We start from the raw sequence: 121,896 nt of genomic DNA, 5'->3' as shown, positions 1-121,896 counted from the left end.
AGTCTCACAAGTCCTGCTAACAGATTTGCCACACTTAGTTATGCCCAGGGTCTTCTGAAGTCTTGTAGAAGTGATTCAGTTTTCAATCATCATTAAAGGTTTTGGCAGAGTAAAATTATATGAAATCTGTGATACACCTGCTAACATTTACAGTCCAATAATCAGAAGTATTATTGCATCTGAAGCATAAAAATATAGGAGGTTCTATAAAGAAAAATTAAAATAGCATTGATCTAGTACTGATAGTCATATAAAATAACTCACAATCATGTAAGTTTCCATATTTAATTACACATTTAAAAATAAGTTATAAAAATAATTAAGCTTCTTTAAAACTCCTACAATACTTTCTTTTAGGAGTTTTTACTCAAATCTACTGATTGTCTTGCATCAGCAACAGCTTCTGGTACTCGAACAGTCATATTATCCATTGACTTCTTCAAGCAGATCTGGCAGCCTAAACGAGATCTGTGAGGAAATAATATTGTTTTTAGTTCTATCCAACCAACCAGCTACCAGTATTTACAGCCCTGCCTCCCCAACATTTAGCCACCCCAAACACTTCATGGTCTAGAAACTGGCCCCGTACTGCACAGTCATAACCAAGACCAGCAGTAAACTGCTTGCATGAACTCAACATACGTGACAGCAATCGTGGTCATGGATTTACATCCTTACCTTGGGATGTTTACATTAGGTTTAAATGAGTACTTCCTGAGTACTTCCCACTTGCTGAGACAACATGCACAAATGATGACCACTCCATTTTCAATGACTCATTAGCAGTTCAGCCAAAGGTAGGGACAGGCACTTGATCTCCTAAGGAGCATTCAGCATCTCTGAAGAGACTGAGGCAATCGGGTGGAAACGTTCAGTAAAAGCAAAGACTAACTCACCCAGAGTCTTAAGGACAGCTCAGGAAAACTGAGCACACATTGCAACACCTGACAGCTTAGGTTAGTTTAACTTCCATAGCTTCCCAACAAGCAACAACCCCAAGGAGTTAGGAACTTCTTCCATTTGTGTCACTTGTATCTTTCTAAAAGCTCACACTCAAGTCAAACATTTTGGACTTTTACAAGATCTCTACCTGGAGTTCTAGATTTTTCCTTAAATATTTACAGGACAAAATCTCTGTTTACCTCCTTTCAGCGTGGTTTGTGTTTAAACAGGTATCCAAGAAAAAATATCTTCCTATGACTTAAATTAACAAAAAAACCCTCTGTGGTAAGGTAATGGAGAGTATGCACGAACCACATGGGACACATTAGCTACTTTATTATATGCACAAATTATAGCTTCAGCAACTTTTAAAGTCTAACATTTTGTCTCTTCATCATGCGCTCACTTCAAACTTCACACAACATTCACCAGAAATTATACACATTAAAGGAGCCTGCCAACTTTTTGGCACTTTGTAAACAAAGAAGCAAGCTACAGCTGAAGATAACTGGATTTTTTAACGTGAGAAAGTAGGTGATGATACTCCATGAAAAACAGGAATGTATTCTGAAAAGCAGGCTTACGATTCTAAAAATTCACCCACCCAATCAAAACATTATGTTCACAGAAATAAGTGAATGAACACAGCTTGTGTATTGGATAAGAGAGATTTAAACAGCTTCTTAAAATTATTTTTAACCTCAACAGTCACCACTGAATTAATCCTCTCTTCCATTTTTTGCTTCTTCAGTCCAGCAAGGTAAAGCATCTTTTTCTACTGTTTGAGCATCAGAGTCCAGGGTTTATTCCCTGCTTTTTTCAAGGAACTCAGTTAATTCAGCCTGTACGCTTTGGTATTTAAGTATTAAAACTTCATCAAGGCTGGACAATATTCCATGTCACCAGGTGAACAATAATTTAATCAGTATTAAGAATGTAGGCATGGAGAGCATTAAAAAAGCCACTACATTAATATGTAGTATTAATAATAATAATACTTATTATTAATAATAATACTTTCAAGCATGCAGTGATCAACTGTTAAGTTCCCAATTCAGTGGTATGCACAAAAGTAACAGTAATGACTGTATACAACAGCTTCTAATTATTAGAATATATGTATAAATGTATCTTACCAGAAGGTTTCAACTAATGAATATGCAAGCATAACAGTAGCTTTAAAAATTAAATCATGAACTACATCTCCCTAATAGATACTCATTTGCAAGGCTTAATTTGACTGAAATTTGTTTCTCAAAAACAACCAGTGCTGACTGCACAAGTGCTCTGTAGCATGACAACAAATTTAACCACATACCATTTGCAGTAACACCTTTTAGTTTTCAGCCTGCTACATGACAGTTCAAATAAGTAGGTAAAGCTAATAAACACCTTCGGTAAGAAACTACCTTTTCCTATGCAAATTTTTCTATATTTTTTAAGAGGTAGAAAGTCAGAGCTGAATAAGTATAAAGACTGATAGGCAATCCCTATTTAGTTATAGTAGTATTTTCTGGTTAATTTTTTTTACTGGTTGGTAAAAAAACCTCTTCCTATCATCTCTTCCTATCTCATATTAGGAACATTCCACTCACTTCTTTTTTTTAAATACCAAACTTTAAACTGACATTCTGGAAAGACACTAGCTAGCTGACAGCCCATTTCAAGTACGTAAAACCACCACTGTTCCACCTGCCAATCCATCTTTTTGGAGTACATTAAGAAGAGCAGACCCAGCAGGTACAAGGAGGTGATCCTCCCCCTGTGTACTCTTCCCTGATGAGACCACATCTGGACTACTGTCTCCATTTCTGGGCTCCCCAGTTCAAGAAAGACTGAGAACTCCTAGAGAGACTCCAGCGGAGGGCCACTAAGATTACTAGATGCCTGCAACACCTCTCTAATGAAGGGCTGAGACCTGGACTTTTCAGCCTGGAGAACAGAAGATAAAGGGGATTTTATCAATGCTTATAAATACCAACAGAGCAGGAATCTAGTGGACAGGGCCATGCTGTTTTCAGTGGTGCTCAACAACAGGACAAGGGGGCAATGGCACAAACTGGAACACAGGAATTTCCATAAAGCGTGAGAAAGAACTTCTTTAGTGTAAGGGTGACAGAGCACTGAAACAAGCTGCCCAGAGACATTGTGGAGTCCCCTCTGCAGATATTCAAAACCCACCCAGACACTTTCCTGTGTCATCTACTGTAGGGAACCTGTTTTAGCAGGGGGGTTTGACTAGGTCATCTCCAGAGGTCCCTTCCAGCCCTATGATTTTGTTTCCATCAATCAACTGCAAAAGATTCTCCAAGGTGCAATCAGAGCAAGATTTATTATTATTATTTTTCTACACAGTATCACAGTACTATATACAAACTTTGTCAACTTCATTTTTCTTTCCTCCAAGTATTTCAGATACAGTCAATGCATAAAATCTAGCACAGATGACTTTCAGATCATACAGTTACCACCTACATTTACAGTAGTAATTCTATCCTGTTGAAAAACAGTACCTTCTGACCAACTACTGATCCTCTACAGGGCCTTTGCTCTTACCTTGCAGCAATTCAGAACTCAGTAAAGGGTTTCTGGAAGCATGATGTATCCTTTGTGCTCTGTGATTCATTTAAGAACTACTATTTCTGTTATTTTTGTCTACAAAAGCTCTGTTGAATCATTTCCTTATCACTAGTTAGCAAAAACTACACAAAGCAACAGGCCATAGACACAAGCCTAATGCATCTAGTATGGAACTGGACCAACTGTTCCCTACACCCAATAGTGTTATTTTAATGGTTAGCTTGCTACCTTCCATTCCTTTAGTTTGGAAGCTGCTGTAAGCCAACTAATCAAACCTCACAGAGAGTAGCTCAGCAATGTCATACTGAGTTCCTTTAGAACTCCTGGGTGAATACTACCTGCCCTTTCCATTTGTTACTACAGATTTATCTGTAGTAATACCTCTTACATGGACACACCAGAGACAGATCTTTCAGGAAATCCCCTGCCAAGAAAGCTTCCAGTGCATAGAGATCCTGTAACATCTCCAGAGGAAATAATGCAAAAAATCTTTGCTGTTACATTATCTCTTTATATTTTAAGTGCAGCTCCTGCATCATCTATTAGCTCCTCATGCAGATGAGCTTCCTGCTTCTGTCAACAAGAAAGTTTGCTGAAAAGTAGAAATATATTTTTCTTCCCCCTAGCATTTTTTAAACATTTGCCAGGGATTGCCTTCCTCCCCTCTTATTTCATTACATTGAATAACCCCTATTATCCTAAAGTTGTTCAAAACAATTTTGTTTTAGCCTTTCTAATCAGTTCCTCATTTTAAGAGGTATTAATATATTCACAACAGCTGCTAGCTGAAACTTTTCCAGTTCCAGAGAGACATTGACAAGAAAAAACTTTTATCTTCAAACTTAGGGCAGAACATTGCAGCATTTCTCGTGACAAAAAAAAAAAACACCAAAAAACCAAACTTACTTTAAGCCTTTAATTAAAGGACAGGCAGAGAAAAACAGAAGCTGAAACAGGTTTCTCAGCTTGACAGGAATGGGACATCCATGTTACAAGGCATGTGGCAGTAGGGAAGATGAAGAACAGAGGGGTACTTCAAACTTGCACTAGTCTAGTTCTGGGCACTGAAGTGTCTATTCAGACTCAGAGCACACTGGGCTTAGTTTCACCCAAAAGGTATCAGGCTTGTACATCTGAGAAACACTCTGACATGAGTGAGGACACTGCCATGTCGAATACTTTAGAGAAAAGAAGGCTAAAGGGAGATCTTATCAACAGATAAAAATGCCTGAGAAGCTGTGGAGTCTCTCTTTGGAGATATTCAAAAGCCTCCTGGACATGGTCCTGGGCACCCTACTCTGTGTAGCCCTGCTTGAGCAGGGGCTGGACCTCAGCCCAGAGATGCCTGCCAACTTTAACTATTCAGTGGTTCTGCGAAAAGAAGGTCTGATACAAACTATAATACTAATACAAACACATCCATAAGATATATTAACTAATTGCAGATTGATGGGATTGGAAAACAGAAGGGAAACAAGAAAGAAGTTCACACACAGGACTGCAGTAATAAAGTTTCCTGTTAAAAATATTTCATCCACAGTACCAACATTAGAATGAACTCAGTATTTCAACTTGCCAGTCCTATCCATGTAACAGAATACAGCTATTTACTAAAAGCTGATTAAGGCATTTTAAGAACAATGGACCGCCCCACTTGCAGACCCTCCCTGCTATTTACTGATGTAGCAAAGCATTAGTTGCCTTACGTTTCTGTGAGGCCATATGCCAGGTCTAGCATGTCCATCTCCTCATCAGTAATTGCATCTAGTTTCTCAAATATGTGGTCTTCAAAGATTAAATGACAAGTTGAACAGGCTAACGTTCCTTCACATGCACCTAAAGAGAACAACAAGTTAACAAAATTCCAAGTAACTGAACTTCACAACAATACTTCAATATAGAACATGTTTACACTAACATCATAGACAGTGTAACCCATCATCAGACTTTAAGAACAACACAGACAGCACTGTGCTGCTACACTTCATAACAGTATTAGCAGCACATACTCAAACCAAGCACAATACTGTAACTGCAAGATTCAATTTTGAAAATAAATCACATCTTCATGTACATAAAAATACATGTGGAAAACTTTGCAGAACTGTAATTTTAACTGTAGAAGCTGCTACAGTAATAAATTACAGAAATTATTGATGTTTTCCCCAACATTAAAAAAGATAACAAGAGAAAACAGAAATCACACTGACTTGTCTGTTTGAACAGTGGAAGGTCTTACTGCAATTCCAAAGCAGCAGCAACCCAATCAAGGGCAGCTGAATTGTACAACAGTTCACCTTCTACACTCACATTTCTACCACTATTCCTGCACACAGGATGCCCCCTAGTGATAGAAGTAAATAGACACCATCTGCATTTGACATTTTTCCTCATCTTTCATTTTTACATTATTTCCACTGCATTATTTCTCTGCTCTAGTATGATTCTTCATTACCAAATTATCACTGAAATTGGTACAGTATGTTATAATTAAAGGTTAGAAAAGTATTTCAAATGTTTATTTCGGACATTATTTACAGTCTATTGACAACATTATCCTTTTTAATCCACTTTACCATAATGCTTTATCATGGCTGATATTAACATGAAATGAGAGGATCTTAACTGCAGACTGAAGAGTAGTCATAAGCCCATAAAAGATATTTCTTTAATGATGTATAAAGGTAGCTATGTCAATGTACTGCACAGTTTTTACTTTATTCTTCAAATGTATACAGCCCATAACAATATTCTTTAGAATCTTAAAAGATTTTATTACTAGCAATGTCACGTATTCATACTTAAATAAAACATACATTAAATTTCAAGCTGTGCTGAACCAGCATACTTTTTTCCCCCCACATAATTGCTCCATGCTACATATTCACTCATGCAAACTGTAATCCCACTTCCTGCTTTACTTTGTACTATTACTTCTTTAAGAACTCACATTAATTTAAGCATATGCTCTGAAAGTTTGATTTGTATAGTCAGAAGCCTGTAACTACCATAGAACTGTGGGAAGTCCAAAGTTTGGAGGAAAAGAGAGGTTTCTTAACTTCCTTCTGTTTTGATTTTAAACAGAACTTGTACTGAGTTAGAATTTCTCTAATGCACAGGTCTCCTTCACCTTGCTTCTTTTTTAAGAACTGAAGTTTTCTTTCTCTTATTTGCAAACTGACATAAACCTGGTTATTTCTTTCATTTGGCATTCAAATCCTACATCAGTGTGTGCTACAAAAAGACAAATAAATTCAGCTCACATGACAAGTAACTCAACACTGTCAAAAATACACTATTTCTGTGCAGCCTCCAGAAGCTTTCAGCTCAAGTGACATCTTTCACTTTCACAGAGAAATTGTCCAAGCAGTCAGAGACCAGGTTAGGAATGTTAAAGCCCTGATAGAATTTAATCTGGCCAGAGATACGGAGGGCAACAGAAAAAGCTTCTTTAAGCACTGTCAGCAATAAAATGAAGACTAAGGAAAACGTGAGCCCTCTCTGGAAGGAAACGAGAGCTGGTTATGTAGGATATGGAAAAGGCTGAAGTTTTCAAACCTTTTTGCCTCAGTCTGCATCAGCAACTGGTCTAGCCACACTGCCTAAGTCACAGAAGGCAAAGGGACTGGGAGGATGAAGAAATGCCTGCTGTAGGAAGAGATCAGACTGAAGGCATCTAAGGAACCAGGATATGCATAAATTCACGGGACCTGATGAGATGCATCAGAACGTCCCAAAGGAACAGGTGGATTAAGTTGTTAAGCTAGCATCCATGTGAAGTTGTAGCAGTCTGGTGAAGTTCCCACTGACTGGAAAAGGAGAAATAAACCCCCTGTTTTTTAAAAAGGGAAAAAAGACTCAGGGAACTACAGGCCAGTCATTCTCACCTCTGTGCTTGACAAGATCACAGAGCAGATCCTCCTGGAAACTAAGGCACACAGAAAATGGGGAGGTGACTGGTGACAGACATTGTGCTGGAGGATAAGGGAAGAGTCATCTACCTGGACTTGTACAAAGCATTTGAAACTACCTCACACAGCACTGTTGTCTCTACAATGGAAACAGGGATCTGACCAATGGACCACTAAAAAAAAGAATTGTCTGGATGGTCACACTCAGAGTTGTGGTCAATGGCTCAAAGTCAGGGTGGAGATCAGGGACAACTGGTGTCCCTCGGGGGACTGGCACAATCTAACATCTTCGTCACTGACATGGACAGTGGGATTGGCTGTGCCGTCAACAAATCTGCAGACAACACTCAGCTGAGTTATATGATTGGGAACTGCTCATTCATTTTCCTTCTTTATGTAACACCTCCTTGTTTGCACTGGTCTCTTTGTCTTTGCAACCCTTACAGGGATCAAGATACAGCACAGGGAATGGATGCCATCCAGCAAGACTTGGATAATCTAGAGAGGTGAGCCTGTACAGATCTCATGAAGTTCAATACGGCCAATTGTAAGGTCCTGTATCCAGGTTGGGGCAGTTCAAAGCACAAATACAGGCTGGGTGGAAAACGAATTGAGAGCAGACATGAAGTGAAGGACTTCGAAGGGGGGAGGTCAATGAAAAACTCAGCATGAGTTGGCAACACTGCAGCCCAAAAAGCCAACTGTATCCTGAGCTGCATAAAAGAAGCTTGGCCAGTAGAGCAAGATAAGTGATTGTCATCATGTACTCCACTCTTGCAAGACCACACCCTGCGGTACTGCATTCAGCTTTGGGGGCCCTGGCATAAGGAGAACACGGAGCTGTTGGAGCAGGTCCAAAGGAGGATCCATGAGGATGATCAGAAGGCTGAAGTACCTCTCCTGTAAAGACAGACTGAGAGGGTTGGGGTTGATCAGGCTGGTAAAGAGAATGCTATAAGGAAGAACTTATAATAGCCCTCTAATACCTAAAGAAAGGTACCTACAGGAAAGCTAGAGAGGGACTCCTTATCAGGGAGCATGTTATATGTCAAAGAGTTTAGATTTGATAAGTTTAGATTTGATATTAGGAAGAAATTATTTAATCAGATGGCAGTAAGATACTGGAGCAGGCCTCAAAGAGATGTGGTGGTTGCCTCATCCCTGGAAGTGTTCAAGACCAGGCTGGATGGGGCTTTGGACAACCTGGTCTAGAGAGAGGTATCCTTGCCTGTGGCAGAGGGTGGAACTGGAGAGTCTTCAACGTCCATTCCAACCTAAACTATTCTATTATTTTCTCAGATTCCTCCCTGACAACATTCTTCTTTAATTCCTTCAAGCAAGGTTCACCCAAAATATTTTTAAGAACTAGATTCAAAATATTCTATGCACCTGCAAGAAAATAAAATGTGGAAAAGTCCAAATAATTCATCTAAGTTTTACAAATATATTCATAAATATTTATGAATAAACTGGTAAGAGATCCTAATTTCCATGCAATAATAAATTGTTTTATTGTAAATATACACAACTGAATATAGTATTCAAGGAACCACTTACCAAAACCATCTATGTCTAGGTTATTACCAACAACAACATCCAGCAATGAATCCCCAGGTTTTCCTTTGGCTGTTAGCTTGTCACCATCACGGTTAATGAAATGAACAGTTATTTTATCTTCAGAGCTGAAAAAGAAAAGCACATAATACATCTAAAGAAGCAAATCTATTTTTTTTAGGTCTTTCAATTTAGTTGAATTCTGCTACAACAATAACCTCTATCTACTGTAAGAGCACAGAAATCTAAGGGAGTTACTGACTTTTCTAAGCTGTAATAGGTACAGCTACTTACTGCTGACATTAACCACAAAGACACCACCAACAAAAAACCCTTCACTTATGTTTTGTCACTAGAAGCCACACAGAAGCTTCACCTTTCACCAAGGGTATTTAACACTTTCTTTTTGGCAGGCTATTTGTATTTTTGCCAAATAAAAGAGTGACTTTAACTGCTTCACACTTTTCTACAATCTCAAAAATGATCTAGCAGATAACATTAAAAAGAATTAAAGAGTTCTAAATTTTTCCATGTACAGTTAGAACTTAAGGCATTTTATTTTATTACCTCTAAAATCTAATTCTGGTCTCCTTCCAACAACGGAAACAGTATGAAAGTATATGATTTTTCTGATTGCAGATGCTCTTAGAATTTCACCTTATAAGTATTTATTCTAGTGAAGTGCACTGAAATTTCAACACAGGTATCAAAGAAGTCTCCTGCTTTGCTTTTCAGGCAGTTGTGTATATTTAAGAAACAGTTATGCAGAATGCAAGGGAATTGTTTTTTCTTAAGACTAATGCTTTTGATATGGAAAAAATAGGATTTTTTTGTTCTATAGTTTTCTTTCACATGCAAATTAAAGGAAAGTCATTAATATAATAGCAAATAAAATAGTTCATTAGAATAGACTATGTTCCTTCTCATAGCAAGTGAGCAACACAAGAAAAACTTGCTGGATAGACAGGGAAGAAACCTGCTGAGAGATAAGAGATACAAATAAAACAACTGAAAGCTAATGCAACATCTATACCTCAGGGCGAAATCCATGTTTAAGAACAGCTTGCTTCACATTACGTATGCTCTTTGCAATAATTGTGGGCTTTAAGTCATCTACGACACAGAACACATACAAGCCTAACAAATCAAGTCACCTCCTAGGAAACTAACTTGTAGGGCTGAATATTAAAATAAAAAATGAAAAGTGGCCTTACTGAAACATCAGCAAATCAGACACTTCTGGAACTGGCTACAAAAGAAAATAAAGCTCTAGTAATTAAAGTTGAAGCTCATTTTGAAAAACAAACATATTTGTTGCTCTACACTTCAAGCACTTGTGCCAGCTATAAGCTCAGTTGGCAGCAGTACCTGTTATGATTCACTGTGATGCTGTGTCCCACTCCTGTCTTACCTCCCCTGAGCCTACCTTCTGGAAGGCAACTGCAGGTGACTATTAATCACAAACTCATTCCAAAATTATACTCAATAATGAAGGATTGACCTTGTGGACCCATGTGATTCAAATGAAGCTCACACTATAATGAAATTCAGAAATTTTAGATGATGCATCTTCACATAATACACTTCATGGTCTGCAGTCACCTGTGGTATAAGGGGAGCACATCCAGAAAGCCATTCTGTAGAGGTTTAAGTTACCACTGTGCTCTTCTTTCCACTCCTCTGCTCAGCATTACCACCTCCCACAGCAAAGGTGAGGAAACCAGCACCCACCTCCCTGGAAGTTTTTCAACAAGCCCTTCCAGAGCCCAATGAAACACTCATTTGTCCACACATTTCTGACAATACAAGCAAGACGATCCTAGCAGGAGACAGGGATGCAGTTGCATTTATGGACATCTTAAGCCCACATAAGTGCTCAATGTTTGTTCAATATCCAAGTCACATCCTTTCCTCCACGACAGGATAAAACAATCACCAGTAACACAAGACCAAAAAGCAAGACATCTGTCCACAATCCTGTGAGATAACAGGAACCTTTGTAAGAGGCTCTTTCAGTGGTCCTCCCTAGGCAGGTTTTCACAACACAGCTATCTTCCTCAGTGGCTACATTTCAGTCTGGAATAACAGCAGTGCCACACGAACAACAGTTCCTCAATCCCTCCTTTGTTCCTTCCACCCTCCAGCACTTACAGTGCCCTGCTGTAAACTGGGCTGGAAGCAGAACCAATCTGAAAACCAATCTTGGCAGCCCTGCGTCCATACAAACAGCAGAACTGGTATAGTCAGATTATAGAAATTAATCCCTCCTATGAAAAGTAATTCACCTGGTTGATCACTGAAACTGAAATTTATTTGCAACAAAGTTTAAGACACCTTGGTCTTCCAGTAGGATCTGTCTCCCTGCAACACCAGGACATTCAAAGTTTAATTTGCGTTACAGTGCATGTGCCTGAAAAATGCCAAAAATGCTTCCAGAAATAAGTACATCACTGGTCAGAGGCTCAGATCACACGCTGTGCAGATCTTTTCAACTGTGAGATTCAATTGAAAGAAAAATCACACCTACATGGAAGAATATTTAGGGTTTATGAATTTCGAGCTACGTGGCTTTTGTCTACCCAGATATCATTTACATGGGGAAAGAAGAAAAGCAACAACAAACAAACAAGAGGAGCAACAAAATCCCCACCACTCTGAACTACTCACAGAAAATGAACATGTAATATATGCCAGGTCTTATGTAAGCATAAACAGCCGCAGGATTCCCAGAAAGAACCAAACATATTTCATGTGATTTACATAACGTGTAACTATCCCAATTTGTGCTTAGATTAACTTATTTTAACTAGCTGTAAAAATAATAATAACTAACAAATTAATTCCTTCATATGGCTGTCATAGTACTGTCAATGCTGTCATCAAGTGTCACTACGGTACCCCAAATTAAACACACAGCAAATGAACTGAGCAGTACTGCAGAACTGTTAAGTGCTGTGCTGAGCACTGTCCCTCTGCAGAGAGGATGTGTGCTGCAAGAATACTTCTCCCTTGACATGGGTATCCTTCCCACACTTCAGCCACTGCTTCCAAGCTAATATACTCCTCTATTCTCCTATATACTCTATACTCCTCCAAACAAAATTGCATCTGTGTATTACACATGGAGAGACCAATTCTGTTATTCCCAGGTTTTCTTACTAAATAGTTCATCCAAAAGCCCGACCTAATTGTCAGAAGAATTTCATTAATTAAGCTACTATGCAAGTCTCCATTAAAATATGGAAGTAATAAAACAAAACTAATCCTTCAAACATACAGCAATTACGCACTGCAATGAAAGTACTGCATGAGTATCTAAGTTGCTGTAAGAGAATTGTTAGATAGCTTCTGCTCCCCACAAAATGAGAAGTGGGGATAACAGGAGAAAATGGGCTGAAGAAAAATAACAAAGCTGAGAACAAAAACAACGCCTGATGCCTTACTGAAACCCTTGGAAACCTCTGCTCACAAGAATCCCTGCTGCTCGTGATTTTACATAGCTAGGCCTTCATTTTCCAGACATAATTACAGGTAAGATCACAAGTGCGTAGTGTTATGTATCTTCTTATTGGACTGACACTGGCTGATTATACAAAATTAAGGAACTGAGTCTTAATAAAACAACCAGAAAAAGTGCGACTAGAGAAAAATAACTGGCAGTAAATTGAGGAAGCACTTATAATTAGCTAAGAAAATGTTTTTCCTTTACAGTAATCCATTTCCTCCCATTTGTACCTTGTTTGATAACTTTAAGTTTTGAAGCCTTGGCAATGCTTTACAAAATGTTTTTACTTTCTGAATGAAGTACTGACCTCAAAATAACTGCTGGCCTGAGCAAGTCACTGGAGGCTTATTTTTTAAAGCACTGGGCTGGGTCACCCAGAGAAGAGATCTAAGCAGGCATACAGGAGACTGGGATTAAAAGGTTATTTGTGCTCTGCATTAAGAGCATTTACTGCAACAAAACAAGAGCACCTACAAGAGAGCTTAAAAGGAAACTAGTGAAACAACTTCTGTGATTCTCTAGGAGTTAGACTTGATGATTCTTACGGATCCCTTCTATGATATCCTACGATTCCAACCATGGTGGTGAGAGCCAGCCAGCAGTTGAGAGCAGCCCAGGGTACAGCCACAGTGCCAGGGAGCTGGCCGGGGGCCCTGCTCTCAGCCAGACTTCTCTGACAACCACGACAATCTGGTCTTGAAGACTGTATTTTAAATACTGGAAACAGGCTCTCTGAATACGCAGCTACAGACAGGAAGGCAGCCTTTGATGACACACTACAGGTGAAGGATAGGTGACATTCCATGACAGCCCGCACAGGGGCTGCATGCGGGCATAGGAGTGCTCTCCAGTAAAGAACAGCTACGCTTAAAGCAGAAGAGCCTCCCAGCCGTGCTCCCAGCACCCGGTATGCAGCTGCTCGCACACTCAGCAGCGCGCACGGTGACCTCCAGAGGAGGCCCAGCAGCTGAACTCCGCACACCACCGCCGAGCAAGGACGTCAGGCAGCGCGGAGCCGGGCTGAATGCCGGGAGGGAGCGGCGGCAGCGCCTCGGGGCCGACCTGGAGGCGAGGAGGCGTCGGAGCGCGTCGGGACGCGGCGAGAGCAGCGCGGGAAGGTCACGAGTGCCGCCCGGCGCGGCCGCCCCTCAGCCCCGGGCGCTCCCCGCGCCGAGGCCGCCCCGACCCGCTTACCTGCGCGCCGCCCGGGCCGAGAGGCTGAGCGGCCGCAACGCCCTCGCGGCCGCGGCGCTGCAGCTCGGCCCCGTCGCCGCTGCCGGCAAGGCGGAGAGGAGCCAGCGGCGGGACGGAGCGGCGGCGGCGGCCCGGAGCAGCAGGCGGGCCGGTGCCGCAACGGCCATGGCGGCGAGCAGGCAGCGCGAGGCACCGGCGCCGGTAGGGATGGGGGCAAAGTCTCGGCGCTTGCGCTTCCGGCGCAGGCCGCAGCGAGTTTCGTAGCGGTCTACGCCGCCTTCGTAACGCGCTTCCCGCCCCCTTCTGGAGGCGTCCAGAGGGGACCGCGGGACGGAAGGAGCGGCGGTACGCAAAGTGCGCTGTGCAGCGCCGCTGTGGCGGTACGGGAGCGGCCGTCCCTGAAGGCTCGAGGTCAGACTGGGCGAGGAGCTGAACCCTCAGGGAGCTGTGGGTGCCCCCGGTCATGGCAGGGGATGGGCTGGAAGGCTTTGAAGGGTCCCTCTCAAATCAGACAGCCCTGTGATTCTGTATTTTTAGTTTAGGGTAATGTATACCAGTATTTTTCTTGTCCGGTGCTGCCCATGAGTTTGAATGGTTCTTGACTTTTCTGATGTTCACCCACTGTTGTATCCCCTCTAGCCCTTTTGTAGCCTCTGTTTTTATTCATCTGATTTCACAAGGCAATTCCCCTGATTTTTCCACCAAGTCATGTCTGCATACGAAACTTTGAATTCACCCATGTTGAACCTGGGCAACTACTTAGATGCTACATTCACTTGTACAGTGTCTCTAATGGATGGAAGTGCATGGCCAACATACATCCTATGATTATATCTGATTATTTTTGCAAACACGTCAAACTAATAGTGTGTATGTGATCATTTCATAAACCACACGTCCCTTGTTGCTTCACATTAAAGATGCTCTGTTATCAGCAAGAGTTCTTTCTTTCCTCAGCTGAACAGCAAGCTCTGAGCTTTTTCTGTTCCTTCCATGTGAGACCTACATCCATACAGTGCTTTCATGAAGAAGGCCGTTTCCATTAACCATCTTTACCCCCATGTTCAGCACATTTCCTAGCTCTGTCATCACCCTCAGATGACCATAGCACATCACCCCTTTGTAAATGTTCAGTTGGCAGAGTCTGAAGTCAGAACCTTCACTGATTAGAGCTATTGCAGCAAAACCTAGAAGTGAGGTACTGTCTCTCCTTCCTCCTGGGAGCCTCTTTGAAGCAGAGGCTTTATGCTGGCCCTTGCCTCTGGCACAGTGCAGACATGTAGCAGCTGTGTTTGCATTTTTTCACATCTCTATGGGACTGTCTGGCCTTGATCCAGACACTCTGACTTGGCATCCTGATATGGCCTTGGATGTGCCTTGCCACCATGGCCTTGCTGGGTGACCAACTAACTGCTGCTGACCCTGACTACTATCTTGCAAACCAGTTTTGACCCTGCCTTGCTGCTCTCTTCCCTGGCTCCTTGGTGTGGTGACTGCTTTCCCCTGCCTCATTGCTCCACTTGGCTCCCAGCCACATTCCCTTGCAGAGTTACCATTTCTTGCTGTTCCCTGACATCTCCTACCCCAAACACAGAACCCTTTTATGTAGCTGTTTTATATTTTTTACATAATGTATGCTTTTGTGGGGGCATGTTTGAGAAGAAGGCAGAGCAATTCAGTCAGGATACCTGGATGAAAAGCAGCAGATTGAAATAAAAGAGACAAAAGTTCTTAATGGTGTGTGTGTATAAAATATCTCTCTGAATCTCACATTGCTTGTGTAAAAGCTTTGTCGCTTGTCTCCATGACTTGTTCATTGGAATGCTATACAAGCTTCATTTTTCCTATGTATTTGTATAGGTTATACTATGTTGGGAAACATATGTACATATATTACAATTATGTTTTTCAGTTCTTTATTATTTTAAAGCTCGTAATTGCAGGAGGCCAACAAACCACTAGATGGCAAATGCCTTCTACAGCATAATATCCATGTATCCATACAATCTTCTATCCTCAGCTTTATAACTGAGGCTTAGGGGTGTAGTGCTGTGGAAGTTCATAAGAATCTGGGGTGAAGATGTTGCAGTCCTGCTCCTCCCTGCCTCACCCTCCCTTTTCTGTTTGGTGTTCATACAGCCAGGTGTGGAGAGGTTTCTGAGAGGTGATCTATGCAAAAAATAACATAGCAAAAAAACAAAAAGATATTCCATCAACCAGCTTATAAAACAAGGTTTATTCTGAGAGCAGCTGTCTCATCTTGGATTGTTTTATGCTGCTCAGCAATGGGATCACATTTCTCCTATCTGGCTTAAAATTTCAGGGTTCAGGAGGATAAAAACATTATGCATATATACAAATGATCATCAGATAATCTCCATAAGTTACTGAAGATGACCTCTTGTGACTCTGTTTTTTCATCTGCAAGAGACATGGTATGAAGATATGTTTGTGATGTGGTTGCTTTTATTTTGATAATTAAAGTGGTTTGTAAGCCTTTCTGTAAGGCTAATGTAGCAAAATCCATGTGGGGCTGCCAAAAAGTTCTGCAGTTAAAGGGTAATTTGGACTTAAGAACGTTGTCTCTTTGTTGGTGAGGATCTGATAAATGCAGTGCAACAGGGCTGGACAGTGTTTTGTTTTCAGTTGTTTTATCTTTGCTGGTTTCACTATAGCACCTGCAATACACTGAGAAACAGACAGAAATATTTGGAGTTTGTCATTCAAAGAGGTGGAGCTCTGGGAATGAGGCAGAGCCCAGTACTACGCACTCAGATAGGACAGCTGAGGAGGTGGGTCAGTCTCATGACAGAAAAGTGAATTAACTGCAGCAGAATTCTGCTCAAGTGCCAATAATTCTGTGTTCTAAAGCCATGGTTCTATCATACAATACTGCAAAATCTGTGTGAGAAATTTCATCTGAGTAAAGGATATTCAAGGTAGTTGTCTGGAGAGTTGATGCTTTTTAATAGAAAAATGTTTTATTTTTAAACAGAAATACTTTCCTTACTCTTATGAATTTCTGAAATTCTTTTACAAATGGAAGGTTATCCTTCCAATTGTAGTATCCCCTCTTTCCTATGACAAGTTGAAGCGTGGTGGGCAGCCAGCTTAATGCAAAATGTTCAAAACAAAGTAGAACTTGCCATCACAGAATTATGGCCAGATTTATGGCCAATAGGGGATCTTAAAGTGTATTTAAAATACAGCTGTACAAGTTCATGAAAGGGAAATCCACGGCTGGCTGTTAAATATTAACACACTGTGTCTGGCGCCTGTCTGAAATCCTTGATGGGCAAGTTGTTGGAAGCTGGAAAAATACACGGGGAAAGTCGATGCTTGCTCCACTGTCACATTCTTTCCCTGGTGCTGATTTTCATAGAATAGAATCACAGAATGGCCTGGGTTGAAAAGGACCTCAGAGATCCTCTAGTTTCAGCCCCTCTGCCATGGATAGAGTCACCAACCACTAGAGCATGCTGCCCAGAGCCACATCCAGCCTTGCCTTGAATGCCTCCAGGGATGGGGCATCCACAACCTCTCTGGGCAACCTGTTCCAGTGCATCAGCACCCTCTGAGTGAAAAACTTGCTCCTAACATCTAACCTAAATCTCCCCTGTCTTGGTTTAAAACCATTCCCCCTTGTTCTGTCACTATCAACCCTTGTAAACAGTCATTCCCCCTCCTGCTTATACTCTCCCTTCAAGTATTGGAAGGCCACAATGAGGTTTCCCTGGAACCTTCTCTTCTCCAAGCTAAACAAGCCCAGTTCCCTCAACCTTTCCTCAAGGAGAGGTGCTCCAGCCCTCTGATCATCTTAGTGCTCCTCCTCTGACCCATTCCAAGAGCTCTGCATCTTTCTTGTGCTGGTCAGCGCACACTGCTGACTCATGTCTAGCTTCTTGTCCACCAGGACCCTCAAGTCCTTCTCTGCAGGGCTGCTCTCCAGGAGGAGACAGTTGCTAAAGACAAAACAGTGGGCTTGAGGGTCTTTTGGTCAATCATTTGGACATTTCTTTGGCCAGACTCCTTCCTAATTTTCTTGTATATAATAGCACCCTGAAGCTGAAGCTGCTAAGTTTGCAGTGGAGGAGAGGAGGTGTGGACCAAAATCCACCAAAAATCTATTGAATTTCAACCTGGGCAATATTTTCATTGCTAACAGTGCTCCATTCCTGACTAGCTAGATAGTAATTAAAGGCTTCAATTAAACAAGAAAGCAATTTTCTGATGGCACAAAATGTGTTGAAAATGAATTACATCCTGATACTTACTCCTGTAGCCTGTTGGTGCCCACCTCTCTGCACAGCGCTCTTATGAATTATCTGTGAAAAGTTTTACTCCCTGCCCAGAAGTCTTAAGTTGTTTTGTAAAAACACATGCAACTTAATAGGAAAATCTTTCCATTATGAAAAGATACTGATTGCTGTCCTGTCATTTCCAGGAGTGAGCGATATGTGAGTACTGCATGCTGGTCTTTATTATCTTTGAAAAATACATCCTCGAGTTAGTTTGTACTGCGAAACGGCTCAGTTGCACAAGAGAAAGCATTTGGTGTGACATTAGAAGTACAAAGGTAGCATAAGAAGGCTTGCAGGAGGTCTGTGTGCCCGCCAGGAGGCACAGCAAGCTCGGGCTGCAGCTTCCTCGTAGCGCTGAGCAGAGAGGTAATGAAGGGAGGCAAAACTTTGCATCTGGTTTTTGCATCCCGAAGAAGGAAATTGAGAGATTTCTAATGAATATATAGAATAAAAGTGGGAGCGAGGAGAACTGGCAAGAAATTGGAGTAATCAGATACATATGTGTTGAAACTGTCCTCTGGTCAAATGCTACAAAATGAAATGCATTTTGTTGCTGCTGTTCCCTTTTATTAGATGTCACAATTGGTGTGACTGAAAACAAAAATGTTTATCAGTGCATAAAGCAATGAAGTGCTCTTCTTCTTAAGGTGTACATAAGCATCTGTGTAAGAGAACTTTCCAAATTAGATACCTCTGTGCACATCTGGAAAAGGCTAAAGTTCTGATGCTGCAAACACTTACGCATGTGAATCATCGTATCTGTTATATATTAATATATAGATGAGATTAAAAAACCAAAACCCACACAAAGCAGCCACAGACTTACCGAAAGGCACTGGTACATTTAGGACTGCACAGACGTCTTGTTTGGAACAAGCTTATCAGTTATGTTTTGTCTCCAATGGTGTAACTGAATTAGAAAAAATGATCTGTCTCTCTGCCAGCCTAGGAGCACACAGATCACATCTGGAACCTAAACAGTGTTGTACTCAAAGCTGCCACATTTTATTATTTCTATAATATTTTAATCAGAGCCCTCTTTCTGTCATTTCAAAATCAGGTGGTCAGTGAGAAACAGAATCAGAAAAGAAGCAAGCAAAAAGTTCTTTTCCCAGGCCTGAAAAGAAAGGAAATAAGAGCACAGAAAGGAAATAAAGAGAACCCCAAACTATTATTAAAGTCTCATGAGTGTATTTTTTTTTTTTAATTGCCAGTCTCATGACTTTCTGGGAACTGATTTATTGAAAGCCTTGGTTTGGCAATTCTGTGCTTGGCTAGCCTGGCCTTTGCCCAAGTCCCCTTTTTTTCTTGGCAGCACTTAAAACAGTTGAGCTGTAGCCCATGCTCCTTCGTAATCCAAGATTGAAGTGTGCAATGAAGAGCCCTTCAGCAGAGGAAATGAACACGGTGACCCCAAGCCCAGCTGGCTGCATGGCTGTGGGGCTGCTCCCCAGCACTGCCTCCTCGGTGGGCTCAGCACTGCTGGCACTCTGCAACTGATGCAGAAACTTGTGTTTATTTTAAATGGCGCTGGTTCAGCTGGCAGTAACCCAACCACTGGAAACTCAGTTGTTTAGAGAGAGCTCATCTGATCTTTCCAATTATTTTGCATTTGCATGAGCTGCTGTACAGCAGACAGACGCAGCGTGCAGCCATCTCCTGCAGCAGCTCATGTCCCACTGAAGCAGTGCTGCAGCAGCGCCAGGCATTAGTGGTCGCTCAGCGAGCTCAGCAGGAAGGCAGCAATAAAACAATGCTTTCAGTGTGCTTCACTGGCTTTGTCAGTCCTCTCTCATTTCAAGGCAGAGCATTGCAGGTGTATAGATAGAATATAGAAGGACTGCTTGTCTTGCGCTGCTTTTAGGGCTTTCAGCCAAACTCTTGGAACACATTGGGGTTAGTAGCCCATAGCAGTGCTATGGCTGTTCCAAGCTGCTGAGGTAGCACTCTGCCCTGTTACTTTTTAACACACTCAGGTTTTGTATATACAGTCATACAGTACTAAGGCTTTGTTTTAAACTGGCAGCTGTGAAGTTAGCAGCGTCCATGCCAGGACAGCAGTGCAGAGCCTGGCTGACCAGCACAGTACTGAAGCCCTGGGCACCACCAGCTGAAGGAGTGTTCAGCTTCAGTGTTAATGCCTCTCCTACAAGGACAGGCTGAGTGAGCTGCGGCTCTTCAGCCTGGAGAAGAGAAGACTCTGAGGTGACCTGAGAGCAGCCTAGATATTGAAATATCTAAAGTGAAGCTACAGGGAAGAAGGGGACAGACTCACTCTTTAGCGGGGTCAGTTGTGACCGCACAAGGGAAAGGGCTTCAAACTTAACAAGGGTAGATTTAGGTTAGATGTAAGGAAGAAGTCTTCTACAGTGGGCGTGGTGAGGCACTGGAACAGGTTGCCCAGAGAGGTGGAGAATGCTCCATCCTTGGAGGCTTTCAAGGTGAGGCTGGATCAAGCCCTGGGCAACCTGATGGAGTTATGGTGTCCCTGTTCATTACAGGGGAGTTGGACTAGATGGCCCATGGAGGTCTCTTCCAACTCTAAAGATTCTAGGATTCTATGATTCTCTTGTTGCTGGTTTAAAGGGTATGTATGGAAGACTAAAATCTTCAGCAAACTTATCGGTTTTGTTCTAAAGACTTCTTCCCACTGCACAGAAAACCACAATGCTATCACAGAGCAGCTGAAGTGAAAACTCCAGTTTTTGCATGTACTATTACAAATACCACATTTTACTGAAACAAAAAGCCTTAGGTTCGAATACAAGGACACAGAACGCAGTGCTTTTATTTGATGCTTTGTATTTAATGATTAGGGAGGTGATTGTCCCTCTGCTTGCCAGTGGTAAGGTTGCACCCTGAGTACTGTATTCAGTTTTGGGCTCCTCGCTATAAGACATTGAGGCCCTGGAGCATGTCCAGAGAAGGGCATTAAAGCTGTGAAGGGTCTGGAGCACAAGTCTGGTGGGAGTGACTGAGGGAACTGGGATTGTTCAGTCTGGATAAGTGGAGGCTCAGGGGAGACCTTATTGCACTCTGCAAATGTCTGAAAGGATGAGATGGAGTGGCCTCAAGTTGCACTGGGGTTTGGGAGAGGGGGAGTGTTCAGATTGATTTATATGAAAAATTTCTTCTCAGGAAGAGTGGTGAGACAGTGGCACAGTTTGCTCAGGGAGCTGGTGGAGTCACCATCTCTGGAGGCATTCAAAAAACATGGAGCTGTGACACTGAGGGATGTAGTTAGTGGACATGGTGGGGATGGTCTGATCATTGGACTGAATGATCTGTTCTCTAACCTTAATGATTCTGTAATTACATTTGATTAAAAGTACTGTAGAAGTTAGCAGATATAGCAGCAACCCTGTACATCAGAGCCTGACTTCTGGATCTGTTTCAAAGGAAGAATGCAGAGCTTTCATTCAAAGGTTGAATACACACATGCACACTGCATGAGAAACCAACACCCTCCCCCCCCCCCCCATCCTCATCTGTAGTGTGCATCTTCCTCTGCTTTGAAAGAACAAAATCTGGAAGAAATCTCTAGCAATTTTTCTTGCTAGTCCTCTTAACATCTTGTGTAAAGAAGGGTAATGGTGCCAGCTTAGTTTAGGGTAAGCAGTATGTTGTAATCTGTCTTGCTTAATTTGCTGAGTCATTCATTTTCTTGATGCATGGATTTGTTAGTGGCCTTGCTCACTGTTTAGGAAAAATACAATCCCAGTGGTTTAGATTTCACTGAACATAGAAAAATCTAGATGGCCAGCTCTGCAAACCAAAATGCATGTGAACAATTCTTCAAATATACCAGGACTGCCAGTGAGACTCATAAGTCTTGTAAGACTAACTTTGCTGCCTATTTTAGCTTACTGCAAAAGAATGCAGTTAATGTTCCAGTGAGTTACTTCAGGTACTATACCAATATTTTGGAAACTCATTTCTAAATATTTTTATACACAAATTAGCAGTTCTGGTATCCTAAACTGATAAAGAAAAATTTCAGCAAATAAAAATATCTTCACAGAATCACAGAATTGTAGGGGTTGGAAGGGACCTCCAGAGACCATGGAGTCCAACCCCCTGCCAAAGCAGCTCCCTAGCCCAGGTTGCACAGGTAGGCGTCCAGGTGGGTCTGGAACGTCTCCAGAGAAGGAGACTCCACCACCTCTCTGTGCAGCTGTGCCACTGCTCCGTCACTGCGCTGGGAAGAAGTTCCCACACACATTTGTGCAGAATTTCCTATGCCTCAGTTTGTGGCCATTTCCCCTTGTCCTGTCACCACACACTGCTGAGAAGAGTTCAGCCTCATCCCTTTGCCTCCTGCTCCTTAGATATTTATAGATGTGGATCAGATCCCCTCTGAGTCTTCTCTTCTCAAGGCTGAACAGCCCCAGGTCTCTCAGCCTTTCCTAATAAGGGAGGTGTTCCACACCCTTTATCATCTTTGTAGCCCTCTGCTGAACTCTTCCAAGGAGTTCCCTGTCTTTTTTGTACCAGGGAGCCCAGAAACTGGACATACTGCTCCAGGTGAGGCCTCACCAGAGCAGAGTAGAGGGGGAGGATCACCTCCTTTGACCTGCTGTCCACGCTCTTTTTAATGCACCCCAGGATCTCATTGGCCTTCTTGGCCACCAAGGTACACTGCTGGCTCATGGCCAATCTGTCATCCACCAGAACACCCAGGTCCTTCTCCTCAGAGCTCCTCTCCAGCACTTCATCCCCAACCTGTATCAGTGCATGCAGTTATTCCTCCCTAGGTGCAAGACTCTACACTTGCTCTTGTTAAACCTCATATGGTTTCTTTCTGCCCAACTCTCCAGCCTGTCCAGGTCTCACTGAATGGCAGCACAGCCTTCCAGTGTGTCAGACATTCCTCCCAGCTTCACATCATCAGCAAACTTGCTGAGGGTGGACTCTATCCTCTCATCAAGGTCACTGATGAAGATAATAAATAGGACTGGACCCAGCACTGACCTCTGAGGAACACCACTAAGTACAGGCCTCCAACTGGGCTCTGTGCCACTGATCAAAACCCTCTGAGCTCTGCCAGTCAGCCAGTTCTCAACCCAAGGGATTCTCTTTCAGGGATGTTGAAAATGTGATGAAAGGTAAATGACATCTGTCATACTATCATCCTGAAAAATGCCTGAACCTTAATACAGAGTGCTTTGGAGGCTCCTGTCCTGATGAAAATACTCCAGGAGCGTTCTCAGCAGCTGCACTGGTTGCGGGGGCACAAGGCCTAGCAGAGACTGAAGTAGAGGTATTCTACCATTTAAAACCCAGTCTGAAAGGACAGAAAGAGTCAGGCTATGACAAGAGATAGGCTGTGCCAAGGTGAAGAAGTGAACACAGAATGCTCTCCATCTCAGTGCAGCTGGCAGCACAGCTACTTACTTTTATTTTCAATATTTGGATTAAAAGCCCCTATGTAGGTTTTGAGCAAATCTTCATTTTGCTTGGAAAATCATTGTAACAGTATGGACTCTGCTGCTGGATTTTAGTGTAGTACTGTGTCTAGCAGGACATGGTTTTTCAGTGTTACCATAAAAATACTAATGAAAAAGACATGTATAAAGGAAGTTATCTTCTGCCCTTCCATATTAGTAGGTGTAGTGTGACTTAGTTGCTATTGAAAGATGAACAACTTACCTTAAAAGCTGGATTCTGTTCTTCCATATACAGCAGTGGGAGTACCACCATCATAAGAGTAGAGAATATTAAAAACAGCCTTTATAAATACAAAGGATTTCAAAGAATTTGCAGCAGAACTATGACAGCATTCCACAAGGACTGGTAGCTCTCTCAAGGGCCTTAACAGCTGAAGATTGCGTTTTAGATTATAAAATCTAATTGCTATAAGCAGGAATCTAACTCAACATTTGCATGGGCTGTTGCGTTTGGGAACAAGTTTTTCTGAGCCCTATTAGTTGTACAGTAACCCCTGACATGAGCATAAATGAAGTCCCCAACAGCCTACGTTTCTTAGAACTGACCTCCTACAGAAATGAATGATTTTCTGACCAGTTGTGTAACTTGTATTTCTTACTTTCTCCTGAAGGGAACGAAGACTTGACCTTTCAGAAAGAAAGAGTTTGGAGCAATTGTGTACACTTGGTAGTCTCTTTGAAACTTCGTTTTATAGAATTAAACCTTAGAGATTCTTTCTCCTGATTTTCCTGAAGGCAAGGATAGTTTGATCACTGACATACTCTCTCTGTGAGCTAAACCTAGATTTATTTCTAAGGCTCATTGGAGTGTGTAACGTGCCATACAGCATTATGTTCATTTAGCCCGATTGTGCACATCTAACTGCTGTTGATTCTCAGTGCTTCTGAGAGGAAGCAAAAACAAACTAAACCCCAACATATTTTCAGCAGAATTGTGGTGACGGAAAATTCATCCTAACTTGTTTAAAGCTGGTGTTTCAAGCTGTTTTTCGGTGCCTTTTAAATAAATAGCATAAATATCCAGAAATAGTCGTTCAGGACAGGAAAATATTGCACTTTCTCTATGCAATATTCACTGTGTGACTTCAGTAACATCCTAGAGCAGTGAGTCTCACAGTCAATCTTATTCCCTGATAACAAGATAACACCTGGCTGCAAATATACTAGTTTTTAACTGCCTAGTCTGCCTTGTCCTGTATTACAAGACCAAGAAAATGAAAACTCACAAACCATGTTCCCTATTCTATTTTTATTTTTGTGAACCCTTTGCTAGATCTTGACCCAGAATTTTGAAGGAATATTTACTAAAAAGGGACATACATCCTATTTAGAGACAAGAGACCATGTGGTATAGCAAGACAGAACTTTGAAAGGTGGAAAGTAAAGGAAGGCCAATGGGACAGCAATTATTCTTTTTGTAAAGTAGTAATTTAGAGCTGTCCTCTGGTTTCTCAGGGCAGGTGGCAAATCCTTACCTCCTTAAGTAAAACTTTCTTTGCTACTACTTGCTGTCAAGTCTGGTGAATGACCAGCAGCAGCTTAGGTTGCTATATGCTGAAATGTCACTGCTTAATTTTAGTTAGTTACTTACAGTCACCTGCTGTCCTTTGCTACTGGTCATTGCTTTTTGTTAATCACTCATAAGTGATGTGCATTTCATAGGGAATCACATATGAAGACACAAGTAATGCTTGCTGCCCAGTGAAGATTTTTTACAGAATGGGTTTTATTTATTTATTTATTTATTTTCTTGTTTGTTCTTCCTCTGAAGCTTCAGGCTTGCATGTTTGAATCTCTTCTTCCTTAGTTCATTTCTTAGATAAAAAGTTCTAATTCATTAGGTTCCTTTTTCTTTTCTTTTTTATTTTTTGTCCATGCCCTTCATGTGTCCAGATGTTGCCTAATCCTGTCCTGTTAAGGATGGGGAGTGAGAGTGGCTTGGTGGGCAGCCAGCAGCTAGCCTCAGTTACCCCACCTGTGGTGATCAGGTCTGTGCACCACATTTCAGCTCAGGTTGACTTGTACATGTCTAAGTCAAACATCTTGTTGGTGAGAGCCACACACTGTACTGCCTAAATGAATAGCTGCTTTTTTCACAGAATGGTTGGAGTTGGAAGGGACCTTGTGAGGCCATCTTGTACTATGCCCCACTCAGGCAGGGTGACCCAGAACCATTTTTCTGGAAAAAATATTGTTACCACATCATGTGCAAGATGTAAGTCACTTGTACTTCCTCTACCTTGTGTAAACTTAATTTGCCATTGTGCTGCCTGTGCTGCAACTCTGCTGAAATTCCTCCAGTCTTTTGCAGACTGATAATAGAAATGAAGCCAGCATGAGGACTCAGCTGGAGCAGTGAGTCACAAAATGCTCAACTGTGCTTAGGTGGATATCATATATAGAAAGAAATACAGATAGAATTTCATATAAAGAAAGAAAGAACAGACCTTCACATTAACAAATGTGCAAGTTGGCAAACCTCCATCTTTGTGCAAAGCTTCAGTGTTGTGATGATGACCAATCAGCAGGGTAACCAGGTTAACCCCCTCCTAGTCTTTAGGTGGAAACATGCAGAAAAAGCAAAAAACAAAGCAGAAACATGCTTTGTTTAAAACATCTAGATTCATGGAACAACTTAGCCATTTTTGCAATTTTAACTTCAGCAGCATCTGAAGAACTAAATTTCATAGAATCTTAGAATTGTAGAATTGTTTGAGTTGGAAGGGACCATTAAAGTTCATGTAGTCCAACTCCCCTGCAAGGAACAGGGACAGGTACAGCTTGATCAGGCTGATAAGAGCCCCATTCAGCTTGACCTTGGGTGTCTTCAGGAATGGGGCATTCATCACGTCTCAGGGCAAAATGTTCCAGTGCTTTTTCCTTATATACACTCTAAATCTACCCTCATTAATTTTGAAACACTTTCCCCTTGTTCTATCACAGTCCATCCCCTTCTTCCCTGTAGCTCCCCTTTAGATACTGAAAGGTCATTTTTGTGGCCACCTTCTGGATGCTCTTTAACAGGTCCACATCTCTCCTGTACTGAGGACTCCACATGTGGATGCAGTACTGCAGGTGAGGCCTCACCAGCGCAGAGCAGAGGGGCAGGATCACTCTTGTCACCCTACTGGCCACGCTGCTCTGGATGCAGCCCAGGATATGGTTGGCTTCTGTATCTGTCTCTGTAATACCTTTCTCTGTTCACTCTGAGCTTCACGAATGACATCTCATAGAAAGTCATTAACAGAAATCAGACCCTTAAGGAATCTAAATTAAACCAATTACCCATTTCAGCTGTATCATATTTCATTGCTTTAGTACTCACTGTATCCTAACTCATTTGGTTCAACTACCAGCATTCTTTAAGGATATCCAAGGATTTTTATCCTTTAATATTTTTTTCTAAAAGTAAATATTGCTAAATCTTTCAGCCCTTCTTCACACATGGTGAAATGAAAAGGAGCAGCTTTTAAAAATATTATTGGAGTAGCAGCACACTTAAGTTCTTAGCATCATAGAATTATCTTCCCTTTTTCCCTTACATTTCTCCTTGCTGAACTTTAATCAAAGCTAACTTTTTCCATAATATTAAATTGCAACATAATACCTGTACAAGAACATTTGCCCTAGTAGTCAAAATTACCTTCCAGGCTCAAAATTGCGTCTTTGTAGGTGTGCTAATGATTAAGCATTGAGATATTCTAGCTTCTGCAAATGAAGTCTTGATACATTCATCACTTGCTGTGCTAAGGAGGTGAAGAAAATGTTTCCATAGGGATACTCACTAGAGCAATAGGACTGTAGCTGCTTTTAATGACACATACTTTTTCCTTGCATTGGCTTAGCCTTTTTGTTCTTCAGTTACTTCAGAAGCTCAGAACATCTGACTTGCTACTTTCTCCTCTGTACTAGCAGATTAATTCTGAAATAAACCACTTTTTTTCAAAAGAGACATAGAGCTTAAAATAAGAAAGGAATTGTATTTGTTTTGACTTCTTTACCTAAAGTTCATGGTGTGACTTTTTTGGCTACTGCTTTTTTTTCTGCAGAACTTCATCATCAAGGGCAACACACAATTCAGCTGAAAATAACATCAGCAAAAACAGTCATCTATTTGCTTCTAACTAGGACACTTTCTTAGAGTGAGTTGGGGAGACTTGTGTAGTTTCCCCTTTGAACAGGTGATACAGTTTTTCATTTGGTTCCACGGGCACTTTTTCCATCTTTGATGCTACTGGCATATTACCAAAATACTGAGAAATACTATCCTATAGTTAAAAAACACAAAACTGAACAGTCCACTTCAATTTTCAGTTTTCTAAATATATGTAAACATTCAAGGAAATGCTCATTTTAGAAAAGGAGCCTTAGCCACGCTGTTCAGAAGGGGTTGAGGGAAAAGGTAAACTTCCTTTTTGAGGTTTCGGCACATCCATTTTGGTACAGTAGGTTGGTGACTCAGTCTTGAGACTGTTTGGAACTGAAAACTTTTAAATCTCACAGCCCTGATTACTTCTGTTTCTTAATAAGGAAGGAAGTCAAGGAAGTAAAATTAGAAGGGTACAGGACTTAAAAATACTTCATTCCTAGTAAAAACCTCTGTATGTTATTATGATTTTGCTTATTCACAGAACTGCATGGCTGCATCGTAGGAAAGCTTTAATGTGTAATTTGGGGATGTGTGTATTGGGGTAGAATCAAAAGCATTTGCTTTGGCTTTAACAGTTGTATGTATTTTACAAGCTTTCAAATGCCTGCATCCAATTCCCAGCTAATCATATTCTTTCCCTTTTTTTCTTATTGCCCATAGAAGTAGTTCCATCAAAAACACTGTTGTCTGAACTGGTGCTTTTAACTTAGGCTGCCTATTACCATACCTTCTATTTTATTTCATTATAAATTCTTAACATTATTTTCCTGAAATTAATATCTGCAGGGTTACCAATGGCTTTCATTTCCAATGCTATGGACATGACCCAGACGTGTTACAGCTATAATAAACACTGTCACTAAAAAAACAACACTGTCACTGCAAAACAACTTGCACTTGTCATAGCAATTACAACTACGGATGAGATAGAACATGAAGTGGCCAGCAGCAAGAACTGCAACTGAGTGTCAGCTGTTAGATGACAACCTTATGTATCAGCAAAGGCATGTTTGGGTGACAGGAAACAAGAGCACTGACATAAACAGATTTGTCCCAGCTGGAGTACAGCAAATCAGACAGCTTGCCCCAACCTTAATTGCAAAGCAGTTTAATTTGTTAATGTGCCCTTTGTGCAGTTATCAGCAGTTACAAAACCGTAAGTGATAACAGCAGTTAGAATAATGGATGAAACATAATGAATGGGTGATCCATATTTTGTGGGCAAAATTTAAGTTATTAGCAAATTGTTACCAGAGATGCAAGCACTGGCTCACTTAATATCATTGGTTAAGGTCCATATTTGACACACATCAACACTCCTCTACAATTGAATTTACCATGTTCAGTTTTGAGCAGAAAAAGATATTATATAATTTGGCCCTGAGATAGGCTGACACCACTGCAGCATCTTCACTTGTACCACAGACTAAATATCAAAGAGAAAAACAAGGAATGTGTCATTAGGTATCATACGTGAGGTGTTTGTTAGTAAAGCTTTCAGGCTATTTACTCAGCCCGGCCCTCGCCAGTACAAGGTGTCTGCCTACAGTAGCAAAAATCATTAGGAGAAGCAATGCTTCCTTAAGTCTTTCACTGGCAGGAACTTGCTGGACTGCAGGGCAGACCTTTGCCAACAGCTCTGCAGATTTTCAACAGCAAAGGTGGCTGCTGGCCAACAGTCTCACAGTGGATGTTAAAGGTTAAGCCTCTTCAGCTAGGCTATTAAAACAAAAGGCAGAACTGCTTGACACCAAACTAGCTGCCAACACAGCAGTTCATTAGCAGATTATCATGAATACTGTTTTACAGACATTTTGACTAGGCTTTGGGGCCCTGGATTGTCCTTTCTGTTTGCGCTCCTGAAGAGGGAGAATCTCTCCTCCCTGCACTTTGTGCACTCAGGGGCTGTCCTCCCTCATCACAACACTTGTGAAGGGGAATACTCAGCTGCAGAGCTCTGGATATGATTGCCTCCTGGAGCTGAGGCAGTCAGCAATAATGAGGTGCTGCAAACTGCAAGATCTGGGCACTGCAGGATTCCTAAATGTGCTTCACACAGCTACAATACTAGGAAAAGGATAAATCCTTCCCATAACCATACCAAAATTTGCTTTTGAACTTGATCAAAGCTGAGACTACGTCAATAAACTCAATAAATGCAATTCAGTGTCGTTACTGGAATCCTTATATTTTTATTGAAATTCAGTAGGGAGAATACATTTTGGAATTAGATACATTCAACTTCAAATGACAGGCAAATTTAACATCAGACATAAAAACTATTACTTCAGACACTTACTGTAATTTAACCAAATATTTTAAATATCTACCAATTGGATTCATCTAATGACCACAAAATTATTTCACTTCCATTTGTTTCTAGCAGAAACTTCAAGGGGCAATAGTTATTGGGAAAAGAAACATCATTAGTGTACATTAAGATAAAATATCCTATTATACACAACTATTAACAAAATATTAAACAATTTGGTTTTAGGCCATACAATTAGTAAGTGTATTTTTTTTTTATGATATGCAATATTTTTTTATGATGCCAGGTCTGCTTCTGTAAACATATTAATAGATAAGTATGTGTGTACTGAGTCATAGAGGCACTCCTTCTCCCGGAAAGAGTGGCTGGGTTCCAGACTTGCACACAAATCCATGTATAACTTCTCACATGAGTGGCGAGATATGGGCAGAACCACACTTCTGTGCAGCTGATGGCACAAATCTTAATGAATTACAGGTAAAGGAGTATTGCATAACATTCAATGTAGCAAAAGCATTTCCTCAGTTATCAGTTAGTTTTCCTTTTTTTTTTATTTCCTCAGTTAGTTTTCCTTTCCAAAATGCTTTGCCCAGTAAGCGTCTCTTGGATTGCATTCACAGAAGTGAAATCTAACTCACAGTTGGGTCTTCACTGACCAACACTTTCCATCTTCGCAGGCACACTAAAAATAAGACGCATTGGCTTGAAAACATTTCCTATCAGAATGGACTGAAGCACTGATTCCTCAGATTGGGCACTGAAAGCTTAGAGTATGTTTTTTAATGAAGAGCTGTATGTTGGCATTACTGCTGGAAGATAAACTTTTATATCTCACCGTTACAGCACTCTTATCAGTAATTTTATAACCCACCTCTTGAAGAACTGCGTAATATAAGTTGATAAGGATATCTCTAAGCTCTCTTTATTGACCGTAACTCCTTCTGTAGTTTCAGTTTCATGACTAAAGAGTACAATCACTAACTACACTTTTGTTTTTACTGCCATGCTTTATCAGACAAACTGCAATTTTACACCTTGTTAAGGAAGCAAAGTGAGAAGAAAACCACATTATACCGTTAACAAGGTAGATAAGACTATTATTTACCACGACTTTTTTGAGGAATATTATTCTTCGCAAAACAGGACCAGAGATAAACCATATCCTAAAACGATAACGCACGCACTGAAAAGAGCTTTTTCACACTTGCTCTCAGCATGAAGCCATGACCTCGGAGCAATAATCCCATACCTGAGCCAGTTCACAAGGGACTGCTCTGGAGGAAAAGCCAGCCCCTAACTCAGCCAGCTAAAGTAAACGCATTTTATCTGTGCTCGGTGCTGAACCTGGCTTGAACCAAAGCTCCTGCCTTTAGGTTACTGATTGGAATTGCGGCTCTTGCATATTGCATATTTCCATGGGCTCGCGCAGCGACGTACACAAAAATATTCACCTGAGAGGGGAGGTGTGCGCTATGCGTAACGGCCATCGGTGCGACCACGTACCTGCTGGATGCAAGACGCTTCACAAGTTCAACGCGCAGCAAAAAACACTCCTCACTTACAGCTCCCCGAGTACTTTCCCATCCACCTCCCAACCACCCCTCGCACAGCGCACTCCCCCACGGCGGAAGGACACCCCGCCCCCACAGCCGCAGCACCGCGTGCCGCTCCCTCCGCGCCGCCGAACCCCCGCACCCCTCCGCCGGGGGCTCCGGGCAGAGGCTTCACGTCGCTCGGCACGCTTGCGCGTTTCCTCTCCGCGCATGCGCGCTGCGTCCCGAGCCGCAAAATCTGATAGGGGGGAAAATCTGAACGGCGGCGGCCGCCGCCATATTGCAGAGCTGTCAGCCGCCGCGCTCGGCGCCTCGTCCCCGGCGGCGCCGCGAGCAGCGCGGGGCGGCCCCGCAGCGCCTCCTGCCCCGCTGCCAGGGGGAGTGCTGCGCGGCGGGGCGGGGAAGCGCCCGTCTCGGCTCTCCCGGTCGCCTTTCCCGCGCCTCGTCCTCTCCCCGACGCCGCGGGGGGAGCGCAGCCCCAGGTGAGCTCGGCGGGAGCGGCGGGCCGGGCCGGGCACCGCGGGCAGTGAGGGCCCGGTCCCGCCGCCCCCTCGGAGGAGGGAGCCGTGGGCGTTCTGCGGGAGCTCCCGCTGCATTATTCATGGGCTGCGCGGCCATGTGGCGGCTGCGCGCGGTGGCGGTAAGGGATCGCTTCATAAAGGAGCGCTACGAGCATCTGTTGCTGTCTATTGTTTCCAACAAATGGACGCTTGGAGAGTCCTCGAGCGCCGGCCGGCGGGACGGGCTCGGCGGCCCTCACTGAGCGTTTGTGCTTTGTTTTTTTTTTTGCGTGGATTCATGCTGTGGTCGCTCGCGGGCTCTCTTGGGCTCCGTGCCGGCGGAGCGAACCGAACCGGCTGTTCCCATCAGCCGCGAAGCTCGTTCCCCTTCACGGCGCAGCCTTTCCCGCTGAGTTCTGGGTGTTAAGAGTGGGAACTCGGCTTCGTTCTGTCAGGCGCCAGCGCTGCCCCCGCGCCGTGCTCGGCCTCGTGCCCGCCCGCGCTGTGTCCGCTCCTGGGGCGTGGAGCTGCGCGCGGTGACACGGCCCCGCTGCTGCGGTAGACAGAGGGGAGCGGTAGCTGTTGGGTTATAAGAACTCTTGTCTGGACCGAGGTATCGATTTAGCAGAAGGGCTGTGTGAAAATAAACGGCGGCGTTCCCAGATAAGCGGGCTCCCCGCGAGCAGCAGTCACACGGCTGTGGCGCGCTTCCAGCTTTGTGCCCGAGTGACACAGCTCTTCTCTCTGAGTTGGGAGGCTGGAGAGCTAAAGTGCCGTACACAGCATTAAAAACCATGTGGAAAGGGACGCGTCAGGAGCTGTCCAGAGAGTTCTCATCGAGTACCGACTGTAAGGAACAGTATGAAAGTGTCAGAAGGGAGAACAGAAAGAGCTCTTGTCGCTTGCTGCTACCATCACAGCGAGGAGTGTTGCCAGCCTTGCTGATGTTCAAGCTGCCAGATAAAGTTGGTTCACTGCGAAGGCAGTGAAGCTGTAGAGTGACAAGTTGGCTTGTTGCATATGTGGTCAGAATTTGGATTCATCCATGCAGTATGCAGTCGGGGGGTAAGGAATGAAAGAGGTAACGTTCCTGGTGGGGGTAGTTCCTGGTAAGCAGAGCAAACAAAATGATTTCAGCCATTGGGTAGGTGTGTGGCTTTATTCTTCAGAGATCTTTAATTGCCGCTCAGCTTTTAAGAAGGAGTACTTCTGTTGGCAGGGGTTAAAAGGGAAGTTGTTCAAGGCATTGCAGCTTTGTATTGGATGTGTTAAAAACATCAAAGCTGTCCTATCACTTTGTATAGCCTTAAAAGTGTGTGGGTGTAGAGGAAAGGGAGGATTTTCAAGTTTGTAAATGTAACCAAAACTTTATACTAAGTAGTGAAGAAAGACCTGATTGTCCAAAGATAGTGTGCATTAAGGCAGCACCGGGTGTCTCACATGCTCAGCGAGCTTTTCCCAGAGTTTGAGGGACCTAAACAAACTCCTTGCTTTCTGCATTGAAGGGCTGTGTCTCTGTGTAACTTTAGCAGTAGGTTGATTCTTGGCTGTGCTTTGAATTAAATAACTTTCTCTTTCAGTTTTAGATGCTTATTAATTACTCTGTGACATGAAGCCTTCAAGTCACGTAGTACAGGGAGAAACAGAAATATTACACTGGCTCAAACAGGAGCACTTTGATTGAAGAGCTCTGGCCAGTGCATATGGAAGCTGATGTGAGGGCTTTTCTGTATTTTATGGAACTAGTCCTATGAGATTTGTGCCTCGTTATTCAGGGTTTCAGTTATGCCATAATTCTTTGCTAGCCCTATTTTTAGAGAAGTTCCTCACATTAAAACAATATAGTACTTGTGTACTCACGCTTCTTAATTTCCATTTTTATCTATGTGTCAGACATACATGGGAAGACTGCATTTGTTGCTGTAGAACTCTTCCAGATCTTGGTTGGGTGCCATAAGCAAAAATCTGAAGATGACAGTTTATATTTATTAAGCTTAGTATGTGAGTTGTTTAGCACATCTGTCACTAACTGGTAAAACTTCAAGTGCTGCATAAACATGCTTTGTATGTTCTGTGTTCTTCTTTTATTTAACTACCGTGCTGGCTGCTGCCCAGTTCTTGTTAGTACTTCATAAGTTCTTGGGATCTCCAGTTGAGAAGAAAGCAGCTGCATCTTTGAATGGCTTTGGCTGTAAATATGTTTAAAGCTTAACAGTTGTCCTGGCTATGTAGTAACTATTCTGAGAAGTGGTGAGTCAGGTATCTTGGGTGTGGGGAAAGTGGAGGGAAATGGTGTTCTTTTAAGAAGGTGAAAATATAGTACTTGGTGTTGCTATTTAAAACTGTAGTATTTAGCACTGGTCACATCTCTTAACTATTACTATTTTTTATTTATGGAATTTAGCTTTTTATTTTTTCTTCTTTCTGTAAGATGGCTTGTCCTGGTTCCCCTGTGATCTGCCTGCATCTTATACAGGTGTGTAGATATATATCCTTGCTTACTGGAAGATGTGTGTTAAGAGGTACAGCCTGTGGTGAACACACAGCTTTATTGGACCTCACCAAGTGTGTCATTAGGAGCTGTTGAGCTCGGTGGGAGGGGTGGTTGCCCCATGAGTGTTCTCGGGCTATGCTAGAACAGAGAGCTGTTTTTTGGAAGAAAGCTGAGGCCGAGTGGGTATGTATGGTGGCCTGTAGGTTTCCTGTTGCTGTCTGTGAAGTGTTGGAGATCACAACAATTGCAATGCTCAAAGCTGCAAAGAAAAAGTGAGTTTATGTTAAACAAGTTCCTGTAAATGAGTGAGCTGGCGTTAACGTGGCTGCAGCTGAAACTGTGGTCTTGCCATCTGTATGCAGCAGGAAGGCAGGTGCTGAGAGCTCGCAGCCTGGGGTGCACCCTGCATAGACTCCTGAAGGAAGGCCCTGGGCTGTCAGGCAGGGCCCTGTTGATTGAGGATCCATTTTCCATCATCTCAGGCTTCCCGGCCCTTCCTCACCTGACCCCGGCCCCACGGCTGTGTGCATGAATGTTTCTTTTGAAAACAGCTGCTGCATAAATTATCTGTCAGAATTTTGGCATCGTGTGCTTTATGCACCATCGCTTTCTGGATAAAGCTTTCTTTGTCGTCTTTCAACAATTGCTTTATTTGTTGGCTTCTGTGGCATAACTGGAAACATGGATGATAATGATTTTAAAGAAAACCCCAAACTGCCACGTTGTGAAATGAATTGAAATCTCAATTGTTCATTTTGAGAGAATTCCTGTTTGGTTTGTGATGCGCAGCATCTGACCTCTTGGTGACTCAGACTGGAGGCATATCACAGCAGCACGTGCCATGGAGGCCTTGAGACCTGGGGAGCTGCAGCAGGAGCTCTGTGCCCACAGCCCCCAGGGACTGGCATGGGAGGGGGTGTTCAGATAAAACTAAGCATCTGTGATTAATTGCGTCACAAGAAAAAGCTTACTAAAAGGCAAAATACACATAAATGGCAGGAATGAACTTCTACTGCAGTGATAGTGGAGATGTCAGTATTTAGCCTGGTGGTGGTATTTGGTTTCTTTCAACCAAATATTTTACTTATATTTGTCTTGTTTTTAATGCTAGTCAATGCTGATAATTGGGGAAGATAGAGTGCTTTTTCTGTTTGCTGCTTGATTTTGATTCTTCTCTATTTCGAGATCTGTGAAGATCTTGATTTTTTTTCTGTGGTGGTAATGATGAGTTGCAATGCTTTTATATGAGTATATAGTTCTGAAGCTGTGTAACACTGAGCATGAAAACGCGTAGACACAGGCTGTTTTTGCATGGTGTGCCATTTTATTTCCATAATGTAAATTTCAGACCGACAGTGTTAGATTCATGTGACTTCTTTTCTTACAATATAACAGGTGGTTTTTCTGATCTGAAGTATGAACAGGCTTCAGCACAATTGAGTTAACTTTCTATTATTTTCTTTTAAATAAACAAAATTACAGATTTTACTCTAAGATACTACAGCAAACACTTCAATGAGGATTGAGATATTGTTTGCTCTGTATAGATGGGTTTTTTTCTGCTCTTGATGCTCCATGATCACTGATGGCAGTGACGCTGTTTGCATGTGTTTGGTTACGAACAAGAGGATTCTTAACTTTCAGCTGGTAGCTTTGTTTTATTGCATGCAAACAGTATGTGTTAATTGTGTAAACTCAGTTGAATTATACGGCTACTAACTGTGGTTTGATGACTTAACATTTTCCTACAGAATGAAATGTTATAGCGACATTCCTGATGTAAACCATTGCCCTAAGGTTTTAGAGTCTGCTTTCAAATAGTAATTCAGGATTGGTTTATAGCAGATGAATAAAATGGTTAGGTGAAACCAAAAGCAAACAATGAATGTCTGGAAGAATTTGCAACGATATGAGGGCATGGCACAATCCTTTTAGAAAGTGGTAGGCACATTTCTTCTAGAAGGGCTTCAGAAAGCGATCAGTTGGTTGTACAGCCCGGCCTTGTGCTGTGTGCTCTTGTTTATTTTCTGGGAGCCTCGACTTGAGTAATAGCAGCAGTCCTACCACACCTCTTCTTTTCAATGCAAATATAGGCACATAAGAGCAGTTGTGGATCTTAGGATTTGTTTCAGTACTGTTGAGTTGGCACACTTCTAAAATGGTGGATGAGACTCTAAGTTAGCTTTTGAATGCTTAGTTTTCTGAGCTTAACTCTAGGGCACAGCCTTTGCTGGCAAGAAGGTGAGCGTGGGGGTTGCTGCAGCTTGGAATCTTTTCTGCTGATAGCAGAAATTATGACCAAGCCTGTTCTACTTTTTGTTTTCTGTGGGGTGCTAGAGAAAGCAGGGAGAGCAATCTCTTCTGTGAATCGAGTTTGTGCTTTTCAATTTTATCGAAGGACAGAGTTGTAAGGACCCAGGAAACCTCAGAGAAACATCATTTCTTATCTTACATCTTTCCCACGGTCCTCTTCCCCCCGAAGTTCTTTCAGTAAAAATAAAAACAGAGGGAAGATGTAATTATGGAAAAGTTTGCTCAGATTTTTCACAATTGTATTGAACTATATATTCAAATCGTAATAATGCTGCTGATACTGTGCAGTACTTCAGAATATCCTTCTTTACTAACAATAGAGTAGGAAAAGAAAACCAGGAAATGCTGGTGCCCCTTAGCTTGCACTGTAAAGCTTTGTTGATATTCACTGTATTTTTAGAAGAAGCAAAGGAAATATAGCTTATATTTAAATGTATGTAACAATATATTTACTTTTTTTCTTTATGAATGAGAAATTCATAAAGTTCATACAAGAGTTTGCTTCTGATAAATCACCCTAAATCACTTGAAATACTTTGGTTTTGTCTTGAAGCTTCCTTAAGCACTCCTGAGAATGTTATCTTTCAGGTGTAATCATGGGAATATAACACTGGAATCCGAGATTATGCTGAATAGCGCATCATCTTAATTTGCCTTATTGTGGGTAAATTGCAGTTCTGTTGTTGAAGGCAATGCTACCTTTGGTACTGTTTGCAGACCAGCAGCAGGACTGTTTCATAGAAGGCAGTACTTTAAAAATGAGCAGGAAGGTGTCTGCACTTAATCCTTCTCATTTGGACTGAACTGAATCAAGCAGAGCGTGGTCTACCTGCCACATTACAAGCACTGTGGTTTCTTTGCAAGGCATAAAGATCATTATGAACTCGTAGAACACAACAGTAAATAATTTCCTAACCTTTTAGACATAAGTTTCAGCCTTTCTGCTTACAAAATGAAGAAAATATGCTTTACTTAATTTTTATTTTTTATTTGTACTGTAATGGTCTACTTGCATTCATCTTTGTTTGGGAAAAACGAGTGTATCGTGTCTTCTCAGGAGAAGTGAATGTTTTTATGCATGTGAAACACAGTTTTGATGATTAAAGATCACATTAGCTTTTCTTTGTTTGCATGAAGTTTCAAATTTGGCTAGCACTGACAGGTTAAATTGCAGCTTTGGTGTTTCTTGAACAAATTTTTCTTCTCATAATGTTAAAGGCTTTCAGTACCAAAATGTCTTCTTTTTTTTTTTTTTTTTAAGAACATGTAGCACTTGTTAGAATAAAGACAGCTCCCCTTCAGTACTTTATAAACACTGGAAAGGAGGTTACTTTCTAGAAACCTGTTGATTCTGGTAGTGGCAACTTAGCTGCTTGTTACCTTCTGAAAAGGACGCTTTGTACGTGTAGAATGCCTGTTTATCTGTGTTGGCATTTGTACTATTTGCTGTGATGTACACAGTCTCTGTTATGAATAATTTTAAAGCAACCCTTTTTTATGTTTGTTTTTGACAGAAGGGAACAAAGAATTTATAGAAGCCTGAAGTGGACAAGAGAAAACCAGCAAAATGCCGAAACCAGTAAGTAGCTTTTCTCTTACTCATCTAAAATTTAACAGGATTTTCAGTTTTCTGGAATGGTTCTTTGTGGAGAAGGACCTGGGTCTCCTAGTGGGCAGCAGATTGGCTGTGAGGCAGAAGTATGCCCTGCTGGCCGAGAAGGCCAGTGGTTTCCTGGGGTGCATTAAAAAGAGTATGGTCAGCAGGTTGAGGGAGGTGGTCCCTCCCCCTCTGCTCTGCCCTGCTGAGGCCACATCTCAAGTACTGTGTTCAGTTTTGGGCTCCTCAGTTTGCTGCAAACAAGGAGCTTCTGAAGAGAGTTTGGTGGAGGGCCACAAAGATGATAAAGAGCCTGGGGCGTGTCCCTTAGAAGGAAAGGCTGAGAGACCTGGGGCTGTTCAGCTTGGAGAAGGTAGAGGTTATTTAATCAGTGCTTAAAATACATAATAGGTGCGAATTAAGTGGATGGGGCTAGGCTCTTCCCAGCAGTGACCAGTGGCAGATCAAGGGGTAATTGGGCATAAACTGGAACAGAAGAAGTTCCATATGAACATGAGGAAGAACTTGATTACTTTGAGGATGGCAGTGCACTGGAAGAAGCTGCCCAGAGAGATTGTGGCATTTCCTTCTCTGGAGATATTCAAAACCCACCTGGACTTTTCCTGTGCAACATACTGTAGGTAACTTGCTTTAGCAAGGGGTTGGACTGAAGGATCTTAAAACAGCTCTGGTTGTTTTGCCCATGCCCAAGAATATATTTCATAAGATCTCACACTGTACAAGTGGAGTTCAGATATGTGAAGCGGTTCCAGGTTGGTGCTTTGAGGAGTTATGTGTCAGTTGCACACTTCAAGAGGAGAGTAGTGCTCACAGATCACAGTGAACTTATAACCTGGTCAGCTGGCAGGAGGAGTGATCTTTTAGGTACTGTTGACTTTGAGGTGAGATGGCATTCACTGGGTGGTGGAGCACACACTGGATGGTGGGGGTATGCTTTGTGCTTGATTCAAGGTCTGTTAGAATAAATGGAAGGTTTCACTTCAGGGTCTGTGAGGGGAAGACAAAATATATGAAGTGTCAGTAATAGCAGTGGGACCATTGGGTGGTATTTTTATTGTGGTTAGGAGTGTAATGTAGAAGGTAAATGGAGAAGGGAGGACATCACATTTCAGCTGAAATATGGGTTCATCCACAAACTTGGTACTTATTTTTTTAGAATCATTTAAGGATGTACTTAGTATTAATTAATCTGTTCTTTTGTTGTTGATGTGATATTGTATGTTGAGTTCTTTGACTACCATATGTTAAATCACTTTTGTTTCTCTTTTTCCCCTTACATTTAGTGAGTGAAACTGAATTGTCAGGGATTATTTCTCCTCTTCTTAATTGGGTTTTGTAATAGTCTTCAAGCTTCCTTTGTTTACTGATGTTTAATTGAGGTAGTAGATGGTGAATGGGGCATATCTACTGCTGAGTGGAAGTACATGTGTAAGTGTATGTGCAGCTTTTGTGGATGTATGAAAGTTTTTTGCTATTAAATAGAAATGGTAATAGTCAGTATTGCACTCCAATGTTTGGAAATGGTACAGCATAATGAATAATGTGAGCATATGACTATCCAAAGGCTAGAAATTCTATCTAGAGCTTTGCTGTTAATCTTTTGACAGACTGTCCATGTCATTTTCTCTGTTTTTCCTCATGCCCCCTCCCTCCCGTGATTTAGACCAGTAGCTTAATGCTTAATGAAATGAGCATGAGTTATTTGTCTACCAGCCCCTTCCTACAAACAGCTGCATTCTTAACGACAGGAAAATGAATTAGCAGTGTACCATTTTCTGACCTTTTCCAGTCCTGGCTATGTTAATTGAGCTGTACTTTCAATAGAGTTTCCCACCTGGAGAAGTACTTTATGATAAAGGAAAAAAGTCATTGTGAGATTCTGAAACCCCCAGCTCCATACAGCTAGAGCCTGAGGAAGTCACAGGTGTGATCAATGGAAAACAACTCTGCCTGAGTGAGGTTACCTTCTCTTCAACTGTGGGATCAGAGCCACAAAACTTAGCCAAGTGAGTTTCCTCTACCTCAGGGACCTGAGAAAAATCATAGAAAATGTGGTTTTAGGGAGGTTTGGAGAATGGGAATATCCTTAGAATTGAGATTTCAGTTGTCAGGTCTCACAATTAACCCTACAAATAGAATTTTGCTCCCAGAGCTTTGAAAGGAAGGCAGAATCATGCCAAAGGTGAGATAATACATTATTTATATATATAAAAAGTCATCTAAAGAATGTAAGACTTTCCATATGGTGGCCTTTTCCCATTGATGTTGTAGGCATATCTCAGATCTCATTAAGTGAAAGGAGTCATTAAGAAGTGAAATGAAATTGGTAACTTTCCTGGAAAAATGTCATACAGATTTTTTCATGTAAACTTGACCTTACTGAAATTGTAACACATAATCAGTTAATGTAGTAGTAGCACACATGCCACAGATTAAATACTTTACCCGTGAAAGTCAGACCTCAGATTTTGCTCTGGTAGCTTCTTAAATGATAAGGGTGCTTTGAAGCTTCACCTGGAAGTTGTCCTGTTTAGATCTTTTTTCCTTCAGATCCTGCTGTATTGATCCAAGTGGTAGTTGTTGGGAAATCCAGTGTTCTTGTAAGTCACTGAATCTGTGCATATAGCTCTAAGCAAATTTTAGAATGCATTTTAGAATGAATTTTATTTTGATGTTACAAATAATGAAGTTAAAGATCAGTTTAAATCACTGAACACCTGATCACAGGAAGATCAATGGAAAGAATTACAGTTTAGGTCTTTTTTGGTTCTGTTTTTTTTTTATTATTATTTGCTTTCATTTGGAAAGTTTGTGTAGTAGTCCAAACAAAATTAAACAAATGAAGACCTGTAAAGCAATTTTACTGTGGAAGAAAATTGCTTTAAAACTCAGCTATTTTTCCTGGAAGTATAGCCTCTGTCTGCAGTAAGGTTCGTGCCACTGTGAATGATCTTCTTACATGTGGTAGTAAAAGGTCATTGTTCTTATGTGAGAGGGATTTTCTCTCAGAGGCTACTGGGTTAAGTGGCTGGAGTGCAATAGAGTGCTTTGAAAAGGGTATAAGTGACTTTAATGCATTGTTTTGAGATATTAAGGTGATGTGTGCGGAAAAATATCCACTATTAGAACATTTTCTTGTTTAGTTGCTTCCATAGAGAAGTCTGATTATGTACTTGGTGTGTGTTTGGAACTAAGCAAAGTTTCTGAGGTGTGAGGGACAAAGTGGTGAGGCCAGACTCTTTTCAGCAGTGTGTGGAGACAGGACAAGGGGGAACGGACAGAAACTGCAGCACAGGAGGTTCTGCACGAATGTGTGCAAAACTTCTTTACAGTGAGAGCACTGGCACAGCTGCACAGGGGGGTTGTGGAGTCTCCTTCTCTGGAGATATTCAAGACCCGCCTGGACACCTACCTGTGCAACCTGGTGTAGGGAACCTGCTTTGGCAGGGGGTTGGACTCGATGGTCTCTGGAGGTCCCTTCCAACCCCTATGATTCTAAGCAGCTCTCCATTTTTGATCTTGCTAGGCATCTCTACTTTTAAAGTGAGTAGTTTCGAGACATTAATATTCTCAGTTCTGCCTGTCAGTGCATAATTAAGTTGCATTTAGCTTTAGTGAGCCTCCTGAAAAAAAAATTGCTGACTTGTTTAATTTGGCCTTTGTTACTATAATCAAAGTTGGAGCTGCTCTGCTTGGTGGGGCTATTTGCACTGTGCTCACTTCTCTGCCCAGAGGACAGAGCATCTACTGAATCTTATTTGCAGTGTTTCATTCCTAAAAGAACAGATACAGAATGTTTCTCAGCTATGTGCCATTCTCTCAGCTCTTCACCAAAAATAGAAGCGTGGAGTCTAAAATTAGACACCATTAGTTACGTAAGTGTTAATCATTTCATAGGCTAAGAAGATTAGGTTTAATTGACTGAAATTTTAGTTGCATTTATAAGGTGTAAGAGGAGTTAAAATTATCTGCTGTTTTTTTTTTTTTTTTTCCTGATAGTTTACAGCATTTCTGTGCAAGACTGCAAGGCATGGAAGAAAGATGATACTAGGCTGTCACAGGACTAAATGTCGAATGATGGAAAGCAGTTCTTTGGAACTGAGGCATTTTATGGTATAGTGCTTCAGGAAGAAGCAGCTATCGCACTGTGGAGTAAAAATGGATATTTAAAATTTGAGTCAGTATTTGCAAGATTAACTTTATTTCTGCAAAGTGGTTGAATTGGTTTATATCGTAATAACATTGTGATTAAAAAATGAGTTTGTTTTTCAGGTCAATCTTTTAAATATTCAGAGCATTAGTTATGGTTTACACATACAATTTATTTTTGCAGCAGAAATAGATAATTGATGTCATTTTGAGGACAGTTTTTGATTTAGATTTTAACTATGTTTTATCAATATCTGATACATTATTCTGTAGCCTTTACTTCTTAATGCCATTTAATCCTTACCATTTTTACCTTATCTCCTTCTTCAACTTTTCTCACACATCTTTTCATCCTTCTGCTTTGGGGCTGATGTGGAGAACGCTGTGTTTGTGTGATGCATAAGGCAGTGGGACTGATGTGCTGCTCCTCCAGAACAGCAATACTGCTTCAAGCAAACCATATACAGCAATTGCCTGAACTAGTTTGAAGAAACTTCTTTTTCTAGATGTGTTTTGATTGTAGATGAGAACTGGGCTGTTTCTATGGTTTTCACATATGACTAACTCGTGTTGCATTCATTAAAACAGCAAAACCACAGAGCATGTTTTTCATATGATTTTGAATGATTTTCCTACTCATTATTAGTGCCAGCTCAGTTTTAGCCTTCCTAATAATAGCTGAAGCACCGTGGCTCCTCACAGCAAATAGTGGCTGATACAGAGTGATACTGGTAAGCTGGGAGTCAGTTCTGGTGCACACTTTATGGCTCATATCTGCATTTGAGGAGCAGATCAGAAGTTAATGTGATTAATATGTAACAGCCCATTGAATTGTAGAGGGCTGAAGTGAAATACCACCAGGAAGTGTGGAAGGTTTTTTTTTTCCCAGTCCTTAAATCTCTGCATGAATACCACAAATAATATAGTCCCCATTACAAACTACATGCTTTTAGTATGAGCACATGGATGTTTATTGTTCTAGATATGTTAATTAGTCATACTATTTATTGATTTAGATTAATTATTTTATAAATTTAGATACATTTTGTAATGGATAGGTTGTTACAGTTTGTAGAAGCCTCCTTGTATTGCTTTATCAACACCTGCTATCAAAACATCTCTTGCTCCTTTCCCAAAGAATACTTCATGTATATGTGCAGTTGTCTTCTTGACTATGTTTAATTATTATGAAGCAGGTGTAGTAAAATACAGGAGGAACTTGGACAACTCATTCTCATGCCAAGGTGGATAAGATACCAGTCAGAATGCAGGGGTTTAATGCATTTGACAGTAAAGCATTATTCTTGGGAAAGTTTATTACAGATACATTAATGTATGTGTATTTACATAAATATTGGGACAAAGTTATGTCAGAATAAGAGAAAATTATACTTGCAGACTCTTTCTCCAAAAGCCTGGTGGTTCTTTTTCTTTCCCTGACCATTTGTTTCCTTTGCTAATGAGCCAAGCTAGTTACTTTAGAAGCTGTGAGATAAGTCTTAGTAGTCTAAACATTGATTTAATGCTCTTAGGTGGTGTTTTGCAATAGAAATGTCCAGTGGACCTTATGGTGTGATAATCTTAAATGTTTTTTATGCATTCCTATACCATCTTTGTTTACAGAAGTAGACAGATGAAGGAAACATCGTGCTATAAGCACTTTTTTCCTCTTAGGAATTTTACAAAATTCTTTCAAGTAACTCATTAACCTCCCCTTTCATCTTCTCCTTTATGGCCTTTTAAGTACAGACAGTGTTTGTCTAGATGTTTGGTTAATGTGAATTAACTATAGTTACATAAAAGTAGTGTATTCAGGATAATACTCTGCCAGAGAGAGGCAAACCCTAACTATGTTCTTATTTCCTCTGTGGGTTAGGAGATGGATTTAGTTATTTATCTTCAAATACCTTTCTCTACAGCTCAGGAGTACGCTTCTTGCCCTGAGCTCCCTGAATGGAGATCAGTGTACTCACATCTGAAGCAGGAGTAGAGAAGATGTCTTATCCTTTGTGTTAAAACTCTGCATAGCTACATGGGTTGAGCATTGGCAGCATCAGAGTTCTCTGTACCCTGTGTACTGCAGTCAGGGCTTTCCTGTGTCCACGTGCTGCATTGCCAGGTCTCAGTGCTGCAGGTCATTGCCCAGTTGTGTCTCAGCCGTGCCACAGCCTGGTTTATAAACAGGGAGCAGTCTCTCACAATGCCGACTGTGTGAATCTTCAGGCAAGGTCAAGGCTACCCATTTGTGGAAACCTCCAATTACATTTCTAAGCATTTCCAACCCACGACCACGTGGACATCTCTAGGTCAGTAGTAAATGAAATAAACTGTTAAATTGAGATACCAAGTGAAGCTTCCTCGGCCAAGCTTCTATGGACTGCAGAAAGCACCAAGGGAGTTTCTAGGTCAGATTGCAGAGTGGCATCCTTACAAAGCATCTGCTTCTGGTGCTTTGTGGTAGCCTCCGTAGCTTCTGAAGGAATGGGTGTGATCCTGGTTTGGGCAAGATTGAGAAGGTGGGATAAACTAATTCCTGTGGCACGAGCAGTGGTAGTGTTAGAACTTTTGCAAGAGGTCCCTCCTGTCTGCTTTTGTGGTCAGGTTGGCTTAGCAGTTCAGAGTGGTGTTTGTCTTCGTGAATTGTGGTTCAGATAATGTCCCCTGCTACCCCTAGTGGCAGCTTCCCTAAGTGGCAGTCCATTGCCCAAGTCACTGAGCCATCTCTCTCAATTCCTTCCCTTATAAATCAAGTGTAATCCTTCCACACTGCCTTTCATAATGCACTTTATCTGCAAAATATAGCCAACAGTGCAGCTTGGAGCAGAGGCTTGGTTTCGTGTAGAGCCTAGTGGTGTGATGGAGATTTAGGTGAGTTCAACCTTATGGGTTTGGTCTCAGGTTTTGCCAACAGTACCCTTGTTTTCCAGGACAGAAATAATGTTGTTTCAAAGCTTTAGGTGTAAAACTGCAAAAGATCAATAGTTGCATGCCAGGATCTAAGTTAGCCCAAATGCCTATAGGAGGAAAGGGATATTAAAAAGAAGTCTAGGGTAGTAGTACATTTGTAGGCTTTTTCTTAAAAATAACTCATGCCATAAGAGGTTATTTTAATATTGCTCTCATTCAATTTTGGGATCTTCTAAATACTTCTAAACTTGGGACTTCTTAGTAGAACTTAAGTTCTATGGAAGTATTAATAGGGGACCTATTAGAAGTTGGGAGATGAAAATTACTGAAGACTGCAGCAGTTACCTGAATGCATGCAGTGCTTCCTTCTTGTTTCCTGTTTTTTGTTTTGTTTAGCCAGTAATCACAATCTGTGGGTTGTGTTCAGCTTGCCTCTTTATTTTCTGTATGACATCTATTACCTCACTAGTTATTTATTTCAGCTTTTGTAAGGCATGCAGGCCTTTCTGGAAGAACTTTTTAGAAATAAAGAGATTTATGTAAGAAGTCTCTATTGCAATTTCAGGAAGTCTGCTGCAGTTAGTTTAACATGCTGTGCTTTCTAAATCTTCTGTGGCACTTCTTGTTTTGGCAATGTTGTTACGTAAGAGATTTTTGGCATTTGATAAAGTTACATTTTAGCCTTACCCCTTGTAACTTACTGCTAGCTGTGCTGAAGCAGAGTTCCTTTCTAAAGTTCAATAAAACTGCTGCTTTTGAAAGCACTTTTGTTTTGGAAGGAGGAGCAGAACATACAGAAAACACCTCTTTTTCTCTCTTCCTCACGCACAGCTCCTTCTGTGTGGTTTTTTTCCCAATAGAAATTCACTGTCTTTTATCCAAAGCCTTCAACTCTTGTTCTTTATCAGTATTTGCACACACAAAGTTTGTAACCCCTTGCTATCTTCCTTGTTTGTAGGTCTATAACCTAGCGGTCCTCTGACTCCTACTGCTCTTGTCTTGTGCTTCCAGTTCATGTCCCGAGTTGTTTACCTTGACACCAGAGAAAGGGGTGAACAACCTGAAACTATTACATAGGGACACGCTGTCCAGTTTGCTTTTTCCCATCTTAGGTCTGTTTTCTATGATCTAGCTGACTGAGATTCTTCCAGACTTGCTTCTCAAAGTATTCCACCTGGTGGCAAAATTAGGGAGAGGGAATAGAAATCGTTTACACAGGCATAGGTCAAGTAATGTCAGAACCTGTAATGCAAGTCCTAATTTATTCTAGTCCCATGTTTTACAGTAGACAGAGAAATGAGAATATATGCATGTGCCTTAATTAAGTCTTGCATTTTTTTCTTGCATTTATAGCAATGTAAATTTGACCTTTAATGCTTTATACTTCTATTTGCTGAACATAAATAAAATCTAGCAGCCTAGCAATAGAGTGGAGAACTCTTCTAGCTGTAAGATGACAGTACTGTGTATTTGGTACTTATTTCTGTTTCATGAAAATTCTCACTCCTGTGTGTACCACCTGAAGAGGAATTGGTAAGGTGTGTAGGTTTCCAGATACCACCTGGAGCATGTGACTACCTGCTTTCAAACAGGTAGAAACAGCACCTCTTTGGAATTGTGTGTTTTCTATTACAGGAGAGGGACAAAGCTCATGGAGTACCAGTGGGCTTTCAGTCCTGTAGTAAATTAAATGGAATCAGTATAAGGAGAGCTGACTTGTGTAATTCTTCTTTCCAGTGATAAAAAAAGTGTGCTATTGGTCCATCAAGAGCTCTAACCCTATACCTGTGTAAAAACACTGAGCCTCTGAATTTGAGAAATGGTAGGATGGGACGCAGCTTGGCTTTTTGTCCTGTGTAGTATAAATTCCTTGAAGTGATAGTTTGAGGTTTGGACTTTTTCTGTAGCAGATATCTGAGAACTCTGTAGTGCTTTATAGCTTAATGCCTGGGAGTTTAGTACTCATGTCAGCCTTCTCATTAAAATGGTACTTGAACTTTGTTCCATGGTTTGATCTTCAAACCTGACATGGAATAGTATGTAGAGTATCCTGGTATGTAAAGTAAAAGATTTTTATGTTTGTGTTCTTCCAAAACCATTTAAATTGTTGAATTTACATATTACCTTGTAAGAAATAGTCTACAATCACAGTATATAGAAGTATTACATTGCTGCAGTGTGATTTATATTGTTACTGCTTCCTGTAGATCAACGTCAGAGTAACCACAATGGATGCAGAGCTGGAATTTGCCATCCAACCCAATACAACAGGCAAGCAGCTCTTTGATCAGGTAACTTATTTATGTTTCTATGTGTATATGTATGCCTGTGTTTGTGCACAAACACCATATTGTGTCTGTTAAAGCATAGTTTGATAAAGCAAAAGTGTTCTCCTGTATAAAATTGTGTGTTTAAATGTAAATGATTTAAGCTGTGCTGTTGATTAGATTGAACTTCGTCATTAATCTGAATGGAATGCACTATATCCAAAGACAATTCTATGTAGACAGGGGAACAGTGAGGAGTCAGTTGAATCTTGTGTATGGAGCTGCTTCCAAGTAATGGCATTTTAATCTAATCACTGTATAACAGTTGCTGTAGAATCATTAGAATTGCATCAGTGAGGAATTCTTATTACCTTCACTGTTGTTGAAAGGAGCGTAACACAAAAATTAAGGAAAGCTAGCATTTTTCTTTAAGAATCTGTAGATGTTTTATCAACAATTCAATGTTTGAAGAGCAGTGCAGTCCAAAATCCAGTTTACTTTTTATTTTAAAATGTGAATTGACTTTTAATGTGCTTCTGGTTTGTGGGCACATCAGAGCTACACCTTTACACTTGTCTATATCTTGAAATGAATTAAATGAGCTATCTGAATTATTTCCTTAAAAACATTGTTGGTGCATTCATTCTGTCTGATATGAGCCATCAGAACATTGAAGTATGTATTTTTATTTTTTTGCTATAATGTTCTGGAGCGTTCTAGAAAATCTTGAAAGGTTGCTAATACGTCATTTTTTCTTGAGGGAATAAAAAGTGCAGTATATAATCTAGACTCAAGATGCATGCATTCAGTTAAAAAATGAAGAAGTATTCCAAATTATTCTTCAAAAATAGTGCAACTGTATTTAAAGGAAAAAAAAGTTCAGTAGGACTGTTACTTCTGTGCACTCCACCATAGATGCTTGGTTTATGTAGTGCTGAGCATTTTGGAGAAAGTGACATTTTTAGAGATTTTCAGTGTGCCAATTAAGTGTCTCGGTATTTAAGTTGAAGGGATGAGAATTTCTTTGTTTCTGGCACTAAGCCTTTTGCTTTATAATCGAGGAAATTTGCCACTTTTATTAGAAGTGAGTGTGACACTTTGACCCCCTGCTCCTTTAACTACTGTCAATAGCAGTGCATCTTCAGCCTCAACAGAGGAGTAGGCTTCTTGCCTCTCTGAAAGCCTTCTTGAAGGGAGGAGGGATGGATGCACAGCCTGCTCTTTTGCTTTTTGTCTAGTCAACACTATCATCAAATAAAAAGCATAATATCCTCTGACACAGAAGCCTAGGGCTATTGCTTCTCTTGCTTCTCTTTTGCCAACCTTTGCTATATCTTCTGCCATACAGTGTTGGGTGTGGTGTCATTCTGCTGCATAATATCATGTGCCCAGGTAATCAGTTTCTTCCAAATAGGACTTTTGCAAACAGGGAGCAAAGATACAGCTGTGTATCCAAATAGGACTTTTGCAAACAGGGAGCAAAGATACAGTGAATTCTTTTCTGGCATGTTTCATGTTCTCTGCAACTTTATTCCTTAAATTTCTGTGTAGCTTTTGATGGTTCACTAGCTCTTATGGTCAACTTGTGGAGTTGAAAACCTAAGTCAAACAAAATCAGCTAGAACAGTTTTGTTTTGAGAGAAATTTTTTCAGTCTGATCTTAAATTTATACATGGATTACACAGAGTAGTGTCATGAGCTGAACTGTGTTGCCAAACCTGCATTAAATTTTCAGACGTAAAAGATGCTATTTCTCTATAGACAAAATTATGTAGCACTGCTCTTGAGGGAATTGGTCTGTCAGGATCATGCAGGGATGATGGACGTAGCAATAGACTTGTTGGCCAGTGCTTGCGGATAGCAACTTGTCCATGATTTTTGCTGTTGTCTAGTGCTTTTTTTTTGTTTTGGTGAACTACTTGTCCTTCAGTGTCAATGGTTCCTCCAGATTTTTAGATACTTTTTTCTGGAGTTGTTTCCTATTCTGTTTGTGTGCTTATCTTCATCTGCTAGCAGACAAGAATTTGGTGTTCTGATGTCTTTTTCTCTTCTGCTTTGAAACATACTGAAATTCTTGTTTATTGCACGAGCCTGATTTATAACAACTCCTACTCTTTCAGACTCCTACTATATCCAAAGTTCTTTAGTTAGTCCTTTAGTTCATTCTGTTGGGGTCAGTATGAGCACAAGAAGATCCATCCTCTTTTTCTTAACCCATTGTTCATCTATGTCCTTCCTAGTAGAAAGGGAATGCTGTAGTAGGTGTGCTTCCACAGTCTGCAGGCTTGTTCTTTTTCAATAAAGCACTGACACTAAGTATCAGAGCTGAGTGGGAATATTGTCTCCTTCACCTCAGGTTAAACCCCAGCTCTCCTTTTCAGGTATCTCAGAAGCCTCCCTTACAGTCTTTCAGAAGTTGACTGGCTGAATTTCCTGCTAGTTTGTCTTCTTGTGCATGTTTTGATTTGCCGAAGCATAGATCTGTTTCCAACAGGTTTTTATTACCTCTTAATTGCCACACTGTGGGCTGTAGTGGTGGATAAATCTGTTTCATGGATGTGATGAAAGTTTCCCTGAGGCCATCTAATAAATCTTTCAAGACAGAAATATAAATAAAATTCTGAAGTTTCCCATTGTGTACTTATTTTTGTATCACTCTGTCACAGTGTGTAAGTACCTATGTTATCTTGGTACAAAGTTTCAGAACTGTTTGTTTTTTTTTTAGGTGAGATGGCAGTGATAGACCATATTTTTTCCTTATTTGTAGTTCGAGGAGTAAAACAAACTAATGTGTATGCTGTGTTCAGTATTGATTTACAAGCATGTGTAACCTTGTGTTGTAGTAGAGAAACAGTACATATTCAAATAACTGCAATGCCCTGATTCTCCATTGACATGCAGAATCTAGCAGTTCAGAGTGATGTGTTTTGATAAGAGCATAAGCACTTGTCTCTGTATGCCTCATGCGCTGAGCATCTTGATTCTTGATCTCTGTGCAGCTCATGGGGCTGATCAGCTACAAAGGCTCAACTCATATGTCTACAAAGCAAAGAGTATTTTCAGAGTGGTATACTAAAGCCATAGGTGTTTTGATGAGTATGGTACAGGCAATCTGTGCTAATGGAAGCAGCTGGTCTTCTCTGCATTTGGGCATATGTGACTTGAGATACATAATTTAGTCAGCAAAACTAACAAACTTGTTCTCGTCTTCTCTCATGTTCCAAAGTAGGGAGACAAAGTATAGGAAGTTTTAGAGGAAATAACTGTATGCTAGAAGAGTTGTACTGGATCCATGAGTGTGGTCAGTTCTGTGCATTGGTGAAGGTTGAAAGTGAAACAGTTTGTAGGGTTTTTTTTGTATTACATATGCAGTCCTGTGGGACTTCCCTGATGGTTGCACTACAAGTAATTGCTGTCTGTTTTGGGACTGTTTCTTTTTCTTATCAAGTTCATCTATAAATATGCTTTTCATTTATTCAAGGACAACTTCCTTTATTTAATACCTTTTACTGATAGGCCTAATCTGAAATTTTGTAGGCAATCTCTGTATGGTTTTATTAGCCAGATCTTTTATCATCAACTGTTAGAAGATCTTGGAAACACCTAATGGAGGTGGTTCGTACTCTATACAATCATACTTGTACAGAGGTATTATTCAGTGATATAGTTTCATTGCTTTTGTTTGCATTTGTCTTTTGTTGAAGTAGACTTGCTTGTTGGTTGGTCTGCAGGTAGCTTCCCAGTCATGATTTCAAAGGATCCTGTTCATAGCTTTGCATCCCTCAGGTGATGAGTTTGATGCATGCATAAGTTGCACACTGGAGCTGGTCCTTTTGTTTAGAATACATTTTTTCCACTGCTACCTACTTCAAAAAGTCTTGTTAGGTATAAATTTGAGGTGGCTTATGCAAAGTAACAGCTATAAAATTCCTACTGCAGTGACCATTGATAACTGTAGATCACTTTCCTTTAGGTGGTAAAAACTGTTGGTCTTCGTGAAGTCTGGTTTTTTGGGCTGCAGTATGTGGACAGCAAAGGCTACTCAACATGGCTGAAGCTAAATAAAAAGGTAATAATTTCCTAGCACATAGGCAAATATATAGTTTTAAATACACTTTTATTAGGCTTTGAGAATGATTGAAAATTTTCTGTACTTCCAGTACAACAGCAACATATGCAAATGAATGGAAATTTTCTTAATGATAGTTATTGTTAAGTGGCAAAATATATATATTTTTATTTTATATATGTTTGTGTGTGTATATATATAATAAAACTTTTTCCCCACTACTTGAGGTTCAAGAACATGCATGTTTATAGCTACACATTTTTAACAAATCACTGATAATAGATATCCATTCTCTAATATGTAAATTGTAGAGTAGTTTTTATTTTTCCCCACCAGCTCTGAACAGCATCTCCCAGTTACTGGGAGCCAAGTACTTTGCATTCCACTTATGAATTTGAATGGCCACTTTTTTATATTGGCTTTCAAGTTATTAATGACACTGTGAAGAATAAAGGAATCCTATAAGTTAGGTTTAATCAAGGATAACTTTTGTCTTGAATTTTAAGAGATGAACTGGGAGGGATTTCTTTTTAGGAGCATGTGTTACTGTATGCATTTACATAATGTTACTTCTCAGTGATAAGTCCAGTGAGTCTAACCTGCTGACCACCAAACACACCTCTTAGCATTTATTATCTGTGTCTTGCTTTATGCAATGAGTGCTGTACTGCTCCAAATCTTTTTTAGTCCTAATGGCTAGCCTCCAGTGGTTGGAGGTTGTATCATGTGGGAAAAACAATTCAGCTTTACACTTAAATTAACATGCTATAGTTCTTGCTACAGAATCTTTATTAAACATTTTGTTTCTTCCTATAAGTCATCGGTGTCAAGTTTGTTGTGTTTATTATAACATCTAGTGCTCTTCCTATGTTTTCTTCATTTACTTATTTTTCTTCCTTAGGTAACACAGCAAGATGTAAGGAAAGAAAATCCTTTGCAGTTTAAATTCAGGGCCAAGTTTTTTCCAGAGGATGTATCCGAAGAGTTAATTCAGGAAATAACACAAAGACTTTTCTTCCTGCAAGTCAAAGAAGCTATCTTAAATGATGAGATCTATTGTCCACCAGAAACGGCCGTTCTTCTGGCTTCTTATGCTGTCCAGTCCAAGTATGGAGATTACAATAAGGAGATACATAAACTAGGCTACCTAGCCAATGACAGGCTTCTCCCTCAGCGGTGAGACAGACCATCATATGTGTTTTTGCATCATTTGCTCTGTATAAACTTGACTGCAGTATACTTCTTATAGTGAAAATACTAAGTGAAAAATGTGATTAATGGTAGCTTTTTAAAAGGGTGTGTGTTTGGCTAGTAGAGCTTACAAGGAAGTGATATCCCAGTTTACACTAAATATCAAAGCATCACAGCCATGGGTTTCTGGAGTGCTATTGAAACCCTATGGGTTTCTGGAGTCCTGTCCTCAACTGGCTGTACAGATTTAGCCTCTAAATTTTCAGAGTACTGTAGAATTCATATTGATCTGGAATACATACTGATCTATCATTGCTGAAGGCTTTCCTCTGCTGGCTTAAAATCAAGTTTGTTTAATAAGTTATTCAAGTTTATCCTTTTTCTTCACTTTATGTTGTTTTTATGCAAGAAGTTTTGGTAAATGATAGTAAATTCCAGATAAATAGTTATAAAATACACTTCATGCTACATATTTAACTTGCAAATGCTGACCTGGACAGAAATTTTATAAAATGTGTTCTTGTCATTATTGCTGAGCGTGAATGTTTTTGTATCAACCACTCATTTAGGTGCCTAGGAAAGGTAAGCACCTGGATTATAGTTTTGGGTTGCTTTTCTTTTTTCCTCATAGCTAAAACTGTTCCTGACATGCACTGGCAGTAAGGGAAGCAGTGCAGGGCAAATTTGCAAAGCTGGGTAGTTTTGCTAGTGTAAACAAATCTGTGATTGTGTATTGTCAGCAAATGCACACTTCGTAAAGTGTGTAACTTCACTGTATCTTCCAAGTGATGAGAAGTGTGGAATAGTTTGAGTTTTCTTTGAATTTCATATACTGTCCTTTTCTCATTTGGAAACTAAAAGTAGAAAGGAACTCATTTAGCTAAGTTTGAGAATCTTCTAGTAAAAAAGCATTTCTAAGCGTGATAAATATTTAAAGAAGTTTCTGCAAATGTTTCAGGTTCGTTAAAACCATGTGTAAGTGTTCGCTGCTTCCTTGTTGAATTTCATATCATTCTAGATGAGTACTAACTTAGGAAGGCGGGAGACTAAGAATCAGTGCAAGTCATTACTGAATATGATGGTTCACAAATCTTTGTCTTTGCTCAGTTGATGAGAGCCTGTGGGACACTGGAGTGCTTGTGTTCAACACACTCAAATACTTAAGATGCTCCTTTTCAGCAGGCAAATATTCAGATGATTTCCCAGCGTATTTTCAATGAGTTGTCAGATTGTGCTGAGTGAGCACATACTTTTGTATTCATTCTAACACAATTACTCCTGTTTTGCCCTTTGTCACCAGGGATTTGCTAGAAAACTATCAAGTATTTAATAAAAATACTTCAAAACCATGTAATGTCAAAAATACTTGTTTCAGGAAGCAGACTAGCTTTGCAAAATTTATGGGAAAAGTTGAGAGGATTTGCTGTTCTCCTTAACTATAGAACTGCATTCAGTGGTCAAAATATTATGGGTTTCTTGACTCAAAATTACGACTTGGTGGCAACAAGGTAGTAAGTCCTTGTATCTTTTGTCAGTAGCATGTGAAGGGAGAGCCAAATGATGAGATGGCTTTGTACCTAGATGTGGGGTGAGCAGCAAAACGAGCAAATGTGGGACAGACATCCTCTACAAAGATAAACACTGAGTTACTATCTTCTGCATCATGCTATTTCTTATTGCACTTCCTGAGGAATGCTGGGAAAAGTAGTAAACTTATAGTCCTGATTAAATAGAAATGAAGGAAAGAGAAAACTCTTCTGACAAATTTTAGTCAGATTAACTTGTAATTCCCTTGTAGTTAATTGGCCTTGAAAATAATTTCTGTAGGAAGGCTTGCAAAGTTGTGTGTGTGGCGTAAAAGCACAATATGCGTCCATAATAGCAGCCTGCTGCAGGTGAACCTCAAATCAGCTTTCTTCACTGTTCTGGTTTTCCTTAACAGCAGAATGAAAGCTTGAATGTATGAAGACTAATCTGTGGCATCATGTATGAGGTCTTTATAGGTCTGTGTGTTCTGGGGAGCTCCAGATGTTACATTTTATGGCTTTACTGAAATTTGCCATGTGCCATGGTGTGACTTGTGTTATAATACAAACTGTATAGAATACCATGAAAAAGTGAATCTGTACTATTTTTTAAACGTGTATTTTTTTGAAATTAAGCACCTGTGTGTTTGGGTGAAAAGGTGAGCAGTATATAGGGAGTAATGTTTAAATTTCTTCAAGCATATGTTATGCCACAAGTCTTAAAAATATATATATACAATAATCAGTGTAATTTAATTACAATTTATATTCACAGTGTGTTAGAACAGCACAAGCTAACAAAAGAACAATGGGAAGAGAGAATACAGAACTGGCATGAAGAGCACAGGGGGATGTTAAGGTAATTACACTGAAAATGTTCCAAGACCTGTAAGGGTATTTCTTGTTATCAAGATGTTTTGGGTGGTATAATTTTGCTTGGAGACACTGCTTGGAGACTTTTCTTCTGCTCTGGTTGGTTTAAGCAGTGATCAAAAACTCCATGAGGGGTTGGATGAGAATTGAATTTCCAGTTGGATTGTTGGCTGCCTGTGCAATTTCTGTTAGACTGTTAGCTGCCCTTGTTTGCAGTTGCATACCTCTAAAATTTATTTCTTTACTCCTCAGGCTGAAAAGACGAAGTGCAGAGATTGAACTGTATTTGAGTATTAGGGTATAAAGTGCTACAAGCTTTTAAATCAGCATACATGTGAATTTACAATAGGTGTTTGATTCCTAACTAGATTTCTCACTCATAAGTTACTCTGTAATCCCGCTGTTACATTTTATTTCTGTTATATTTGTATTATTATATTACATTATATTTGTCCCTGTTGTGCGTTTACACTTTTTTTCTGTTCTTTTCATCAGGGAAGATTCTATGATGGAATACCTTAAGATAGCACAAGATTTGGAAATGTATGGAGTCAACTATTTTGAAATAAAAAATAAAAAAGGAACTGAGTTGTGGTTAGGAGTTGATGCCTTGGGTCTGAATATTTATGAACATGATGATAAGTAAGTGGCTAATACTTATTTTTACAGTTAGTCCTAGAAGTGTCCTACCTGAGATTATACAAAAAGCACGTGTGTCAGTAACATCTGGCAAAATAGGTTATCAGAGGTCTTCTATGTGAAAGATAAAACATTCCAGTACTTAATTCTGTAGAAGAAATAGCAATTTGTAAGAGGTGAATGGAAGAACACTTCTGTGTAAACTTAAATTGATGTTGCTAAGTAATGGATATTTGTAGCAAGACCAGTTTTGTGTAGTTTTTCCTGTACTTTTCACTCCTTCAAGATTGTTTTTAGTCAGGGTGAAAAGGACATTGGAAAGCTGAACACTGTGTTTGAAAAGTTTGCAGTATCTGCAATTAATAATAGAGCTTTTAGAGCAGGAAGAACTTTAGATAGCAAAAATGAAACCTTTTAGTCCTCAAGGAAAATAGATGGATCTTCTGTTCTAATAGCGATCAGATTTTGCCTTGCTTGAACAAGGGTGGAGCTGAAATATACAAAACTTAGTCTTAAAACTGAAGAACAGACTCATTCTTATGTTTCTTTTCAAGACATTTCTGTTTTAATGGTATCTGATCGTAACAGTACTTTACAGTGGTTTGAAGTAAAACGTGTTGAATACCAATAAGAGCTGTCACCTGAACTGAAATTTCAAGCTTGGATGTGTATGCTCCCTAACAAAATTCTCTAAGCCTTAATAGCCATTAGATGGCAACATAACACCTGAAAGATGATGAAAATATTCAGAGAATGTTCAAATAAGGTTGAATGATCAACTATTTCTTGGTATTGTTTTAATTCAGACAGATTGCAGTCAAATGCTTAACTTTATTTTTAATACTTTTAATTAACATAATATAAACTCAGAAAACTTTCTGTGCCAGCGGAGTCAAATATTTGTATTTTACAATTTAATTAAAGGACTGTGTTTCAGTGTTTAAAAGTTTGCAGTTGGTGCAGAGCATTGTAACTGCTTCACAACTTAATTTCATCCACTTGCATTTTAAGTAGAATTCAGTGTGAACTTGGGAAATGTGATAGAATGTATCTTACAACTGAGTTGAACCAAAGTATAGCCGTACTGAAGTCTGATCTCATTTCAGTCTTTGGAATGTCTAACTTTTCTAAAATCATATCCCCATTGAAATAGTTGCCAATTTCTCTGAAGAGAGGTTAATAAAGAATCGTGGTATTCAGCATGTGTTTAATGGTAGCAGAATATGTCAAAACTTGAAAGTTCTGGATTTCTCCTGTTGCAATGTTATAGGAATATAATACTTACTTTGCTTAAGTTCAGCAAAGGAGCATGTGAAATTGTTAGCCCAAAATATGCTTAAACTGTTTTCATGGTAGGTTTTGTAAATGTAATTTAATAGTGGCAGAGAAAACAGGGTGAAAATAAGCCTTATGTATCAGTGGATGTTAATGAAATGCCTATCTTTTTCTTCTTTTAATGAGAACTTTTTCTCTTTGAAGGTTGACACCCAAGATTGGTTTTCCTTGGAGTGAAATAAGAAACATCTCTTTCAATGACAAGAAGTTTGTCATAAAGCCAATTGACAAAAAGGCCCCTGTAAGTAGTCTGTAGAACAGCGTGCCTTTATATATGAAGGGTTTCAAGCCTGAAGGAGCCTGCTCCAATACTATGGCATAAGCAAATACTTTTATGCTTTTTTTTAATATTGGTAGAATATTAGGCAGTAATCAGAAATTCAAGTTTTGAAGTATGGCATATCTATTTTCACTCCCTTTTAGTTGATGCTTAAAATTCTTTTTTCTTTAAGCCAGCTAATGTTTTGTGATAAATTAAAAAGCTGCTTTGTGGCACACTGGGTTCACTGCACTCCTACCTCTTGTTTTTAGTTTTATTTTTTGCTTGCATTACAGTAGCACTTCCATGGGACTCTGTGGGGCAGAACACTGTTAACTTGCATTGAAACAGTAGAGAATAGCACTACTTTGAGAAGTTGATAAATAAACTTCTAAGATCTACGAGAGGAATACAGATGGGGTTTAGAATTTATCTTACAGCTTCCTTATGGTAACTAGATTTTGGAGGAAGAGTATAAAAACGTTTCTAAATTTAAATATAACAAATGTGCAAAAGCAGTAATACTTCGACTGTTGTCACAGCTGAGCTTTTCGATTAATGGATGTGCATATTTTCCTAGGATTTTGTTTTTTATGCACCTCGTCTGAGAATTAACAAGCGTATTTTGGCACTGTGTATGGGAAATCATGAATTGTACATGAGGAGGAGGAAACCTGATACAATTGAAGTGCAACAGATGAAGGCCCAAGCTAGAGAGGAGAAACATCAGAAACAATTGGAAAGGTAATTAACAAACTTTCTTGAAACAGAAGGAAAATTCTTTTCAGAAAGCTAAGTCATAGAATATCAAACGTCCTGGCGTTCTGGAAAGGACACTTGCTTTTCTCTCTGTAATATGTAAGCAGGTTTGTGCCCTGGCATGGTTCACCTGTCTTAATAGAAAGCCATATCCCTTAGGAGCTCTCAGCATAGTAATAGTAGCTGTACTGTTGTTTCTCTTTAAGTTTTTTGTGAAGCATTTACAGTTTGTTGCTTGATTCTTAGGGCTTTTATACTCTACATGTGAACTGTGAAAGCAAGTTCAGCAAAGACTATAACAACTTACCTTCTGTGTATTAAAAAAAAAACCAATTACTATTTCTAGCACAGATGGGATGTCAGTTGTGTAAAATACAGCTATAATTTTATCTTTACCTGTTTGGACTGTGACCGAGGTTGCTAATTGATTCTGTTTGTAATTTGTTCTTATGTGCTGTATTTTGAAATGGAGAAACTTGGCTATTGTGTTTGAATATGAATTTTAAAAATTTAAATATTTTTTTATTACTTAGGTAAACTGAAAAAAAAATGCTACTGGAATCCTCAGAGTAAAATTTAATCTGCTTAATGTTAAAAAAAATAAAAAAGCCTTTTATTATTTTCAGGGCACAGTTAGAAAATGAGAAGAAGAAAAGGGAGATTGCAGAAAAGGAAAAGGAAAGAATAGAGCGTGAAAAGGAGGAATTAATGGAACGCTTAAGACAAATTGAGGAACAAACAATGAAAGCTCAGAAAGGTGAGCTCTCGCTGCTCCTGGATTTATTCTGATAACACTGTTTAGTTCATTTGGGTAGGGCAGCTCCAAAGTTTTCTTGGTGTTTGTTTTTCTTTGTGGTGTTTTGTTTGCTTTTTTGAATTTATTTTAATAACAAGACAAGATAGCTCTCCTGAAATTAAAGCACAAACAGTGCTATTTTAAAAGTTGAAAGTTCAGGTATGTGGGTAAACGTTTTTTATAATATAAAAATGATTCCTAATATAGCAGAAGTCTTTATTTTGATTTATAAAAAGGAAATTGAACAGCATATGGTTTAACTCAGATTTATGACGTGCTTGAAGTGCTGAAAATCTGAGGCTGGAGGAGGTATGGGGACTAGAGTTACTCACAGTAATTCCTGTAGGATTTTGTTGAATTTAGTTTTTCATTTGGAAGTTCCCTATCCCTTTGTTTTCTTATACCCTTGTTGGAGCTGAGAACTTCAAAAGTTCAAGTCTCAACAGATTTTAGCGACTAAACCATGTGTGTTCACTAAACAGTTTTTATGTTGAGCTGTTCTATACAGTCACTATCTCCACAGCTTTCCCTCTTCTCCATATAGGTTTTTTTTTGCTCCATATTCATGAATGTTCCATTCCTCTCTTCTTTTTATAAACAATGACTTCAAGCACAGTAAAGACAATGACAGGCTGTAGCTATGCAGATAAACTGCATATGTCTACATTTTCTCCAGCTCTACCTCCAGTAGTGCCCAGTATTTCAGTGCTAAACAAGTTGGACACACCTACACAGGCAACACAAAATCTGTGTCCTGGAATTGTTTAAAGGAGGCATTAAGTTTAGAGGTGGAACACATCTACTAGGGCAAAAAAACCTGTAGGTGCATTTTCAGTTCACAGCAGTAAGTTGCTAGCCAGTTTCACAAGTCTTTGGAAGATTTATAGTTTGACTAAACCCAGAGATTTTTCTCTAGGCACTGAAAAAGCTCCTTCTGTTGGTATGGAGTGTGTGTACCCTCTGTGTATTCCATTCCCTTGCTTAAACTCCTCATGCCGAAGCTTTTCTGAGGAAAGGTTTAAACTTTTTTTTTGTTGGCTTTTAGAGTTTTTTTTATATGGTGAAATAAATTTCATGTTTGCTTTATTTAAAGTGTTTTTTATGATATTTGGGTCTAATTTTTACATAAATTAACAAAAAAGTGATCTTGGGCAAAATGTTCAGCAGGAAAAATGTCAGTTGAAGTATTTTCATGATTGTAGATGTTAAGGAACCTTAAAAATGGGCAGTGTTTGCAAAGCTACTCTGTTTTGGTGACCATGTTCCCATTGCTGCTTTTCCAAGAGCAGGATGTAAATGTCAGAAACATGCAGTTTTGGAGAACTTAACAGGAATCACATCGTAGCTTAGAGTTCTTGAGAGCTGTGTTTTCAAAGAAAACTCAGGAAGCACCCCTTGCTCTGTGTGTTCTGAGAATGTCTGCCATTCGGAATGGAGTAACTTTCATTTGGAATCGTGTTAAGCAGTGTACTCAATTTATTGTTATCAAGAAAAAGTAAGACTCCTGCTATGTTAAAGTTGTTAAACACTTTTTGGAAATGTCTTCAGTCATAGGTTACTGTGGCAGAAATCTCTTTTGTTCTTTTTTTTAATTTAACATGATGCTCTTAAGAAGATTGTACTAACAGAAAATATAAATAGGGAACTATCAAAAATGAATTAAAGGGGAAGGGGAAGAACCTTTCTCAATTCTGAACAATTTTTTTTATATTCTAGTAATTTTTTAGGCAATATAGTCTGATTTAGTGTTCCTAGTCTTTTTAGCATTCTTTTTACATATGAACTTTATATAATGGTGCCTTTGTTCTGGAGTTAATGTGGTAGCATAAAGCGTTCTCCATCTTCTCTGTTCAAATAGTGTTTTTAAATGTTAGTGTTATGGGTATGCAGTAGAACAACTCACTGTACTTGTAATGCAGTGCCCCTGACTTTGGCCTTCAAATTTTGATTATTATAAAAGAAATTCCTTGTGCAATTCATCCCTCAAAAGTACCGTACTGGTAGATTGATTCCTCTTAGGTCCCTTTTGTCAGAGTTCTGCCCTTTACCTTGCACTATTTTGCTAACCAAGCACCTAGACAACTGTTATCCCTTCCTTGGTTTCAATTTTTGCTATTTGCACTTTCTGGAAGTCTGTTCTCTGGCCTCTTGAATGGGTCTCCATCATTTTGCTGGAAGTGCATGTCTAAAACATCAGCTGCCTTTAAGATACTCTTGTAAAGCATTTCAGTGGAGTAGAAATCTTTGGCTTTTCTGTGGAAACAAGGATTTAATGTGTGAGAGAACTCTGGGGTGATAGGTGTATGTTCGTATACTTACATATTTATTTTTATCAGGGAGCTGATAGCTTTCTGAAACCCTGAGCTGTGAGGTGAAATATATCCAAAGTGTGTTTTAAAGGGGGAGGAGGAAAATGCTAGACGTGGAGTGTAGCTTCAAGGGACATGCTGACAGTTCTTGGCTGAAGTCAGGCTCGCTTGAGGCAGGCTGTAAAGCTTTGTGGTAGCTGTTATCTGTGTTACACATGAATAGGAGCTAAATAAAGATATATTGCCTGCGAACTGTCCCTTTGGCAGAGCTAGAGGAGCAGACCAGAAGAGCTCTAGAACTGGATCAGGAAAGAAAGCGTGCGAAAGAAGAGGCAGAGCGCCTGGAGAAGGAGCGCAGAGCGGCTGAGGAAGCTAAAGCTGCTCTAGCCAAGCAGGCAGCTGATCAAATGAAGAACCAGGAGCAGCTAGTAAGAACCTCTATTCTTGCACTGAAGCAGATGGAAAAACAATTGTGATTTACACTGGCATTTTGGTTACATCTGTTTTGTAAAGTGAATGGGTATGTGAAATACCCCGTGCTTTGTTACAGATTGTTGTGGGACTTCAAGAAAACAAAACAAAAAAAAAGCACCCCTAAGCCTGTTAAGTTTTACTCTGTTTACAGCATTACCTTCTCACATTCTGTGCTAGATGACTTCTTACTGAAGAATTGCACGTGGTAAATGAGAAAGGAATGAAGATCTTATAGGAAAATATTTCTCAACTGTAAAACTCAAAACTTTTAGTAGTCTTTAAACTCAGCACAGAGTGTTTGAGGCAAGATTTATCTTAACAGTACTGAGATTATCATCTGAAGACATCAGCTTTTTGTTAAATCTGTTAAAGCTGTACTGAACTGAAACAGTGCCAAATGGTAATTTGTAACTGCAGGTCTTTATTTCCCAGCACGTTTGGAAATGCAGAAGATAGATTATTCTCCATCCCAGACAGTCTCCTGTCAGACAAAAATGCTGATTCTCTCTGTCTGTCATACATGTTTAAAATTTCTATTTTTAATAAGCAGAGCAGTGCTGAATGATAAATGACTCTCTTCAAAGGCACTGCTTTCTTCCACTGAAGAGCTGAAGTGGTACTGAACTAAAACTTCTGTCCTGTTTGTTTTTGTTTTAGGCAGCAGAACTTGCTGAATTCACTGCCAAGATTGCACTTCTAGAGGAGGCCAAGAAAAAAAAAGAGGAGGAAGCCTCAGAATGGCAGCACAAAGTAATGAGCTCATGTTGTGGGAAATCAGAACATCAGAGAACCTAGGGGAGATGAGTGCAGAACTATCAGTGAAAGTGCATGGGGTTGGGTCTCTGACTCCCTTTGAGTTTCAGATAAGGGTTTTATTCTTTTTTTTTTTTCCTTTTTTGAAGCCACTACATGCTTACATTATAGACAGACAGGAAAGAGGGGAATTCTCATCACAAAGATATGATCAAAGATAAAATGGTTTTCTTATATGGGGTGATAGGTGAAGCTTTGTGCTGGAAAAGAAACACATTAAGAGGGAGGTGTGAATAAAACAATAGTAAAAAAAATCATGAGTAGTGATGAAAAGATGGACCAAAAGGCACGTCATATGTCATATGATTCTTAGCTCTGCTGGGTCCCACTTGGAGAACTGTGTCTAGTTCTGGGTTCCATAATAGAGGAGAAACTTGAACGTACTCAAGACAGTCCAGAGAAGGGCCATGAAGCTGATGAAGGAACTGGAGCACCTCTCTTGTGAGGAGAGATTTCTCAAGTATTTCTTCTGAATTTTTAAGTAGTTTAAATCAATTTTTAAAACGCTAAGTGTTGTCTGTTGTATTTAGGCTTTTGCAGCCCAGGAGGATTTGGAAAAGACCAAAGAAGAACTGAAATCTGTGATGTCTGCTCCTCCTCCACCTCCTCCACCACCAGTTATTCCTCCAACAGAGAATGAACATGATGAGCATGATGAAAACAATGCTGAAGCCAGTGCAGAACTGTCTTCTGATGGTGTCATGAATCACAGGAGTGAGGAGGAACGGGTAACAGAAACACAGAAAAACGAGCGTGTTAAGAAACAGCTCCAGGTAATGAAGACATACGGTTATATCGACATCATTCAGGCTTTGGGTTTTCATTCTTTATTTTTAAAAGGTCACACTGAATTGTTTGCGTGTCAAGGAAGCACCCTTCTTAGCAATTATTGGGTTTATTACTCATTTAACAACCAGTATCATTCATGGTGTTACAGAGCAGAATAAATGGGAAGACCCAATGCTTTCGTGCTTTGTAGCCTAGAAATATTAGGATGTTGTCACGTTGGGCAGTGAAGATTTCAAGCAATTGTACAATGGCCAGGACGCTGAGTGTTAAGGAGTAATGCTTTCCTTCTGAGTTCTGAATTCCATTAATAAGTATGGACAGATGCTTGTTCAATAGTATTTGGGTTTATTTGCTGCTGCTCACAGACATCATAAATGTAGAGTCTGAAATATTCCCATTGAGGATGAATGTTATTTCCCTGAGAGAGCTTTTCCTCCTGGATCAGTCTCTCAGAGTAGAATAATCTAATGTGACTGGTAACGGTTTGCTACGTTATGAAATATCTGTTTGGGAAGGAAATGAAAGAAGAGGAAAGAAAAAGAAGCATTAGTGTGATTCTGTTAATGCATCTTTTCTACTTGCCTGGTCACTGACAGAATCAGGGAGCTGAGTGTGCTGTCTTCAGTCAAGCAGAAATAGAAATAATTTTCCTGTTTTATCTTGCCGGGCCCTCTGTTGTCAGATGTTAGGTTTTCAGGTGCTTGTTTGATGCTCACATATCTGTAAGGAAAGAATCTAGTGCTGTAGTCTTCTCCCTTCTGCAGTCGTTCTGATAGACCTTACAGCTTCGGTCACTGAACAGTACAGACAGTATTTCATTGGTTGACAGTCGGGAATCCCTGTCCAAGCTGCAGGGTAGGTATTATCAGAAACTCCAGAATCGTGACAAGATCAGTTAAAGCACTTAAATCCAAATATTTTATTCAACAGGCTTTAAGTTCTGAGTTGGCCCAAGCCAGAGATGAAACCAAGAAAACACAAAATGATGTCCTTCATGCTGAGAATGTTAAAGCAGGCCGTGATAAGTACAAGACTCTGCGACAGATCCGACAAGGCAATACAAAGCAGCGTATTGATGAGTTTGAAGCAATGTGAGAGCTGTTATTTTGCATATATGTTCCTCGTAAAGCTGAACCACCAACAGAGAAAAAAAGCAGGCCTTTGCAGATTTGATGGATTGCACCCCACTTTGCCAAAGCACTTAAATACCAGTTTGACTACAGTGATTAGAAGACTAATTAGGGGAAGCTATTCAACAGTAAGGCAGTCTGTCATCCCTAGCTTTGCAGGGGAGGGTGTGGAGAACAATAGTGTTTTTTTTCCCCCCGTCATGTCTTCAGTTTTGTTGTTTTGTAGTTTTTTCTTTGAAAACTGATGTGAAGTGTATGATGATTGACAAGTGTACATATTGCTTAAACATAAAAAAGAATAAAGGAGCAGAACCAAAACTGGATAGGTACTATTTCAGGATGACCAAGTTTGAAATGAAATTTTTCAACGTAGCTAAACCGTGAAGAGTTCAATATCACTGACTTTCAGTTTTTTTCTTTTTTTTTTTTCCTCCCTAGTGAAGTTCTTTGGTGTTTCATGGCCCGTCATCATTGATGGTTTTCTTTGCCTACCTGTTCACAAAGGTCTGGATGGCAGGTGGTGGTTCCAGATGCTTTTCTCAATGGAACGCTACCTGTGGGCAGCACGTGGCTGCTGATAGGCTGCAATATGTCTTGCTTTTCCCTAGCTCATTATTTTAGATACGCCAAGTGTTTAAATGCACCAAAACTCAAAAACGACAAAAAAAAAAAAGCTTTGTATTGCTATTTGCTTGTAATTGTTTTGTTTGCAGTAGGGAGACCCTGGACCTTTCTGGCAAGGGAGCATATGAAAACATCAGTCCCAGGGAGGGGACAGTATCCTACCTCACTACTACATACATGATGACTGGTCCTTCAAACACCATGAAAAGGCTCTGTTGCTTTGTAGTCATATCATAAACACTAGGAGCTCTGGCTCCTGGGATTCTCTTTCACATTGAGATGGATTTATAGTGCTAAATGCTGTTAAACTGCCTTTTGTTGAGTATAAATTGTAAAAGCATCTTGTATTTTTTTTAAAGCTGTAACCTGTCACTGGTATTCAATCTTCTGGGAGGGGTGTCGAAGGTGCATATGAGTTAATTCGATGTTGGATTTCAAAATACAAAATGAAAGTTCCCAGAATTGGAGTTAAAAGTATTTATGGCTTCAGTTTTAAGTGAAGCTGGTATTGTAACTGTCATATCTGATGTCAGATCATTCAGTCCTTTCCTTCTTGGAAAGGAGACTTGCTCCTTGTTTTCCTTTTCTTTTTTTATTTGGGAAATCCTAGGAAACGAACTTCAGAAATCTTCACAGTTAACGTGGGCAGCAGTTGTTCCTTCTGTCACAGTACCTTAGTAAATACCTACGACAGAAGAACCCTGCTTTCTCTGAGGATGGTTCAGCTCTTTTCTGTTTGATATTATGCACTCATAAATTTACTTATCTATTAAAATTTGCCATTTTATTAAACATTTTTTTCATGCACAATAGGTTTAATTTTCTTATGAACAGTCCGACTAAGTTTTTTTATCTTGCAGAGTTAAAGGTTGGCTATGTGGGGTGACACCGCAAAATAAAATGAAAATATGTAATATATTTTTGGTTTGTGGGGCTAAACATATCTCTAACCTTGAAGACTGATGTGCAGATGGTGTACACACGCTTCAAAATGCTGCTTGGTGGAAGCTGGTGTTTCTACTTGCAGTGCATTGTAAGAGCAGATCTTGTTTCACAGGCTTCACCCAGCAAAGCACGAGCAAGTTCCTCCAGTACCTGGATAGTTTGCCATAGCAGGTGAAGTGCTGTGCTTCTAGGGACTTCTTGTTTTTCCCTGGGAAGTGTCCACCAACGTTGATACATCAGTTCCAGCGTTGGGGAAAAGTTGCAGGGAAGTTTGCTGTTCATAAACCTACAGTATATAGAGTAGGGCTGGATGGATTAGATCCATTTACAGAGCTGTGTGATTTTTGTTTTCCCTAAAAACAACCAGGAACAACCATTTGTACTACAGGTTTCCACAGTGAACAAAGTGGTCACAGCTGCTGCCACCGGCGCAGAAATGCTAAGAATACCTTGAATGATGACTTGGTGAAGTAATTTTCCACATGCTTTTTCCTTTAGCATCCTGTTTTGTGTTGTACAATTAAGCTACAATTACATCTACTATTTTGGATAACATTCATTGGTTAACAATAAAGAGATACAGTAAATTTCTCTGAGGTCCGCTGTTGTTATTTAATGCATTTGTTTTCTGTCCATGCAGCTTTGCTAAACGTATTAAGGTTTTTCCAGAGCAGGGTAGAAGTGTTGGTCATCAGCCTTTTGTCTCACAGGTCTGTCAGATTGAGGTGTAAAAGGAACATCTCTGGAACTGTATCAATAGAGGATGATGTTCTGCTTAGAAATCAGCACTTGCAGTTGGGAGGAAGCACTGTGGTGGTTGGCTCAAAACAAGCTTTATCAGAACAAATGGGTTCTGTTGAACAGCAGTTTGACCACATAAGAGCTATGTGAGTAATGTAAGAACTTTTCAGTCACTGCCACGTGTTGTTTAGCCCCAGGATAGGTTATGTTTAATTATGGGTTCGTGTCTTGTCCTAAAGGTGAAGAAACTTTGTGATGCTACACACCATAGCAATCGGCAGTGCTGTCAAGCATATGCAGGGCTTATGTTCTCTGTAATGGCAGGTTTGGATTGGTATGTTCCTCTGCTGCACATCAGAACTTACACTTTGTTGGCTGGATCTTCGAATACCTATTATTTTGCATGTTCAGTTTAATTTGTCCAAAACAGAACAGGGCTCGTGTCTGTGCTTCTAAACGTAGTTTGGGGATCTGTAGTTGTGCACATTGGCCTTTATCTTGGAGTGTGTTCCCCAGCACTGTGCCAGGTGACCTGCTTAACCGTGGGGAGAGAAAGGAGACCTGTTGTAAACAAAAAGTGCTTTTATTAAAGACAACACGGAGATTACAATATGAGTTAAAACCTTTTGCTTCTGAAAGTGAACTTCTATGCAAGCATTTTCTGTCTTTATGTGTGGAAAATACAGAAGAAACCTTAATTCCCTGAACTGGTTTCAAGAACTTCAACAGAGGTGAGGGAGACCTATGAAATCAGGTGATTGATCACACAAATGTGTGTGGGAACCTCTTCCCAGCGCAGTGACGGAGCAGTGGCACAGCTGCACAGAGAGGTGGTGGAGTCTCCTTCTCTGGAGACGTTCCAGACCCGCCTGGACGCCTACCTGTGCAACCTGGGCTAGGGAGCTGCTTTGGCAGGGGGTTGGACTCCATGGTCTCTGGAGGTCCCTTCCAACCCCTACAATCCTGTGATTCCTAAGTGCTTTCTGGGTAGAAATACCAACACAAAAAATCTTCCTCTTTCAGGAATGTGATACAGCGTTCACTTATTAATAGAAACTGTTCAGTAGCATAATGTATTTGGGTAAGATTATTCATGAAAATGTGCTTGCTGTTAATGCATTAACATACAGACGTACCTTTTTTGACACTTCAGAGCTACTTGCAGCTGTGTTTGAGCTGCTAAGCTATCTGCTAGAGGTGTAGAGGACCTGTCCCCCAGCTGCTGTGCTGTGTTGCTCCTTCAGCTGGGAGGAGGGTGAGGAGGTGGCTGTGTCTGGCTGCCCAGCAGTGTCACAGTGCAGGGTGGAGGTGACAGAGACCAGGACAGCTATTAGCAAAGCGATGCCACGTGATGAGTTAGGATGGTTAACCTGCAGGCTTGTCGCTTGTGTCAAGGGCTCCTCAGTGTCTTCTTGCCTATCCCTAAACTCTCCCTGCGGGAGTTACTGAGCCAATTCAGCAGCTGCTTTGTTAGGGTTTGCATTTTGCATCTCTCGGAGCTGAGCTCAGATCTGTAAGTGTAGGCCAGCTGGCTGCTTGTGATTTCCTATTGTGAAATCTCTCCCTTGCCTTCAGTTTGCAACCTGCAGATTCCGTGCTCTTTCCTTGTGAGATTAAAGAAACTTCGAGTTGGTTTGCTTTTATTTTTAACTTTTATGTTTAACACTGCCAGCTGTGTTAAACATAGAAGCTTCATTTAGTATGAGTAGACACACAGCAGCAAGCCAAAATCCTCAGAAACCCCAAAGCACCACATTTCTTGTCAGGAAGAGACCACCACTCAGCCCGAGGAGCTTGAAGGACACAGCCAAGTGAGGGACACCTGCAACTGCTGGAATTCCATCAGCAGCTAAAGCTCCTCGTGCTCTGTGGATAAGTGGGTCAGGTGAAAAGGCATCAAGTTCAGCAGCAGGGGTTTGTTTGTTCATTTAGAACGATCCTGTTTACACCAGAGGGCTTGCTATTACCTGAATAATTTCTGAGGGCCCATAGGAAGCCTGCTGCCCAACCCTGCAGTCTTGGAACTCGTCAGAGCCTCGCACTGACTGCTGCATGCTTCAGTTCTGCACTCAGGTAATTTTGCCTTAGAGCACTTCACTGCTGTGCACATCTCTCTCTGCCCCCTTGCCTGTTCCAGCAGTGTGAATCCCACGTGTCCCCGTGTGAAACAGGGATCCCACAGCAGGCTCTGAGACCACACATGGGATCCCACAGAGTAGTGCTTACCAGCTCTGCAGCTCCCTGTGGCCCCGTGCTTTTAAACCACCCCCATTTCTTCACTAAATTTGATGCAAGTTTGACTATCTCATTATGTAACATCGATAGCTGTCTGCTAAACTGAGCTTCCAGTGGAAGGCGAATTTGTCAAGTGTTCCCTTGAAATACGTTATCTTGATGAGTTGAAATAGTCTAGGTTTACTTTGATCTAAACAGCACTTCTAATTAATTAATCTCTATGAATATGGTAATTGCAGTCCCATCGCCAGGAAGAGCTTCATTTGCATCGGGGCTGAAGCTGCAAACTTTGTCAGGTTCCATCTCCAGCACAGTCAGTTCAGAGTGCGCAGGTGGTGGCCACAGGGCCCTGAGCGACCTGTGCTGCCCTCCTCTTCCTCACTGGGAGGGAATTACTTTGTGTTTGAGCGGGTTCAGTGTTTTAGGGGTTTGGAAAGCAAGGTTGCTCGCATGTCAGGAAAGTTTAGAAGCAGAAATGTTTATGTCATGAATCTGCACCTCTGCATTGCTTCCTGTAGCTCAGAGCTGTTCAGTTTAATTGGTGTTGTAGTTTCCTGGCTCTCTTCTCTTGTGAGCTGCTTGCACTTCTCTGTATCATTTGCAGACACAGCCCTTCCTGCTTTTGCCTTTGGAATCTTACAGGATTGTTTTCTGTGAAGCACAGTAACTCACAGTTCTTCAGTTCAGAACTACTGCTGTTTCTTGGAATAAACTCTGGGTTCATTTTGGCTGTGTGCTCTTGTACCAAGCATGCACGGTGAGCTGGTATGGGCCGCCTTATAGGTAGAGATAAGATAGAGATAAACATACTGACTATACAACAATTCCTGCTATCATTCTGGAGAACAGAAAGCATCAAGAAAACACAACCGAAGTGTATGAATGCTTTCAGAAAGTCGGGGGAGATATGAGTCACTGTTTCTACCCACAAGGTCAACGTTGAGCCTTACCCTAGTCATGTCATGGGAGCACCTGGGAGAGGAGATCTCTAATTCTGCTGTGTATCTTACATGTGTGCCTGGGCTTTGCAAGGGAAAGGGCTGGAACAGCATCACAGAGTATCCCAAGTTGGAGGGGACCTGTAGGGATCACTGAATCCAACCCCTGGCCCCATATAGCAACACCCCAAAATCAGACCCTGTGTCTGAAGGTACTGTCCCAATGCTGGCTGACCTCCAGCAGCTCAGGGCCGTGCTCCCCACCCTCTGGTGCAGACCATCCCTGCTCTCCATCCCATGCACGTTGGGTGCACGCAGTCAGCCAGCATGAAGTGGCAGTGAGAGGCAGCAGCTGTGTGTGGCAAGGGAAAGCTTTTCTCTGCAAACACGGCAGCAAAGTTCTTCAGTGATGTTCACCAGGATTTGTGTTTATTGATGCGTGCTGGGCTCCTTACAGAGCATCAGGGAGAACACCACACGTTTCTTTCTACAGTCGTGTTTCCTTTCAGTAGTTCTGCTCTTACTCCATCAGCTGAAGAGTGAGAAGTCCTCGTTCTTCCTCAGCGGAGGTACAGAGCTGAGCTTTGCCTGGGATGCTGCACCTCAATGGATGAAACTAAATTTGGAAGGAGTAGTCTTGTAGGGAACTGTAATTGCACCTAACTGAGCTTGGCTATTTATGTGTTTGTCTATGCATATATATATATAATGATGAACTGGAGGTTTCTCATAGAGTGCACGGTGTCAGGCCTTCTCGTGGCTGTACTGCGAGGAAGTATACAGGTTCCTTATTTCTATATGAATTTTGATCTTGTGTAGAGTTAGAAACAAAGCCTTTCAAACCTAACAGCGTTTAAAAACACAACTTAAAGTATTAACAGTGAGCAGAGTGAGTACGGTTCAGCTTCGCCCTTGGTACAGAAATCAGATTTCCCTCCCTGTTTGTTTCCACCCTGCAGAGGCGGTCACCACGGAGCTCTCACAGCAGCAGTGTCTGTCGGAGCAGTTGCAGCTGTGCTGTGCTGTGCTGTGCTGTGCTGTGTGCCTTAGTGAAGCAAAGTGGAACTGCCCCCGGGCGGATGTGAGGGTACATAACGGTGATGGCAACGTTTGCTGTTAAGGCTTCTATGGTACATATGAAAAATTGACTGTGGCATACAGTGACGGTTGAACGAAGTTGGACCTGGTTTTCATGCTGAAATTCAGTAAAGTTGGGCTCTCCACGTTCCTGCAGGGGATTTTCCTCAGCCTTTCCTTGCTGGTGCTCCCTCATTCTGCTCACGTCTTTGAAACCAAATCCATTCAGACACAAAATGTGCTAACAGCGAGCAGTTACAGGGAGTGAAGTCTGGCTCTGTTGATGTTGCTGCATAATTCTATTTCTTGCTTTTGCTTCTCTCTTTGCTAAATCTGCTTGATTTCTCTGTCTTTCTGTGCAGGTTACAAAAGTACGATCTCTTGCAGCCCTTAGGATAGGAACGAGGTAGAGATCAGCAGAAGACCTGGGGTCTGCCAAGGCCTGCTGTCGCACCTCTAAATCTGGACACTTTTCAGCACTTTACATTAGGTGCTGCCTGGTCCACCAAGACTTTTCAGGACGGACCAGGAAGCGCTATTCCAACATCTCGTTACTGTTCGGTTCTCTCATGCTCTCTTTAAATCTTTCCTCTGTTGTCTTTTCCTGGGAGAAAATTAGCTCTTAGAAGTACTTAAGTTGTTTTCCCCCATAAAACAGGAGCTAATACGGATGTATTAATCTTTGCCGTGCGATGGAACGTGTTAGAGGGAGCAGTGGTGTGGCCCTGCAAAGTGTTGGGGAACCTGAAGGCTTTGACCACCGTGTGGGAAGCTTGACCATATCCAGCGTGGGTAGAGCGAAATGAAGGCAGATACTTTCCAAGTTTTATTGGTTTTCTACACCGTTTCTAATAGCCTTGATGATACAAGAATACTGTCAGGTATTTTTTAATGTAAAACTACCGATTTATTATGTCTGTACATACATTTCCAGTGTAAGAACCTGTTGCTCTCTGCCTTTTGTATGCTATTAGAATGTGCATACTGTGTATACGTAACTGCAATGAATTGTGCACCCTGCACAGAAACCTGAATAAATGGGTTTTGACGTTCATCTGAGGAATCACTATTCATTTGATGGGCGGCCTTGCTGATGGTCACACCGTACCGATTTAATTTCTCAGAGCGATTTTGTTTGTGGTACCCACTCCGTAATGGAGTTTGTGTCTGTGGACACTGTGATCAGATAAACCACGGAGATAAGGTTTGCAAAGAATGAACCGCTCCTGAAGGAGAAGATGGGAACTGGTAAATAAGGGACCTGATAACTGAGTGTGTGGACACTCAAATTACTGGGAATAAATACTGGTTTTCAAACCTTGAAAACTTCTGTGATGGTCACGTTCATGTCACGTGTGCCAGCTGCCCAGACTGAGATCTGCGTGACTAGATCCATCAGAGCACTTAAATATGAGCCTACAAATGCCATGCACGCGTGTCTGAACTCGTTGGCCAAAAATGCCAACTGATGGAGATGCTGCAGCGGTCCCTGAGGCTCCTGCTGAGCCTGGCTGCTGCCTTGGTGCCTGGGCTGTGCCTGCTGCAGTGCTGCAGGGCAGAGAGAAGTGATTTTGTCATATCTTTGGGCAGCGCACTAACAAGGTAAAAACAGTGCCTCTGGCCAAGACCACAGGTGGTTGATGGTAGGGGTGAGCGGTCAGGATTTCACCTTGGAGAGGAATTTGTTAGTGCTGGGATGGCAGGCAGGAGGTTGCCATCGATACTTGTCTGTGCAGCGGAGTGGTGTGCTGGCTGCTGGATGTTGTATGACGAAGGATGGAAGGTGCAGAGCCACGGGCAGCCATTGTGGAGGAGCTTGGCCTGCTCCCCAGGGCGGGAGGCAGCGTGGCCCTCGGCCCAGTGCAGCACTTCCCTTCCTTGCGTTCTCTTAGCAGTGCCCAGCTTTCGGAGCTCAGCTCCTCACTGCTTGGACTGGGCAGGGTAATAACATAACATTGTGTACACACATGTGTCACATGTGTATGACTACATGTCACTTTGCTTTCCCTCATTCACATGCAGGCACCGCTAACTGGTTCTCAGTGTCAGAAGGGTGGGACAGGCAAGTGATATTTCAATGAAGTCCCAATGGAGGCTTACAGTAGGGTAATAACACCACTCCTCTGCACACAGTGCCACGCTCGTGCTTCCCATTCTTACCATGCTGATGTTTTCCTTTCCCTGAAGCAGCTCCAGAAAGGCACCAAGCACAGCATTGGTGCTGTCCTGCGTGCCCCAGCTTTGGGCGCTGACTAATTCAGGCTGGGTGTGAGGGGAAATTCCTTCTCAGGAGTGGTGAGGCAGTGGCACAGGCTGCCCTGGGAGGTGCTGCAGTCACTGCCCCTGGGGGGCTTCAGGAGCAGTGGAGATGTGGCACTGACAGCCGTGGTCATTGTGCGTGGAGGGGATGGGTTGGGGGTGGACTGGGTGTGGTCTTTTCCAACCTGAGTGATTCTCATTTATGGGAACTAACTAAAGCGCCGCACAGGGCAGCTCCGCTGGAGGACTGAGGGGGTGGGTCTGTTGTGCACCCCTGGACCCGTGGAGCAGTGAGGCCTGGCCAACAGCAGGCGGTACAAACTGGGACAACCCCAGAACAAAAGGGGGAAAAAAAAAAGATTGCTTCCAAAATTAGCAAAATAGAACTTAAATCCAGGTTTGTACTGAAGAAACACGAAGCGAATCCCACGGCCTTTGTGTGGCACAGGAAGGCCGTGTGGCCCCGCGCAGCCCTGGCCCCAGCCCAGCGCAGCTCTCCCTCCTGGGGATATCGGGTCACCGAAGGCGGCCGCAGCCCTGGGTCAGCCCCACACCGCAATCGGGGGATCTCTGTAACGCGAGCCCGTCCCATGCAAAAACCCACTGCTAACGCCGATCGCCATCTCCTCATCCCCTGCTCCTGTTGCCTGCGTTTCACCGGTTCATGTAAATTAATAGCGGCGTTTAATTTCCTTTGTATCCACCCGCTGCTCTTGGCACTCATCTGCAAGGGGAGGGGAAGCAGAGCCAACGGCGGCACCGCCTGGCTCTCTGGCAGCCCTTGTGGCCCAGGAGAGCAGCTCCCAGCTGGGGGATCCATCAGTGGGGGCAGTCGTAGTTCTGCCCTGTGGTGCTGCCCTGTGCTTGGGCACGGCCTGCCAGGAGCAGCTGTGTGGTGCTACAAGAGCCATACGGATGCGGGCTGTCTGCTTGGGCCTTCTGCTCCACAGTGGGAGTCCCTTCGGCGCACAACACTTCTGTGGCCATTGAGAGCTCACCTTCCCTAACGGGCCCAAGAAAAAGCTCAGAGCTGTGGAGGAGCGGCCCTGGAAGTGTGCCTGCCCCCAGAGAGATCCCATGGCAGCTCGGGCTGGAGCAGATAAGGGTGGATTTGGCGCACTCGACATGGGCTCATAGAATAGCTCAAGTCGGGGTCTGTGAGACCTTCAGAGTGCAGAGATGGGCCTCCTAACCCACTGAGGGATACTGCTTAAAAAGGGGAAGAGGCTGGAGGATGCATATAAAAGATCTCTGGATCACAGAGACACAAAGCAAATGATTTAAGAAATGCTTCAACCAAGCAGCCAGACTGCTGTGCAGCTCCATGCTGTTCGTGCTGCACAGACACTTAAGGCCATTACCTCTCACCTCACTTGCACCCATGTGCTGGGCCCCGATGTTCCAGTTTCACTCCAGTGCCTCCCACTGCCCTGAGAGGAGGCAAAGCCACGCCATGAGCTCAGCCAGGGCACAGCCAATGCATAGGGCCGTGCAGAGTGCTGTGTTAAGTGAATCGTTACTGGTCACAGCCACTTCAGGGCAATGCTGTGTTGGTTTCCAGGCCACTCTGCAGCCCTCTCAGCCTCACCCAGCAGGCCAACCCCAGCACGGCAGTGCTAGCAGTGACCACAGGCCCAGCCCTCTCTCTCACCAAGGGAAAGGACCGGAAAGAGCCCACTAAATATCATTCACTACCTTAAAAATGAACTGACGCTCCGTTACCATCACACGTTTGGACCTCTCATCTGTGACACTGTTGGTGAGTTCACTCCACAGGAGCCGTTGTGCAGTGCAGGTGAGGACACAGAGCTGGCTGCACGCGCTGCTGCCATCGCTGCTGCTCTCGGAACTGTTACGTATCAAACAAAACAGCCATCAGTGAGGAAAACGAGTCTTTATTTATTTTTTTTCTCTAAAAGCAGAATCCAGATACATGTTTTTGGAATGGTTTAGATGGTGGCTTTCAGATGCGAGCAGTCACATCACACAGATGACACAGAACAACCAGAGAAGGAACGAAGAAGAACGTTTGACAATCGCTTTACCAATCAGTCCCAACATGACTCTTAAGCAATGGCTTTGCCAGAACTGCCTTCAGGGAAGCAGCAAAGCTCACCTACTCAAATCAAGCACAGAGATAATGAGTGGAAAAGAACTACACGATGCAATTATTGCTGCCGTAGCTGATTTCTGTTTCCTTGCACGGTGCTCTGTGATGTGCTGGCACAACATTTCTTAAACACCAGTGTGATTAGCAGTGTCGTTCATATAAGTACACAGCAACATGCCAGCCAACCTAACCTTTTAAATCAGACTTCACTGGAGAACAACAACAAAGTTTGTCCTACAAACGGAGGTTTGGTTTTAGAAGGCGTAGGCTGTGAGGGTGAATGTGCCAATGCCAACGAACAGATCTGGTTTCTGTGTGCTTCCAGTGCTCCTCACACGGCTGTAAGATCTGAGGGGAAGAGAACTATTGCTGTCATTTAGCCTTTAGTGGTGCAAGGACAGACACAGTAACCATCAGCTCAATCATCAGCATAGGTTACGCCAAACCTTTAAGACCTGGAAATGGAAAGTGGAAAACGATTTACAGCACACTCCTCACCGTTAACAACTCAGTGTATTCCACAGCGCCTTTACAGACAGCTGCCACCTCACTGCCTCGTAACGAAGGAAGCCCCCCCACACACAGCAGTACGATCCACACGTGTGGGACACTGGGATCGGGCAGGGAGATCACCAGCTCCTGATGAAGCCTCGAGATGCCTGTGAGCATGGGAAGCGTGGTACGGGGCGTCCACACGTGCAGTCTGGACTCAGCTCCCGCTCCCCAGCACGAGGTCAGCTGGAACCACCGCCTCACAAAGACTATTTCAGGAGTGGTTTCATGGTGAATCTAAACAGTGTGCACATACGTACTAAAATTCAAAGAGAATTCTTAAACAGTACCTCCTGATAATTCACGGAGTACAGAAAATGCACAACCTGACGCTTACAAAACCTCAGCCCTTTTATAAAAACAAACAACAACAACAAAATAAACCACTGAAACGAGGCCTCGGGATTTTGTTCTGAGCTTTAATCTGTTGTTCTTTCCATCTCAGCAGCTTAAGCTCCTACGCTAAATAAACGATACACTCCTCCGCGGCCTCAGAACGCAAGGAATAAATTAGCAAGAGTCACACTGTGAATCAAAATAAATAATTTCTACATTACTTTGTATTAAAAAATGGTCTCTTTAATTGCACAGTATTATAAATATTCAGTAGCGATGCAAAGTCAGTTGGGTATTTTCTAAATGCTCCAGACAGCAGGAAAGCACTGTACCACACTGCACCCAGCAGCAGCAGCCCGGCCCCATCCTGCACCCACCACCCTGCCCTGTGTCCTGCCACGTGAGGGACTCGGTGTACCCGGACAGGTTCAGAAGTGCTCCCCATTCTCTGCCACTTTCCCAGCAGAAGTTGGGACAATTCAACAAGAGTCCAAAGGCTGTGGGTGACACCAGGATGGCTCTCCCTTTTGGGGTGCTGCATGCACGCAGCAGACTTCTGGCTCTCCATGCAGCAGTGTTGCAGCAGAGGACAGCGTTACAGTTCAGATATGGACATGGCAGAGAAAACAGCACTCCTGCGAAGACGTGGTCTTACCTCAGAGCAGCAGTTGGCAAGCGAGAGTAAGGTATTGGAAAAAATGGCATTTAAAGATGTTTGTCAATAGACATCGTAGCGATTAATACTGTCACGACCCGGGCACACCAAGCTCAAAGCCACGTACCCACGAGACACATTTAACAACTCCAAGTATTGGCAACACCCCTTGTGTAGAGAACAGCGGTGGCAGATGCCTGAAGTCCACGTGCACCCAACCGTGGTGTATCTGTGCACCGTTACGAGGCAGATCTCACGGCTCAGGTCCTGCTTTGCACACACGGAGCAGCCCAAGGGCTCTCGATGCCGAGAGAAGAACGGGGCTAACCTGAAGGTGCTTTGTTCTCCTCTGTAACTACTGCGCTTGCAGTGAAGGCAGTATTAACAAGATACCATTTGTCATACTTTGCCATTCAAGTTCAGCTATGCCCATCAGTGCGATTCCGTTGAGAGAAGTTCCAGCTGCTGGTAGCAGCCCGTACCGCTCTCCGCACAGCCCGGTCTCCTCCTCCTCCAACACTCACAGCTACAACAAAGGAAGAACCAAGCCCAACAGTTTGTCCACCACTCATTTTCTTCACTCAACGTAACAGCGTCTAAAGGGAACTAGCACATCATTGCACAACATCACAGGTCACCACACGGCTCCTGTTCTTACACTTTCAAAGTGTTTCCAGTGCTTCTGCACCGAGCGCAGAACGTGCAGTGGTACTTCCTACCAACCAACACACCCTGCTTCAGGGCTGCCTTCGTGTCTGTGGAGGCATCAACCGTGGCCACCGAGATCCGGGCACCGCCACGCGACTCCCGGTGGCTTCGGCAGCACGGCGCAGAGCCTGGAGGACAGAGGGCCCCGGGCACGAGGCATGAGGTGTTGTGGTGCTCACAGGATGGGGGGGATGAAATGCCTCTACTATGAACACGCGCTCCTGTTCGTGTTTAAGGAATTCAGCTTTTGGCAGAGGTGAATTCCTACATAAAAAATAAATGTAGAAACTCATTAAAAACACAGGTATAATAGCTGCATTATTAAAACAGCTGCATCTACACTACGGTGTAGTACTGAAGTGTAATTCCATTTAAAACAATCTTAGGTGTACAACCCAGATGAGACACACGGACCACTCCAAACCTCAGCATCAGCACTACGTCAGCCCCTACGCTCCAGCAACGCCCTGCGGACTGCCACCAACCACAGCCAGGGGAAGGCCGCGGCCGGACAGACAGGGACAGGCGAATGCAGATCCCACACTACGTCAGCAGTAAAAGCTGTCTGGAGCAATACTTCCTGAAATAGTTTGCTGAACACGGTTCAGATTATTGGATATGTCTATAAGCACAATGCTTTTTAGAAGCATTTACCATATACCCAAACCCTACTCACTGCGACACACGGTGTCGCACGAGTAGTGAAAATGTCTTCGTATTCAAAGGTGCTTGGAGATCATTTTCAGGCAGCATTTTACCTTTATTTTAGTGAGTTCACACTATGAAGATTTTAGAAGGAAGAAGATGCCAATAGTTCCTTTAGTTTATTTTCTTTCTTTCTTTCTTTTTTCAGTAAGTGAAATTGAGACAGACACCTGAACAGATAGCTATTTTTACCCGCCTAAATCTATTCTACGGCTGAAAACTCTAATTTTTCAATAAGAGATAAAATGTTGCCCAAAAGACTATAGTTACACGTCTGTGTTTCTACTAAATCTACAAATCAAAATAGTTCTCAGTTAAAAAGATACAATTTGTATCAACAGTAAAAGGTACTTTCTGGTTCTTCAGGGCCTTTAAATTCCAGCGAGCGTACCCAAAGGATCAGCAGTAGCAGTGTAAACTAGTGGTTTGTTAACACTGAGAAAGGTTACAATGCATGGAGACCTAAAACCGTAGGCAACTGACTACGTCATGTAAGTACAACTGACACCAATTGCAAAATCTATTTCTATTATATATATATGTGTATATATATATAAAAGCTTCGAGGTGCTAGTAAAACCCATGACCTAAGACCAGAAATATCCCTTACTAGTACTAGAGCAGACCCTCCTGTTCTGCTGCTAACACTACGCTAGCTGTGGCAGGAATTGGGCCCGCACAACACAGCGGGCCGGGACCCAACGCCAGGAACGCGCGCGGCCCTTCTCTGCCAGACCCCCCCTCCCCATCACAACAGAAAGACAAAAAGTTTAAGTTATTCTTTTGAGCTACAGTATCGTCACCATAGTGCAGTTAATAAATGTTGCATATCCTCAACGCACAAACCCTTTCCAGGCCAGCCTTGATAAATAACAAGTAAAATCAAACAGTGTCTTAAATACAAAACTTGCATTGAGATAATAAAATTCATTTAAAAACAGGTAAATATTTTATGAAAAGCGTATTTTATCCAGTACACTTGTGCAGCAATACAAAGAAAAACACGTAAAACATCTGAACAGAACCCTACAAAGTCAGGCCCCTTTCCACCGACCGGGAACAGCACGTGGGGGTGGGAGCAAGGCGGCCTGTTTCTTGGAGGTACTGAGTGTCTGCAGTTTGTGCTAGGCTCAAAGGGGGCTGCAAATCCTCAGCACCTTTGAAAACCAAGCAATAAGGCTTTCACCTTATCCATAAATTAGTCAAAATAAAAAATAATAATATTAAAAAAAGGTATTTTTCCTCTGATTGCATTTGATCTCACTAATCAACGGCATCAACAAAACACGTAACTACTGAAACAAAAGAGAGGAAGCCATGAAAAGTGCCATGCTATAAATTACTAAAATACCGTTACCCATCTCATCAACTCAATTATTTGTTTGAAAAATAAAGTCAGTGCTGTGGTAAATCCTTGTTTCCTATAAATAGATCATAGCACACACACACACACACACACACACACACACACACAAAAGAGCCCACAAACAAATAAACAAACAAACACCGTGTTGTAAAAAGTTCAAAAACGTGGCTTGAAAATGGTCTGCTGGCAGCAGCAGAAGGCTCTCTCTGCAGGTCGGCTGAGCACCGTGCAGGGACAGCAGCCAGCAACTACAAAACCAATCCCAAAATCGCAACGAGGTGTAACAAGGATAGAAAGTGCTGCGTATAAACCCCTGATGCACCAAAGATTATAACCAGAGACCACAGGTTTTCGTATATATCTCTCTATATATATTAATTTAAACTGGAGCTTTCTCCAGCTGTGAAAATAGCCTTTAAATTTTTTTCAAACTAGAACACAAAACATAGCAGGTACTCCGATGCATGGGGCTATACATACAGACTCCGTATTACAGTATTTCACATAAATGGATTACTATATAACCTCCTTGCTGAGAAGGAGATCCCAAATGCTATTGTAGCAAACCTCCCTCAGCTTTAGAGCTGAGCTGAAAACTACTGGACACCACAAAGATGCATCATCTCTCAATAACCTAGCTGAGATTTCTCCACTAAGATGGCTGCGGCGAGCTGCTGAGCGTCTGTCACGTGAGGGTTCTTCTTCATGACAATCCTCACAAGATCGGGGGGGAAGATGTTGCACAGGTTGATGTACACCTTCTCCCTGGTGTCTTGGTGCCTCAGGGGGTCTTGAGGGATTCCACAGTACGGTACGCGCCACGTCTGGTCCTGCTGCTCCGGTAAGCTTTGGAAGGCAAACTGCTCGTAGCACGGCTGCGTGGGGTTACTGGGCAGAGAGTAGGTCTGACGGTAGCCGTAGGCGTCCATCCCGTAGCCCTGCCTGTCCCAGCTTCCAAGCCCATCCTGGCCAGCGAAAGGCTTTCTGTGTCTCAACGGAGAATGATCGTACAAACGCGAGTCTGAGATGCTGTCTATCCTCGTGGACACAAGGGCTCTCCCCACGTGCATGGTCTTTGAGTGCGACGAACTCTGAGACGCAGAGTAGTCATTTGGACAACTAGAACGAGCACCGATGGTTGGATGCTGGAGATGCACAGCCATATACGGAATTGGAGGTTTGTGGTGATGCTTTGGTTCTTCATGACTGTAACTTTGCACTCGTGTTAGAGGCTCGTGGTAGCTCTGTAGGAATGGCTGAGAGTTAAGGCGGCCGTGGGGGTGCATATGTTGGCACTTCAAGTTCTCCTCCAGCTGTGGGTCAGGAGAGCTCATGTAAGAGCGATCGCTGTAACCCACATAGGAATCACTGCTGCCGCAGCTAACGCTCCCTTCACTGCTGCAGTCAGAAGCTACAGAGCTAATCCTATAATCTGTGTCCAAGGAGAAGCGCCTTTCAGGGCTACGTGGACCAGATATACTCAGACTCGAATATGCATTCAGCATAGAGTAATAACCTACATCCACTGGAGACTCGCATTTGGGATACTGATCATAAGGCATTGGTGTTCCGTGATTTTTGGTTGCCATCATCACTGTAGGATACTGACCCTGTGGTCTTTGATCCTGAGGTGGAAAGTGAACTCCGGATGGAAGGCCGTTGGTTAAAGGTGCAGTACTTTGGGGTTTTGCAGTAGAGGAACTTGGTATACTAACTAATGAAGGTACAGACCTGGTTTCTAATTTGTTTTTGGTGGGAAGCTTCTCCTCCAAGTCCTGATAGACCTGAGTCCTTATACTAGGATCCGACTGCCTCTTCGGAGTGGCACGCTTAAGCTCAGAAGTGCCATCGTTCTTAGTGCTACAGGGAACACTATTGCTTTTTACCAGTCCTCCTTCACTTGTGGTTTTGGCAGCTGTACTTCTAGACATGGCACGAAGTTCATCAGCGACAGATCGCTGAGGCTGATTTCCCCTTTCTGGATGATAGTATTTGCATTTGTGTCCATAGGTACATTTCTTCCCTGACAAGACAAATATAATGAGATTTAAAACAATAACAAGAAGAAAAATAAACAAACAAGAAACGGTCTTAATCATTAATAGAAATGCTTCTCATTTAAAGCTTTACTCACAACTTGAAAGACTGATCAGAGGACACCTCTCCTACGAAGACATGTTGAGAGAGTTGGCGTTGTTCAGCCTGGAGAAGACTCCAGGGAACCTTACTGCAGTGATCCAGTACCTAAAGGGGCCTACAAGAAATCTGGGGAAGGACTTTTTACAAGGACATGCAGTGACAGGACAAGGGATAACAGCTTTAAACTCAGAGAGGGTAGAGGGTAGATTTTGTTTAGACGATAGGAAGACATTGTTCACTACGAGCAGCAAGGCACTGGAGCAGGCTGCGCGGAGTAGCTATGTATGCTCCATCCCTGGTGTTCAAGTCCAGGCTGGACACGGCTTTGGGTAATGCAGTCTGGTAGGAGGTGTCCCTGACTCAATAGCAGAGGGGTTGGAAATAGATGATCGTTAAGGTCCCTTCCAACCCAAACCACTCTATGGTTCTATGATTCTACAAAGATCTTGTGAATGCTTTTGTGTGATGCAAGGTGAGATTCAGGATCTCCTTTCTTGTACTGTGGGTAAATGAGGCAGCAGTAGTGTTCTGCAGCGACTGAACTAGAACACAGACCAACACAGACACGTTTTGAGCTGAACATACCACCAGGGTGTAAGCATACGCTTCCTATACCATGCTAAGAAGATATACCAGTGAGAAACCTAATGTGAAAGTTACGGAGTCATAAGAGCAGTAGACATCTGGATTAGTTAAGATGGTCGTGCGCCTGTAGAGGATGGCCAGCAGCTAAACTTGAGGAAACTCAACCATTTTCTGGAGAAAAGTCCGTTACAAAATGGCTTTCTAGAGCCTGAAGAATCCGAGTGTTGTTTTAGATCTCTCCCTACCAAAGATTGATGGAGCTGCTCCTTTAGTTTAACTAGTAGATACAAATGTTCTTTAACCAGCACATTAAAATATCCCTTCAGTTTCCATAATTCCAGTGCTCAGCATTTTAAACATTCTCATACGAAGACAATCATGTGAAAACCTTCATCTAAAAGTTTTAATTATGCCAGCATTAAAATAAAGCAGGAGCTGAGTCACCAGTTCCAGCAGTATAGAAAGCTGATGAGTAGAAAATCAAATTACCATATGGACACGGTTGCTTCTTATGTTCTGGCACAATAGGCTTCTTCCTAAGAAAATTATCCAGACTTGGGCCATGGCGGCCAAGAGGATCATCAGGAGGCATAAATCTATAAAGCAACAAAAAAGCATTACAGAAGAAAATGCCTTCTCACATTACTCCTGCAATAAGCAAGAACCTCCTGACACTATAACCTGTGATGCTAATGACTTTAAATGTGGCTACTTTGAGGGCTGCTCTCTTGAAAACAGCTGCAGCTTTTGATGTCACCGTACCACAGCTGCCCAAGATCAACTTTCTGCTGCAGCACTACTTATCTCACAACAAAAAGCCAACAGTAGTAACTGTAAGTGGGCCAATCCTGACCTGGGTTGTTCTATGATGGGTACTCAAAACTGCTGGCTCAGTACATCAAGAGAATTTAAATAGTACACTGTAACACACACACTGGTATACACCAGAACAGGCAAACAATTTGACAAGAAAAAAGCTCTGGCAAAGAAGCAGAGTTCAAGTACTTATAATTACAATACCAAATACATGACCGACTATTGCTTCTGTTTTCTTACATGTACTTAATGATTTGGGTGGAAGACACTAAGTGCACACAGGTCTTCAAACTGTCCTTCCCTCAGTTATTTTAGTGGCACATATAAGGATAAAATGACTTACTTGTCATTAACAAACGAATACATTAGCAAGCGTTCATCTATGAACTTCTTCCATTCGGGCTTTTCATTTGCTAGATCCCTGTAGTTGTCATTAGAAACAATGATGCCATCTGACTCAAAGGCCAACTTCACTATGAATCGGTCATCGTAGCACACCACCCTTCTCCCTTGCACTCGGCGGGATGGTGTGAATACAAGAATCTTCTCTTTCTCTAACTTACGCAAGATTTCTTGATCTACAAAGAAAAAGAATCAAAAATTAAAAAAGAAATAAAATGAAAATGTAATTGATTTTGAAAGACACTAGATTTTAGGAAGAAATCCCAAGCGATTAGGACTAACCATGTCATAAAAGGTTATATTCCAGCAGAAGGCATCTGATGTGTAATCCTCAGAGTCAGCAGCCAACTGACAATACTCAAAAAATACAAACACAACAAAACCCATAACAAATCGAAACACGGAGCCACTACTAACAGTACGACAAGGACTAGGAAACCTACATTCTTCACAAACACTCAGGCTCTACCCAAACTTAAGACACCTCCTAAGAAGACTTAAGATGTCATTTTGGTTACCAAATTACATCCTGAGGAGCTTTGGAAGATGAGCTCAGGCTACCAAGGAGGGTAAACTGGACCAAGACTCCAGCTGTAGCACCACTGCACTAACCACTGGGGCATCCCCACCTTGGGTCACTTCTACTGGCTATCACTCTCCTCACAGCAGAGAAAGCTACGGAAGAAAAACAAACAGAAAGCTAGGCAACACCTAAAACTGCAGAAGAGTCACACTGGTTATGAGTCATAGCTCTTAACAATGATTTAGATCTCAAATAACTACTGTGCAGTGCAAGAAACCTGACAGGGAAAACGTTCCATACAGGAAAATAGAAGAAAAGAAAAAAGAAAAGAAAAAAGAAAGAAAAAAGAAAAAAGAAAAAAGAAAAAAGGAAAGGAAAGGAAGGGGAAAGGGAAAGGGAAAGGGAAAGGGAAAGGGAAAGGGAAAGGGAAAGGGAAAGGGAAAGGGAAAGGGAAAGGGAAAGGGAAAGGGAAAGGGAAAGGGAAAGGGAAAGGGAAAGAAAAGAAAAGAAAAGAAAAGAAAAGAAAAGAAAAGAAAAGAAAAGAAAAGAAAAGAAAAGAAAAGAAAAGAAAAGAAAAGAAAAGAAAAGAAAAGAAAAGAAAAGAAAAGAAAAGAAAAGAAAAGAAAAGAAAAGAAAAGAAAAGAAAAGAAAAGAAAAGAAAAGAGAAAAGAAAAGAAAAAAGAAAAGAAAAGAAAAGAAAAGAAAAGAAAAGAAAAGAAAAGAAAAGAAAAGAAAAGAAAAGAAAAGAAAAGAAAAGAAAAGAAAAGAAAAGAAAAGAAAAGAAAAGAAAAGAAAAGAAAAGAAAAGAAAAGAAAAGAAAAGAAAAGAAAAGAAGAGAAAAGAAAAGAAGAGAAAGAAGAGGAAAGAAGAGGAAAGAAGAGGAAAGAAGAGGAAAGAAGAGGAAAGAAGAGGAAAGAAGAGGAAAGAAGAGGAAAGAAGAGGAAAGAAGAGAAAAGAAGAGAAAAGAAGAGAAAAGAAGAGAAAAGAAGAGAAAAGAAGAGAAAAGAAGAGAAAAGAAAAGAAAAGAAAAGAAAAGAAAAGAAAAGAAAAGAAAAGAAAAGAAAAGAAAAGAAAAGAAAAGAAAAGAAAAGAAAAGAAAAGAAAAGAAAAGAAAAGAAAAGAAAAGAAAAGAAAAGAAAAGAAAAGAAAAGAAAAGAAAAGAAAAGAAAAGAAAAGAAAAGAAAAGAAAAGAAAAGAAAAGAAAAGGAAAAGAAAAGAAAAGAAGAGAAAAGAAAAGGAAAAGAAAAGAAAAGAAAAAAGACTGGAACAGGAAGAAATACAGCATTAGAATTACAAATAAGCAATCTATTTCAAGCAAACTTTATATGCTTACTAGAAAAGCCACAAGATTAAAAATGATGGCCAGCCTTTCTGTGGTCATTTTTCCCCCTGTGTGGCAAATGATATGTCAAGAGTCTGAAGGACAGTGATTTTTTTCCCCATTAAGAAAGAACAAAATATCTGTCATGTCTGGATAAATGGCAGGTAATAATAAGAAAGATACAGCCATTGTTTAGGCCGAGAAGTTTCTCACAAACGTGGACAGTGTGGAGCCATCCCCACGTTGGTCCTTTAAGACTTTCCCAAAATTCCAGGTGGTCACGTGTTTCAGACATATATCTCTGGAAAGGAGCATCAGCATGATGTGCTTCAGCAGACTGGCAGCAAGCAGGCACCCTGCATCCTGCTAAGAAAACTGACAGCTCCTGCTTCACAGAGGACACAAAGAAGAATCTATGATTCTGTGATTCTTCTTTGATTTTCCCCCCATTTACCAGCTCCCTGACAACACACAGCAAATTCATTTTCAATTGGTACAAAAACAGTCAGCCCTATGACTTCCTGCTTTCTCAAAGCTCCTTTTTGGGCTTCTAGTCCTAGCCACAGCTCTAGCAAATTTTATATTTCAGTCCTAAATATTCAAATCCTTATTACTTAGCCAATGCTCTTCTCATACCTCAAACACAAATACAGTGAAACAACTCGATCAAGACCAGCTCAAGCCTCAAGACAGGTTAATACATCTTCTTTCTCATGTTATGGTTTTCTTTAATTGTCTTTGCAAAACTTCACCTAAGTATATATTCTTCTCCAAGGGAACGACTCCAACAGTGCCTGTGATAAGGGCTAACAATAGCTTTCCAAATACTTTTTTTGCCACTTTTGTTCTAGTAGCAAGCAAGCAAATAGTGAAGTACTGTAAGGATCTTTGTAGATCTTCAGAAATGCATGTGGAAATGAAAACATGCTTCTATATTCTTTTAGTAGTCATCTTCATCGCTACTATTCTCATAAGCTTCCCTTCCTTAAAAGCAGCCATGTTTAAAAAGTAAAAAAAAGAAAAGAAAGAAAAAAAAGCTCTGATCCTCCTCTGCTTCAACTTAAAGGCAGCAGGAAGACAACCATCCAGTCTTTGTAGAGAATCAAGGAGTGGGATAAAGAAATAACTGCCTCTACATCCAATTTTTTGGAGTGTAAACACATTTAAAATAAAAAATCAGCAGCTTTCTCACTCGATAGCAGTAATGCTCACAAGGGGAACCGTTCTGCTGTGCTGGGATCATTCCCTTTGCTCGCAGCACAGGGCAGTGACTCACTGCAGGTGACTGCAGACAGGGCAGGCTGGCAGACTGCTCACCACAAGAAAGATCATTCTGTGAATCACTACCTTCAAACCTCTTTGCTGCCAAGGCTACACAGGCGTAGCAGATTTAAAAATGGCAATTACGTTCCTGAAGAAATCAGGAGCAGCACTAAAAAAATTTAGAAGGCAAGCAGAAAAAGATTTGGAGAGGGCATTACTTCGTTCTTTTCTTTCCTGAAGACTGCAACCAAAGATACCTCCTGTTATAATCTTACATTTCTAACAATCTGCCCTCTTGCACAGTAGCACATAGCTTCCCACAAACTAGTGAAGGCAGAGCAGAGCTTACCTGTGATAAGGGCGTCAGGTCTCGACTGTTCTTTCCTCCATGCTGGCACAAACACGGTAACATCTTTGTGGCCTCTTTCCAAAAACCAATCTACTGCCAATTTGATTCCTCGACAGGAAAAGACTTCTTTGTTCCCGTGGCTGAAACACACGTTACATTTCCTTATTCAATGACTTTGCTTTTCTCTGAGCACACAAAGCAAAGCACACATCTCCCACCCAGCATCACGTTATCCGTGTGCTCCAGGGTTTCTAAAGGCAAATAGGAGTCAGTCTGACTTTCAACCAAACACTGCCATCAGTTGCACAGCATGGGAGAGGGACAGTGAATCTGCAGAGCACTGGTAGCATCTCTTTGCTGACTTGACAAATAAGGAAAAACAAAAGCAGAGTGTTAAAAATCCTCACAGTCCAACGAAAACTCTGGTACACAGCAGCCATCATGAAGACTTAATAAAGGACAGCTGAAATGCCAGCCTGAAAAAGCACAAACTTCTTAGGAAATGCCAGCAAAGGAAAGTGAGCCCTGAGGGCACTGTGGCAGAGCCCAGCAGGAGCCCAGCAAGCTCCTCTTGAGCTCAGACAGAGGAGTCCAAAACCAGGCACTCTGCAATGCAGCTCAGGCAAACTGGAGAGACTGTCAAAAATCAACAAGAGGAAAGTAAGAATTTGCTCAGTACTGCACTTAGGATGGTGAAATTAATTGTATATTAAAAAACTGTGAAGAGGAACGAGTTCAGAAGAATATGATCAGACATAAGCAAAACAGATGGGCACCCATTGTGCAACAACTGTCTGAGGTAAGATGAGAGATGCAATTATTTCATTTTCTAAAGGTAGGTGACGCCTCGTCTGACTTCCATATCCAATTTCAGGCATCGCATAATAAGAAATACACAGGAAAACTGGAAAAAATTCAACAGAAAGCAGAAGGAGACCTAAGGGGAAATGCTGAAGAAAGCGCATTTAGTTAATGTAGGAAAAACAGGCCTACAGAGGAACAAAAGTGTCGTCAATTCACTGCAAGTAATTAAAACAGGATGCCTATCAACCAGTAGGCCCCCATGGTCCTGGGGTGGCTGCAGAAGTGGCCTCTGGGAGGAGAGGCTGGGGCTGCCCTGCTGCACACAGCTGGTTTCAGCCTTCTTTGCCTGTAATTCTGCTCGGTAAGCAATTTCCCTGCCCTTATTTTGAGTTTTCTTGCTCTTGTTCCTCCTGTTTTTTTCTCCAGTCCTGCTGTGGGGTGGTGGTGAGCAAACAGCTGGGTGGGTGCTTGGCTCCCAGCCCCAGCCAGCCCACAGCAATCCCACAGAGCAGTGATGGCAAGTCAGCACAAAATGCATGAGAAATAGTTAAGCAACATGCTAGAAAAAGCTTTCTAACTGACTAATGGGACAATCTGCCTAGGAAGGTTTTGGAATCTCCTCACTGGACATTTCTAATTACAAGTCAGACATACTGTCCCCGTGCACACGAGGAGACAGGCAATTTCCCCAGGTTCTTCCCAAGCCCACTGCTCTGCACAGCAGCAGGTACACACAAGGTGACAGCAAGCTGCTAATAGCAGAAGGGACACACAGGGTGACAGCACGCTGCTAGCTTTTGCCTCACTGCCTTGCCATGTCCTGTATCGCTCCTCTTTTGCTTTTTTGAAAGGTAAGAGAATTCAACCACTGAGGAGCAATTTGTGAAAGGGACAATTTAAGGACAGCTAGTCACCCAAAAGCTCTTCAGAAGGCAAGTTCATAGGGAAATACAAACCCTAGGAAGTTATTCAGATTTTGTTTCTCTTTGCCTGGCAGAACCATTCTGGAGTACCTCCTGCTTCCACCTTCCTAAGACACTGCATTGTCACATGTTCCTTTGCAGTTTGAGGGAGCCTGAGTAATGATGCAACAGATCTAACAGTACTGTAATATTGAGAAAAAAAGTAGAAGCTGTTTAGATTTTAAATGCCTGCAGGGGATGTGGCATGCACCTTTGGAGGTGTTCAGTGTCAGTTGGATGGGGCCCTGGGGGGTGGCAGCCCTGCCCACAGCAAGGGGCTGGAAGTGGATGAGCAATAAGGACTGTCCAACCCAAGCCATACTGCAATTCCAGCACCTGGAAACATAAATTCGACACTGCAGTTGCAGTAGACTGTAAGTGTGTGGGTTTTAGCTGGCAAGGGATAGTTACTTCTGCTGAGTGACGTGAGGTTTCCTCTCCGCACGCCTCAGCCTCCCTGGCTGTAAGGTCTCCCCTGAAGAGCTGATACAAGAAGTTACTGCTCACACTATCAGCAGGCCATGTGCAACCATACACATACTGCAATCAATTTCAAAACAGTTGGGAAGAACTTGTTCCAGCTTCTAAATTCCAGTGAAATCACTATACTGTTTTTACGCTAAACAATCCCTCTGGTTTCCAGTGGATAAAACCACTCTTCACTCCATACAGAGAACAAGTGTTTTGTAAGACTGCGTTTTAGTAACAGTATGAACAGCACATTTCTTCCCATAAATGTGAGAAATCATTTCTGGAATGAGATCCTGGCCTGAAAGCGATGAGAATTCTTTCCTGTTGCTTTGCATTGGGTTGGAATTCAAGCTCAAGGCAGAGCGAGGGTAGGGCAGCTCAGCCTAATACAAAACATTAAAATCTTGCTGCTCAGAACATCAATCTGGAGTATACTTAAACTCTGTGTGACAGAAGTTGGAAGTATATTACAATGCATACAAACTTTCAGGCGCTGCTGAGTAAGAAGGTTTAAAGTTGACATAAAGCTTCACATTTTTTCTGCCACTCTTCTGATACGTGCCCATGCTAAAAGTAGAACTGATACAAAGACCAATACATTTAAATTATTAGTGAGAAACTCTGTGAAAAAGGTGTGATAAAATTTATTCTTCTGTGGTTGTGTAAATCTGATGCTCTCCTTGTCATGGTCTTTGTGTTTCATCAGCTTCATGGTAGATCATGTGATGAAAAGATTGAAATCACGCTTCTTCCTCTGCCTTTCTTCCTTCTGGTCATATGTAAAGAAGAGGAGGAAGATTTGTACTTCTTGAATTTTTTCTTCAGTCCCAAGTATCACAAGCACATGGAAGCTCAGGGCACTCCGGCTGACAATGGCAGCGTATCAGTGTCCTCTGCTTTGGCTCTGCCTGCTGACTACGTGCAAGCCACTGCCTTAACTTAAAGCACTGGAGAGAATATTTCTTACGTACCTATTACTATTTCATACCATTCATGAATGATTCTTTTTGCAATATTTGGTCTTTTGATAGATGTAGCTTCACTTTTAAAAGAATAAAAAGTAGCAGTACAACCCTGAATGCTCTCTGAACAAAACCAGTCAAGCATTTTCTAGGCTAGCAGAGTTAGCAGAACAGTGAGAAGATATCTGATGAAATCATTTTCATTTCCCCCGTTTCCCTACTTGCTTCCAGATTTGATTTTCAAGTGGTTAAATCGTTGAAAAAAGTGAAGCATGCTCCTAAAACACGACTACTAACAACAGCTGCAACACTTCTGGCACGCTCTCACTCAATATTCAAACCAATATTTGGCTCTTAGATTGAAAGCTGCAGGATACACACACACTAATGACATCAGAGCTGAAGGCAACACTCATGTCTGTTGCAATTCATCCACAGCTTTTTATCTAAGTGAAACCTGGACATGAGATGCTTTGCAGGTAAAAACATACTGATTAAAAACAGGAACAACAAAACTTAGATCAGGCCTGTAAAACTACCTTCTTCCATCGTGTTAACAGTAGGAAAGCAGTCCATAACAGGGACATGAGCATTTTCACCCTGGATCAATGACTCATCAAACTGGTTTTGCATCTTACCTCAGCCTTTCTTTAAAAACATCTCTCTTTTAAGTTCCACCAGCTTCCTGCCCACAATGATTTGTCCCAAAGCACTTCACAGTAACCCGGATCTTCTTTCTGCATTTGCTACTTATCTGTACAACGTGGAGCGGGTGTGATGTGGATAGAACAGTTTCCAAATGTGCTTTTCTTTCCATTAGACCATGACTAATGACTCCAATGCTTCGTGGTCTTTGAAGGAGCTCTGGAGGCTGTAACACCACACAGAATGCCATCTCGGGGCATGGAAGCGCTGCCGCCAGCCTGACATGTGGCTGGCTGACCAAGCCAGAGTCACGCACGCTGCAGCCAGACTTCAAAACAAGCAAAGAGAAGTTGCACTCAGAGCTGCCAGTAACAAGCTCCCAGCCACATGATCATTACTTGTTGGAAAAATATTTTTATCTATTGCTTGGAGCAGTTTCTCAAAATAACCCAAGAAATAATGCAGACTATGGAGGAAATGCTGCTTCAGGCTACCAGTGAGATGGATGCCTGAATCCGTGTCCTTGTGTCTACTGAGCTCAGCAACAGCCTGAGGAGAGGCTAACATAGCTAAACTGTTAGTGCAATTATTTTAATGTGTCTGCAGAGTAATTGCTAGATGGAAACTACATGGAGGACATGACACAAACCATTGTTTGGTTGATTGACAGAGTCATTTCCAGCTGTGGAAAAACTACATAGATTGGGTATAACAAAACTTGTACTGTGGTCATATGCCTGCACCATGATTAACACATGGTGACGAGGCTCAGATCCCTAAGTGGAGATGTCCAATGCTTGTTTAGGCACCTATGGGTATCTCACACATCCTTCTGAGCAACGCTAGTGCTGTCACAGCTGCCAGACGTTGATGTGCATTTCTGATCCTGCTGAGCACCTAAGACCTTCCAGCTGGACGGATGGCTGGGCATGAAAGCTGAAAGAAAACTGCAAATATGCCTTTCATTTAATCATATGATCATTTGATTTGGAAGGGACCCCTAAATATCATCTAGCCCAGCCCCCCTGCAATGAACAAGGACACCAGAGCTTTGATCAGGTTGCTCAGAGCCCTGTCCAGCCTGACTTGGAGTGTCACCAGGAAAACCAGCACCTCTCTGGGCAGCCTGCTCCTTTCTTAAGTGAAAATGCCCTAAGTCACCATCTTCCTCTCCCAAAGAAGAGTGCAACCATTCTCTCAGATTGTCCTTGAGCAAGGACATACCTCCAACACAGGTCAAAGTTTCCCAAAAGGGCAAGCAGAAGTTCAGTGAGTACATCACCTTGGAGTTCTAGGGGTGAGTTACGACAAATCTCATTATTCAAAACAGGATTCTTCACTTCCACTAGCAAACCCAGACAGCATATGATCAAGAGGTCAGTTATTTTTTCCCTGTAATTCTGAAATTGTTAAAAAAATATTCTAATACAGCAGGTACAACCTCCAATTAATTGCTAATCAACATTGTCTTCATATTGCTGCCACTGAGAGCACAGCAAGGTTCAGTGTTTCTTGTCTATGATTTCAGCACAAAGTTTTATGTAGGTTTACTTAAAGTGTTAAACTCATTCTTCTTCCTGTTAGCAAAGAAAGGTATCCACAGTAGCCAGGTGAAGCTAACAAATATGGGATTGAAGCACATGAACACCCTAGAGAAAATTCTCCAGTTGTTTTTGTATCTAGCAACTCTGTTCCTCATTTCTTACTTTTGTTTGCAAAAGCTTGACTTTGATTCCAGCCAAGAAAAGTATCACAGCAGCAACTAGTTTTAGGCAATTTTCAGAGTCCCAGCCTTACCAAGCAAAGGAAAAGGACTGTGTTGAATACACCACAGTATATTTCTCTCTTCAGAAGGAACTCTGAATCTCAGCAGTGAAGAAGAAGGGGAAAAATAGAACCTCAAAGCCTTGTCTCTGCTGTCTCACGGAAGAACAGGACCTTCTCCCCTTCATTCTTGACTGCTGAGGCTCAGAAGGGGCAGCCTGGGATGCACAAAGAGCAGGTCTGGGAACATACTGAAGAACAGAGAGCAGAAATGGGGGTGAAGAGCTGACAATCAGTGTCTGCTAGACAGGCAGAGATCACCTTTTGCCTTCTTCACTTATATAAATGGAAAGTTTAGGTTTTCCTAAAGTTCAAGTGGGGATACAGAAGTACTATGGATGGAAATGTGTTAACCGTCTAGTAGCTTACACTAAATAAGGCACTGAGTGCATTTTTACATCAGTGAACAACTTCTCACCCTTGTGGACTAAGGCTCTGAATCACCATTTTGCATTATAACATCATCAACTACAAGCAAGAGAAGAACATTCTTCTGTAGTAGAATTAGACATACCCAGCTTTCTACGATGCCAGTGTATATCAGTGCTCCGGTACAGTACAGAAGAATCCCAGGCTCCGACCACTCAGCCCAATCTCACCCCAGTTGTGCTAAGTGTGTATCAAGAGATCTACAGCTGCTCTAGGGGATTATCTCATCTACTGTTTGGTTCCAGTTTTAAATTTAGATACACGTGCACACAAATCAGTCTCATCCCTTTAAAAGAAAATTAGCAGTTCTTTTTTAAAATAGTAATTATAGTAAATGATATCAATTATTATAGTAAGGTAGCATCAAGAACTTGTCTTATGACAACATGAGGTAAGTATACAGCTCAATATACCCAGTCCAGTGAGAACATAAGAGAAAGCTCTCTCAGGAATCTCTCTCTAAAGACTAGCATGGTCTTGCTTTTCCGGTTAGCAGCTCCCAAGTGAGCTTAGTTGGCAACACCTTGGAAAGCCAAAGAGGAAAGAAAAAGAACAGAGTGTGCCAAGTCATAGAAGTAAGGCTCTTTTAACAGTATCCCAGACATTTAGACATAAACATTTGAATAAGATTGTCTGAACTGTGGCTGAACTCCTTTAAACATCGTTCTTTTGCATATTTGAACTCAACTTATTTACTATTACATATTGTCTTGAAAGGAAGAGGCTATCTTGCAGGCAAACAACTGGGTGCACAGCTGACGTCAGCAACAGGGATGCACCTTTTATAAACACAGGATTGAATTAATCTCTAGCTAATGACGGAATCCACTTGACTAGGTAGAACAAACGCATCTTTGCCATCTAGCCGAATGAAAATGGGGCAAAATGAAAACAGAGCAAAATTGTTCTTTACCATCTGGCTCGCCAACCAGGAAGTGGACCAGGAAGTTTCTAGAATGCACTGATGGTAACTTCTTGACACAGGCAACAGGGTCCAACATCACAACCTTGCTGTACCTCAAACTTATGAAAAAGGAAGAACTGATCAGGGGTATGAAGGTCAGGGGCAGCCTTGGCTGCAATGACCTGAGTAGTGGACTCTGCAGAAGAGTGAGGAACAGAAAAAGCAGGATCAAAACCTTGGACTTGAGGAGAGCAGACTTTATTTAGAAGAATCCCGTGGGACAGGACGCTGGAGAGAAGAGAAAGGGTAAGATTTGCCTTCAGGAATCCCAGGCCCAAGACCAGAGGGAGAAAAGAAGACTTTTCCTCAGCAGAGGTTAGGGAACACTTCAACTGAACACTCCTAAGCCATTGGACCCTGACAGGATGCACTCAGGAGTACCGAGGGAACTTGCTGTTTACAAGGCCATTCTTGGGACCCACTGAAAGGTCACAGTGAAAGCGGATGTTCCTGAGGTCTGGAAGAGAGAAAATATCACTTCTATCAAGTTGAGCAATAAGGACAATTCAGGCCATTGCAGGCTGATCAGCCTCACCTTGATCCCAGCACAGGTGAGGGAGCAAACCTTCCTGGAAGCCTTTTCCAAACACATTTAGTACACAAAGGTGACTGAGATAGTCAGATGGAGTTATGAAGAGCATGTAATGCTTGACCAATCTCACAGCTTCTTATGATGTCTGTTTCAGTAGATAAGGAGAGCTGTGGATGCTGTTTATTCTGACGTTTAACAAATGAAGCTCCTGACACTGCTTCTGATGACATGTCCCCTAACAAACTAAAGAAATACGAGTGCCATAAGTTCACAGAGGCAGACTGAAACCTGTCTGAACTGCTGCACCCAAAGGGATATGACTAGTGACATAAAGTCCACTTGGAGGCCAGTCACTAGCAGTGTACCCCAAGGGACTGATACTGGGACCAGCACTGTTTAATGTCTTCACTACTGACCTGGACGATGGGACAAAATGCACTCTGAAACAAGTTCACAGAATACACAAAACTGGATGGCATGGCTGATACACCACATGGGCATGTTGCCATTCAAAGGGACATAGGCAGGGTTGAGAAATGGGTCAGTGGGAGCCTCAGCATTTGAAACTCAACTGAACATGGCCCTGAATTGACACTGCTCTCTACAGGGTGACTGGACTAAAAGATTCCTTCCAAACTCAGTGATTTTACGGTTTACAGCTACAGACAAAGAAACAAAGACCTATTAATTGGATTCTTGGATATAAATTAAATCAGTTAGTATCACTTCACATACATTAAGGCCCTGTACCATGCATATCCTAAATTCACACTTGGCCCATTTTATGTAGGTAGTCAAGGAAGTAATTGAGAATAGACAATCATAACCTAATTACTTAAACTAATAGCTGAATAAATGTTAAGGAAAAGCGACTGAACAGAAACTACTCAGCCTCACCTCAAATACTGCACACAGTTCTGGGCACCACGATATAAGGAGGACATAAACTATAAGAGTGCACCCACAGGAGGTCTATGAAGATGGTGAAGGGTCTAGAGGGCAAAATGTGTGAGAAGAGTGAGGGGAGGCCCTGTGGCAGCCTACAGCTTTCTCAAGAAGAGAGCAGAGGCGGTGTTGACCACTGTTTGCTGATGACAGTGGCGAGATCTAAGGGAATGGCACAGAACTGTGTCAGGGGAGGGTTAAGCTGCATGTTAGAGAAAGGTCTTACACCAGAAAGTGGTTGGGCCCTGGCACAGACTCCTCAGGGTAGTGGTCATGGCCCCAAGCTGACGGACTTCAATGAGCATTTGGCCAACACTCTCAGAAAAGTGGTTTCAGTTTTGGGTGGTCCTATGTGGATTCAGAAGTTGGACATGGATTCCTTCTCACTCTGGATATTCCATCATTCTGTGATTCTACTTCTGGAATCTGATGCAGTTAGTGGGAAATGTTGCATCAAAGTTCAGCCATCCAGTCTGAGCTGCACTAGCTAGCTAAGTTTGCATGAGAGTTTTATATTTCTGTAAAATACAATTCAAATCAATTTTAGCATCAAAATAGTGTTTGTTCATCTGGATGTAACTCCTCTACAGCCCAAGGTGAATGATACATCAGGTGGAAGAAACTCACTGGAACAGCCCATTGAGAAAGAAGCATTACTTGTACTATATGGGCTAACCACTTCTACCTAAATATATAAAAACTACTTAATTGCTCTTATGAGTTGTACTTATATTTCATTTGAAAAAAGCCTCATTTAAAGATAATCCAATTGAATAGAAAATAATGATAAAAAAAAGTTTTCAGCCCAGAAGTGTCTTGCACAACTTTTATTACTATGCGAACAGTTCATTAGGAGACTAAAAACATCCTTCTAACCTGTGGTGCTAATAATTGGACAATCATTGAGTTAACTAATTTGTTACTAATCAGTTAGTCAACTGATGGTTTCTACAGACAAAAAAACCCCACACCTCTGAGCACTTCTGTGTTATCTCCTTTTTCATCACTGAGGAAGCTTGAGCCTACTGCCTCTCCCCAGACAAGTTTATTGCTATGCACCCATATTGCTGGGGTCAGAATGGCTGAATGCTGTTGAAACGTGTCACCTGTGGGTACGTTAAGTGAATGAAGGCGTAATCTCAGCTGTTAATGGCAGTAAAACCTAGCTCCAAATCTGATAATCAACAAATTTTACAGATAAACCACTTATAGAACAACCTGTCAAGGAAAACTATCCCTTAAGCCACTTTCTTCTAAGTCACTGTTTTATAATCCTGTGTAATCTTACATTTGCTCTACCCTCCTGCATGTAACAGGATACAACAATTTCACATAGCAGTGGTGCCTAATAAAGCTTTGCTAAGTACACCAGAAGTTAAGTATTAGACTGGCAGCAGGAAGGAGAGACTTGATAGCTGGTTACACAGAGATGGACAGTGACCTCTTACAGACCTCTAATCTCCTTACATGATTGGCATACTATGCAGTTGGGGATGGCTGCAAGAGAACCTGCATAAAGTTTTAGGCAATTATACAGTACATCAGCGCTTGAACCAGACAGAGTAGTTCTGTTTCCGTTTAAATACAAAAGCAAAAGCTTCATGGTCACATACCTCATTGCCACATTGCTGCCATCAATAACTACTGGCCTCAGGTTGTCACCATCCTCTGTCACATCCTCCTGCAGTGGAGATTCTGACCTCTGAGACTCTATGGAAGACGCTTCACGCATTACACTAGTGTTAGCATTAGTTACAGACTGATCAGTCTCAGTTTTATTCCCAAGTTTGACAAGTTCTCCCAAAATATCATTTATTAAAGCATCAGTACCAAGTTTATTTAGTACAAGTTGAACCTGCTCTTCAGAGTAACCCAACTTAAGTGCAAACTCCAGTTTGGTTTGATACTCTTTCACCACATCAGGGGGCTTTTCAACTTCCTTCGGTACTGTCTGAGCCTCCTCTATCCGAAAGTCTTGCAAAATTTCATTTCTTTTTAGTATATGAGGCTCTAAACAAGGAGATCGGCACAGCTGTCGGTGAGTCTTAGGCAGTAAATGTGATTCTGATGCAGAATTATTCAGTCTCTCTGAATCATTATCGGAATTTGTGCTTTCTTCAGAGTCACAGCTGGAGCTTCCTGAAGTCTCTTCAGATGCCTCCTTGTCCACATCCTCTTTCCTAGAATTAACCTTATCCATCGTCGGCTTCTCCGCCATTGACCAAGGTACAATTGCATTTATTTGTGTGCCAGTGCTCACCACATAAAGATGGCCTAAGTCATGCCCTAGATGATCTTTCAAGCCCATGAAGCTGCTGCATGTACTTGACTCCACTTTGCTGTTTTTCTTGTATTCCTGAATATAAAGCGCTCCGTATTCCTAAAGAGAGAACAAAAACGTTGCAGACGGTTACACATCTTATTAGTTGTGCATTTTACTCCTGCATCCTCAGAACTGCACTTAATCTGTCACTGCCAAGATACATAACTTGTTGTTTTTTTGAGCATGGAAATTTTTTTTGGGGAAAAAACTTTCCAAACAGTGCATACATTGCTGAGTTATAACTGACTGCTTATCTTCTTAATGTTTGAAATGCTTTTACTTAGCCATTTCCAGAAATGGGTTCATTAAAGAACAGGAAACTGGACAAGTGTGTTTACAGCAACTCAACTCTGACCAAGACCTAAAAGTAACCCAGTATTCCCTCTAGATTTAGACAATATTGCTACAATGAAAGAAAAACACCGCTATAAAATACATCTACAAGAAATCCTTTCAAACTAAGCTGCTTAGACTCTCTGTTCAATAGAAATTAGCATAATACAAGATTAGCTGGCTTATTAGGCAAATAAAATATGCTAAAATAAACAATTCTAAGAGGAAACATTATTAAATAAAAACTTACTGGTCCTAAAAGACACTAAACTGAATACACTCAAGATATTTCTGACTTTCCTTATAAAGTGATAGTTAAGTGAGGAAAGAATAACTGCTCTCAACAGAGTGCTGCGTTACTAACACATACAAGATGCAGAGGCATGGACTGATCTAATGGCCAATGAAGCCAAAGAAAGCCTCTGCAACAGGCTATTTCTCAAGCCAGTAAGGCAACAACATTAAATGTTAATTTCAACTCTTGTACTTGGCTTGTGCAAGCCATTTGCTAGATCACACTAAATATAGGAAGAAGTCATGTAAAGAGTGGAAGAAGAAAAACTGCAGTTTTTCTTGAGAAATTTTGTATAGCGGCAGTTACACATGAATTAGTTACCAATTTCATCAAAGCATTACTTCCATACTTCCATAATGTTCATTTCCAAAGGACAGCTCTCTACCTTTCTCCCTTGTTCTATTCTTCTAGGTGGGATTGTTTTGCTTAATGCTTCAATCAAAAAAGTAAAACATTATTTCTCACAGACAAAAATGGACCATATAGAGCAATTTCACTGCAGGGGTACCATAAAAAAGAAAATTTTCCATGAAAGGAAGACTATAAAACAAACAATTCTTCCACTCTTTCACCTTGCAAGGCAGAATACAAAAGTAATATATAGATGTTAAGGTTTTCACCGGAACTTGTCAAATACAGTTCAGACCTGGCTAGTTTACCCAAGTAGTTTTTGGCTTAAAAAAAATTAAAAACCCAACACGAGCATTTTCTGTCTAACCCCATAATCCAGTTAAGACTGACTTCTAGGAAAGAAGACTTTCAAGTTTTATTCAGATCTGACCTCATTAGAAGGGAGTAAGGCTGTAACCCTCTCTCAAACAGCGTATCAAGGAATACTGCATTCCCTTAACTTCATGCTTTAGGATTTCACACAACACCACATACTAAACACAAGAAGAATTTAGGAAGTGAACCTTTTCACACAGTGATTTATTAACTAATGTAATGCACTTGATAGCACAGTGCTAGTAACAAAATACAACAATATCCCAATAAAAGGATACAGTTAAAAAACCAACACTACAGCCTTCACAGGACTGACAGCCACAACCCCCCCCCCAAAAAAAAAAAAAAGAAAACAACCAACAAAAAACCAACCCTCAAACAAGAAAAATCTCTTGGAAGCAAGGCTGCTTAGCAACAAGCCTTAGTTGCTAGGATGCACTCCTTTAACATACCATCATGAATACTAGCACGGCAAAAGAATAATTTGGTATGAACAAAAGCCCATGAAAAAGAGCGGGACTTAAGTGCGTCTGGTTTCCCCTCTGAGAACAATGCAGCTGCCAAAGCAATCTGGAAGGCCCGACATCATTGTTCCCAAGCCCGCAATCTGCTGGGACTCGAGGAAGTCCCATTAATGGGCAACACTCCTAAGCTGGCCTGAAAAGTTGAGCTGGCTCATGTACTGCTGGCGTTGAGCGCGCCCAGATAATGGGGCGCTGCCTAAATCCGTGTACTGTGAAATGGCATTTTAGCACTGAGCTAAAAGAAGAGTGGGATTTTTTTTTTCTTTCAAAGTGGGGAGGACGAGGTCAGATATTAACATCATGGAATAAACACATCTTGAAGTGTCCGAGTCACAAGGAAATATTCCTTTTCTAATGTTAGTTAAAATAACACTTAAGTCATCTTCCAGTTGCTTCTTCGCTGAAGTTTAAGCACCTCAAAGCAACTGCAACCATAACACCCTTCGGTGTGACTAGAAACCTCATTGGCATATGAATGTATTCAAAGATCAGCCTTTATATGAAATACTCTTTAGATGATATGCACGTCATCTGTATAGAAAAGCCACGAACTGAGCTTTGTGCCTTGTTGGAACGCATCCATCATCGCTCCGGCGTGTACCTGACCTAAGTCCCTTGTCACTCCCTCGCGGGCAGTTATATGGTTCACCTTCTGTAAACCCCAAATTAAAGGTATCAGAAATATTCTGTGCCATGCTATTCCTGGCATTTGGCCTACACCCTGCATGCAAACTTCTCAGAGAAATGCTTGCAGTATCTGAACTTTCACGCCAGATTTGTGGTCAGCAGCATCCCCTGAAATGCTATACACGAGAGCTCCCAGCGCGATGTCCTACAAGAGGCTCACGGATTAGAATCACGAAAATCAGATGTTCTGCTAAATGCTGGAGTTGGTTATTTTATCTTGATCTGGTTAGATTTGAATGAATTTATACTCCAAACAAACACCAGCGTACCGTCACACAGGACAACAAAGCTCACAAGAAAACAGAACAGGTCACCTTTATTCAAGGAGGAACATCAGATGCAGAATGCAAGGAGTGCAAGTTCTTATTAACAAGAAACTCTCGCTATGTGTATCTGTTTCAAAGCAGGCTTACTGATACAATGCAAGACAGATGAGAAAAATACCCACTATGATTTCTGACTCAACTGGGAGCCAAACAAGCAAACAAAACCAGCCAAAACATTCCTGTCAAGAAAAGACTTCAACTTTTGGTTATGCACACAGCTGAGTAACATAATTTCTTTTATTTAATGGTAAAAAAAAGAGCAGCTTCCAATTTGGATATACGTTCAGCAACGTAACTTTTAAGAACAAACTATAGACTGATTGAAACTATGGTATCTCACAGTGGGTTCACTGATAAAGGCCTGAAATGCTGCATTACTGATTCAGAGGCGTTTATTGGCACTATGGATGAGCACTGTGCTACGCATGGTAGAACTGTATTCTTTTCTCCATTTCTTAAGTTACCACTATTTTCCACAACCATCAAAAACAATGGATTCATTAATTTGATTCACACAAAATATCTGTTTCTCACAGGAACATAGGAAAAGAACTCATCTAATCTTTTCATGAGCATTCTGAATATTTTCCACTTATGACTGAACATAAGAAAAGTAGTTTAATGCAATTTTTTTTTTTCACAAAGGAAAAAAACAAGGAGGAAAATAGTGTGTCTTGTGGCAAAGTAACAGAACTTGTGTATTCCCAAAAGACCTTCCAAAAAGCTTCTGAAGATACATTCTACAGTGAAATAGTTCATCTTGTTTTCACACAGGAAGTCTTTTTCAAAGCCTTCTAAAAAGAAAATGGGAAATATTGAAATCGCAGTTTGTTGAAACGCTGTAATTATTTGTTACAAAAAGAAGTGCAGAGCTGATCAGAAAAGAAAAAAAAAATGAACATATCTTTTACCCAAACCGTAACGCTACTGCAACAATGCAAATAAAATAATGAATATGTAATAAATACCTACTGCTGTAGTTTCTATGTATTTAATTACCATTGTATTTCAGCGAGTGCTGTTGTCTGCATCATTCTGTCCAACAAAGGAAGGATGTCCCATTGAACAGATTGGTTAATGCTCTGGGGCAACAGATGTCTACTGGAACTGCAGGAGACCAGCAACTGGTGGCCTGCCCATCTTCTGAAAACTTTCAATAGACTCATGCATATGTTCACACAATAGGGCATGTGGTAGAAATGCAAACCCCTTTTTAACCCTTTTATATACGCTCTTTCCCTCTCAACAGATATATGAAGGTCTTTGTTTTTAGGTCTTTTTTTTTTTCCTTTCCAGGATCCTTGTGACACAGCTCATGGAGTTACAGAGTTCTTCAGCCTAACATCTGAACTCAAAATGAAACAGATTAGAAGCTTTATAAAGTAACTGGGCTAGATCTGACACACGAATTGCTTTCAAAGTACAAAAGTTTTCAATGGAACATGTTCCCACCTGACAATATCCAAATGGTCATATAGCACTACAGCACCTTCACATGTCCCACAACAGAGCTCTTCTTTCACAAACAGAAAAATTTATCCATTGTATGCTATAACAAGAAAAGTTTTTTCTTAAAAAAAAAAAAAAAGCTTTTTTTGCGACTCAAAAATTGCAATAAACAACATCTTACTTGCCAAAATGAAAAAAAAAAGTAAAGACACATTACTTGAAGTCGAAACCTTCCTTTACCTCCAAGGGGCTACAGTAAAATTTGTTCCACTGATGGACACTGCCTGCCATTCCCAAATTCTTGGAAACACACAATTCCTAATGCTTTTAGAAGTTCCTTGACAGAACATGCTGAGCTCAAAGACTGCTCTTGAATACACTTTAAGGCAAGTCTTCAGATATGTTCTCCCCTCTCTTTTTACAAATGCCCAAAGTGTTCCCATCTCTGCTGACGCACCCACTCGCTATGTTGTCAGAAGGCACACTGACCTGCTGGCACATCCAGAAGGAGAAATGTCCCATTTCTGCACTGAGAAGCCCCTATACTTACGTTCGCTGGAAAGCACACAGGCATTGGTTTCTTGTAGCTGCTCCAGAAGCAACTCCTTAACACAATTTCAGCTGCAGACTTGAGGCAAGCGAGCAGAACAATGAATGGACGAACAGATGGACCCGCAATGTCTTTGCTTAACCTATTACCGAGCGGAAGGGGAGCCAATCACAACCCACCGCACTCACAATTAGTTGGCCAGGCAGATGCAAGGCAACCTCCCCACCCTACATCAGGTTTGGGGTTTCTAAGATAAGCAAGTTGATGTCATTCACAGGGGCTGCCCCGGGCAGCATGTGTATTAACGAGGGGTGTGCAGCAACAATGGGCCATACAAAGGAGGCTAGCAGGCAGCTGCTGTATGAGAGCCAGAGTCATTAGGGAGCAGGCTGCCAACAAGAAACACCTGGCTTGGACAGACTTCGGCTTCTCCTCATTGTTTCTAATTCATGAAACAAAGAAAGGAATTATTTTTGAGTAGTAAAAGTTGTGAGTTCTATCATAATAATGATAATATAAAAAAAAACAGACTTGAGAAATAAAAAGTCTATTCAGAAAAGTTCCTTTGTATAAAAATATTGAAGAGAAATAAATCCATCACTAGCTATTTGCGTTCCCCTTTTCTTGTTAGCAAAATTCATCACATTGGTACAATGTGAGAAAGGAGCCCACACCAAGCAATGAAAAGTAATCAGAAACTGCCTTCTGAATATCCTGACACATTGGTCAATAAGTGTAATAGATGTGCACTTATGCAGAGCTATAGCAGGACTTGTGGGTATATTTCAGTTTTGGAGGAAGGTGAAACTGATTAAAGCAACCCCAAATAATATCAATAGATGGAACAAGGAGTATTTTTATGCAGTGGCATTGAAGCAATAGGACACTTGATAGAAAGACACCAAGAAGCACCCTTTATTTGGGAGCCACTCACATTTGTTTGTGACAGAGCTTCTTTCTCTGTTATTTCATAGCCCTGCTCAGGGTGTCAAGATCTTCCTGCTGCTTTGTAGTGACGCAATGCTTGCAGGGAAATCAGGAGCAAAACCACAGCCAGGGCTCTAATTGTTTTGTTTTATTTCTGTGGAGGTAAGCCCCAGTGAAACCCAAGCCCAGCCCAGCCTGCTGTTCCAACCCAACAGGCCCCACGGCACACGCACGCTGCGCCATGTAACAGTAGCAAGGCTCAAAGCTCAATTAAAAATATTAAGATCCCAGTGCTACTGCACTGACAGCTTCATCACACACTCAGCTAGCATGCTGCCCAGCAGAAGCCCACGCTCTGCTTCCCCAAGGCCATCACTGCCCACGGCCAGCAGCAGTGCCACTGCCTCGCAGCCCTTCAGCTGGTGGCAGGAGGAGGCTCCTCACTAATTTCTGCCACTGCAGCACAAAGGCCGAGGGAAAGCTACCCACGAGCCCAGTGGGAAGCCTGATCTCCAGCACTGGATTAAGCCTCTTTGCGAACACCGAATAAAAGCAGTGATCTGAAAAAGCTAATCAGTCCCTGCTGCGGTATTTAGACTACCTCAGTTGCCGGTATTGGATAACGTTAAGCATATTAAAACTCCTGTAGGCAAAATAAGAAGCCAGCCCAGTTCACCTACGCCCAAGAGCTTGCCTTATGTACACGCAGCACCACTTGGCATCAGACATCAGTTCAGGATCTCCCTAACTAAAGCCAGGCATTTTCTATGCTACCCTAAGTCAAAACAAGCGTTTCTGGTATGTAAGGTACCACTTATGTCCATCTGTAACATGCTGAGAACTTCACAGCACAGAAGTGGTGTACACAGGGCTTCACATACACATTTCAGGCAAATATGTGATCTGGTGTCAGAATCTGCCTTAAAAATACGGGTATGAGCTCAGCGAGTTACTTGCAAAGAAGCCTTCTTTGCCTTAATGCATTCTACAGTAACAAGTATCCTAATAAACAACAATGCACCAAACCAAACCCCCCTGACACCACAGAACAACTTCCCAGACTGCAACCTCACATCTTCATGGAACCAGGTCCATACTTAAGTATTTGTATTATATTAACTTATATCAAATATTCCAATGGGCTCTAGCTGCATGAATTAAGAAAACGCTTTCTAATTCCGCTTCTTGCATGATGTCAGCTAAAAGCAGACACCTTTACCTGAAGAGTTTTCTCAGCTCATCCCTTGTGCTGCAAAAAGCTTACGAGACATCACATCATCCTATTAAATCATGTCTGCAGTGACAGCAAAGCTTTCCAACTGGGGATGAGGCGGTCAGCGAAGAAACCTTAGACAGAAACAATGTGGATTTCCTGTCACAACTCTGATAGGCTACAACAGCATAACTAGAACGAATATGGTGCCAATGAAAAAAGAAAGCTCTGCTTGGCTAAAATCTGCAAATCCAGTAAGTTGACTAGTTGTGCAGTCTCCTGTTGCCACCTTTAAAACACAGTCAGTAAATTAAATCCAGTCACTGAAATAAAGCACACAGCAGCTCTTCCAATTTCTGTCTTTCAAGATCAGGAAGCTCCAAACACCAATTTTCTGAGGTTCCTAAAGATCAGTCTTCATGAACTTCTTCTCATTGGGCCTCTAATTGGGCCACCTGAAGAGTATGGAAACACAAAGCCATGAAGTGGCTGGACATGGTAGGATAATCAGGGACTGGACAGAACAGCATGGCTGAGGAGTCCCATGGCCCAGAGGAGAGAGCTGCAGCACTTGGGAAACTCAGACAGCGTAGGCTGAAGTTATTGGGGGAGGGCTACTACAAACGAAAATCAGAAAGAAAAAAAATTGCTGCTACTTGCAGCCAACTCTTCTCATTTCAAACATGAAAACAAAACCTTTTTTAAGAAGAAATGGTTTTAGGCAAGTATACAAAATAGTTGTTCTGTAACTCAAGTGGCATTGTCGCAGCAATCAGAAAGGCGACTTGTCCTATTACAGCATTTCACTATCTTCCACTGTAGAACTTTAAGCCAAGTGCCCAGTAATAAACCATGCATTCGTGAGAATAGACTGCACAAGTTAAATCAATCACATACCACTGCCTGTATGAAATGGAGACAAACGTCATACACTGAGACAAAGCCCACTGCTGTGCATGGCAAAATATCCTACTTCTACTATTGTCCTGGGGAGCTGCAAGGGAAATGCTTATATTTCAGATCATGAAGAGGAAATAGATCAAAAATTATTCTTTATCAGTTAGTAACTGGAGTGGTACTATCTCAAGTATAACACTTGGAAAGAAGGCTGCTTAGTTCTGAGGAATGGTAAACTGTGCTCATGGCTGTACCTACACGGTCACTACACCAAACAACAACCCACTACTCCATGCAGAGGAGTGAATTATATGACCAACAAAAACTCCCTGAAATTCAGAAAGACAACTGGTGTTATGTTAAAAATGAGTCATGCTTTGCCTAGGGAAAATGGGCAGCCTTTAAGAAAATTAAAAGCATTGATTGCATTTTAAAATGCAGTGTGATTTCTCTATAGAATAATGTATAGGAACACTTTCAAATACACTGAAATGAAGTGGCAAGGAGTTATTTCATTTCAGGGAAGAAGACTCAGGTGCCTGTAGCTATACTTAAAATTTAACACAGCAGAGAGGCATTCCCCACCAGGCCATCACCTTCAAAGGGGCCCAAGTGGCCTGCATGTTTTGATATATATAATCATGCCAGACCATCAGTACAGACTGAGCACAAGACTAGAGCAAACTGTTGCACCACTCATCAAAACATCTTCCACCATGTCTTAAAGAGAAGAATAAAAATGAAAGGCTTTTATTCTGTAAGCAGTAATAGTTGTGTTGTTTTTTTTTTTTGCTGAACACCTATACAAACAGCTGCAGCCTTCCTCATCTGCAGGCAAAGTTGGTGACCACATGCCACTTGCCAAGAGGTGACACGGTGCCCACGTGCAGCTGCACCCAGCTGCAGTGTGACCTATAGAGGGGCTTGAGCTGTCCCAGCCAACCGTGCAGGAAGCACTGCTTTGCTGCTGCAGCAATGCTGTGCTCACCCCTCAGCATCATGCCAAGCAGCTCCCAAAATTGAACTCATTTTCTCAAGCAAAGAGTTGCATTCCAATGGCGAATTGTTTCAATGATGCAATAATAGTTAAAAAAACTACAGTTATAAAAGAGGATAATGAAAAGGCTGGTCCAGCTCTGCAACTTCAGATGTCCACTGCAGGACCCATAAACAATGCTTCTCCATGCAACCACAACACTGCTGAGGTTTGAAGGGACCTCTGAATGTCTGGCCCAACTCTGCTCCAGCAGGGACACCCAGAGAAGGGTGCCCAGGGCCACGTCCAGGCAGCTCGGGAACATCCCCAAGGAGGAGACCCCACAGCCTGTGGGCAGCCTGTGCCAGTGCTTCATCACCTGCACAGCACAGCAGTGCTCCTGGTGTTCAGAGGGAACCTCCTGTGTACCACTTGGTGCCCACTGCTTGTTATCCTGACACTGGGCACCACTGAGCAGAGCCTGGCTCTGTACTCACTACACTCTGCCTTCAGGGATTTATGGATATTGATGAGATCCTCCTGAGCCTCCCTTTTTCTGGGCTGAGCAGTCCCAGCTCTCAGCCTCACAGGAAAAAAGCTCCAGTCCCTGTATCATCCTGGTGGCCCTTCATTCGACTCTCTCCAGTAATACTGTGAATCTTCCATTTGCATTGTTCCCTCATACAGCTCCCTGACAGAAAGGTTAAAAAAAAAAAAAGTGTCCTTTTTTCTTTTTTTCCTTTAAAAAAATGAAAATATGGAAAAACACAATAGCTGCCACCACTGCTGAGTACAAGTATAATAGTTTTGTTTGTTTTCTTTACAGTAACCCACTATGCTGTATTTTTGTCTGCCTTTTCTGGTGGTGCAAGAGCCTGACATATCTTAAGTTATCAAGAAAATGACCCAGATTAAAAATCCTTAAGAAAGAAAAGAAAGAGAAAAATCACCTGCACTAGTTACCAAGATCCAGTTTGAAGTCTCCATTTTTACTCAGCTTGCTAAAGAAACCCAAGAAAAGCTACTTGCAGTCTGGGCCTTCCAGTTCCATCAGCAAGCTCTCCACGTGGCTGCAGGCCAGAGGATGCCCAACACCCCTGCCACACACCAGGACAGCAGCCAGGCACCTCCTGTCATTGACAGCAGGGCAACACTGTACATCTCTGCCACAAACCAGAGGATGGTTAGTTTAAGATCAATGCTGAAGAGTACACTGTTAAGCTTCTTGATTTTTTTCTTATTACTTATGAATTGAAGCAGAGACATGGGGATACAAATCACTCCAGAGACAAAAAAAATAAAAGCTTCCGGTGATACACGTTGGATTTGATCTCTTCCCACTTCCAGAATGAGTCATGCTGTCTGGGTGTTTTCTGAACATGAAAATCTGAACTGCCTAATTAGCTTTCCTTGTGACAATACTGGGCGGCCAGACAATGCCTACAACTGTACGAAGTGTACGCCGTCACGCTTAGCAAAGTACTTTTATTCAAATTTGTTGTTAGGAGAAAATCCTCTAACAAAATTAACATGGTTAAGTGAAAAAATAAGTAATCTCTTCATTTTAATACAAATTTTTAGAGACTTCACTAGTCAACCAAGCATCTCTTATCTGTGCCATGCTATTATTAAGAGTCTGAAAGGAGTGTCAGAGGAAAACAGTCTTCTCAAACCATTTAGTGACATGGACAGGTTGTGTTCCAGGTCATGCTGTTGGCAGCAGAGCTCCTTAATCTCCACGGCTCCTGGACAGAGTTCAAGGTGTTGGCTGGATTCTGTGTAGCCCTAAATGGCTTCACAGGGCTATGCTTGTTTGAGAGACAATTCCTGTGCCTGTAGCATGCTGCTGCAGTTGTCATTTTGGACTGCAGCCTCCTCCGAGGGATCTGCCAGCAGCAGATTTTCTGCATGACTTTCAACCTTATAATTTATTGGGATAAAAAAAGACAGAAAAGTATGTTAAGGTCCAAATCTTCACCCAGATTTTAAAGTTAAGCAGCAAGAAAGCTAGAGCTGGCAAATACGGTTTGCTGAGACACACTTAGTATATCATTCTTTCTTACTTCTGGAGAAGCTTTTAATAGAACTGACAAGCAGCAACAATAGGCAGACTGTATAGTAAGTAGGTTACTGTAGTTGCAAATCCAAGTTCAAAAATAAATTAAGTGAAAATAGCTACACAGTGACCTATCTGACTACCTGTCACTTGGGTATGGGATTTTCTTGAGGTTTGCTGCATTACTGAAATCAGGAGTGCCCACCACAAAGTTTGTAACTAAGCTACACACACATCTTTGAAGTCCTAGTATTGTACATATTAACAAAACGGTTTGCCTACTTTCATTTAATGATCTAATATATCAAAAAGATACAAACCATCTGATAGCAATTTTTCATAATCTTTGTAGGTCTTCGGAGCCCCAGATTCACTTCATTCTAAGCTCAGAAAGTTGCAACTTTTAAATTAGAAATATATATTGCAGATGAAATTTCCTCTATGTTTAGTACCCGGTTTATAGTTTTATTTTTGAAGTTGGAAAGCAGATAAGATTTTTGTCCTGAGAATGAATACCTGGTACCAATTCCTTCATTAAGGATACTATACTGCAAAACTTTTTGGCCCTGGAAGCTCTCCTTCTGTGAGCTGTAGTTACAGGCTGTTACCCCTTTGGCACATGCCTTTGAACAGAATGTTTCTGTCTTCTTCACACCCTCACACTATGTAGCTGAAGAAAGCAATAAGATCTCCCTCAGCTTTCCCTTACCAAGGCTGGTAACACATTTAGGTGTTCCAGCCTCTCTGCAGGTGAGTACCTCAGCCCTCACCCATCCTGGCAGCTGCTCTCAGTGCTCCCTCCAGTAAGGCCACATTTTCTGCTGTCCTTCAGATACTAGAACTGGACACGCTACTCCAAAGGCAAGCCCTGAAGTGCCCAAGAGGCAAACAAGCACTGCATGATCTGCTGGTCGCACTCTTGCTACTGCAGCACATTTGGCCCTATTACCTCTTTCTGCAACATCATCTTGCATTTACCAGACAACAAAGCTATCCTTTCCTCAAAAGCATTCCACATCAGCATTCCACTAACCTCCACTTGCAATGCCCACTGGAGGCATCTGCTTTCAGCCCCCTGCTACAAACATCTTCTCCCCAGTGCTCCCACAGGCACTCTGATGAGCATCCAAGCTGCAAATTGCTTTCTGTACATACAGAACAGCATAGAGATGATGACATTTGTTCTCACAGTAAAGGGTTTCCTCATCTGAGGTTTCGTACAACAAAAGGTACCTGATTTGTAACAAGCTGCTGTCTGAAACTTAGCAAGGTGCTCACATAGGCAGAGAAGAGCCAAAGTCACTTGTGCGTATCTGTCCCATCTTGATGGAGTTCAAAAAATAATGGACCTTGGTGTTTCATGCAGCTCTATGTGAGCTACACTGCTGGCACCATCTCACAAAAGTTGCCAGTTTTATGGAACAGATCAGATGGAGGATCATCATCAAACACTGAACAAAACCTCACGGGGAAACCACGCATGGAGCTATCAGAGTTAAACTTTAATAAAGTTCAAGCACAATTATTCTGAGTCTTGGAAACACACTGGCTATGTCATTCCACAATGCAACCACATACTAAACTTCTGAGAGGAACTGTGTTTTTTCTCATAACTCATCAGGCAAGGGGACGTTACCAAGTGCTGCTGATATCACAAGGGACAGTCCATTAAGGGAAGAAGGCACAGAGTTCAGAGGAAACAACGTCTGAACTTTGAGTTTTGGTAATGAGGTCAAACTCCACCAGTGGGCACTGCTAAATGCACTCATGAGCCACATGATCTTTCTGCTGGAACAGCTGAAGGCTCTGCCAATGTATGTGTGATATCAGATGTTATTTTCCTCCATGCAAAAGCTACCATAAAAAGCTACTAATGGACAAATGAGCAAGTGTCTGGAGGAAACTGGGACTGAAGCAGAAAACTCTGATTCCCATCCTTCTCCACCAAGCATGGGCTGTAGCTCAGCAACTACTTCAGAAAGCCCAGACCGTAATCCAACAGCGACAGCTCTGAAACAGTTATGAGTCCAAGTCTCAGCTCAGCTGGCAGCCAGCAAGGACAGCAGCAACCACCTTGGAGCAGCTGCTGGAGCCTTGTGAGCCCAGGTGCACTGCCCTGGGCAACTGCAACCTTCCCTGTCCAGGAGAAACCACTTCTAGAGGTGTGTCTGGTGAGATGAACGATATGTATTGGGATTGCTGCTGATGGAGAGATCATCTGAGGCTTTCAAACGAGTTGAATGTTTTAGCTGGGAAGGCCTTGGGGGATGCTGCTACAGTCTGTGATGCTCTCAGAGCCTCCACTTCCACGGAGTGGAGAGCTCCATGAAAGCACTGCCAGCACTTCACAGGGGAAGCACCTCTCATCAAGGATGAGGATTCAAGGCTTTACGCAGGGAAGATGAGGTAACTGGGCTGTTCAAACAACAGCTTTACAGATTAAGCATTTGAGAGAACTATCCAAGTCTGGGCACCAATTATAATGCGACTGGGAAAGTACAGAGACAAGGGGTTGCAGATAAGAGCCACTGACACTAGCACTGAGTTTGCAGAACAAAAGTGAACGAGGACAGTAGTTTCTAATAACAGAACTGGAGCCTGCCCCTCTCCAGCCAGTCTCAGCCCAAATGCCACGTTTCAGTGGCATTTTCAGATAAAAGCTCTAAGTCACAGCAGAACAGGATTCTTCAACTCATCGCAAAATTTCAAAGTTTTATGGCAATTTTCTTCAAGAACTGACTCACTGATTTCTCAACTTAACACGTACTTTTTATAGCTCAGATGGGAGGATGGCTCACACAAATGGTCTTTTAGGAACTGTCATGACAGTTTTTGTCAATTACTGAATTACTCAAGGGTTTCAGACTCTTGCCAGCCTCAGAGACCTCGCTGCCCGCAGCAAGCAGACTGCTTGCCAGGTACTCACAGCAGCAACAGGGGCACGCTTACTGCTCAGCACCTCTGCCTTCACCCACTTCCCCAATCTCGGGCACTACTCTGTAACTTCCAACCTCCTCCTAAGACATTCCTTTCATACCAAAAGAAATTACTGTATTTCTTCCACTGGGAGGATTACTAACGACCTTTACACTCTCCTTCACTCCCAATAACTAAATGTTGTGTTCTGTCTCTTCCTCACTTCTCTCAAAAATACCAAGTTTTATTTAAGCAAAACCTCTCCTGAACATAGCTTTTGTTTTCCCTCTATCCACCCTCAAGAAAACCACATTTTATAAGAATGCATGTTGAACAGTTCATACAATCTTGCAGAAGTTTTTGAGTATTTACCCTAAAAGAACTCAGACCCCAATTTCTGTTTTAGCCCCAAAATACTTTGGGCTCTAACAAATATAGGAAACAGTACTTCCTGAGTCACAACGTATGACCCTCCTACATTTAAAGGATGAGAGACCCTGGGAATGGAGTAGCACTCTGTTCTGCATCTGTGTGCACAGGTACACACAGACAGGCATCTCCCCTTGCAGGGAGGTGGCTGATGTATGTGAAACCCAGAGCTCTATGCTGGTGTCATAAATCAAGAGCAAGCAGCCTTACAAGAGCCAGGCAGAGCACAAGGGGAGCCTGGAAGAACACAGCCAGCAGCTGCAGAGTGGGAGCGGCTTTTCTCCTTCCTCAAGCTTCAGAAAGGTCATCTACACCTTTCCAGATGGGACTACAGCAGTGCAGGGCTGAAAAACCAACTACTCTTCCAGAACACTTGCAGAACACTTGAATTCTGCAGCATTCAAGAGTGAGTGGAGCTGGAGTTTATCAAAATAAGTTTAAGTAATTCCTTAACGAGGGGACACAGCATCCTTGCAGGGTGGGAAAGTGTCAGGTGCCAAGTCCAGTACTTCAGACTAAGCAAAATGCAGTCAGAATTTCTGGTAGCACGAGCTCAGCCTTGTACAAGAAATGAGATATAGCCACAAATAAGCAGTATAGAAACAGGTAAAAAGGGCAATGCCTGGCTCATCTAAGCACAACACCCCAAGGTTAGGAACACCTTCACCAACTTCTGCTCATCAATCAAAACACAACACGGAACATGCTTTTTGACAGAGCCTCAAGCTGCTGCACAGCATTACATGAAGATGCAGAGTTTTACACAGAAAAACACCCATACATACTTCCCCTCTCAAACTCCTACTCCACACAACACATAGAGGAAAAGCAGAGAGAGTGGGGAAAATTTAAAGGAGAAAGGGGGAAAAAGAAAAATTTAAAGGAGAAAGAGGGAAAAGAGAAGCAAAATGTAAGGGAGAAATGCCTCATAACTCTACCAGGAAGGCAATTATGAGCAGATTACAATTGATTTTCTATCTGTGTGCTAACTGGAAATGACCAGGAGGTATGAAAAATGACTCCGCTTCTTGTTGCACCATTCTATTTCTGCTGTTGTCATACACTGCTTTTACCATGCAGTTTAGTAACTGAAACAAGTGACAACTCTGAGCATAAAATCAGGTTGGTTCAATTAATGGGTTACTCACTCCAAACATATGGCAGTGGTGGTACACTCACTGTAAATATTTAGCGTGCTGGAAGACAGGAGGCATTTTAAACATAACTATACAGCACATAATAAGCACTATAATGCGTAACTACACAATAATTCAGTCCAAGGACAGAAACATTTCATTCTTTTCATAGAAACCACTCACTAAGGTCAACATCTGCTTCTTCTGGTACCTCCAGTGTAGTTTCCAGTACCACACAAACAAGAAGTGTAACCACCTCACGGCTAATAAGGCCACTGGCCAGCTGCCATGGCAACAAACACAACGGAAATGAGTGAATGAGGAAATATCTTGAATAACTTTAAGAAAAAAAAAACCCAATCACGAAACCCCCTTTGCACTACTTCCTAGCTGCACGTGGGACACTGCTTCACAGAACAGCAGAAGCAGCAGAATAATATTTACAGAACAGGAAAAAGGTTCAGGTTTACACCATAACCTCACTTGTTTTCCAGACATTGCCTTAATTACTGTAACTCCCCCCTACCCCCACCCCTCCGACTATTGTTCTTTTTCAATTATTTCAGCTTTTAAGAACAAATTAAAGTACAGACTAAGAGGAGATCCAGGGCTGGGAGCCGAGGCTGGAAAAAAACCATCAGATTAGGATCTGTTGTAATTAAAAAAGAAAGCGTAACCAGTGAAAAATCTCCGCAGACTGGAAGCACCGAAGGGTAGATTTTGATTTTTTTCTTTTTTATTATTTTTTCATACTTGTTCAAACCAGAAGTTAGAGATCTGACGCAGAAAATCCCAAACAACACTTTATGATGCTAGTAATGCAAGAAGCTGCCCCATGTGGCACATATCCCTCCTTCTAAGCACAGAACCATTTCTGAGTACAACAAAAAACGACCTGGGTCAAGAGAGTTCCTCATTTCAGTTCAAGGTGACTTTTATTTGTCTCGTTCCAGTTCACTTCAAGAATATTTTCAGCTGCACGTAGGATATGTAAGATGTCAGCGCAGAAAACTTTGTAATGCTTTTGACCTACCTATTTAAAATTGAACAGCAGATGGTTTCATCAACTATTGAACTGAGTCTTCAATCTTTTCAAGTCTCATCCACTGCTAGCCTAGTTTCCTTCCGAGAAATACAGCACTGGAATACCAATAACGTGTTTAAAAGCTGGTACAACCCAGCAAAGCGAGCAGGGAAATCACTCCAGCGGACGGCTGCTCAGCTCAACGTTCAGCCTAAAGTGCACAATCTACACAGATGAGCCAGGTCTGGATAATCCTTCATGCTCCGTCTGGTTGAGTGTACAGGGTTTGTTTTGAAATTGCAAACCTTAAATAAACTCCACTTCTCTTTGCGTTTACATCTTAAGACCGCATTTCTTCAAAGCTTATTGAGTTGGATGATGCCTAAAAATAAGCTTATGTGGATCTCTTTGCCTATTAGGACCTCATAAATACTAACTAAAGGATCAAGAACAGTAATGACGATTGTACGACTACTGAGTGACTGCTACCCTACAGATGTTTGTGAGGTGAGACCACAGCAGCCCCATTGGACAAGGGACATTAAACCAGGGACACAGCAAGGTCTGTGGGGGGTTGGGATATCTGGGATTGGTTCAGTCATCTCCATTAGAAAAAAGTCACAGTTTTGGGTGTCACAACACTAGCTGTTCTGATAAATAAAGGAGAGGAAGAAAAGATACAAAACCATCTACCTTGGGAAGTAATGTAAGCATACAGAAACAGCAGCAAGCTTTGTAGTGAAAGAACAAATTCTCTTTAATGTGACAGCTTGTGAGAACTTCAGTGTGTTCGCTGCATTGCACTTTGCTGGGGTGGAAGCTCACCCAGGTAGACTGAAACCATTCATCAAGACTTAATGCTGCTCTGGATAGAGTGAACTCACTGGGCTGCTCTATGCTGGGTGGCACAGAGACGGTGGCAGAGGGAGCACCCTGCCGCTTTGTGAACCCAGACCTGTGTGGCTGGTTTACTTTCCCCTCAGCTGAGAACACGTACACCCAGCACTTCTGAAGTACACCGTTAACTATGTAATTACAGCATCCCGCAGTTACGAATGACACCTCCGCCCCGCAATCACACACCAAGAGGACAGGACATGGCACACAGCACATGCTAACGCACCTCCCGTCAAAACAACGCGCTGCTTAGCGGGCTGGGTTCTCCTGTTGCCTTTTGGCACCCCCGCCCCACGCGTGCCCGCCCCGAGCCGCCCAGCCACAATACGCCAGGGCGGGCGGCACCGCTATCCGCCCCATAGAGCGGCGTCGGTCCCACGGGCGCCGAGCTCGCTCCCACCTGTCCGCAATGTGGGGCAGCGCCCCGAGGGGTTCTCACAGCCGCGGAGCAGAACCCCGCCGATCCGCACATAACGACTACAACACAAAAGCGGCAGCTCCCGGCGTGGACGAGCGCAGTACCTGAGCCAACTTTCCGATTCCCTCCCAAGTTCCCGGCGCTCGGCCGCCTCGTGTCACGGCCGCGGAGCGGTCCGCGGGGCCGCCTCCCGGCACCGACGACGAGAAGAAGGGAAAGTTTCCTCAGCGCGGGGCGGAGGGCAGTGCCGGCTCGTACCGCTGCGCGAAGCACCGAGCGGCGGTGACGCCTCGTCCTGCCCGCCGCGCCGCGGCCTCCGGGGCGCGCTCCGCCACGCGACCTCGGGGAGGCGCCGGGGGCGGGCAGGGCCGGCACAGCCCCGCCGCGGGCCGCGTTAACCCGCGCGCCGGCAATGGGCGTCACCGAGGCGGGCCGCCGCCATCGCCGCCCCCCCCCCCCCCCCCCCGTTATTATTCCCCCCAGGCTCGGCCCGCACGGATCCTCCGCGTCCCTTCCTCCTCCTCCTCTGCCGAGGAGGCCGGGCCGGGCCGCGCCGCACCTGCCGCCGGGCTCTGTGCCGTGTCCGCACTGCCCGCTGTGCTGCGGCCTTCCCCGCCGCCCGCCCTCCGCCGGTGACGCTCGCGGCCTGCGTGTCCGTCCTCCCTGCCCGCTCCGCCGCCCTCAGAGATCTGTGTGCTTACAAACGTCGGCTATGGAAGCCTCGTCGTACCTTACTGTCCTTGTCTTTACAGATGGAGAAACGGAGCGCTCGTTGCCACGGATGGCAACAGACTTAGCAGAAAGCTTAATTTCCGTCCCGTGCTCTAATTATGGGATGTTTCCTCCCACCTCGCTGTTACTTTTGTGGAGATGAAGTAATCTCCCTCGCGCCATCCTACGGAGCCGCCTGTGTGCGTGCGGCCGTGGCTGAGTGCCAGGAGGAGGTTGGAGGCATGAATGAAATCCGGCGCTGCGCTTGGGGTTTGCCGGCTGAGCGTAGCCGGGGTGTGACACAAAGCTACTCACGGGCTCCGCATCTGCATGGTTCTGCTGCTCTGCTGCTGCTGCAGTTTGTGAAGAATTTCTCGGGCTTCCAGCGGAAAATGGGCTAAAATTTTGCGTGTGATAAGTCCTGTACAGAAATACGAGGCTGAAAGGCCACTCTGCAGGCATATTTTTTTCTGAAAAACCATGATAAATTTGCTTGCGTGGAAGATTCTAAAGGAACAGACTGTGTCACTTTCCTATGTATGTTTCAGTAAACCCTCATGACATGACCTGTAAGTGGGATGGCGTGGTTTAGTTGGATCATCTCACTCAATTTGCCTGACTCAATCTAGTGCCCTTCTGTGTTGGACTGATGGCATTGGTAGACAAGAGAAGGGCAAGTGATGTCTTCTGGGCTTGTGCTAGGCCTTTAACATGGTTCCGCACCATGGTCCTTATCTCTAAATTGGAGAAGTATGGACTGTAATACATGGGTCAGGGCCATCCCACATAAAAGCACAGACTGGGAGAGCTCATAAAGAGAAGCTTTGCAGAGGACTTAGGGGTCCTGATGGACAAAAAGCTGGGTATGAGCCAGGAATGTGCGCTTGCAGCCCAGAAGAGCAGCGTGTCTTGGGCTGCATCAGCAGAGGGGTGGCCAGCAGGGAGAAGGAGGGAATTGTCCCCCTTAACTTTCCTCTCATGCATCCCCACCTGGAGTAATGTGCCCAGGCCTGGGCCCCTCAGCCATCAATCCCCTCATAAGGAATGTGGCGCTATTGGAGCAGGTCCAGGGGAAGACCATGAAGATGATCAAAGAAGAAACATAAAGAAAGGTTGAGGGAGCTGGGCTTGTTCAGCTTGTAGGAGTCTCCAAGGAAACCTCCTTGTGGTCTCCCAGTATTTGAAGGGTGCCTATAAGCAGTGGGGAGATCAACACAGCCTATTAGTGATAGGACAAGTGTGAATGTATTTAAACTAAAAGAGGGGAAATCAGATATTATGAGGAAATTCTTCACTCAGGATGGGGAGGCAGTGGCACAGGCTGCCCAGAGAAGTTGTGGATGCTTCATCCCTGGAGGTGTTCAAGGCCAGGTTGGATGTGTCCGTGGGCAGCCCGATCTAGTGAGTGGTAACCAGCCCATGGCAGAGAGGTTGAAACCAAATGATCTTTAATCTTGCTTCAGATCCAAGCCATTCTATGATTCAATACAGGATCTGTTAAGTTTCTGAGTGTATCTCATCCTGAGTTAGCATAAGCATGGTTTTGCAGGGTTCAGTGCATGGTGGTGGCTTTCTCTGCTTCACTACTATGCAGAGAGATTTTAAGACTTCTACTAACAAAATGCTTGTACCTTTAGTCCTAGACATATTGACGCTACTTCAGAAATACTGGAGTGTTGTCCAAATATAATAAAGAGTATTAATTTGGAAGAGGAAACTAGTTAAAGGAGGAGTAAAGAAGTAAGACACTTGCAGTGCTACTTTGCTACTTATTATGGGAGCCCTTGCCAGTGACTGGGGAGTGTATGAGTCAGTTAAAAGTACTGCGATGCTGCAGAAAATGGTTCACAATTATAAGAATGTGGAAGAGTGGAATTGATTTCCTAAGTATGTACAGTCACAAGAGAGCTTCACATTAACTTTTTTTTCCTTTGTAAACTACAGTTCCCAGTGAATTTGTCTAAGGGATCTTTTGGACCCCATCTCCTGATTCAAGTTTCGTAACCCTTAGTACCTTTGTAATTGATTAAAATGTACTCATTATAAGCATGGGTTAAGTTTGCTCAAATATGAGCTTAAATGAAATGAGCCGCTTGATGTCAGTGCATTGCTCATTGGCAAAACCCCATTTCCTCTCCATCAACTTAAGAAGCAAATTGCTTCCAAATTAAAATAGAAGCGTAGGAGTCAGAATCAAAGATTTTTCAGTCTTGTGATCACAAACCCCTCATGCAGCAGCAGTACCTGTGAGGGAGAATCATAGGAGCTACTTATCTTATCCCAGTAGGACAGTCAGGACAGGAAGTCATCCACATCCAGAGCTCCCCCCCACACCTCCTTTTACCCTCTGATTTTATTCACCATTGCATGTTCACAGCTTTCCCATATCTCTGTTCTTCAGATTTTGCTGAAATTCAGGATTTCAGTGGCTTGTCTGGGACTTTCACATGTTGCACAACCCTTTCCTGGTAAGGAAACAGAGGAAAAAAATTGTAATTTATTACTGACAGTGCATTTGTGAGTGTAGTAAGTAGTTAAAAAAGAAGAGAGAAAGCCATATTGGCTGCCCTGTGCTGGAATCAAAACCTCCTTCATTTCCAGAATCTGTGTTTATGTCAGTAGATAAGTTTTTAAACAGTGCTTTTTCTCTTAAATCATCCATCCTCCTCTACATATGAACTCTGTTTTCCCTTCAGTCTTTATGAAGCTGGTGAATCAGACTTGCTTTTGCAACTTTGCATCACAACTGCCTCTCCTGTTTGTTTGTTTGTTTGTTTTTTAATTAAAAACGTGCACAATTCCCAAGTTTCTTTACCTTCTCGGTCATACTGGATGTTTAGTCTGTTCTTTCAGCCCTCCTCTTACTAGCTACAGATGCTTTCCACAACTTGCGCTATTTTCTGCTTGTTGTTTCTGCATTGAGAACACCTTTCCTTCTCCTGCAGTTGTCCAACAAGCTGCCCTGCTTGGCAGCCCAGGGCACTGAAGTACCTTGGCCTGGAAAAGTTGTGTTTCATGCATTCCTCTGCAGAACCTGCTTATCTCAGGTAGGCACTGCTCAACGCTCTCTTGATCAGCCTCGTTCACATCAGGCACACTGGAGCAGATAATGGATTTCAGCAGGATGACTGAGTGCTTGTTGCCTTTACCTTTAACTGCTGCTTTACTATAAGACCCTGTTATTAAATTTGCTACCTACTGGCAACCCATTTCAGTCTTCTGAGTACCATTTGCAAGTAGACCCTCACTCAGTTATGGTCCCTGTTTCCAAACTGATGTCCTTAACGTGTGGAGATGTTTCATCAGCTCTCGCTTTAACCTCCCACTGACATTTTTTTTTCTTTTCAGCCACCACATTTTGTCCAGTTACTTTTCTATCTCAGAACCTTGTGCTGCTTCTGCCGTGATTTGCGTAGAAAAGCCTACATACTTTGTGACAAAGCTGCTACGACAATGTACATTTTGTTAATTTATGTTACCACAGCAACTGAGTCATGCGAAAATGTAATGTCACGTTGTTTGATGCTGTATCTCAGTGTGCTCAAGGAAACAGACTCTCTGTAGAGCCACTCTGAAACTGGGGCTGAACTGGTTGGGTACCATTTCTGTAGTGTGGGTGTCAGGGGTTGTGGCAGAATGGATGCAACCTGTAGGATCCTCCAGCAATCCAAATCTGGTTCTGCTCTGGGAGAATCTAATCTGGGAGGAAATGAGAACCTGCTGGAGGAGGGGGTCTTGACAGACACAAAACTGGTCCAGGAAACAAGGCACAGCTTAGGGGATAAAAGCAGGCTGTTAAATTTAAGTGTTAAAAATCAGACAAACTCAGGGATGGGAGCAACTGGTGAAGAAGTAACCATCAGAAAGAAGTGTGGAGTTTACTGTAACTCACAAGCCGAACATGAATCAGCAACATGTGTCTGAGGTGAAAACAGTAAAAATCCCAGGCAGATATGCATGCGGGAAGTGATCCATGCTCAGTGCAGCGTTGTAGGAGATCAGCATCAGGGCAGGGTTTGTGCACCAGAGCCCAGAAGGTTGTGAACCAACAGGAGACAGTGCAAGTGCTGGTAACAGTGAGCAGAGGGCTAGAGAGACCATGGGAGCTGGAGCTGTTGGGTAAAGAGGGCAGAGGAAACATGCTAAGAGTCTTCATGTGCTTAAAAAGCCATTGAGAGAGGAAGGGAATGATCTATTATTGGTAGATAAAGTAAGATGTAATGGACTTAAATTTCATCATGGAAGAAAAGCTTTTTTAATGGTAACATTAGTGAGGCACAGCGTTAATGTTGCTGAGAGTATAGTAGTGTCCCCATTACTGGATGTCTTTAAGTATGTACTGGACAAGTAGTAAGTACTATTGATCTGACATTGGAATTGGAGAATGGATGAGATGACCAATGAAGATCCATCCCAGACCTATCTTTCTGTGATTACATATACTCTGAGGCTCCTCATTAATCACCATTCCTTTTTCCAGTCCCAGTTTACATTCTGTCTTCTAAGTAATACCACCCCAAGTCATTCCTTTGGACAGCAAAAAATATTCTGTCCCATTTTCCTCAGTCAAAGACTCGGGCCTTTCTTTTCCTGACAGCCTGAAACAGACCGAGGTTGGTGACTTGTACTGCAATGGGTTGCTGAGGTAACTATGATATTTTACTGTGAGTTAAACATACAAAAAATTATTTAGATGGCTGTTTCAATCTATTCAAACCCTATATGATATTAACATAAATTTAGGCTTTTTAGATATATACTAGATAAAATTACTCAATTTGTAAAATGTTATATGTAAGCCAAAACCCATCTCATGCACACTGTCTTAATTTTCCATATTTTCAGTATCAGGAACCCACAGAAGCTTTAGCGATCGGTGCTATGTTCTTTATTTTCTAGTTAAGATTTTTCTTTTGCGGTGATGTATGTTTAAAAAATGTAGTTTAATACCCACATATACATTTCAATTTAACACATATACCTTGTACTGTGTGCAGTGGGCATTTGCTTACTTGTCAGACCTGACCAACAGACAGCATGCCTAATAGGTTTTGTTTTTCTCCCCATATTGTCTAGTCAAATTAGATACTGCTTCTTTCTACAAATTTTTGCTGTCACAGGCCTAAATCAGCATGTCACTGAGAGTGGACTCACACACAGTTTGGGCACCCTGGAATAAAAAGGGTATTGCAGTAATCACTAGTACTTAATACATTGCTTGTAAAGTATACATCAGGAGTTTAAACTTGCCTTTTTCCCTCTTAAAAAATAACTTTG

At 42.0% G+C, this 121,896-nt stretch overlaps 3 protein-coding genes across 3 annotated transcripts; 1 reads left to right on the top strand and 2 right to left on the bottom strand.

Moving 5' to 3' along the window:
• Positions 1-271: 271 nt before the first annotated feature.
• On the bottom strand, positions 272-13,883 carry FDX1 (ferredoxin 1). Its single transcript, XM_065730076.1, has 4 exons — positions 13,687-13,883; positions 8,991-9,115; positions 5,229-5,358; positions 272-468 (listed from the first exon to the last, which is right to left on the bottom strand). Exons 1-4 carry the CDS (start codon positions 13,851-13,853, stop codon positions 354-356), a joined length of 537 nt encoding a protein of 178 aa, XP_065586148.1. The 5' UTR covers positions 13,854-13,883; the 3' UTR covers positions 272-353.
• A 17,809-nt stretch (positions 13,884-31,692) lies between these two features.
• Positions 31,693-66,779, top strand: RDX (radixin). The gene is made up of 14 exons (XM_065730081.1): positions 31,693-31,891; positions 38,231-38,295; positions 47,598-47,681; positions 51,631-51,726; positions 52,628-52,902; positions 55,219-55,302; positions 55,812-55,958; positions 57,435-57,531; positions 58,130-58,293; positions 58,935-59,065; positions 61,681-61,841; positions 62,545-62,637; positions 63,231-63,473; positions 64,420-66,779. The coding sequence occupies exons 2-14, from the start codon at positions 38,284-38,286 to the stop codon at positions 64,582-64,584; spliced, it is 1,752 nt and encodes a 583-aa protein (XP_065586153.1). The 5' UTR covers positions 31,693-31,891; positions 38,231-38,283; the 3' UTR covers positions 64,585-66,779.
• Positions 66,780-76,995: 10,216 nt separating this feature from the next.
• ZC3H12C (zinc finger CCCH-type containing 12C) lies at positions 76,996-98,334 on the bottom strand. The gene is made up of 5 exons (XM_065730080.1): positions 97,420-98,334; positions 87,269-87,408; positions 83,754-83,988; positions 83,084-83,190; positions 76,996-81,893 (listed from the first exon to the last, which is right to left on the bottom strand). The coding sequence occupies exons 1-5, from the start codon at positions 98,112-98,114 to the stop codon at positions 80,497-80,499; spliced, it is 2,574 nt and encodes an 857-aa protein (XP_065586152.1). The 5' UTR covers positions 98,115-98,334; the 3' UTR covers positions 76,996-80,496.
• Between the last annotated feature and the right edge of the window lie 23,562 nt (positions 98,335-121,896).

Source organism: Cyrtonyx montezumae, unplaced genomic scaffold (assembly GCF_038088225.1).
Source record: "Cyrtonyx montezumae isolate F1298 unplaced genomic scaffold, pur_monq_1.0 scaffold_12, whole genome shotgun sequence".
Taxonomy (NCBI): domain Eukaryota; kingdom Metazoa; phylum Chordata; class Aves; order Galliformes; family Odontophoridae; genus Cyrtonyx; species Cyrtonyx montezumae.
The sequence above is the reverse complement of the archived record's forward strand: the minus strand, read 5'-3'. Positions and strand labels throughout refer to the sequence as shown.

What these genes read in the sequence shown, in the direction of transcription:
- RDX (XM_065730081.1), top strand. An exon ending in GGCTGAAGCTAAATAAAAAG is followed by an intron (nt 51,727 to 52,627) that starts GTAATAATTTCC and finishes TTTCTTCCTTAG; the next exon opens with GTAACACAGCAAGATGTAAG. An exon ending in TGAAGAACCAGGAGCAGCTA is followed by an intron (nt 61,842 to 62,544) that starts GTAAGAACCTCT and finishes TTTTTGTTTTAG; the next exon opens with GCAGCAGAACTTGCTGAATT.
- FDX1 (XM_065730076.1), bottom strand. Translation starts at nt 13,853, where the DNA reads ATGGCCGTTGCGGCACCGGCCCGCCTGCTGCTCCGGGCCGCCGCCGCC. An exon ending in TCGGCCCGGGCGGCGCGCAG is followed by an intron (nt 9,116 to 13,686) that starts GTAAGCGGGTCG and finishes TTTCTTTTTCAG; the next exon opens with CTCTGAAGATAAAATAACTG. An exon ending in CCTAGACATAGATGGTTTTG is followed by an intron (nt 5,359 to 8,990) that starts GTAAGTGGTTCC and finishes TGTTCTCTTTAG; the next exon opens with GTGCATGTGAAGGAACGTTA.
- ZC3H12C (XM_065730080.1), bottom strand. Translation starts at nt 98,114, where the DNA reads ATGGGCTTGAAAGATCATCTAGGGCATGACTTAGGCCATCTTTATGTG. An exon ending in ACCTGACGCCCTTATCACAG is followed by an intron (nt 83,989 to 87,268) that starts GTAAGCTCTGCT and finishes TTTTCTTTGTAG; the next exon opens with ATCAAGAAATCTTGCGTAAG. An exon ending in TATTCGTTTGTTAATGACAA is followed by an intron (nt 83,191 to 83,753) that starts GTAAGTCATTTT and finishes GTTGCTTTATAG; the next exon opens with ATTTATGCCTCCTGATGATC.